A 102,521-nucleotide genomic window follows, 5' to 3' on the forward strand; every position below is an offset into this window, starting at 1 on the left:
AAATAGGGACTTCAACTAAACAAGTACGGACTCGCACAAATATTTACTACTTTGATTAATATGCAGTAGCAGAGCCACATGTTGGCCAGTTGGGGCCTTGGCCCCAGCTGGTTTTTTTATTTTTTTTATTTTTTATATATATTAATATGAATAATTATAATTTTTATAATTTGGCCAGGACTAAAATTAGCCCTTGGCCCGGACTAAAATTCTTTCTTGGCTCCGCCACTATTAATATGAGATACTAATGATGAAAGGTAGTGAGTCTCATGCCACAAAACATGAAATGCTTATAGTAAAGATGTGGGTGGTTGTTAATTGAACAAGACATAAAATGACGTTACATGATAGAAATAATTAATGATTTGTTATTAGTTGCGATTGTGCAACTAAACCTATGACTTGAAATAATATGGTTGCCTATGTATTGATGTGTGAGATTTGCTGGTGATGTCGGCTCATCCAAATGTAAGATGAAAATATTCACTGTGTAGTCTCATTTGACTAGTATATAGAGGTAATTGTGTGCCAAATATAATCCATTACCTCTTAAGTGAGATAAACATTTTAAGCGATCTTTTATTGGTTTATGATAGAATAAGTTATTGGGCAATGCATGATTGATTAAAAAAGAATTCTCAATGTATCATCTCGTCACACCAGTTGAGATCTATAGTATAATATCAAGTTAATGAGTTTTATCAACTCATGACTCTCACTCAAATATAATGTTAATAATGAAAGTATTGAATTACATAATAATTGTCAAAAAAAAAATAGGTTTACTTTGAATTGAGTTCATTATCATTTAGATTATCTTGATATGTTATCAGACATCACTCAAAATCATCAGAGTGTTTCAAGAAAATGAAGAGATTCTCAAAATAGATCGGAGAATTCGATTGACGTCAAAGGAGTTCGATATTTACTAATTGTTATTTAGCGGTGAACTTAGAAACTTGCACACCCAAAAGCAAAATGATTGAAATAAATTATGAGACTTGTGTTATGTTCTTGATATTATTAAAAGTTAATAGAGCGTTTAATTATCGTTAAGAGTTAGCGACCAATTTGTATACAATTGAGCAAGAGGCTTGCAATAGTAAGCACCCAACTGTGAACTCGTTTTATAAATTGTTGACTGTTTTTAAAAGTTGAAAACTGTCGGATTGCTCAATAAATGATGTTGACATTTTTTGTTTGGCAGACAGTGCATAGAATGTTCAAGAGCCAGTGAAAAAGTCCACTTAACTCCCATGCCATTTGACAGTCTCTAGTGCTGCATGGACTAATCCAAAAGTCACTGATCCCTCCTGCTTATGGACATAAACAGTGAGATTAAATAAGGAGAAACAATTGGTGTATTTTGCTTTCTTCTTTTTGGCAGGTCCTTTTTTTTTTGGGTTCTTGTTCTTCCTTCTCTCTCGATTTGCTCATGTGTTAAGCTTTGTTTTCTGAAACCAAGAACAGCTACAAGCCCATACATTCCCTTGTAATCCTTAACTAATTAACACTAAGGGAGCTTCAAGGAATTTTGAAGACTTGCTTGACATGGACCAAGTAGGCCCTTCATACTTGAGGAAGATAAGGTCAACTTGTCTAGTATTTTCCACGTCAAACACTGACCCTTCAAGAAAGTAACATTTATTGAATAGTTCAGTTTTGTTGTATAGTTATTGCATATTGCTAAACACCTAAGTTTTATATAAATTTTATATTTATTTTTGCTACACACATAATATGAAAAGTTTTAAAAACAAACCCACCCAAATGAGATTTCTAACATTTTATTATATAAACAAACACCCTGTTTTGATGTTTGAAGTTTTGTTAATAAAGTAATTTCTTAAAATACTCTTTACATATTTTAATTAAAAAACTAGAAAATAAAACTCATTAAAAATTTAAGAATAGCTTCAACACTAGACTAAGACTCATCTTCAGTTAAATTTTGCTTTTAAACAATCAATATTAAATTATAACCTCCCAATACCACTCAATAAATCTTCATTTAATTTTTTTGTATTTCTGACATACAAATGTCCAAATCTAATATGTGTGTGTGCATATACACCCTAACCCAGCCCCAAATCTAATTAGGGGTGTCAAAAAAATATTTAAAAATCGATGAATCATCGGATCGAACCGTGCCTTTTGGATTAATTCTATGGTTTAAAGATTAGGTTCTGGTTCTAAAAAATTAAAAATCGATATATTTGGTTTGGTTACTGATTTTTTTTTCAAACTGTGGTTCGAACCGAATCAAAACCGATATTATATTTATATATATATTATAATTTTAATTTGCTAGTTTTTGTTTCTTTCTTTTTTGTTGTTAGTTATTGTTATTCATGAACTCTTTATTTCTAGACTTTTTAGTACTATTGCTATACTAAATGGTCGATGTAATCTCATTTGATAAGATAATCTATGAATTGTTTTGTTCTACTTTTACTTCAAGACTTGAAGCATTAATGAAGTTATGGGTTTATTTTAATTAACAAATTTGTTTGTAATTTCATATTTTGTGAAAATGTTTAGAAGCTAAATGTTAATTGGATAGAACCGAAATTGAAATCAGTCCAATGTGACGGATTGGTCATGGTTTGATTTTATATATGTAATGGTTCGGTTACGGTTCTTATTTTCTCGAAGTCATTAAAAATTGTTCGGTTACTGGATTCTTATAGAACCTGTCGACGTTTAGAATTGGTCGACCATGATTCGACAGCCCGCACCGATGAAATGAATCCAAAAGGGACAATGATGTGTGGTATAGTTCAGTTTGTTAATCCATCGGCCGATCAACCCCTGGGAAAATACTCCGACACTCAAGTAAGTAAGTGAGAGAGAAGGTGAACAGTATCAGAAAGTTGGCAGAGAGAGAGAGAGAGCATACCCTGGTTTTGGGGAGAGCTAGCTAAAATATAAAAGGGGGAGATGTCCTTCTATATGCGCTGTACGTCTGCAGGTGATGGGACAGTATATCCGGTGCCAGCAGAGACGGGACCCTCATTAATGTGGATGGGATCCACCATTAATGAGGATAGGATCTGAGGCGAGCGCACGAAAATCCAGAAATGGCTACAATGATGTTGTTGCAGGCAGGTATAGGGCCAAGATAAGACCAACATGGGCCAGGAAGATAGGCTGAAAAGGTAAGCCAGGTTTGGCCTGGGCCGCCCAACTAGAATAATTGTAAGCACCCCCATCCGGATATCCCAACCACTCGGTCTATCCAAATGAAAGCGCTTACGTAAGGGAAGATAAACAAATACAAGACAAAATGCCCTGACATGCATTCATAAAAGAAATGCCACAGCGGAAGCAAAATGATATACATGCATATCCGCAGGTACCCCGCTGATACAGCGGTCATGGAGTATATAAAAATACATACAGACCCTGTGCCCACAATAGGAGGTACAAATGACAACCTGGCACAGTCAAAAATAAAAGACAACGACTCTAGCAAAACATCAGAGATGACGGGGGCAGCTAACTGTACACCTTACCAACGCGGCCGGCTGCTAAATGGAACGATCCTCGCCCTCGGCCTTTGCTTTACCCTTACCTGGAATGATGGAAAGCAAGGTGAGTCGCAAGACTCAGCAAGTTTATAAGAAATGAAAGGCTATAAATAAAAGAAGAAACCATCCCAAACACAGCCCCACAAGTACACACAAGTCATGAGATGCTACAACACAACAGTGCAGTATAGTAAGAGCACATACCGGTCCTTGGGGCCCACACAAAACACCTGGCACCCAAGTCCCATACCAACCTGCCGCTACCCTGAAAGGCAACAATATCCTCAACAAACCTGTGCGCACTGTCCCGGGGCAGTACTCCCGTCACCCGTATCCACGTCGGTACTCCCGACAACCGAGCCATAGGCTCCCTCGGAACGGTACTCCCGTCCGAGAACTAAATACTATCAGTAGCCATGCAATGCACATAAAATGCAATGGCGTAGTGAGCATCAATGTGATACCAGGCGCCCATACATCCAAGCATCAGGCCATGCTCCGCCCATATAGTAAGCCACACACGATGTATATGCCCGTGTTGGATGCATCATAATCAAGCTAAAATGCCCGTGACCAAGCATAACCAAATCATGTTAATCCCAACATGCAGCCCGTACCCATGTGCACATCAAGCCATGCAACGAGAATAAAATATAAGCAGGCATGCTATAATCACATAACGGCTAAGCAAGTTAGCAGTGCCTGGCACCGGTCAACGGTCAGTGGGTAGGAGAGACTCGCCGGCGGCCTAAGGTAGTCCGTATGACAGTCACTCCGTCACCGAACCATCGATCCTAGCCCCCACTGCACAACCGCTCCAGCCAGAAAATAACCAAAAATCCAATTAATACCCGAACCGCTAAGAACCTAGCCCCGGGTGAGTACGGCATCATTCCCAACAGGCAGGGGGTGGCACAAACCCCCGTAGGCAACCAACGAATAAAACCCACGAGATCCATTTAATAAATTAAATCTTAAACTAATCGTTTAAAAACTTCATAATTAATTAATGGCCGAAACAAACGAAGGGAGGCCCAATAAATCGCCAACGACAGAAACGACGAGATAGGTAAGAAGAACTTGCCTTAACAGAGATATCCTTGGGCTTGTTGGGTCCAAAAGCAGTAAAAATTATACAAACTGCAATATCCCAATTATTTGCCAAAATTAATAAAATTGGACGCAAAACGAAATTCTGACCGTACAGAATATTAATTACTAACTGCTCTACATACCTGGATAATTAAATCAGGGATTAAACGGAGTTTAATCCAATTTTTGAAGCCCCAAAATCTCAAATTCTCTCGCGCACGCTGCTGCTCTTTTCTGTAATTTCCTTACTGTTCGCATGCAAAAAGAACGCCCGAAATCGGGCTTAAATCGGCCAAAAACGAGCGGCTGAGGCGCGGCCACGTGGCAGCGCGCGGGCCAGCCACTGGGAGCCACCGCCATTGACGAAACGACGTCGTTTTGACGCCTATGGCTGAATTAAATCAGCCAAAATTTCCCCTCCTCGCGCGCAGCCCCCCGCGATTCGATCCCTCATCCGCTGCCTGGCCGCCTCGCGCGCGAACCGCCCGCGCCCAAGCTCGCATCTAACCTATATGTGTTTTAAGTTATATTTAATGTGACTTTTGGCCTCTTCCGCGATTCACGCAAGCACCCCTAAACTTCCATTAATCACACAATCACCCATTTAATTAATTACAGAAATGCCCAAAACTTCTAAAAATCCCACAACTTGATTTATTTTAATTTTTCTCTAATTCCAAAAATTCCTAACACAAATTAATTAATTATTTTAATTTCTTATTTCCTTAAAATCACATAAGTAAATTTTATTAAATCACAACAAATTATTTTAATATTTCTTTTAATTTAAATTACCCCAAAATTAAATTAAATTGGCATTTACGGGGCGTTACAATAATCCCTAGCCCACAACTGTGCTCTGATTACTTTACGGCCTTCTTGTTATACAAACTGATCAGATAGGGCAGCGAGTTGGAAGCATCGTTGGGAGCTCACTAGGAGTATTTCTGGGAGCGAGCTCGAAGTATATTTGGGAGCGAGCTCGTTTAAAACCCGCTTGGTCCCGCAATTTGAGCTCGGGCTCCAACAATGTGTGAGCTTGCTCCAACGAACTCAGCTTGGAGCTTACTGGGCTTTAGGCGATTGGGTCGGCCTGCTGGGTTGAGCTCGGCCCATAAGAAATGGTGCGGGAAATACCTGTAACAGAACCGGATCAATCCGAACCATTGACACCCCTAAATCTAATACCCTATTACCTTCGTAGGCCCTACTCATTTTCACTAAGGAGGCGTTTGGTACAAGGAATATTTTAAAATTTTTGGAAATATTAAGTTGGGAATTTATATTCTCGTGTTTGGTACAACTTTTTTATAAAAAGAATCTTAGGAAATAGGATTCCCGAAAATGATTTTTAAACAACTTTTCTACAAAAAGATTTTCATTGGGAGGTTGGTAATCCAAGTTTCCCATAAACTTGGGAATGTTTTTAACAAAGAAAAAGACTAAAACACATCTTACCCTTTTATAACCCCATACAAACATATTATATATATTATATATATTTATATTAAATATATTATATATACATATATGTATATATATTAAATATAAACATATATATTATAATATATTTATATTATTTATTATAAAATATTATTTATATATTAAATTAGATATTCATACAAACATATATATTATATATATACACACGCATATATATACATAATGTATAAAAAAATAATATATTTTTTTTTACTTCCTAAAGAAGTTGTGGGTCCTAATATTTTATATAATAGAAGAAATTTATCATTTTTAAACAAAAAATCAAATAAAGATAATTTTGTAAAAATAACATAAATTTTCAAAAAATGTTGCATTTAAACCAAACATAGAAATATAAGAGTCCTAAAAAAGAATATTCAATATTTATGAGAATGTTTAAATCTAACTAAATATAGAATTGTATAAATTCTGTAAATCAAATATTTCCAAGAGCATTAACAGAAATTATGAATTCTAAGAATTTAAAAAAAAATTCCGTACCAAACACCTCCTACAAGCCAAGTAGCTAGTTTGTTGTTCTCCGGACAGAGGTTGGATGATAAAACGGCGAGTAATATGTTGGTGTAATTCGATAGATCGTGAGTTCGATTTTTCTCCTACGTAAGAATCAAAAATTCAACTTGTAATTTACCTCTTTTTACATAATCGAATGTACAAATACAGGAAGCCCAAAAGATCAAAAATTCAACCTGTAATTTACCTCTTTTTACATAATCGAATGTACAAATACAGGAAGCCCAAAAGAGTACTTATGCCTGGTAGCAAACTTGTTACTTGTATATGAAATTATCTCTACGCATAGCATTTCCCTTATTAAAAACAATCCCAACCAAAGTAAAAATGGGGCCATCAAAACAAATAGAAAGATTCCCAATAAAAAAACACAACTAAGAGGGAGATAACAATAATACACTTTGTAATTAATTTATTTTAATTTAAAATATATAAATCAACACATTATGCATTTTTAGTTTTAATTTTAAGGAGGATATTGTACTTACAGTAAAATTCCTTACTTTATATATTTATTCTAAAAAGTTAGTGAATAAATTGGTTCAAATGACATTCTTTAAATTATTTAAGGATAACAGATGACAGACAAAAAAAATACACTTGATATCTGGGAATTTAACTTGGATGATTAAAAAATACACTTGCTATCTTGGGAGAGAAATTAAATAACCAATAGATACAAACGAATATATAGTGATTTCATCATTTTCAATTTACATCTACTATTCCAATACCCAGAGTCTTAAATACACTAACAAGCATTTGTTACAATAAAAATTTTTAAATTTTTGAAATTCATGATTCATAAGAATGTTCTCAAGAATTTTTGATTCTCAAAATTTATATAATTCTATATTTGGTTAGTATTAAACATTTTCATAAATGTTGGGTATTATTTTTTTGGAATTTTACATTCTTATATTTAATTTAAATGCAACATTTCTAAGAATTTATGTTATTTTTTAAAAATTACCTTTATTTGATTTTTTTATTTAAAAATAATAAATTCATTCTAGTATATAAATTTTTGGGACTCACAACCTTTTAAGAAGTCAAAAAATGCCATTTTTTTTTACACATTATGTATATATGTGTGTGTTTGTAAGAAGAAAGTTATGACAAAGATAATCGTGAAAAGGCTACATGGGTCATAAGAGGATAAGGGATGTTTTAATCTTTTTATTTGTTAAAAATTTTCCTAAGTTCATAAGAATCTAAGATTCCCAACCCCCGATGAAATTTTTTTTGTGTAAAAATTAATTAAAAATAAATCATAAAAATGTTAGGCTGCGTTCTCTTTACTGTTTTCAAGTCATTTTTAGTTTTCGATTTTATAAAATAATGAAAATGCATTCTCTTTATTATTTTTAAAAATATATTTTTGAAAACAAAAAAATATATAAAAAAACTCAAAATAACAAAAAATTATTTTGAGTGTTTTCGTTTAAAACAAACTCAAAACACATTTATTTATTCATATTTTATTATTGTAATGGAAAAAAATATTACAAAATTTAGCAACGTTAAAATGTATAAATTTTTTAATAATATATTAACATTAAATATTTCTAATTTACTGAATAATCAAATTTATTGATTAAAATATCATTAAAAATTCATTTTCAAAATTTCAAAGAGAACGTGTTTTCTAATTTTCTGTTTTGAGAAATAATTTTTCAAAATGACAAATAAAACGCGTTTTAAATTTTATAAAAACAGACTACCAAAACAGAAAACTGAAAATGAATTCAAAACTCAAAACTGAAAATTGAAAAGTAAAAAAAACACAACCTTATATTTTTAAGATTCTTTTTTAAAAAAGTTATACCAAATATAGAAATATAAATTTCTAACTTAATATTTTTAAACATCTAAAAACTTCTTCTGTACTAAAGATCCCCTAAAATCAATCTCCAAGTAACAAATTGTTATCCAAAACAATAACGAGCATCCAAACTAGCCAGTTACAAATTTTATTTCTAATATCTTCCTAGGACAAGGTTGTAATAAGATTTATATAAAATAATCTAGCCTTACATAATTTTAAGAGATAGAATAGTGAGAAATTTGTAATATCCCGCATTGAGGGATAAGAAAAATCGAAATAACTTATCCTAATAGGTCTATGCGAACTTCCCAAGAGTTAGCCATCCTTAAACTTTCCCAACTCAAGCACACTTAACCCTTGAGTTCTTTACTTATATTCAGCCCAAAAGATATTTAGCTGGTGTTGTTTCATTTCTTACTAATCCTCGATATATACTACTATTCTCTAGGCTTTTAGGGTATTTCATTATCTCCCTATTGAGCACGTGACGTCCTCGTCATGCGACTTTACAATTAGTTTTAGATCTTCTCCCCTTAGGAGGCTGCCATCTTAGAAGCCTGCCAAAAGCCATTCTCTATTCAGGCCCTCGTGCCCCCGCGTTACTCCCCGCCCTCATCGGACTACATTCTCCAAGGGCCGGCTCTGATATCACTTGTAACATTCTGCATCGAGCGATAAGAAGGACCAAAATAACTTATCTTGGTGGGCATACGCGAACTTTAAAAGGGGTCACCTATCTTTGAGCTATCCTAGCTCAACCACGCTTAACTTGGGAGTTCTTTACCTACATTCAGTTCAAAATGTATCAAGTTGGTATTATTTCATTTCTTACTTATTTTCGATATATACTACCATTTTCTAGGCTTTTAGGGTATTACATTCTCCCCCATTGAGTACATGACGTTCTCGTCATGTGACGTTACAACTGGTTTCAGATTTTTTTCTTTTTGGGGGTTGTCATCCTGAAAGTCTGGCAGGAACTGCTATTTGTTCAGGCCCTTACGCCCCTGCACCACTCTTCGCCTTCATCGGACCACTTTCTCCAAAGGTCAACTCTAATACTACCTGTAACATCTCGCATTAAGCGATAGGAAAAATTGGAACAACTTATCTTGATGGGCTTACGCAAATTTTTTAGGGGTCACCCATCCTTAAGTTTTCCCAGCTCAGACACGCTTAACCCGAGAGTTCTTTGTCTATATTCAGCTCAAAAGGTATTCAATTGATGTTATTTCATTTCTTACTTTTTCTTAATATATACTATCTTTCTCTGACCTCTTGAGATATTACAAATTAATGCAACTAGGAATGCAGAAACTTTGTAAGGTTAATCTATTTCTTCTTTCTTTAGTTAAAATGTCTTGTATTTATAGTCTTGCTGGTTCATTGCAGATTTTTTATCATTGGTGAAAAAAAATGTCAAATATATATTTTAATCGTGGTACTTGTATGTTTTCAAAACAACAAAAATTTCAAGTGTGTAAATGAAAAAAACATATAATTATAGGGGTTAAAATATATATTTTGTCAAAAATAATGAGCAAGAATCAATCTGTAAAAAAATAATTATTAATATTTTTTCAAGCAGAATTGTAGATAGTTTTTATTGACCATAACAGTTTATTTTGAATTTGAATTTAATTTTCTTTCTATGCATCCAATTTTAAAAAGAAAACAATCGATATTTTTTTCAAATTTGAAAGACAATTAATTTATTAATCTTGATACATTAATACATAAAGTATAAACAAAAACCAATCGACTAGATTTGAGGATTAGTCGACAATTTTTCTTAAGTTTGAAAAATCAATCGACAGACCTAAAAAAGAAATCAACAATTTTTCTTGAATTTTAATGTTCAAAAATGTTCATGCGTTTTTCTTTCTTTCTAGAGCTATTTTCTCTGCAAATTAAACCTTTCAAATATTGTTCAAAGTCCACAATTTTTCATTAATTTGACAAATAGATTCAAAACCATTTTCATTCATTTAACTTTAAATCATTTAATTCAAAATCATTTAAATTTTGCGTTAAAACACTCGAATCAAAATATTATCAAAATCAAACCAACAGCACTCTTAAGGTTCTAAAAATATGAAAATCTCTCTTAATTTTAAAAATTTTGTAATACTAAACCCACTTTACTTAATTCTAATTAAAATATTTAAAATAATTAAATTACCCCTCCCTCTCATTCCATCCCTAAACTCTAGCAATTATTAAAGAGAGAAAAAGAAGAAAGAAAAAGAAAGGAGAAAGCTCCTAAATCCTTCTTGCAAGTCTCTACTCAAATCTTCGGGGTTCATCATCCATGTCTCCCTTGAGATCAATATCTATGAAATCAACCTTCATCATTGGGTTTCTCCAACAACCCAACCTAATCACAACAGTTTTTTCTTTTTGTTATTTTTCTTATGATTTAAAAGTTATTATTAATAGTGTATATAATTTTTTTTATTTTTGACTATATTTATTATAGATCAATTTTTTTTTTTGTATTATAAATAATATATTAATATCAAAAATCAAATTTTAAATATTCAAATAATAGTTTGGATCCACAAAATAGGACACCCATAGGCTTTCCTATTTTTAAGTTTAGTCTTAGAATTAGGCATTATTCCGCGCGATGTGTGAGTTTTCTTGTAAATAGATCATAGTGATATTTTGGTTATATTTTTTGTAAATATTATTAGTATTAATTTTTAATTTTTTTAGAATAAATTTTTTCTTGGAATATATTATATATTTTGTTAGTTTTGTAGATTGGTGTGAAATATTTTATATTGTTTTATTCTTGATGTTTGATTTTTTTTTGTATAATATATATTTTTAAATTTCAATATCATAGTTGGATGATCTGTTTGTTTTTTTTTTTTTTTTTGTAAGATTTGAATTGGGTTTTGAAAATAAATAATATACTTTCAATTGGAAAAAAATGGTTTAATATACATAAAATGAACCAAAAGCAGTTATAGTTTTGTGTGTGTATTTTTTTTTTTTTTTGCGACTAGTTTTTAGTTATGCACCATTCAATCTTTTCATAGTAAGTGGATATATATATTAATATGTGACTATTGACATGTTTTTTTTATTGATAAATGTTAAAGTTTAAAGATTTATTATGTTTTGATTGTGAGAAATTGAAAATATCACAAACTATGTTTGAATTTAAGAAATTAAAAATATCATAAATATTAAGAGATACAATATATTTTCGTTACTCGTTGTGAGCACTTTGGCACTTATAAAAGATAGAAATAAAATACGAAATCTAACACAACAAGTAATTTTTTAAGTGAATTGAAATTTTTAATTTTAGATAAAAATTCTAAAAAAGATTCGGATTGTATTAATATGTAATATGTGGTGCAAGTACTTTGACTTCATAATATATGATATTTGACTTGACTGCATTTTAATTAGTAAAAGTCCATCCAGAGGTATAAATGATACCTACAAAGTCATCAACTATTAGATATTAACTTGAAAAAGACTCGAGAATGATTTAGTTTAAATTTAATTTTTAAATTATTAAAAAAAAATTCTTTTGAGCTATTGAGTTTAGCCAAATTGAGCTCTAATTTTTTGAGTATTTAAACAAGTTGAGCTCGAGATCTAGAAATAAAACTTGATCGAGCTCGAGTGGAGTTTTGAACTTTGTAATTGCGTTGAGGTCGAGTCTAGCATTGTGTCGAGTTGACTCAGGTCGATTATAACTCTAATTTTATATTTAAAAAATAATAATTTAAGAAACTGTCACATGTTTATATATTTGGATCCATACAAATAATACAATTGTTATAATGTCTGACTTATTTTTAAACCGTCACCGCTAAGGCATCACTACTGCCATTATATCTAGCATCCCAACCACACATAGATTTTTGATATTTTACTCTTGAAAAATAAAATAATGGTTTTGATAATGACTATATGAAAATCAATCTCTAAATCTTTATGAGTAAGTAAATATATATGGACAAAGTTTTTTTAATCAATCTATATGAATGAGAAAAGCAATCTTTAAATCTCCTTGAACAAAGTTATGAAAATTTATATAGGAGAAATGTTGAAGTGTGGTTGAGTGTATTTAGATTCAAAATAAATATATTTTTAATAATCTCAACTTGCTTTCAAAAGAATCGAAATGAGGATTTGTCAAGTTTTCATTTTTTCAAAATGAATAGTCGACTATGTGGTTCATTCTGTTAACTATGCCTGAAAATAGTCGACTATGCTGTTAAGGATAGTCGACTATGCATAAGAATAGTCGACTATGCTGATTTGATCTGTCGACTGTTTAAGGCTTCTGTCGACTATTTTTTCATCCGTCGACTATCAAGTAAGGATAGTCGACTATGGCTTTTTATCTGTCGACTATTTTTGTTCATAAAATTCAAAATTCTCTTCACATTTTTGCAATAGTCGACTGTGCATATGTATATGTCAACTATGGGATTTTTGTGTTAGAAGATAGTCGACTATGCCTTTTTGTCTGTCGACCATGTCTTGTTTTATTTGTAAAAATAGTCAACTATGCATTTTCTTCTATCAACTATATCTTTTACAGAAAGCTTCCAACGGCTAGTTTTTCAACTCCAACAGTCACAAACGACTACATTTCTCTTCTATCTTTTGGGAAGCCTATAAATACAAGTCATGGATGATCAAGAGAAGACTAATGGATAAAAAGGAAATTATTTGAGCTTACATCGTATACACATTTGTATTTATATTGTCTGTGCTTTAATTTTTTCTCTTCAAGGCTTTGATTTTAATTTGTAATTATTCATTTCAAGCCTTGTATCATTTTTGAGAGACATTGTAACTAAGAGATTCATCTCTTAGATTCTCTCCAATTGTATATTTCTTGTTTTTCCTAGCTTGTGTAGCTAGAGGACCTACTTGGTTTAAGTAGAAGGTTGTATTTCCTATCTTGTGTAACTAGAGGGCCTACTTGTGTAAGTAGGAGGTTTTAGTGAATTGGTTTAAAATTCTTAGTGGGAGCTAAGGTAGTGGATTGTGCTTGGTTTAAGCCGAACCACTATAAATCTTTTGTCTCATTTATTCTTCTTGTTTTAAATTTGTCATTTTATATGTTCTATGTTTTAAATCACTAAAACCTCAATTAGGTCAAAAAGTTTTCAAGTTCTATCAAGATTTTTAAAATATCCAATTCACCCCCTTCTTGGTGTGTGCCATAGCACCTCCTGTTCTAACAGTTTTCATCTACAAATTTAAAGTATTACATTCTATAAATTTTTTACTTATTCTTTAGTAGTCCATTCTATTATCAAAACTTCTAAAATTGTCTTTCTATTGATAAACATTTGCTCCTAAATTTAAATTGTCTTTCTATTTGGCTTATGAGTATTTGAACGAATAATGGAATAGGAAATTACTGAATGATGGAGTGTCTTAAAGCAATTTAGGCTGCGTTATCTTTATTTTTTAATTTTTAGTTTTAAGTTTTGAATCATTTTCAGTTTTCTGTTTTACTAGTTTGTTTTTAGAAAATTGAAAATGCGTTCCCTTTGTTATTTTAAAAAATTATTTCTCAAAATAGAAAATTAGAAAACGAGTTCTCTTTGAAATTTTAAAAATATTTTTTTAATAATATTTATTCAATAAATTTGATTATTCAGTAAATTAAAAATATTTAATGTTAATATATTATTAAAAATATATATACTTTTTAAGGTTAATGAATTTTATAATATTTTTTTCATTATAATAATAAAATATAAATAAATAAATATGTTTTGAGTTTAAAGTTTGTTTTGGATGAAAATACTCAACAATTTTTTGTTATTTTAATTTTTTTTGTTTTCAAAAATACATTTTTTAAAATAGCAAAATGAACGTATTTTCATTATTTTTGAAAATTAAAAACTAAAAATAACTTGAAAATAATAAAGAGAACGCAACCTTATATTTTATTGTTAAAGTTTTTTTATACCACTGCAAATGATAGAATAAATATTACCATAAAGTCTTATATGTTAGACAAAAATTGCACAATACATATGTTTGATGAAAGTTAAATGAAATTTAAAGAGAAAAAAGAAAAAATAAGAGAATTTTAGGACCTTGTGTGTTTTAGTATTTCAAATAATTGGTAACACCCAACTAATCTTTATATATATATATATATATAGGTGTATATGACTTTAGTTACAATAAATATGAATATGAAATATTACTTGAATGTGTAAAGTTTAAGATATAGTATCCCTATTTTGTTTTTAGTTTCATCGCATTAGATTAATAGACAATAAAATATATATTTTATATCAATTTTTCAAATAATTATATAGGTGTAACTTATTTTAATAATAATAAATATTTATGAATACAAAATATTACTTAGATGCATAAAATTTAAATGGAATAAAAAATTATTAAATTTAATAATATTATTAAATTGTATTATATAGATTTAATGTATATTCCTATCTACATTCAAATATATATTTATAATTAATTAATAAAATAATAATAATTAAATTATAAATAATTTAAAAATTAGACATCACCACAAAATTAGAAAAAATCTAATACTAATTCAGAAAAAATCTAAAATATTCACTTATTATTATAAAAAAAGAAATACTCATCAAAGAAAATATATTCACTTATTCCTATAAAATTAAAGAAATAAATCAAAAAGATATTAAATTCATCCTTTATATAGATATAAATAATTTATTTTTTGTAATTTAATAAAATTGTTATGAAATTGTCAACGGATGCGAAAGAGGAATAAACTGGGGTTTGATGATTAAGATACGTAACAAGTGTGTCCTCTTCTCCCTTCTCTCTCCTCTTTGCCAAGGCTACGGTACGGTCTCTGTCTGCCCCGTCTTTGTCTTCTGTCGGCTTTGGGTGCTCGCTTTCTCCACTCAGTAGCGGCGGTGAAGACGGAAGAAGAAAAAGAAAAAGAAGAACTCTGTAGAGAGAGAGATAGAGAGAGAGAGTCATCGCAACCAACGAACTGGCCGTCGTTGCTTCTTCGAAACCCTAGTCGAACGAAGTTCTACAAGTCTGAGATCCGGAAACCCTAGAAATATCCATTTCGGTCCAGTTCTCTTCCCTTTTAATGCGAAGCCCCAGTAGGTGTAGGTTTCTGCGGCGTTTTGCGGTGCTGTGTTGTTGAGCCGGTTGCTGGTGGCGGTGGCCCATGCGATTGAGCGGTGGTTTTTGATGCCGACGGAGCCCTTGCCTTGGAATCGGAAGGACTTCTTCAAGGATAGGAAACATGAGAGGTCGGATTCCGTAGCGTCCTTGTCCAGATGGAGAGACTCGACTCAGACTCAGACTCGGACTCCTCACCACGGTTCCTCATCCTCGCGGGGCTTTGGCCGCTGGGGATTGTGCGACTCTCTCAACAATAGGCCTCCCGGTGAGTCTTTTCAGACGTTCTCCAATGAAATATATTTCTCCAGTATGTAGGGTTTCATTAGAGATGATGATTTTTTTTCAAGCTACCAATTTCTAAATGATTAATGCTATGTGATTTTATGGAAGGATAAGAAACGGCCGGGTTTTGAAGGGATTTGAGTTCTTATCAAGCAATTTATTTTTCACTGGAGACATAATATTTGCTTTTATTTCGGACGGATATGTTGCTTTTTTCTGACTTCGTTTTTGGAGGTTACTTTTCCGGGTTATCCTTTAGATCTGAGGGTTTTCATGCTTCTAATTGTTATCTTTGTATTGGACTATTGCTTTCTTGGGAAATGCTTTTCTTGTGTTGATTTTGTTTTTGGTACTTCTTTTTTGTTTTCTCTATTTGAATGTTCTTGCTGAAGGTCACGGTAAGCAGGGTAGTTGTCATCTCTATTGTGAAGAAGCTGGACACGGGAGTACGCCATCTCAGTCCAATGAGAATATTCTACATGATCAGAGCCACCGGTCCATTGGGTCGTATGGCATGAATAGCCGGGAAGATAGGGTCGCAAGTAACCAAAAGGATTCCAGAAGTAGCACTTGGGAAGACGGTGAAGCGCGAAATGGACCTGGCAGGCTGCCTAGCACTGGTGATCAGAGGTCAGTCACCCATATGCTAGTGGAAAACTCTCTTATTCAACTTGTCTCTAGGGACACATCCGAACAAATTCACTTGAATGACCAGACTGGTAATGTTGATGGCTTGGGCACAGGCCGGATACTTGAGAGAGAAAATTTGCTGGGTTCAATTGGTAGGAAGCCTTCTAAATGGACTCGTTCAGGGAGTCTTTCCTCACGGTGTTCTGTGTTCAGCTATGCAAGCAGCTTTAAAAGTATGGGAATGGATTCCAGTGAAGCAAAGGCTGAGGTTCAGCCCAAGAGAGTTACCCCAATATGGTCACCTTCAGGGGATGCCATGGCATGTAGTGCATTAGCTGTTCCATCTGAAGAAACAAACGCTAGGAAGAAGCTTCGTCTTAATTGGGGTGAGGGTCTGGCTAAGTATGAAAAGAAAAAGGTTGAAGCCTCTGATGATAGGGCAACAAATCCTGGGATGATTGTCTGTGGTAACACCGACCCTATGCATTCTCATCTTTCGAACTTGTCTGAGAAAAGCCCTAGAGTTGCAGGAACCTCTGACTGCCGTTCCCCTACTATCCCCTCTCCAATTGCTTGCAGTTCCTCACCAGGTAGAACACAAACCCAACTTTGTTGTTCACTTGTTACCTTCAAATCTTCCCAATTTGTCTACATGTTTGGAAGGAGAAGATATTTCAGAAACTTGATTCATTGAGTTATCTGCTTAATGATCCATCCTAAATGATCTTGATTGAACTGTGTAATATTTTGTTAATCTATTTAGACTATAGATCTTATTAAAAAGCTTGGGTTTCAAATGTCAGTACTTGCTTCAGATTTAAGATTAAACTTTGGTTGTTGCATTCATTAACTTTAGCTGCACCTAGTTATTATAAAATTCATTAATACAATTCATGGACAAACCTGCTCGCTAATTCTAGTTCTATGGACCCCTCTATAGTTTATGGTGCTGTGGAATCTCCATCTTCCTACCATATTTTAACGTCATCTTACCTATTTTGAATTGCTGGTTCTTGTTGATGAAGGTTGTTTATGTTCACTATGTTGTTTCCTATATGCTTGTTGACGGGACCATAGATATCACTCGAGGATCAAGGTATCATTTTGATGTGCTATTTAGGTTAGTTTTGAAGCGGAAATATTTTGGAATATATTGAAACTACTGAAATATTGGAAACGTGTAAAAAGGTTTGGAAATGACAACAAAAATCTATAAAAAAATGTTCACACATTCAACAATTAAATAATTTTACACTTTTGAGATCTATTCAACAATTTTGCTTTTGTATAAGAACTAGGCAACCAATCAATTAGACTAATTCAATATGGAACATGAAATATCAACGAAATCAATTATTAGGCCCTAAAATCTGTGTAGGTCTCAGTAAAATATGATTGACCAAGTTATCATAAATAGTAATAACTATAATTTCAGAGCAAACAAAACTTGGCTCTTTCAGATTTCATAGAGACACATGTTAGGTATTTTCTTTTGGCTCTTTATAACAAGGTTTAATTGAGCAATAAGTTTTATGTACTTGTGAGAATTAAATATGCTAGATTCAAGTAATAGTAGAATGAAGGAAAAGTATGCAGTTTTATAATATATATGAAAAGAAAGTATTCATATATCGACAAAGCAAGAGGGTGATGGGTGTATTTAATTATGTTAACGTTCTTTGACTCTTTAGCTCTTTGAAATAATCTGTAGTTTTGTTTGCTAATATCATTTTATTTCAATGAAAGTATTTAATAAAAATAAATATTGTCTGATAGTCGTTGCTTTCTAGTTTTGTTTTATATGGACATCTTTTATTTGCATTTGTACTTATTGTACCTCCATTTATTATGTAGTCCCAAATATTTCACTTATTTAAGTTTTATGTTCTTGTACAGGTGGGGAGGAAACACCATTTGTCAGGGAAGTAAATATTCTTGGTGATGCTATTAACTTAAATAGTTCAACAGGTCTCTTGTCTCAGAGCCATGTTGAAGGAATAGCTTTTAATTTAGAGAGTTTGAAGCTCTCCCCAATTCCTAATTTAAGCACTTCTCTCTGTGAATTTTTCCAATCTGAAGAACTTGAGGATTCTAGCTTTGTGAGATCAACTCCTATGAACAAGCTGCTGTTGTGGAAGGGTGATATATTGAAGGAATTGGAGGTTACTGAATCTGAAATTGAGTTACTGGAAAATGAATTTAAATGTTTGATATCTAAGAATGAAAATAGGTGTCAATGTCCTGCAGGATCAAGTAGTTTGCAACAGGAATGTCAGACAAAACCTTGTGAAAAACTGGTTGTTAACTCTAACGCCATTCCTCAGCCTGCTCCATTGCAGCTTGCTTCTTCTGAAGGTGTAGCTGTGGACGACGGTGGTGGCTTAAAAAAAGAGCATGGTCAAGTTGAAGATCATCATATGGATAGTCCAGGCATTGTGATATCTAAATCTGCTGAAAATACTACCACTCTATCTAAATCAATGAAACATGATGAGGTTGCTAGTAAATCTAGAAACCAGGAAGAGAAATGCTCAGTAGGTGATAGCAATGAGGAAAAGACAGAAGGCTTATTGACTTCAGAGGGTGGTGGTCAACTGACATTTAGCAAGACTTCTGTTGCATGTGATCTTATATTGGCTTCCAACAAGGATTGTGCAAGCAGAGCTTCTCAAGAATTTAATAAACTACTTCCATTTGTTGATTATCATATTGATACGTCAAGAACAACCAATGTCTCTTGGCAGAAAGATCCACATGTGAAAGGGAAGTTTGTAATGAGGAAGCATTTGCTAAAATTTAAAGAAAGAATTATGACTCTCAGATATAGGGCATTTCAGCATCTCTGGAAAGAAGATTTGCGGTTGCTTTCTATAAGGAAGCACCATGCAAAATCTCAGAAAAGGCTGGAGCTAAGTTCGCATACGCCACACACTGGATATCCAAAGTATTGGTTGCCTGCTCGTTCTCGTTTGTCTTCTCCTGGTAAGAATAATTCTGCTTTTCTGGCTTTTTTTTCTTTGATCAATTCACTCTGGATAGGCTTATTTCTGCTCGATACTTGGATTATGGAGGCTTTTGTCTACTGATTTAGGTCCTCTTTATGGTCCACTGGTTCATTTATTTTCTTCTTCGTTCTTCCTTGTATGTGTACCTCTATGAAGCATGGACATGGACACAAACATAGACATGTCACGAGGGAACGACATTTTCCAAAAAAAAAGTGGGACACAACATGGTTAGGATACGTTAATTAATAAATTAAAATTTTATATTTCTAATGACAATAAAGTAACTCATAACCATGCATCTATCAAACAAACTCATAAATACATATTTAAAATTCATAATACAAAATTCTAAACAAAGAACAATATAGCATAGAATGTTAGAATATCATTATTATCATATTCTGCAACAAGAAAACTCAACTCTAGAAATCCAACCTGATTAAATGAAGTATATAATGCATATCAAGTTCCAAGAAGAAACACTCCAGCCTTCAACGTAATAAAATACAACTCTACAAAATGTTATATGTGTGGATGATTTAGAGACTCTTAACAACTGACAAGGATTCTAAAGGTCAGGACTTGAGTTGTCCTCGAAAGGTCCAGCTGGCTCGTCGCTACGTTGCAACATCGACGTTACTTGAAAAACCCAATTTTCCAAACCACGCAACTCATCCAAATCCCCAACCGCTTTGTCTCAAGGTTGCTCACAAGACCTAATTGTTGTTGTCAGCCGTCGACGATGTCGTTAGTTGTCACGTTGCTCGCGATCCAGTCCATAGGTTAGTCGAATTGAAAGACAGTTTATTTCATTCATTGTCAGTCATTCACAAATTCTTGTTTTCAACCCATGGCCCCCACAATCTGGTCAACAATCAAAGGAATATAAGCATGAAGTGTCTGATAATTGAAGAATCTTGCATCAAAACCCAAAGATTAATGCAGAAATCAAGCATGAAGTGTTCGTTGAGGGGGGACATGTATCCTGTGCATGCCCCCTCACATATTCATTTCATAAAAAATAAAAAGGTGTCGGACATGCCACGTGGGTGTGTCCAACATGCGTCAGCGGCATGTTGGAGTGTTGGACACGCCAGCGACATGTTATGACACCCTTACTGGTGTGTCCATGCTTCATAGGTGTTCCTCTCTTTCCATATAAAGTGAGAGAAGTTTGGCCTCAATACTTTATTTGAAGGTGGCAAACACACATTTCAAGTTTTCAACGTACATTAAGGATTTTAGGTACTTATACAGAATGCATGACTTGAACTCTATACTTGTATCAGCTGCATGCAGCGAGATGATGTAATCCAAAAACAGAATGCACTCCTTGAATTTTGGACTTGTATGCAACAAATTAGGCCGGAAATCTTTATTTCCTTGGGAGTAAGGAGGAATTGTGCTGCATTGCTTCATTTTCATAAGGGCTGTATGTCTGTTTAACCAAATATGTTAGATCTATAAGGACCTTGTCAATGAATAGTGTGCTTGTTTCTATCAACCGTTTGGAAAATTGTATTATTACATTATGTCCATGGATGGTATAGTTTCAGAAACTAAGACTATTGTCTATTATTTCTCGTGCATAGATTGCTCTTTCTTGTTTTAAAGGAACACTTAGAATCTAAAGGTTTTAAGCTAAGCAGATTGAAAATAGAATACATGGAATGTAATTTAGTAAAAATATGGTGGAAGATTTTGTGGTGAGAGATGAAGATTAAGTCAACTCAAGAAAAAAATTAATTCAGATATATTGGGTAAGTCATCCAAAATGATGGAGAGATTAATGAGGGTATTGCCCATGGATTTAAGATAAGATGGTTTAAATGGAATAGTGCTTCTAACAATTTATGCGATGGTAAAATTTCATTAAAGCTAAAAGAAAAATTTTATATAATGCTATAAGACTTAAGTTTATTGTATGGCATAGAATGTAATTTGTGCAAAATATGAACCTAATAGAGATAATGATATTACAATGGATAAGCAACCATGCAAGAAAATATTGAATTAAAAATGAATCAGAGCAGCTCTTAGTGAAGATGATATGCACGGGACACAATTAAGATGGTTTGTTCATGTGAGACGGAGATTTGGAGACTCCTATAAGGAGAGTGAATGCAATGGAAGACACCGGAAAACTTAGTAGGAACTCTTAGGCACTATATGAGATAGAATGCCTTATAAAAGATATGACCATGGATAGTAATATGATTGGTGAGTTATAATTCATGTAGTGTGGATTCCACCTAGTAGGATTAAGGGTTGATATGTAGTTTTTATTCTTTAAGTAAGTGGTAATATGGTTGTTGTAACAGCATGAAGTGAAAGCACATTGAAAAAGGGGGGGGGGGGGGGGGGGGAGGAACTCACTTGGTATCCCAAGTGGTTACATTTTTTCTTGGCGAAAAGGAATCTCAATATATTAATTTGACTTCCAATTATATGTGTAATTTCTTGGCACTGTTCAGTTCTGGAACATGTTTTATTTGCGACAGGACAAGTGATAGACAGCACACTTTGTCATCATAGATGAGTCATCTTTTTAACCCTTTACACTTTTTGTTGTGCTTTTCTAATGTTTCTATTTTGAAATTTTACATTTGATTTGTAAATTAATATGTTTATTTCCTTTTGCTAATTAATAGCTAATCATGCTGATCCTGTGAGAGTTTTAATATGGGAAGTGGAAGATTCTCAAAGACTTCAGTGTCTGAATTTCATGTGACTTTTTTTGTCATCCTTTTGCTTTATCTAGGGGAAAATTCCTTTTATTGTAGTTACTTGTGAGCTTCATGGAAATTCGTATAGGCACACTTGGTAAATTTTTTTTATGAGAATACTGATATTAGCATTGCTGTAGTGGAAATATAACCTGGAGCAGCTATTCATGTTCTCTTACAATTATGTTTAACAACTGAAATTAAATTCTAAAGAAAATACTCACATTAGAGGTAGAGGCTTGCTCTGGTTAAAGGTGAAAAATAAATGCTTTGTACCAGTTGCCTTTGCGAATTTCACAAATGTTCTGAAATTTATTTTTAGGCATAGAGATTATAGAGGATCTTCTTATTTTGTACCTGGCATAGAGCTTGTTTTGGATGGTGAGAAGTTAAGAATTTTCATCCTCCCTTGAAAATAAGAAAGACAGTCTTTCTTTATGATACAGTACAATAATTAGAATCATATTTAGTTGGGGTGAGGGCTGTATTGCAGAGCGTATATCATGGGGGATTAAATCATTGACTCGATCATATCTACTGATCATTCTGTGTGTAATGCTGCTTAAATGCAGGGATCTTGTTTGGTCATAAGCAGCCCCTTTTTTTTTGTCAACTCTGAATTTATTTTCTATGGCTGAATATGTACGTACGAGCATTGATATCCTTAAAGAAAATGGTTACAACCTACAACATTTCCATGATCCTTTGTTAATAATCAAAGTTCCCATCTCTGCATGTGAAGTGTCGGGTATAGGATTTGCTTTTAATGCATAACTCCAGTCTACAACAAACATATCAAGCCTTAGTTCAGTATGTGGGGTCAGCTATACGCCGTCTAGTTCGTCAATGATCGCTATCTACCGCCACATATTCTGTAAGGCTATTTTATTGTATATTACCTTGAGAGTTTTTCATCAGGTTTTTCTTAGTCTTTCTGCATCTGTTTTGCTAAAATTTCTTCATTCTATCCATTCTTATAGGAGCATCTATCGGTCTTATTTTCACAAGACCAAACCAACTTAATTTTGTCTGATTAATAGTATCTTCTATCAAAGCCATTTCGATCATTGATTCATCATTTCTAATTATATCATTTCTTGTATATCTGCGCATCTACCTAACTAACATCCTTTTCATTGTGATGTTCGTATTTTACACATGTTGGCGCTTTACTAGCCAATAGTCTATGCCTTGTGCTAAAGTTGGTCTTATAGCCACCCAATAGTAACTGTATTTAAGCAACTCAATCTTTTTTCTTTCCTCCCTCCAAAACCTTCCACAGGACTTCTCTATGGATTGCAGAACTCCCGTCTAAATCTTATTTTATTACACTACTAACTTTGGCTAAGCAAATACTTCTTATGCTAGCATTTTTAGAACTCTAGATCTTCGGTTGTATAATGATTTTATGATGCATGCTTATTGGCATGTCCTGTGAGATACTGGCTGTTTAGTTGTGGAAAGAGCTCTAATTATCTGAAAAATTACTCTTTAAGAGAAAATGAAAAATTAGAAAACTTGTTCAAATACACAAATTTTCCAAATAGAAAATGGAGATCTGGAAGTTGTGGTTTTCCAAAATTGAACTGAATTTGGCAAACTCCTAAAATGAGTTTCCTCAGTTTTCCTTATTAATTTGGAGGTTTGGAAAATGCAGTTTTTCACAAAATTTTCCCCAAATCATCTCCATCTCCTTTTATAGCACAAGTTACACAAAAGAAAAATCTCTCTTTTTTATATGGTTTGATTTTCTTGATTGGAAATTAGTTTTTTCTATTTTTAACATTTGAATGCATTTTCCAAATTTTCTATGGTAAATGAAAAAGATTTTATAGAAAACTGGAAATCATTTTCCCCAACTAAACAGCCCCCAAGCGTTTTATGCTTTTCCAAAGAATGAGTTCTGTGCAGAAATTTGCATTTCGCCTATAAATTTCTTTAGATGTGTCCCATTTACCTTTTGATTTGATATTAGGGTATATGGTAATCATATGCTGTTGCGAACATGGGTCTTCACTGGATATTCAGTTGAGATAGTCATTATTTCTTATCACAGAACTCCTACATTCTTTTACAGCAAATTGGTATTCGGGTACTGAGATTGTTTATTGCACAATGTACTTGAATTGCCACCACCTGTGAAGGTTGAGGTAATATTGCCTGTGGGTATAGAGCATTTGTTTGTAATGTATAAATATTATATATGTTATTGTGACTTTTCTGGTGGTATCATCATATTAAAAAAAAAAAATCTGAAGGGTCTTTAATGAGTGAACCTTCAGATATGATTTCAGTTTTTTTTTTTTTTTTATGTTTCCAAGTGATTCAGTTTTAATTCAATGAATTTACTTCTCATGTTCTAGGATATTTGGTTTTGAATCAGTGACGTCCCTTCTTGTGTTCTGATTTCTTTAGGATTTTAGATTTTGCAGCTCAGAATTTGGGATTGTTCTTGTTGACGGATATAATTAATTTTACTAGTAAATTATTTTCAGATACTCAGGCTGAGCCTTACAGGAGTTACCTTAAAATGCCATTATTGATCTTGGACAAAAAGGAGAAGATGAGTTCAAGGTTCATTTCAAGTAATGGTTTAGTTGAAGATCCTTGTTCCCTTGAGAAGGAAAGGGCTATGATTAATCCCTGGACTGCAAAAGAAAAGGAGATTTTCCTGGATAAGCTTGCTAATTTTGGGAAAGACTTCAAAAAGATTGCCTCTTTTCTCCATCACAAGACAACTGCTGATTGTGTTGAGTTCTATTACAAAAACCACAAGTTGGATTGTTTTGTGAAGACAAAGAAGTCACAGCTTGCGAAACAAGGAAAGTCATGTTCTAGGAACAACTATCTGATTGCTTCTGGGAAAAGATGGAATCATGAGACAAACACAGCATCCCTTGCTATGTTAGGTATGGCTTCAGCAATGGCATCTAATGCTGATCATGGTATGAAAAAACAGCAGAAATGTACAGTGAGGCTCAAAGTCAGGGCAACTAGCAATCACAGTGCATTGCGAGGTGGTAATGACATGCTAGAGAGGTCGAGCAGTGTTGATATCTTAAATAGTGAAAGAGAGGCTGTGGCTGCTGACGTCTTGGCAGGTATCTGCAGTTCACTGTCATCAGAGGCAATGAGTTCTTGCATCACAAGTTCTTTTGACCCAGCAGAGAGCTACCATGACCAGAAGAGCCAAGTGGTGGGTTCTTTGAAGCGGCAACGGCCTTTCACTCCAGAGGTAACACAGAATGCTGATGATGTGACTTGTTCGGATGAGAGTTGTGGAGAGATGGAACATACTGACTGGACAGATGAGGAGAAGGCTGTTTTTATACAGGCTGTGTCATCCTATGGTAAAGACTTTGCAACAATATCAAGGTCTGTCAGAACAAGGTCAAGGAACCAATGCAAGATTTTTTTTAGCAAGGCCCGCAAGTGCCTTGAATTGGATATGCTTTGTCCATGGCCCTGTGACCAGAGAATGCTAGGAAATGAGGATGCCAAGGAGGGTGGGAGTGGCAATAACAATATTTGTACGGAGACCAATTCAGCCATCTGCAGTGAGAGAACGGGGTCTAAAGTAGATGAGAATATGATGCCATCTGATCTCAACAGAAAATGTGATCCTGCAGAGACCGTGATTTTACAGACTGATCTAATGAGCAGATCAGAGGACAATGGGACTGAAGCAATTGATGAAGAACATGAGCTACAGTCAGAGGATATGGTTACTGGGTGGCAGGGGGAGGCTAACCAGAAGTTTGATTTTGGTACCAATGGCGAGGAAAATGCTGATTTTCCTCCTAGTGTGGGTGGAGGAGATGAGGCTACTGAAGAGACGAACTCTGTGGGAGAATCTGTGCCCCCCAAATGTGATGAGGATCATGGCGAGGTTTTGCCAGATGCTGAGGCTGATACCTTTAATGTAGGTCTGGAACTGAAGGATCAACATAGGATTTCAGATAGCAATTTGAATGATAGGAAAGCAGAGGAAAATGGGATTCTGAATGCTAGTAGCCTGAGTGACTCGAAATGCTGTGACAAAGTCTTACATACAAACAGAAATGTATCCAATCTTGCTGTGGAGACAAATGCTACTCTGGGATATCAAGTTGACCTGAAGCGTAAGCAGAAGGATGCATTGGAGTTAAAGGCTCCACTAGAGCCTCGTACCAGTCTTCTTGTCAGTGTGAATTCAGTTATTGAATGTCCTGATCTCAGCTCTGATGGACCTCCTGCACTAGATTTTGAAAATTTCAGGGATAAGGAGTGCCAAAAATTAGCCATTGGAAATGACAATAACCAGCATCAGTCCGGCCATTCTTTGTTGGAGCGTGGAGGCTCCTGGCCGATTCTCCAGGGATATCCATTTCGGGTGTTCACCAATAAAGAGATGAATAACGGAGATAAGGATTTTGAGGAACTTGATGTTCAAAGCCGCAATAGGAAATTACCTTCTGACATGTATTTATCCCAGGAATGGTTTCTTCAGAAGTGCAATGGTTTGAAAACTAACAATGCGGTGGCTCAGATTCCTTTCCAGCTCCAAGAACAAAAAAGTTACCGATCTAGATCCCCTTCATTGAATTCATCAGATACAGAAAAGCCATGCAGGAAAGGTGATGTGAAACTTTTTGGTCAGATTTTGACCAAGTCATCAGCTCAGCAGAACGAAGATGAAGGAATTCAAAATTCGAAGTTCAGCAGCAAGGATTGCAATGTTAAATTCAGCACTCACAATGTTGAAGGGAATCCAGTTCCTGCAAAGCTCAACCAGAATAATAGTTGCCTGGGCTATGGTTTTTGGGATGGAAACAGGATACAGTCTGGATTTTCTACTGCATCAGACTCTTCTTTCGTTCTCCACGGGCGTCCTACCTCCTTGGGTAATTACTCCAACTCATCCAACATGGAGTGGCAGCCGTTGCCATTGGGTTCGGTTGTGAAGAGTAATGAACAAAATTTGACATCAATTCTTTCTAATAGGGAGATGAGTAGCAGTAATGGTGAAGCTGATTATCAGCTCCACCGGAGCTGGGAAATTGCCAGACCAAATCCACGAACAGTTGATGTGACGCAGCGCCAAGACACTTTATTCCCAGAAATGCGAAGACTAAGTGGATCCGACGCTCACCCAGGTCAACTGGCCCGGGAAATGGTTGGGGATGCATGCACTGGTATTTCAGACCCAGCGGCAATTAATCTGCATTACGCAAAAACTGAACAATACAGTGTCAAGGCAGTTGGGATCGGCAGTGAGGAATCTTGGAGAGGTGAGGAGGATGGTATGGGTAGAAGTATGGAGCGGGCCTCTTAAATCATGGCGAATTACTGTGGTGTCATACTGTAGCGTATGTGTAATACACTCCCTTTAGGGCATCATTTGTAGGTTCTTTTTGGTTAAAAGAATTTTAGATGTTTGTAATATTTCTCAGCAGCTATGTATTTGTTGTAATTGATGGAAGTACAGAAATAAGCGAGGAGAAAGTTGAAGTGCCAAAGTTGCCAGATCTTCTGGCTTAAGTTGGATTATATTGTATTGTCTTCATCAATGTTTATTTTGTCCGTGTATATATACTAACAGGAGCTTGTGCGCCTAGTTCATGTGGAAACAATCCAGCATCCTTAGCATCTATGTCCCAGCACACTGGGGACTTTAGTAGGGAATAATCAGCTGTGATTTCAAGTTAAAATTGGTGTCTTCCTGTCGTTTGGGTGGGCACTTGCTATGTGAACCATGGGTTTACGGGCAAAGGAGCTGATGACCATAACCGAACAACTGTTAACAGAGTCTCTTGTGAAATTTTGGATGGTGAATGGGTTAGCCGCTAACAGGTCAAGAGGGCAGAGCACGTTATGCATCAGATGACTTGAATTTGAAATTCTCTCCCTTAAAAGGAAATAAAACAGCATGTTGTTCTAAGAGTATCAACTGTAACCCCTATTCTTTTTCTAACTAGGCTAACCTGTGCAGATCTTCTTAATGGGTAAGACCTACTTGGAATGTGACATGTAAGGTGCCTATCAATCTTCAACATGTGGATACAATAATCATAAGGTCCTCTGCTGTAATTACTTGGAGTGTGGCACTTTTGTGAAAAAATATAAATGGAGAAGAAAAATTAAAATTAATATAAAATGAGAAGGGTACTATTAATCATCATGCCTTTGGAAAATTGTTTTAGCAATTCTGAAGATCATAGCTTCAGAACATCAACGGGCATTATCTCCAGCACACAATTTTGCTCCTCTGGTCTCTTCCTGTGTCTTGAGAGCAGATGGGAGAGGTGCAATAATTTCAATTACCTGCAAGAATAGGTAGGATTTTGCAAATATCTTTAGCTTCGCCAAACCATTCATGTACCCGCACCCAAGTAACAAGTCAACACCACTAGAAAGACAAGAGTATCGACATACAAACAGTGTGTTGTCCAGGGGCAAATATTATCTGTGCTAGTTTCTTGGATTCCAACTTGCATTAGAATTTTTGGATAGTCTAATTAGTTCCTTAACTACGGGCAAGATTAGATCAATCCATAACAAAGAGAAAAAACAAAGTAAGAAGGCAAAAAGAAGTAATGGGTTTTCCAATGAATACAGAAATGAAAAAAAAAAAAAAAAAAAAAAGAATCAACAAAGTGCGCAATTTCAATTCAATAGTAGAAACACTAGTGAGAAAATAGTTATACCACGAGCCAGTGTCTTATAACAATGGTCTATCGGCAAAAGGATTCCAGGGTTTTAATCACGGATTACAGTGCAGTCAAAGTTTCTGAAGTTCTCAAAAGGCATCAATTTAACTCAACACTTTTCTGAATAACATTTTGTGTGCTAAGGTGCAAAAAGTGTTTCAACACCTACCAAATTCCAATAGAATCATTCCCTTCTAGCGTTCCCAATTTTATCTCTGGCCCAACGTTTCTTACATATTTTCAAGTATGATGTGTTCTGTCTAATACTTTCAAATTTCCATTTTGTTTCTCCACAGGACATGGTTCAAGGCTTAAAATGTTTATAAAACAGAACACATCATACTCGATAAAAATCAGTAGAGCATGAGTTGTGGGAGAGGTAAGAGCTGGCCACAAATTAACTACAGCTGGCGATTACCCTAGGAGCAACTCTATAGTACAAGGACCTTCATTAATACAATTTTCAAAGAGAAGACATTACATCCATAATCAACCTTCACTTTCCATAAAGCAGGAATTCAGCAAATGAAAGCAAGCATGAGTTGGCCCATAATTGACAATTTGACATCACAGAAGCACCTAGTATTTGATGTTTTTTGCCTCACCTCACTTGTGGTTGGATGAGAGACAAAAAGACGATGTGCATGCAAATGGTATCCACAGTCTCCAGGAACAGCTTTCACTGGCTTCTGGTACCCTCTAAGCATAACAGAGAACAAAATGTAATCACATTCTAATATGAACTTCAATCAAATAATAAAATTGCAAAACGATGATAATGACAAAGCCAAAGAAGATACTAAAGACCTTGAGACTTACGAGGTCTAGATAATTCTAGCAAATAAGCATCAATAACATTTAAAATCTAAAGTTCAAAACAGAAGAATTACAGAAAGTGACAAACAGAAACCAAATAAATGGACATGACTGCAAGAGGAAACAAAAAGATATCCTGGTATTGTCTGGTACTGGTAATGTACCTTAGCCAATAACAAACCAGCATCTTGTTTGATATGATATTAACAGATGGACTGAAGAGCTAAATCAAACTACAGCAAAAAATATCTTAGCAACCTCCTTAATTGATCATCAGAAAATGGAACCTAACTACAATCCATCAAACCTTTGATGCTAACACCATGACTGTGATTACAATTAAACTAGCACTCCTGTATCTGGTCAGCCTATCATTCAATGGATCTCTATCTTGGCATCATTCTCCAAATATGATTGCTATAAATGTGTGCATTTTCCGCCCTTTAAAGACAGAAGCATATCTATATCTTCTTTCATTTAATATCAATTAAAAATTTCTGTCGTTGTGTCCTGATCATTGTAAAGGCTTTTTCCTATGCATGGTGGTGTTTCATGATTTCAAGCAAATTTTGTAAAGGCTTTGCATGAAAATAAGTTCTGATCAAGGGATGAGAAAAAGATAAGAATGGATATAAAAATGACTTGATAATAGTCGTATACCCGTCTTGAGCAAAGTTTTCATCTCCAACTTCAGGATCAAAGCACTTTGGCTGTCCACCAGTAACATAAAGAGGATCACCTGCCATATGGCAGAGAACCAAAAAATCACTATCAAATGCTAAAATTGATACTCATTAAAAGAAGAGCTAGATTAGAAGCTAAAATTGGACCTAGACTAGAAAAAGAAGAAGAAGCAAAAGAAGAGCTTTTAATAAATATTGCGAACAAAAGATAATCATATTGAAATTGTTGGTTTAATCAGGATGCCCATAAAGCTATGCTATTAGATTAAAAATAAATAAATAAATATTGGTGACTAGTACTAAATAATGTTTACAACAACTAAAGCCAATATTCTATCAAAAAAGAGCCAGATACATACATGCATCAGGGCATTCAGAATAAAGATACAACCGCTAAGAAATAAAGTGAATATCTCCACTTATTTTCTGGTCAAAGGTAAAGAGTTGTTCCAATACGCAAGCATCGATGCTGGTGCTCATGTTGAAGAGGAAACAAAAAGCACAACAAAGCATTTATATTGCTGTAAATGGCTTTATTCATTTTAACAATCCATGATCAAGGATTAGTAAAAGAATAAAATATATTTTTGTCAACTGTAGAAGGTCAAACATATATATAAAAAATCCAGAATAAAAGAACTAATCATGACTGGTGTTTATTTTGATGAAGGAAAAGAAATCAGAACAAATACATTTATCTTGCCGTAAATGGCTTTATGCATATTAAGATATAATCCTGAGAGATTGGTCAAAGAATAATACAATTTCTAGTCAACTGCAGAAGCTTGTTAGGTGAATCCCTTGCATCATCTAATGGGGCAAGGATGGATTCAAGAAGCTACCAACTGACTTCTGGAAAGGAATGATCAACCAGGCCCAAACCTGCCCCAACTGCTCCCAGAAACCAATATTATACCTTGATAGATTGCCCCACTGGCTAGTGCCTAAACTCTAAAACAGAAAGCAAAACAAAGACAAGAATGATGCCTGAAATAGTTTCATAGCATATTATGCTTTGACCACAGAATCACTTAAGAAATTTATATTGGAAAGCAACTGTCTCAAGTTTTCCAAAATTTAGTAGCAAATTACAAGTAAGAATGATTATTTTTCGGCTAATACCCATAAGATATGACAGTTTATGCTTTCATATGTTAACCATTGAATTTGCCATTTCACATATGATTTCCAGTTGATCTAAATTTATATGAGATTATATTAATAGCTATTTCCACTTTTTGATCAATATGGGTCTCTTTTGTGATGTTCTAAATATCTGTATCTATATGCCACAGTAGTAACATGTCTGAAAAATGTAGAAAAAACTCTGCCTACAAGTTATATTTTTTTCTCTGATGTGTATGTTAAATGCCCCCACTCTTGATGGGAAATCTAATTAAACTTCATGCTGGTCTATGCAGAGTTCTATTTATTGTTTTAACGAGGATAAAGATAGTCCATGTCACAATGAGGGAGAGGGATTTATCCTGACACCAACAAGGAGACATCAACATAGATAAGATGACCCTTCTCAAGATCATATTGTTTTAACCACACCCACCCACCTGTACAGACAGAGAAGGAATGCCACTTTCTCCAAAAGCTATTCCTTTCATTTTAATGATGTCCAATTTTTCAGCAGATGTTACTGTAGAATGGAAGTGCTGGGATGGTAGCTATAAGCAAGAAAAGAAAATGATTATTCTTTCAAAGAAGCAAATTTTTTCACAGTTTCTCGTTTTTTTATCCAAGATATAGCCAAAATGAGAATCTTCTCTACCGATCTAGCCTCTTCCTCCTTGAACTGGTTCTTTTTCTGAATTCAGCTTATTCCTGAGCAAGTGTATACATTTCATCATCTTTCATTCAATAATGGTACAAGAAATACATTTAGGTAACAAGGATTAACAACTCTTTTAGTCAATACTATAGAGTGATGCCAGAAGAGGGGCCAAAAATTCTACTGTTTTATAAGTTTCTGTGTTTTTTTATACAAATACGAGCAGGCAACTCTTTCTCAATAAGTCACAAATTTTCCGACCTAAGCAGATCAGAACTGAACTTTTAGAAGAACGTTAAGTTCATATTCAAAACAGAGATAACCACAAATTACAGTTTACCTGTCAGAGAATGCCCAATGAAAGCAAGGTGAATACGAATCTGGTGTGGCCGGCCAGATTGAATCTCAACCTGTTCAATGAAACAACAGAATTGAAGACCTACAGTAGGTTTTAGTTAAATCCATAATATGCAATGACTGCAACAGATTTGAAGTAACAGATGGCAAGAGTGGAAGAGGTTTCTTTCATAAAAACAATAAAAAGACCCCACTAAAATCTATGATACATCAATGAAACTAATTTGAATTAAGCATCACTTTTTGGACTCCAACCTAAGCTTCACCAAATATTCATTACAGTTATGGCTACCAAAAGAAACTAATTTGAAGAGGCAAGAAATTGTATCCACATCTTGTAGTTAGTCATTCCCACTTTTATGTCGGTATGCAACAAAATAAAGGGATATCAAATAAGGAAATATCATTTATCCTTTGCTTACACTCAGTAGCATAAGTATATCACTTAAAGAAATTGGATTAAAGAAATTATAAATATAATGACATCTACAAGACATCTAGAGTTGTGGAATTTAATGTTTGGAAACTACAGTACCTCAACCAAAGTGCAATTCCCCCGTACATTTCTCTCAAGGACTTTAACCTTGCTCAAAGCCGGTTTCCCTTGAAGACACAAAAGGACAGGAAACAATTATGGGACCAATAATGCAAATAAAATGGTCATAATACAGATATTTTATGACATATAAGTCACAATCATCAATTTGAAAGTCTTGGGAATTATATAGGAAAAAGATAAAACATTGTATGATCAATAAGAAACCTGAACCAGAAGCAACATAAAGCCCCTTGGCCACCCCAGGATAATGCACCATTCCAATTGGCTGCTCGATGACAACCTATGATAAAAGATCTAGTCATAACTTGTATTGAATTTTTTGTCCAGAAAAAACTAAGAGAGACAATATGGGAGTGGTAGCAATAAGTCTTAACACATTCATACAAGAAAGATGCAATCAAAACTTGATATATACATGAGAAGCTAGAGACAGCATTAATCTACCAGGGAAAAGGACAACTAAGAAAGCAAATTTATGTGCCATATACAAACTCAGTACACCAAGAAGTCATTTGGTTAAAGCTGAACCACTTTAACGGCAAAATGAAAACAAAAGGTAACTTACACTTGTGTCATTAGAGAAGACATTTATGTCTATGTTATAACAAGTGAGATATAGCAAGACATAGGTGAAAGCACAATAGGAACTTTTACTATAAATTCAATGTGGTTGGATGAGCAGTTGAAAATTCCAGTTAAATTGTATAGATGCACATGGTAACGAAAGAAGAATTCTCCATTCTCGTTTGTCCTCCATTTTATTTTTGTCACTCTGTTGCTTCTTAACTCTATGGACATGAAGATGTGATGAATGCTTAGAGCAGCAGTAAGTATTAGAGATGACAAGAACACCCAAAGGAAAAACTAATGCACTACACGTTCTCAGCTAAATCACAATTTACTGTAGATGACAGATAAAAATTAAGCTCGTGTAGATAAATGCAGCATTAAAACTCTGTTCTCCTATAGGTTGTTGATTAAGCTCTCATCAGGAAGCAGAACCTAAAACAGAAGACAAGTAACACCCAAGGAAAAATTAACATACCATGTGCTGTAAGCTGAGCAAACTTAATGTAGAAGACACAGAAATAAGTTTGTGCAGACAAACAATTTCTTGCAACTGTGTTCTATCATTGTAGACACAAGCTCTCCTCTATGGTCCTTAAGATAATGTATATAATTACAGTTTAAAAACTGAGGATAAAAAAAGTAACAACTTATGAAAGTAGGTGACATCTTGTCATTCTAGAGATTCTTACACAACACACACACACATATGATTCTCCCACTACTGGTCATTTTCTTATAAGGGCAATAAGATGCAAAATATGAACAACCATAAAAAGGGCAATAGTATCCCCACTAAAAGAAAGATAAAGGCTGAGATCTTGTAGGTATTCTAGACAAACTCAGCTCTTCTCCTCTGGGGGACTGAACCTAAATAAACCTCCAGAATTTCCCTTTTGCAATTGCTGATATATACTCTGCCAGTTGCAGCCAATATGCACTCCACAGACACCAGATTAGGGTCATTGGTATCATCATTTACATTCTTACTTCCAAAAAAAATTAAAAGGTTAAGACTCTGCATTACTACTCTCTCTCCAGAGACTGCCTTTGTTCTATCCCTTCAAGTACTCTTATTAGCCAACTCAGCAATATCCCCTCACAGTCTTGAACAGATAGGAGATAATGTTTGACTAGCCATTCCCTTTTTGTGATGTTGATGTGAAGGGAATGCTAGAGCTTTTGATGGATAGAACATTCAATATCTTGCTTGAAGGGAATCATTTCCCTTTCCCTTTCCTTTTGGTGTTGAGAAGGTGTTTATACATAAAAAATCTTTTGTATATGTTCTTGATGCCTGTGTATACTTGGAAAACTACTTTTCAGCTCCTTTTTTCCCTATACAAAGTTCATTCCCTTTAAGACAACTTTTTTTATGCAATTATTACTTAACAAAAAACTTCACAGATAGGTGACTTACCAGGTTTCAGCCCTAAAAGTCACATACCAAGAAGATGAACAACTTAAGTATCTGGAATCTGTCTGAAAGCCTTTAAAGAAGTTCCAAACCCATGAACAAAACAAATGTAAAACCCCAATCCACCCCCTCAGGGAAAAGAAAGAACCAACAATTGTTTAAAGAAAAATAAATAAGTAAACCCCCCAGTTTCCAGAAGGGTGGACATTTTTTACAAAGCAGTGCCATATATGTGTAAATGACAAATTTCACATGTGTTGCCCCATTACTTTTCGTTTCTTAAAGCATGTCTAAATTATAAAATGAATATGGACTCAAGTAGAGATGCCAAGTTAAGGGATGTAGTTGAACATTGTTGATTGCTGTAATTTGAGAGATTGATTGATTTGAATTGATTGATTAGTGGCTGATTGATTACTGGATTTAGGGTAACTGATTAGCTAATTGTTAGGAAGATAGAATATTCTAGTTCTACAGCTGTATTGTCTTTCCTCCTCAGAAATAGAGCAATAGGTCAGAAGCAAAAATATGCTTCAACCTACAGTCTTCCTCCAATTCTCTCTCTCTCTCTCTGCTCGTGCGTTTTTCAACTTGGTATCAGAGCAAGGTTTACTTGCATTAGAAGGATCGGCAGGTTTGAGTTGCTGATGTCAGCATGACATCATTGAGCTCTAGTGAGACCACCGGCCACCTTCTCTCTCACCAGTGAGCAAATCCCTTCAATTTTTGAGGAGTTTCCGCAACCTTTCAACATTCAATTTGGCAGATTTTAACTCAGTGGCAGAAAATCTTACCTGGTGTGATTCCTTCAGATCTGATTTTATGGCGATGATTTGACTTTGATATTGCTCCCAAAAGGTTCGACTGGCTCTGGAGTGTTGTTTCTACCCATTGATTTGAATGAAGCCTTGATTGCATTGCAGCTTCATCTCTGTTAAGTGTGTGATAGTCATGATAAGTCACTGGTTTATGGACTATTCACGCTAAATCAGGTTTATTCTTGTTCTTGAGAGTTGTCTCTTGTCAGAGACAGTTTCTTTTGTGCACAACTACTCTCTTTGTCAAGATTCTATATCTGGTCAAGATCCGATATCCTCCTATGATCTGATATCCTCATACTTTAGGCAATGTATAGCTAGGAGATTATACAGCTTTCAAATCCTATTGATTATTCCTTTGATTAGGGTTATTGAAGATTCTTAGAAATTTCCAAATTTAGCAATATAATTAGATCCTCTATGGGTATATACACACAACACATGTACAGTTTTTTGTTTAATACAATCAATTGAGGCATTCGTCACATGGTATCAGAGCAAAGTTCGTAGGGTCTGTTCGATCTTCATCCCACGGCTTGTTTTGTCTCCTCGCCCCTCATCATTAGTTACCCTACCCTCATTTACTGAAGGGTGTCTCTAGGTTCCTCTGTCAGAACTGATTGCCGCAGCCACTGGTAGTTCCCACCAAAATTTCAACGAACAAGAGGTTTCCGCCATCAGGTCCATGTCGGCATGGTATGTCCGACTCGATTCCGACAGCATCTGGCTCGAGTTAGGTAGGTTGGGACGCTTGGGCCAAATTGACAATCATCGGCCTTGACTGATCCTACCAACCTGTGTTGTTTCTGTCATTGTTAGTACCGTTCTCATCCCTTCCATCAGCGACTCTGGTGGCTATTACCATCAGCGACTTCTTCCGAGTTCAACTCCCCCCCCCCCCCCCCCCCCCCTCCCTCCCTCTTCCCCCGGTGCCACTATGTCTGACCTCTCATCCTTTGGCATCAGCAATCCTGGGAATCCCGTTCTAACCAATGACCCAACCAGCCATCCATCCTTAGGAGAGTTACAAAATCTCCATGAGATGGATTGAACGGGAGGAACTACCTGAAGTGGTCACAAGTGGTTCATACATTCCTTAAGGGGAAGGGAAAGCTCAACCACTTGCTTGCTACGCGACCAAAATCCAATGATCCCAAGTTCAAAGTGTGGGATGAATAAGATTCGATGGTTATGGCATGGCTGTGGAATGCAATGGAGCTGGAAATCAACGATACATGCATGTTTCTCTCTACTGCAAAGGAGATTTGGGAAACCGTCCAACAGACATACTCCAAGAAGAATGATTCAGCCTAGATTTATGAAATTAAGGTCAAACTGATGGCTACCAAACAAGGTAATCTTCTGTCATTGAGTATATGAATTTGTTGAGGAACCTATGGCACGAGACGGATCATTATTGTTCCCTTCCAATGAAAGACCAAGAGGATGCTGCCACTTTACGAAAGTTATAGAAAAGGATCATATTTACGATTTCCTGGCTGGTCTCCGACCTGAATTTGATCAAGTTCGAGTGCAGATTTTTGGTAAGGAAGAGCTGACATCGCTGAATGAGATCATAGCCATCATATGGGCAGAGCAGAGTCAGAGGAATGTGATGCTTACAGACCAAGGAGTGCAAGGATCAGCACTAACTATATGAGGCAACAAGGATAACCCGGCAGCCAAGCAAACTGCTCCGCTTCCAGCAGGTAAAAAGTCTGATTCTAAGTCAAATAACTGGTCTCATCTTGAGTGCAATTACTGCAAGAAGAAAGGGCATGTCAAGGATGAATGCTACAAGCTTCATGGTAGACCCCAAGAGGCTGATCGTGGATATGGTGGACAACGGAAGGGGCAGGCCAATCTATCCCAGTCAAAAGAGCTGCCTCAATCAAAGGAGGAGTTGGGATCTCAGGAGTCCTCTAGCACAATGAGGCTTGACACACAGGATATTGAAAGGCTGAAGGCCTTCCTTGAGACTAGGTACATCCTCTACCAGCCCCAGTGTTTGATCATTTGCGCAATCAGGTATATCTCTTGCCTCTCATGGTTATAGTGCCTCAAATTCCAGTCAATCCACTTCATGGATAATTGATTCCGGTGCAACTGATCATATGACCTTCTCTTCAAGTTCTTTCTCCACCTATACTCCCTGTTCCAGCTCCCAGAAAATTATCACAGCTGATGGTTCTCCCATCGCCGTGGCAAGGATCGGTGATATTCATCTTACTCCTTCCCTTACTTCAAAAAATGCCTTACATGTTCCAAAACTCACCATCAATCTTATCTCTGTACACCACCTGCTTCATGACTTAAATTGCAGCCTAACCTTTCTTCCCAACAGCTGTGTTTTACAGGACTGAAATTCTGGGAGGACGATTGGGCATGCTAAGAAAAGCAATGGGCTCTGTTATCTAGAAGAAGCTGATAACATTGGTGGGTTCAATAAGGATTATTCTTTGCTGTCCAGCAGTTCCACTTTGCATCAAATTTGGCTGCAACATCATCATTTTGGTCATCCTTCATTCAAGGTTCTTTGAGTCATGTTTCCATCATTGTTTAAACATGTTGATGTCAGCACATTACATTGTGATACTTGTGAGCTTGCCAAGCACAAGCGTGTGCATTTTCCTCCTAGTACTACAAGGTCTTCCATGCCTTTCTTTCTAATCCATACTAATATTTTGGAACCCTCTCATGTGCATGGTATCTCTGGTGCTACTTGGTTCGTTACTTTCATTGATGATTGCACTGTGTAACTTGGGTTTATCTCTTAAAGAAAAAATCTGATGTGAGTGTTATTTTTCCAATCTTCCACACTATGATTCAAAATCAATTTGGGATAAAAATAAAAAAGATAAGGTTTGATAATGCACCCGATTGTTTCAACCACACCTTATCTTCCTATCTTCACACCAAAGGCATCATCTATGAATCTCTGCATGTCGATACTCCGCAATAAAATAGCGTGACCGAACGGAAAAATGGCCATATGTTGTCCACTACTCTTGCACTGATGTTTCAATACAGAGTTCCAACCTATCTCTATGGGGATGCTGTTCTTACTTCTACTCATCTCGTCAACCACACACTCAGGTCTTTGGGTGTTTTCCTAGTTCTATCCCCATTTCATTGCTTTTACCTTCTTACCCAGAGCCGGCCCTATAGTAAGGCCAGCTAGGCGGCCGCCTGGGGCCCCAAATTAGGAGGGCCCCAAATTTTAAAAATCTGTTATTTATATAAATTTTTATTTTTTAATAATAAATATTTTATTAAAAAATTAAATACAAAATACAATTTGATAAAAATATCAATGATGATAAGACAAAATTTGTTGAAAAATCCTTTAAAGTTATTATTTTATGTACACAATTGATCAAGTCATTTCTTCACTTCGAAATAGGTTTGAGTAATTTGGAATATATGAAAATTTTTTATGCAATTTTAAGAAATTAAAATCAATGGATGAAGATGTCTTAAAAGGATATTGTTTGAATCTTAAAAATGTTCTTAAATTTGATGGACTTTCTGATATAAATGGTTTAGATTTATTTTTAGAATTAAGAATGTTAAGAGAAACTTTTTAAAAGAAAAAAAATGGTACATTGAAAATTCTTCATTACATCAAAATAGTTGATTATTTTCCAAATGCATATATTGTTGCTTATAGAATATTATTCACAATTCCAGTTTCAGTGGCGAAAAAAATTTCAAAATTGAAATTGATAAAGTCATATTTGAGGTCAACTATGTCATAAGAAATATTAAATAGATTAGCTATATTATCCATTAAACATGGTTTATTAGATAAACTTAATTATGGAGATTTAATCAACGATTTTGTATCTCAAAAAGCAAGAAAATTTAATTTTACATAAAACTAATTATAGTTCAACGCATATTTGTGGAATAAAATTTGCTCATTATTGGTGAACTTTACCTTTTTAATGTTATCAGTTTAATACTTTATTTTATTTTCTTCTATAGGAAAATCAAGAATGTATAGTTTTTTACTCGAGGTGCACTAACCTTCTTAGAGTTTCAAGAAAAAATTAGTTTTATTTTTTCTTTGTTTATTGTAGTAGGTTGTTTAGCATTTTTTAATCTCTGAGATATTATATTTTAGTTAAAAATTCACTATCATTAAGAAATTATCAGATTTTGTAGTTGATTGAACTTCAACTTTTTTTTTTAATTTAATGAAATGATAAAATTTTTTAGTAAAAAAATATATTATTTATTTTTTTATAAAAAAAATAATACTCTTAAGAAGGCCTTGATAAATTTTTTCGCCAAGAGCCCCCAGATTGGTTGGGCCGGCTCTGTTCTTACCCACTCAGGTCTTTGGGCGTATTGTCTTTGTCCATCTTCACTCCCACAATTGTAGCAAACTTAACCCTCGAGCTCTCAAACGTGCCTTCATTGAGTATTCCTCTACTCAGAAGGGGAATAAATGCTATCACCCTTCTTCACGAGAAACCTTTATCTCGGCTAATGTGGCCTTTGTTGAACATGAGCAATTCTTTGACAATCCTAGACTTTAGGGGGAGCCTCTGCCTATGGAAGACCGCAATTGGATTCATTTCTTGTCCTTACCCAGTTCGATTCCCCAACAACCTCTTGTCCCATTGGTTTCTCAAGAATCCACTCCCATTAAACCTCGAATTGAGCCTGAGTCCTAGCAACCAACACTCTTGGAACTTGTATAGAGGCCACCTATTGAGTCAGTCTATTCGAGAAGAAAAGGTACCATGGCTTCACTGAAGCACGCTCAACTGCCCAAACTATATCTTGGCCTAGGAGAAAATACAACGGTTAGTACTTCTACTCTTGTTATTGATCCTAACCATGATTTGCCTCTCTCAAAATCCCATGGTAGGGAGCAGGATCTTGATCTCCTGTTGCACTCCAAAAAGGCATTCGGAAATGCACAAGCCACCCTTTGTCCCATTTTGTGACTCTTGATAGGATGTCACCTTCACACAGAAGCTTCCTCACCCATCTTAACTCAATCAAGATTCCACATACTTTGTTTGAGGCTCTAGAGAGTGAGGAGTGGAGATATGCCATGAAAGTGGAAATGGATGCATTGGAGAAAAAAAAAAACATGGGAGGTGGTTGATTTACCAAGAGGAAAAAAACCAGTTAGCTGCAAATGGGTGTTTTTCGTGAAATATAAGGCAGATGAATCCTTAAAGAGATACAAGGCCAGACTAGTTGCAAAGGGTTATACCCAACCATATAGTGTTAACTATCAAGAGACATTTGCACCAGTGGCTAAGATGAATACCGTGAGTCTTGCTATTGTTGGCAACAAATTTTGACTAGAATTTGTACCAGTTTGATGTGAAGAATGCCTTTCTACATGGGGATCTAGAAGAGGAAATTTACATGGTCTACTTGCCAAGATTTGACACTGATACGAAGAAGAAGGTATGTAAACTCAAGAAGGCTCTTTAGGGGTTAAAGTAGTCCCCTTGAGCATGGTTCGATAGATTTACAAAAGTGATGCTATCAATGGGAGATTACAAAGTCAAGGGGACCGCATCTTATTTGTGTGACACACAGAGTCAGGGGGAGTGACTATGCTTCTGGTTTACGTGGATGATATTATTGTTACTGGTATTGATGAGGAGGAAAAGGCCCTAAGGGAATGCCTGTCTAAGGAATTTGAGATTAAGGATCTAGGATGATTAAGGTACTTCTTGAGGATAGGGGTGGCACGATCAAGGGAAGGAATCTTCATGTCACAGCAAAAATATGTTCTTGATTTAATGAGACTGGATAGACAAGATGCAGGCCTGTAGACACGCCAATTGAGGTTGACCACAAGCTTGGTGAAGCTGCAGATGATGAGTTAGTAGATCGAGGAATGTATCAAAGGTTTGTTGGGAGACTAATCTCTTTATCACATGCTCGACCAAACATAGCTTATGCAGTTAGTGTAATTAGTCAATTTATGCATAATCTCAAGATGTTACATCTCCATGTAGTTTATCGCATCCTTTGGTACTCGAAGACCCATATTGGTAAAGGAATTCAGTTAAACAAAGGTACAAGTTTCAATCTTGAAGCCTACATGGATGTCGATTATGCAAGTTCCATAATTGATAGGAGACCAACTTTAGGTTACTGCACCTTTGTTGGAGGCAATTTGGTCACATAGGGGAGCAAGAAACAACCATTAGTAGCCATATCAAGTGCGGAAGCTGAGTTTAGGTCTATGGCATTGGGTATTTGCGAGCCACTCTAGCTCAAGATAATACTAGAAGATCTTAGGATTAATTGGGAAGGTCCTATGAAATTGTATTGTGATAACAAGTTGACCATTAGCATTGTTCACAATCATGTTTAACATGATCGAATCAAGCATGTGGAAGTAGACCCATACTTTATAAAGGAAAAGCTCGACAGTGGATTAATTAGCACATCGTATGTCTAATCTAAGGATAAGATTGCTAATGTTCTCATTAAGGGGTTATCCAGTCAGACATTCCAAAAGATTGCTGGCAAGTTGGCATGGTAAACCTATATTCCCCAGCTTGAGGGGGAGTGTCAAGATTCTACATCTGCTCAAGATCCGATATCCTCCAATGATATGATATCCTCATACTTTAGGCAATGTATAGCTAGGAGATTATACAGCTTTCAAATCCTATTGATTTTTCCTTTGATTAGGGAGATTAAAGATTCTTAGAAATTTCCAAATTTAGCAATGTAATTAGATCCTCTGTGTGTATATGTTGGAATTCTTTGCTATAATGTTTGTTGGGTAATCAATCCCACAATCTATGGGATTGATTATAATTAACCTTATCTTGCAATCTATGGGATTGATTACAATCAATCTTAATTGTTGGGGTTGATTGATTGAAGTAAATTAGTAATTGATGTAATTAGTATTCCATTTTTCCTTAGTTCTAGGGATTTGATTGATATATTTCTCATGTATATATGTATATATTGTATTCCAAGTTTTCTCACAATTGTTCATGGTATCAGAGCAACCCTAGACACCTCTTGTTCTTCTCACAGCCGTCCTAGGTCAGTTTTTTATCTATTTCTTTTTCCAGCAACATTCTACACTACTTATTTCGACAATATTCATTAGCCGTCCTAGCCTTTATTTCATTCCAGGCAACATCATCAGATTGCGAACATGTCAAACACCAACGAATCCTCAATTGAAACTCCAAAATCCTCTTCCTCAAATGTTGAAATTGTTATGTACAACAACAATGGGGGTGACTTGTCAAACTACTCATTCGCACCCATCACCATCTACAAATTGAATGGGAAAAACTACATCCAATAGTCTCAATCCTTCATGTTTCACGTCTGCAGCAAGAAGAAAGAAGATCATCTCACTGGAAATATCATCAAACTAGATGAAAAAGGTGCTAATTATCGGATTTGGAAGAGAGATAATAGCCAGATTATGTCCTGGCTAGTAAATTCCATGGAGCCACACATAGGAGAAAATTTTCTCCTATATGAAACTGCTGTAGAGGTTTGGGAGGCTGCAAAAGACACTTATTCACACAAAGACAACATCCCCAAACTGGTGACAATTGAGGGCGTGTTGAACGATCTCCGACAACACCCTTGAATTGGTGACAATTGAGGGCGTGTTGAACGATCTCTGACAAGGTGATTTATCCGTGACTAAGTATTACAATAAACTCCTTCAAAACTAGCAGCAACTGGATGCTTTTGAAAAATATTCTTGGGAAACCACCACTAATCTCAAACTCTACAAGACGATTATAAAGAATAAGAGGGTCTACAAATTTTGCTCGGGCTTGAATTCAAGTCTTGATGCAGTAAGAGGAAGGATATTTAGTAGAAAACCATTGCTAAGCTTACGAGAAGCTTTCTCTGAGGTTCGAAGGGAAGAGAGTAGACTCTAATTAATGTTGGGGACAGAAAAATTAATTGCTGGTGGTGAATCATCAGCCTTGGTTGTCCAAAACCAGTAGTAGCCATGAAAAGGGGGAAGGCCATGGTGTGAACACTGTTGCCACCCTAGTCATACAAAAGAAATATGTTGGCAACTCTATGGAAAACCTGCTGATTGGAAGCCAAAGACAACACCACAAAAGGAAAGTCGAGGCAATATGGCTGGCAGTTCAGAGCAACTTGCAAACTTTAGCAAAGAGGAACTTGATGGACTAAGAAGGTTGCTACAAGCACAACAAAACCTACCAGTTGTTGGATCGAGTTCCATAGCTCAAAAAGGTAATTTTCTTAAGACTTTAACTATGAAATAACAACACTATAAGCCCTGTATTGTTAACTCCGGTGCTTTTGATATCATGACAGGAGATAGGCGAGTTTTCAAGACATATTCTCCTTGTAATGAAGCTCTCACAGTTAGAATTTCAGATGGTTCTTTGGCAAAAGTTGAAGGGATTGGTTCGGTTGTGGTATCCAAGGACATAACACTCAAATTTGTATTACATGTTCCTAATCTAGATTGCAACCTACTCTCCATAAATAAAATCACCCAAGAACTTAACTGCATAGCTAATTTTTCTCCTTATGTCTGTGAATTTTAGGATTTGACTTCAAAGAGGATGATTGACAGTACTAGGAGTCATGTTGGGCTCTATCATCTTAAGGTTCAACCAGATTCCGTGAGGCAATCTCATCTAGAAGTGAGTGAACCTATTTCTTGTCAAACTAATTCTTGTGTGTCTGTTAGTGAGTTGAAAAATGAGAGTGAGAGGTTAGTCATGATGTGGCACTACAGGCTAGGCCACCCAAGTTTTTTGTACTTATCCAAACTTTTCCCAAGTTTATTCAAAAATAAAAGTGCTATTTCTTTTCAATGTGAAATTTATCAATTTGCAAAATACCCTCGCAGTTCACACCCAATTCAGCCATACAAATCATCAAAACATTTTTCTATAATCCATAGTAATGTTTGGGGCCCATCTCAAGTTCCAAATATCGCAAGAGCTCGGTTGTTCATCTCTTTCATAGATGATCACACAGGACTCACATGAATTTTTCTCATGAAAAATAAATCAGAAATTCTTCAAATATTTAAGAATATCGAAACAGTGATCAAAAGTCAATTTCAAACTTCCATTCAAATACTTAGAACTGAAAATGGAAGAGAGTTCTTTAATTCTAGTCTTGGCTCATACCTATCAACTAAGGGAATCAAACACCAAAGTTCTTGTGTAGATACCCCTCAACAAAATGGGATAACTGAGAGAAAGAATAAATATCTTCTAGACATTGCCAGGTCTCTGTTGTTTTCATCTAATGTTCCAAAACGTTTTTACGGTGAGGCCGTTCTTACAATAGGATACCTAATCAATCGGCTTCCATCCAAAGTCTTAGATTTCTCCACTCCACATCAAGTATTCTTACAACACTTCCCTCAAAGTCGACTGATTTCCTCTCTTCCTCCAAAGATATTTGGGCGTACTGGGTTTGTTCATATCCACCAACAACATCGAACCAAACTTGACACTCAATCCTCCATATGTATCTTTGTAGGGTATTCTCCCAATCAAAAGGGTTACAAATGCTTTTGCCCTGACAACCAAAGGTTTTATCACACCATTGAAGTCACATTTTTTGAAACAAAACCATATTATCTCAAAACTGATATTCAGGGGGAGAGTTCTAGTCAGAGTCAATAAGAATATCAATTTTTCTTGGATAGCATAGATTGCACACCACCTGAAATTGCACCTTCTCCAAGTGTCCAAATTGAACCTGAACCAAAACCAATTGATTATTTAAGTCCCGAGTTAAGTGTTTATCACAGAAAAAGGGGAAAACTGAAGGAATCAGAGACTCTAGCAGATTCACCATTACTGTTGCCATCTGAACTTGAGGTAAAAATCCCTAGATCTGACTTACAGACTGTGGAGGAAAATTCTGCAGGTACTAGTTTAAGTGATCATGATAATTCCGATAAGAACCTACCCATTGCACTCAAGAAAGGAGTGAGAGAATGCAGAAGTAGGCCATTGTACCCTATTGGCAACTATGTGATAACGTTATGAGGGTCTATTTTCATCTTACCAAGCATTCACTAGCAAAATCAATGCTATCTTCATTCCTAATTCAATCCAAGACGCCATGGCTATCCCAGAATGGAAGAAGGCAGTTAATGAGGAAGTTAATGCTCTAGTGAAGAATGGTACTTGGGAAATTACTGATTTGCCTCATGGAAAGAACTTGATTGGGTGCAAGTGGATCTTCACTGTAAAAACAAAGGCAAATGGTAGTATTGAGAGATACAAGGCTCGGTTAATAACTAAGGGGTTTACTCAAACTTATGGCATAGATTATGAGGAGACCTTTGCTCTAGTTGCAAAACTCAACACTATTCGGATACTCCTATCTCTTGCAGCAAATTTGATTGGCCCCTCCATCAACTAGATGTCAAGAATGCGTTCTTGAATGGGAATCTAAAAGAGGAGGTCTATATGGACATTCCCTAGGGACTATAAAACTCATCAAACATTAACAAAGTGTGTTGACTAAAGAAGTCACTTTATGGTCTAAAACAATCACCCTGAGCTTGGTTTGAGAGATTTACCAGTGTTATTGAAAAGTAATGGATATATACAAGGATAGTCTGATCACACAATGTTTGTAAAACATTCTTCAGATGGATTGATTTTCGTGTTGATTGTTTATGTTGATGATATAGTTCTAACAGGGGATTGTGCAGAGGAGTTTCCAAGAGTCAAAGAATTTCTAGTTAGAGAGTTTGAGATCAAGGATCTAGGGAGACTCAAATACTTATTGGGAATCTAAGTGGGTAGGTCTAAGTAGGGCATTACAGTTTCTCAAAGAAAGTATGTACTGGATCTTCTTAAAGAAACAAGTATGCTTGGGTGTAAATCTGCAGAGGCACCTATGGACTACACTACCAAACTTGGTTTAAATAAAGATAGTGCTCCTGTAGAGAAGGGAAAATATCAAAGACTTGTAGGGAAGTTGATCTATCTCTCACATACTAGGTTTGACACAACATTCTCAGTAAGCGTTGTTAGGCAGTTCGTGAACAACCCTACTGAAGAACACATGACAGCGATGTACAAAATATTAAGATACTTGAAAATGACTCCAGGAAAGGGACTGTTATTCAAAAAGAACTCAAGTAGGAAAGTGAAATTGTATTCTGATGCAAATTAGGCAGGTTCAATCTCAGATAGACGATCCACTTCTAGATATTGTACCTATATTTGGGGAAATCTAACAACATGGAGAAGTAAAAAGCAAGCCGTGTTAGCTAGGAGTAGTGTAGAAGAGGAATTCCAAGCTATGGCTCACAGTATTTGTGAAGGAATTCAGGTGAAAAGAGTATTAGTCGAGTTGAAGATACCTTTTGAGGGATCAATCCAACTACTACGTGATAGTCAATTTTCCATTAGCATTGCCAAAAATCCAGTTTATCATAACTGGACAAAGCATGTGGAAATAGATCGGCATTTCATCAGAGAAAAAATAGAAGGGAATGTAATCAAGGCTGTTTACATTCCTTCTAATTGACAGCTATCGATATCCTTACTAAAGCACTTCTAAAGGCACATTTTGAAGATCTGAGTTGCAAGCTGTGTATGATAAATATTTACAATCCAGCTTGAGACGGGGTGTTGGAATTCTTTGTTGTAAAATTTGTTAGATAATTAATTCCACAATCCATGGGATTGATTATCAATCCAAAACAATCCCTCAATCTATGGGATTAATTATCAATTATCTCACAATCTATGAGATTGATTATAATCAATCTTAATTGATGTAAATTAGTAATTGATGCAATTAGTATTCTTTTTTCCTTAGTTCTAGGGATTTGATTGATTTCTTTCTCCTATATATATTGTAATCAAGTGGAAGAGAAATAATATACTAAGTTTTCTCACAATTGTTCAATATATATACGTAACACATGTACAGTTTTTTGTTTAATACAATCAATTGAGGCATTTGTCACTCTTAAATTCAGATTCTTATACTGTTGGTATTCTCGCTCCTCTATGGACACATCAAAGGTTAGTGATGCTTAGCAATCTAGGGAAGGAAGTAGCTAGAGTAGGTTTGGGATGCTAAATGATACTTCTTGTTGCCAAAAATACAACAATTAAAATTTATGATGTGGGGTCCACGCGAGCTTGGTGTCGGGTGAAGTAAGGTTGCCGTGAGAGAAGTTGCCGCAAGGGAGTTTTCCATAAGGATGCTCGCTGCAAGGGTGTTTGCCATAAGGATCTGTCTTCGCCGCAAGGATTTACCTTCGTCACAAGGTCTCACCACAAGGATTTAACTCCGCCATAAGGTCTCATTGCAAGGATATGACTTTGCCGCAAGGATTTTCCTTTGCCAGAAGGTCTTGCCACAAGGATTTGACTTCGCCACAAGGTCTTGCCGCAAAGATTTTCCTTCGCCACAAGGTCTTGTCGCAAGGATTTGACCCTGTTGATGCTTAAAAATGGGTTAGAAAACTCACGGGAATCCTCGCTGGCGATGACCCTCCAATACCTAAGTCAGTGTCGGATCAAGATAACTATTCATGAAAACAGTAAAAACGCCGTCAATATGTCCAAAGTTTACCCAAATCGGAAGTCATTTTCAATGTCTTGTAGCTGGGTATTTATAGGGTGCGATTCTCAAGGATACTTGGTGTTGACACATGGCGCTTGTTGAATGGGGCTCTTGGCCTCGTCTGGAAGAGACTCCCTGCCACAAGGCCTATGGCGTTGCAAGGGCAGCCATGCGCAAGGTGCCGCGAGGCCTTTGGGCTGGCCACAAGGCCCTCGCGGTAAGGGCTTGCGACAGGGCTCCTTTGGTTTGCCACAAGGCGCATGCGGCAAGGCCCCTTGGGCTTGCCGCAAGGGGTACTCGACAAGTCCCCTTGCCCACTGATTGCTTGCAGTAGTGTGCTGTGAGCTCGCGGCACAACACACTGCCGCGATCATAATTGTTAATTTTCTCTAAACATTCTCAATTTCTTCCTCCCCGATTCTCATGGCACAACAATAACCCTTCACTTCAAATCAGTCTTGTAAAATTAGATGGGAGAAACAACTATCTTTCTCGGTCCCAATTGTGTGCGTTGTTCACAAAGCACGTGGACTGTATGACTACCTAACAGGAGAAATGAAGAAGCAGACTAAGGATCTTCTAGCCATCAAGAAGTGGGAGTTGACAATTCCTTGATCATGTCTTGGCTTTGGTAATTCGATGCAGCTGCATATAGCTTGTGGATACTACTTTGGGATACTGCAGATAAGATTTGGAACGCCATTTCACAAACTTACTCTCAAAGAGGTAATGATGCTCAGGTATATGAGCCTTGAAAAAAGGTTCATGAAAACAAGCAAGCTAAGATGACTATTGCTCAATACTTTGCCGAATTGAATAGTGTAAAAATAGCAGCAACTAGGTTTTGAAACTGTAGGTAAAGACACCTTGCCCCTTTGGATTATTTTCTTTTTATAACCTGCTTAGGAATCTTAAACAAAAGGAAAGAATACATAAAGAAAGAATACAAAAGGAAAGGATATACAAGAATCATCCTAATTACAACTCATATATATTTAGGATTTGTTTAGATTTGATTACTTTGCTATCTTCCTTGATTGCTTCCATAGAATCTGCCATTTACAGTCTTGCATCACAAAGGTTAACCTTTCCATAATAACCATTTACAGTTGTAACAGTTGTCTTGCCAACCCTCTTTTACCCGAGATTCCAACAAATAGCTTGTGGCAAAAATTAGACCTCTACCAAGATTTTCAAGCTAAGTGCCCTAAAGATGCTGTCAAATTTCAAAAGCTCTTAGACAAAGAGCATGCGTATGATTTTTTGGTTGGTCCCAATGTTGAGCATTATCAAATTAGGATCCAAATTCTTGGTAAGGACCCATTTCCATCCATAAGGCAAGCTCATTCTTATGTGCAGCAAGAGGAGAGCAGGAGGAATGCTATGTTGTAGTCCACTTTTCCCAAAAAATCAACGATGGTTGTTAATCCTATCCAACAAGATAACAAGAGTGGGCGAAGCCATCTTAGCGAGCAGTTTTGGGGGGCAAGGAGCAATTAAAATGTGACTATTGTGGGAAGCCTAAACACACTATAGAGACTTGTTGGAAGTTTCATGGCTGACCACTTAGGGGATGTGGTGGCAGAAGAAGTCAACTTCCTAGCTCGCAAACACACATGTCAAATGTAGATAATCATGTGATTACAATTTTGTATTTTATACTTAGGTGGTAGTTTTTTCTTTCCTTAATCAAATCAGTTTTTCCTTTCTTAACCGACTCCATATGGGCAATTTCTCCCTTGTAATCTCTATATATATGTACGTCCGATCAAATGAAAAAGGCAAAGAAGTTTTTCTGTCCAAAAACTACATGGTATCAGAGTGGGGTTAGATGGAGAGTTTAGAGGGAGAGAGAGGTGAAGATGATCATGAAGCAAGAGCTTCAAGGTGCACAAAAGGAAAGTGCGAAAAAAAAGAAAGAAAACCTTGCTGGAAATTTACTGAATAAACGACAATCAATATAGGAAATAGGTATAGCTGAGTATTTATGCTCAACTATCCTTGATAACAAATAGTTGTTGCAGGTTGCAACAACTAGCTAATCGCCTAACTAATCTAATAATTGCTTATAACAATACAACAAAAAACATAACAATAACAGCAATACAATGCAATCGTAACATAGCATAAAAGAATACACGACAGCTAGTCAAACATTATTTCCTTCTACATTCCCCCTCAAATCAGACTCCATGACAAAGGAAGAAGATTTGAGTTAAAGGCTGTTTGAAGTGGCAACAGGACTGTGATGCACAGGTGACAACTTGAGACCAAGCTTGTCACCTAACAATAAAAACCTATCCCTTGACAATCCCTTAGTGAAAATATCATCCACCTGATGAAGAGTAGGTACATATCTGATTTCAACCTCATCATTTTCTACTTTCTCTCGAACAAAATGCACATCAATCTCAATGTGCTTAGTGCAGGAATGAAATATCGGATACTCAACTATGCTTTTGGCTGCTAGGTTATCACACCATAGAACTAGAGTATGAACACATGGATAACCTAACTCAAAAAAACAGACTTTCACAAAAACAGTCACCCCTTATGCTATAGCTCTATACTCAACTTCTCCAACAGATCTGACCACCACAAACTATTTTCTTGAGCCCCAAACCAATAAATTCTTGCCAAGGAAGACACATAACCCACTGGTAGACCTCCTCCTAATGACTTTACAGCCAGCATGATCCGCATCAGTATAAACAGTTAAAGACAAATCACTAGGAGAAGGAGTAAACAAGAAGCCCAGACCAACAATTCCCTTAAGATATTGAAGCAACTGTTTGCAAGCTAACCAATGTTGCAATTTTGGAGAGGACAAAAAATGACTCAACTTATTCACCACAAAGGCTATATCTAGTCGGGTATATGTCAAATATTGGAGAGAACCAATGATGGTTCTATAAAGGGATGGATCAAAAAATAAGTCACCCTCATTAGTCAATGAAACTCCCAGATTTATAGGTGAATCACAAGGCTTGCAATCTTGCATTGCTACCTTTTTCAATAGATCTAAGGTATACTTGGATTGGGTGAGATATATACCACTGGTGTCTCTATAAGCTTCAAACCCTAGGAAGTAATTGACAGATCCTAGAGTTTTGAGGGCAAAATGAGTATCCAAATCTTGAATACAAGCTTGAAGAGTTGTAGAATCAAAACCCGTAACAAGAATATCATCAACATACACCAAAATGAATAACACATACTTGGAGGTCCTTTTAATAAATAGAGAAGCATAAGAAACATCCCTTGTAAAACCCCAATCCTGCAAGGCAAACCTCAGTTTTGTGTACTGATCAACATATTTTGCACTCTTATTTAATGGTTCAAGCTTAGCATTTAAGTATTCAATGAACATGATTGCTACTTATTTTGGGCTCAATATTGTCAATATAAGTACACATCACATGCAAAGTGGACATAGAATAAAAAGAAACGATTTTGGTGCATGATAGAAGTGGAAGAGAAACTTGAAGGCATGGTCAGCTATCAACTTGCAATAAGATGGAGAAAGTGAAAGTGGAACAAGAGAGAAAAGTGAAAAGCGAAGAAGAAAGAGGCTAAGGAAGAAATCTAGTGGCCTATAGCGGAATGCATACCGTTGTAAGACCGCTATAAGAATTAGTTTCTAGAGCTCACGATCCTACAGCGGAATGCAAACTGTTGTAAGACCGCTTTAAGAATTGCTATCTAGAGCTCACGGGTCTACAGCAACAAGCATACCGTGGTAGCGTTCTGAACTTCAATTCAAAACCCGATTTTGGCCCATCTCCATCCAAATCAATGGGAAACGAGAGTTTTCACTGTGCACGACTTTAATAACCTAAAAAGCACTATATAAAGACTTATTCTTGAGGGATTTACAGAGTTTTGGATGGAGGAGAAGCGGACGGAAGATTGAAGACTATACTCTTGGGTTGTATTTTTCTTTTCTTTCTCAATTCTTTGCTATGGATTCCAACTCTTTTCTTTTTCTTTTGATTGCAAGAATGCATTGCTAAGTGTTTATAGCTAGGGTGAATGATAAAACCTCGACTTCTAATGGTTTGATTTAAAGTTACTCAGTTTGTTATTTCTTTATTCATTTAGGTTGATTGTTTGTTATGTTCATAATGTTGTTTTGATGCTTGATCACCATTGAAACATATTTGTGATTTGTGTTACTTTCGAGAGATTCAATATGGATTACACATGGTAACAAACAACGTAGGGTCCTATAATAGGTAGAGATATCGTTATGCCCTATGAAATCATTTTGTGATGATCTCCGTGATTGAATGCATGTTTATATGTTTGAAGGTTGACTAGAGATAGTTAGTCTCATATATACACATAGAATTGAATGACCATCGAGAGAGGCTTTTGGTTGTAATTGGATCATCGATTTTCAATCTAAGATAAGGAATAGCAAGACCCAGGTAATGAATAATCAAATCATAGAAGGCCGACGGTGGATTCACAAATCCTAGTGCCTTATCCTTGTGAGTTTTTGAATCAAAGAAATTGTTTTAGTTGCATCTTTTATTAGTAAATTCGTTTTCATTGCAATTGAAGTCATTGTTAATGTGTGTGTTAGGTTAAGGTTAAATCAGTTAGAGTAAACGTCAAAGTTAGTCCTCGTGGGTACGACACTCTATTCATCACTATATTACTTGTCACGATTCGTCCACTTGCAGGATAGAATTAGGCGGACATGTACCAAGCTCGAGGAGCTTGTTTAAGACCATAAAGAGACTTTTTCAGTCTACAAACATGAGAAGGAAACTGAGTATTCACAAAGCCTTCAGGTTGGGACATAAAACCTCTTCAGTTAGGTCACCATTAAGAAAGACATCATTAACATCTACTTGCTGAATATCTCAATCAAAAGAAATAGCCAAAGAGAACAATACCTGAATAGTAGGGGCCTTAATGACAAGACTAAATGTTTTAGCATAGTCAATCCCAGGAGTTTGAAGAAAACCCTTAGCCACTAACCGAGTTTTATTCTTGAGAATTGACCCATCAGAATTATACTTGATTCTAAACACTCATTTGCAGCCAATAAGGTTTATGTTAGGAGAAAAGGGAACAATTTCCCATGCATGATTACACTGTAATGTAGAAAACTCCTCCATAGCTCTAACCCAATGAGAATCTAAGAGAGTCTCATGAACTGAATTGGGTTCTAGGGTACTCACGAAAGCATAAGGAGAGGTGACAACAAGTTGCTTAGATTTAGACCTGGTGACCATAGGATGAAAAGAAGGAGCTGGAGCAGCTTTATGTTTGGGTAAATTGGGTGGAATTGATTGCTGATCAGGATTAGTGGCCAAGTGATATGTAGGAGAAGAAGAAGGACTAGCAGAAACAAAAGGAGATAAGGTAGGAATAGAGGGTTGTGCTACTTGAGGTGAAGAAGAACTAAAGGAGAATGAAGGAAGAGAATGAAGGAATGTAGTGGAAGGACCATTGGAAGTGGACTCGAAGTGAGAAAAAGAACAAGGAAGAGTTAAAACAGAATAGAAAATGGGTACTCATTTGGATTAAATTGCACATGTCCAGAAATATAGACTCTACTTGATGGATGCAAACACTTATACCAAGCTTGAACATGACCATAACCAAGAAACACACTTTGTCAAATGAAAGTCGAACTTGTGCTTGTTAAAGAGACTATGATAAGGAAAACAAACACATCCAAAAGGTTGAAGTTGCAAATGTTAGGTTGTTTGTGGTAAAGTAATTTAAAGGGAGAATGTAACTTGAGAGGTGAGGCTGGTAACAAATTTATGGTGTAGACAACAGTTTGAAATGCTTCTACCCAAAATTTCAAGGGCATATGAGGATGAGCTAATAATGTAAGACCCATTTCAGCTATATGTCGATGTTTTCTTTTAACTAAACCATTTTATTGGTATGAATGAGGACATGTAAAATGAGGCTAAATGCCACAAGTATGAAGGTAAGGTAAAAAGACTTTAAACTCTCCACCATTATCGGTTTGTGGAGCCTTAAGTTGGATTGATATTGTAATTCAACAAATTTATGGAAGGTTTTAAAAATAGTCAGGGCATCAAATTTTAGTTTCAAGGGATATAGCCATGTATACCTAGTGTAAGCATTAACAAAAATGATATAATATCGATACCCTTCAGTAAAAGCAATGGGAGAGGGATCCCACATATCAGAATAAACCAATTCTAAAGGCTTCATTGCTGTAATTTTGCAATTAGCAAAATGAAGCTGATGTAATTTCCCAACTTTACAAGAATCACAAAATGAAATATCAGAATTTGAACAAGGAATGTTGATTTCATTCAAAATGAACTACAATACATGGAAAGAAGGATGCCCCAATCTGACAGGCCATTACTGACATACACTGTTAATGTGGGCTACATTTACACTAGAAGACAGATCATGAGATAATAGACTCTGCCTTTTACATTTATTCAAAGAAGCAGAAACACTAGCAATAAAGGTTTTGGGCTTGACAGATGGAACAGCCTTGGATACAACATGACCAAATGCCGGAAGCCAGCTGATAGAGTCCATCTTTAAGAAGTCCTTGAAATAGCACCAGGCTTGAATCCTTGTCCTTAACCAAACAAGAATTAGAATGAAACTCAGCAACAACTTTATTATCTCTAGTAAGTTGAGAAACACTAATAAGATTCTTCTTCATATGAGGAACATGAAGAACATTAGGTAAAGAAATGATGGAAGTAGGAGTTGTTTGAGTATGTAATTGACTAACGCTGACATTAGAAATGGGGAGTCTCTTACCATTACCAATGACAACTTTATCAACACCGTTGTATGGAGAGTGAAGAGGTAGGTTGTTAAGAATTGATGTAATGTGGTTTGTTGCTCCAAAATCGACAAACCAGGAAAGTTCTCCATGACAGGAAGACAAGGAGGATCGAGACTGTTTCTGAAGACTGAGGCAAATAGCCATAGTGAGCCCTTGGTACAAACCCTACTTTAGTCAAAAAATTGAAATTTTCTATCAAATCTATGGTAACATTTATCCACAAAATGACCAAGTTTACCACAAAATTGACAATATATCCTTCTACCCGTAGACCTCCCATAGCCTCTTCCTCCTCTATGCATGTAACCACCTCCTCGTGAAACAAAACCTCCTCTATTAGGTATAGATCCATTGCCATTTCTAGACCAATAAGAGGCAACATTAACATGCATGGATGGTAATGTAACAATATCAAAATTAAGAGTAGAGGAACTAGACATATTCTTGGCAGTGAGCCTTTGCTCATGCATCAATAAAAGATATTGAGCCTTCTCTGAGTTTATATCATCCATTTGATAGGTAATGAGACTAACCACAGTTTTATAGTCATTGTCTAATCCATTAAGAATAGCCAGCAACAAATCTTTATCATTTAGCAGTTCACTAATAGCTGCTAAAGCATGTCCAATGGTCTTAATTTTCAAGATATAATCATTGATAGAAAGAGCATCCTTCTTTATAGATCTCAATTGTTGCTTTAATTGAAATGACTTAGCAACAGTTTGCTGAGAATTTTCGAGAACATTTCATACCTCTGTAGATGATTCACAGTGAATCACTTATGCAAGAACTTCTTTATCTATCATAGAAAACAACCAACCAAGCAGTAATTGATCAGACCTAATCCAATTAAGATATTTGGGATTGATTACCTGAGATTTTGACTCAAAGGAGGTTGGATCAGACACATACTTCAAAGGGGGCGGAGACTTGTTGATGAAAGGAAGGAGATTGAAAGCCCTAATCGTTGCCAAGATCTGAGCCTTCCAGAATAGGTAGTTGTTGGTATCTAGTTTGATCGGTATGAAATTAAAGGCTTTCGCCACCGCTGAGAAATCGGACTGTAAGGCTGACGACAGAGTAGAAGAGGAACGAGGTAGAGAGGAGGAACTCAATTCTAGATTGGAAGCCATTGACGTGTGTCTATGGCTCTGATACCATGAAGCAAGAGCTTCAAGGTGCACAAAAGGAAAATGCGAAAAAGAAGAAAGAAAACCTTGCTGGAAATTTTACTAAATAAACGACAATCGATATAGGAGATAAGGTATACCTAAGTACAACAACAACAACATATCCAGCCGTTATCCCACTATGTGGGGTTGGCTACATGAACTCTAGACTTCTATGTGGGTTACATCCCAACAGATAGTTTGTCTAGAATTCATATTTGGATCCGACTAGGTTTTACGCTGGCTGTCGGCTACCTAACGCAACCCTCCTCCTTTATCCAGGCTTGGGACCGGCAGTGGATAATATCCTCTGGCAGAGTAATGATGAAATAAAGTTTGAACACCATCTTCACATGGAGAAGTTTCATGAGATGGTGGTGAATGAAGATAATTGATATAGTTGTGTTCCATCACTTAGTTGATATGGTGAAACCAACAAGTACAATATGAAAACACAACATTAAGGTATACCTAAGTATTCCACCGAAAAGTTGTAACAATACTTCTTAATAAGTATCATTGCAAACTCTTGCAGCTTCTCGCGTATCATAAGGCCAAATTCCTTACTCGTATCTTGTATCCCGTTGCTTGTTCCTTTGTCAATGTTGCTGCCAATTGCAAATGCAACCTTCTTTGGCTGCCATTGAGGCTCCATTTCAGCTGAAAATGAAGCACTCTTCTGCTGCAATTGAGGCTCCGATTGTCTCATGTGCGCACTGCTTCCCAAGGCTTCATGAGCAGGCCATCCCACTGAAAACGCAGCATCCTTCGGCTGCAATTGAGACCCCATTTGTTTCATGTGTGCCCTGCTCCCCATGGTTGACATCTCACGGACATGCCACTTGGAAGACCGATACATACCACTCGCCTTAATGAAGTTGGATCAAAATTACCACAAAGGAGCGCCGAAATTCATAGCCAATAATCACCCATCCAAATTCATCTTAAAAAATCCACTCCTAGCTGCTCCGAACTTTGCTGGAATCAGATACTGAAATTGCTGGGCTTCTTAGCCGAGAATTACTACTCCCTTTCGGTTACGATCGGTCTCGATTTCAACAGCCGAGACCAATCGAACTCACTAGAATTAGTTGTTGGAAGTTGAATTCACAACCAGGAAGTGTGGGTCACTGGATTACAGCGGCCTAACTTAGATCAACTCCACTTGTTCCTCCAATACTCGCTTAATCGAACCTCTCAATTGCACCTTCCGAACACGAGCCCAACCGTTAAAATTTGTCGGAATCTCAAACGGATTTGCCTGGCCAAGCCGCCTTTCAATTCAGAATCGCCCAGCCTGCTCGTTTGGAATTCCTGACCAACACTCAGTAAATTCACAACCGAGAGTCACTCTTCCTCATCGTTTCCAAGTTCGCACCGAAGGTTACCTGAATTGCCTTATGGAATCGCACACACTATCTAATTCGCCTTCAATTCCGAGCCGAGTCGCCTTGCTCTTTCTCTCGGTTGAATTGTTCTTCGCCCCGCAATTGATTGCCAGCACTGTTCAATTCGTCGGACTCACCGAACCTTGCTCGGTCGATTTCACAGAGTCTCGTCTTCCTACTTGCCCAATCACCGTCAGACTTCACCTTAAACCTCTACTCGATCAATTTCACAGAGAGTCACATATTCCTACTCGCCCAATCACCGTCATTGGTTCCGAAATTCACTCATCTTCGCCTCAGCCCGAATTCGATAACTCTGCTTTAGCAACTCTGATATGGCTTGAGAAGTTGCATGCATTCATTTTGGAAACCACCTTCTGGAATTGTCCAGATCCAATTCAACAGCTGAGGACCGCTGCTCAGTTGTAGTCGAACTAATCAAAATCTTAGGATGGGCTCTGTTGCGGTCTCTAAGGATTAGATCGACTCTGTTGGAGCTCTCTATGAGTTCGATCAATTCTATTGTAGCTCCTCAAGAGTTCGCTGGAACCACCTGAAGTCTTTGCTCTATTGATTCCGCCGAGAGTCGTCAGAATCAACTGCTACCAATTGCAGGAATTATAGCCAAGGAACATTTGTCTCTGATACCACTTGCCATGAACCTAGGGTTTAGCCTAGGGTTGGAATGACAATCAGAAGGAGCAGATGAATAGAATCAAGAACAAAATATTTGAGAGGAAGAAATGGACAGAAATGGGGGAAAGAATGTAGAGAGAAATGAGGGAGGGAAGTAGAGAAAATGAAAGGGAGATTGTAGAGAACTTGTAGAGAGAGAATCAGATTTCATTCATTTAATTCAAGTATATTCATCTCCTCCTACAATGGGCCTTTTTATAGGCATAGGTAGTTCTTTAACTAATTTCTATCAGCATCCATGTGCTCCTAACAAACAACCAAATATCTCCTAACAAATTAATATGAGCCTATTACAATATTACCCCTTTTATTATATCCCTATCCAATATTATCCTTCTAATCCTCCTAGGGACATGACATTGTGTTCATAACCATTCTCAAAAAATTGGCAAATTGGACACTAGAGCTCTAACGTGTGTATTTATTGGCTATTCTACAACTCAAAAAATGTACAAGTGTTATTATCCCCCTACTAAGAAGACCTTTGTTGCAATGGATATTACATTTCGTGAAATAGAGACATATATCTTGAAGGTAGCTAATAAAGTTTTATCCACCCAGACCTAAAATTCAAGGAGGCCATAGTTACAACAACCCAAAGAAGAGCATCATTACCCAATGGTTACCTCATCATCTTCGAGTAGCCCAGAGGCCAGAGCTCGGTAGATCTTTGAAATTTTCCTCATTGTGCTGAGTGCCATATTGGTATTGCTATACATGAAAAAATGAAATTTCTTTTTTAGCAAAAAGCATATTCTAATTACACAACTACAGAACAAAGCAAAATAATGAAAGCAAAAGGTGAACACATAGAATGAAGGTAACCCAACAAACATTTTAACAAAGTATGATATGGACAAAAGTTTCCAGAAAAGGTCATAGTTTTAACTTGACCATCATTAGAAATGATTCCAACAAAATAGGAAGTGAGCATGCAATAGTGTATAGAAATTACTATGAAGACACCCTGAAGCTTATTACTGTCAACCAGTTAATACCTCAATCTAGGATTTTTTCAGGGAATGTGAACATAATATTTTGTACTGCCCTCAACCGTTTAATAGCAGAATATTGTGTGGAATAAATTCAAGCATAAAGCTTTCAATGCAGTCTCATTATTGCCTAGGCTTATTTTGACACCCAAACCAGTTAATACCTGAATCTGAGATTTTTTCAGGAAACCAATTAATAACTGTTCCCACTCATTAACACTGTTTATATACATCTGCAGGCTGTTTGACATTAACTGCAGAATAATGAATCTCCCCAAGGCCCTGCCAGTTTTGAAATAACTGACTGAATATAATGGTTGTTGAGTGGGATTGTGAGAATCAAGTCCGGCAGGGCAATACAAGTATCAAATGCATATCATGTTGCATGCATACTACATATTTTCCAGACTTGAGATAGAGAGTCTTCCAAAGTGGAAACTCCCCCTCAGTCTCTCTTTGCAGAAAAGTACATGCCAATGCCAATCTAGGTAACTAAGCCTAATAGATAATGAAGCCTGAGGGAGACTCAGGCAATTTCATGTATACAATTGCTACAGGAGTGTCTACTGGCACTCTCATACTCCAGCAATTAATAAACTCTCTCCTTGTATAATCATCGTTTTTCTTAAACAAATACACACATCAAGACTTCAAGGTAGGTCTTCCAGGAACTAGAATTCTTAAACCATGTTAAGTCACCTGTCCTCCTAAAAGCTTAAATTGTTGGAAAATAAGCCCAACAATGTCTATCAAGTTTTCTAATACATGATTGCTAGTATCTATCTGTTATGACCCAGGGGTAGATTAGTAATTGGGGTGAATTCTTGTAACCAGCTGTAACAGCAAGTGGTTAAGTGGTTGTAAGCAGGTGGAGACAGGTGGTAGAATGGTTAGAACAGTTACAACTCCTTCATCTGACAGTTAACTACCTAATTGAAAGGAGTAGCCTTTAAGAAGGCTGTTGTAGAAGAGTTAAGGCAATTTTTTGGAATAATAGAGCACTCTCTCTCTCATTCTCTCTGTTTCTTCCTCAACTTTTATCCTCTTTCTTGAGATTTCCCCCAAGACAGTGGAGCGGTATGGTCAGAAGATCAACAGCATGTTCAACATGCTAGCGGCATTGCCCCAATTCTGTCTACCATCGGATTTTCCCCCAAGAACGAGTCTTGACCAAATCTTTGTCAAAGATGGCTTCCTTCCCAAACCTGATGAAGGGTTGGAAGTGGGAGATCAGCCTACATTGGAGCATGGTAATCAAGTAAGGGGAACTTTTTCCCAAACTACTATTCTTATGCCTATGCCTTGATTGGAAATTCTAGTATTTGAGGGTATGAAACCACGGTAGTGGATCCGTCGTTGTGAAAGATTCTTTGAATTCTACCGAATTAATGAGTAGTAGAAGGTAACCTTGGCAGCAAACTATCTCAACGATATGGTTGACTCATGGTATCAAGGTTGGAGACAAGCCAAGAGTAGTGAGACTAGTTGGGCTGAATTTTCGGGGGAATTATGCAACCGGTTTGGAGAAAAGAGTATAGCAAACGTAGTCGAAGAATTTAACAAGTTAAGGCAAGAGGGTTCAGTGATAGAGTACCAAATGAAGTTCGAAGAATTAAGAGCGTTACTATGGACCTCTCAACCGAGCCTAATGAGGTCCAACCGAGCCTAGTGGAACCATCTTTGTGTCTAGTTTCATAAGTGGATTGAAGGATGAGCTGAGACCTATGGTTAAGATGATGATGCCAACATCGGCGAAACAAGCAGCAGAGAAAGCCAAGTTGCAAGTATTGACTTTGGACTTTGGAGGTGATATTCAAGACAAATAAGGTTTGGATAAGGCCTAACCAAAATCAACAATTAGGAGGTAACTTCAAGGTTGCAGTGTCGGGTTCAGGTCAAGGAGGGGTCAAGATTCCATCTAATCAAGGGGAAAATAAGAATCAGACCATAGGATAGCGGAGACAATTGGGATTATGTTTTAAATGTGGTGAGAAGTACGATCCAAGGCATTAATGTAGGAGGCAATTGTTGAATATGGAAGGGTCTGATGAAAAGAATGAATAAGAAGAAGAAGGAATGGTAGAGGAAGTACCCGAAGACGCCATGGAGAGAATGAAGAGAATAGAGAAGAAGAAGAAGAAGGAATGGTAGAGGAAGTACCCGAAGACACCATGGAGGAGGCACAAGGGGACGAAGGAGAAGATATTTCTTTCCATGCATTGAAGGGGGCCCAACTGGAAAAATCATTAAGGTGAAAGGGCAAATGCGGAAAGGAAGATTAGCAGTGCTGATAGATAGTGGCAGCACCAATAGGTTTTTGAATAAGGCCACTACTACAGGTCTTAAATGTGAGTTGACAGAAACAAACCCCCTTTTAGTGACTGGCAAATGGGAACAAGATGTACAACCATTACAAGTGTGCTAACTTCAAGTGGCAGACACAAGGTGTGGAGTTTATGGCCGATTTGAGGATATTGGAATTAGGGGGATGTGATATTGTTTTGGGAGTAGATTGGATGAGAACTGTAAATCCATTTACTTTTGACTTTAACAAATTGGAGGTGACGGTTGAGATTGAAGGGAAGAAGTTAACTTTGGTGGGCATCCTAGAACAGGGTGAGTGCAAGATGATCTATGGGAAAAAGCTACAAAAGCTAATGCAGAAGAAAGGAGGGCAAATCTCCCAATTGTACTCCATACAAGCAATGGAATGGGAGGAAGGAGTAGAAAGGGAAGGGCAACAGGCAAACTCCGGCCCAGCCATCATCCAACTCCTTATCGAGGTAAAAACTAGTGATGACTTGCACTTATTATTGACTGAATTTAAGGACTTATTCATGGAACCAAATTCCCTACCGCCTCAAAGGCCTTTTGACCACTCTATACACCTTAAACCTAACACCGAACCAATGAATATCCAATCTTACCGCTATACACCTATACAAAAAATAGAAATAGAAAAACAAGTCAAAGAGATGTTAGCTACCTCCATTATCCAACCCAGTCAAAGTCCTTACGCATCACCCGTGCTCCTTGTTAAAAAAAGGATGGCACATGGTGATTTTGTGTGGACTATAGACAGTTCAATTCCAACACCATTAAGAACAAATTTCCCATACATATTATTGAGGACTTACTTGATGAACTATTCGGCACTACAATCTTTTCCAAATTGGACCCAAGAGCTAGATACCACCAAATACGAATGAAGCTATCAGTTATACCAAAAACAACCTTTCAAACACACCAAGGGCAATATGAGTTCACCATTATGCCCTTCGGACTCATTAACGCCCCAGCTACTTTCTAAGCCTTGATGAACCAAATTTTCAGTCTTTATCTACAAAAATTCATACTCGTTTTCTTTGATAATATACTCATATACAGCCCCAACTTTGAGCAACATTTATCCCACCTAAGAACAACCTTTGAAGTCCTTAGATCTAATCAATTGTATGTCAAGTTGTCAAAATGTACTTTTGCCAAAGGGGAGGTGGAATATTCGGGCCATGTCATTTCTGGAAGGGGAGTAAGCACCAATAAAAAAATAAAAAATAAAATAGAAGCTATGGTAAGCTAGCCCAGACTTGCAATAGTCAAAGAGCTACGGGGATTTTTGGGATTGGCTAGGTATTATAGGAAGTTTATTCAGCAATATGGTGATAAGTAGGCCTCTTACCGAGCTACTAAGGAAGGACAATTTTCAGTGGAACCCCAAAGTTGAGGCAGTCTTCGAGGCCCTTAAGAAGGCTATGACTCAATCCCCGGTTTTGGCACTACCTGACTTTTCTAAGCCCTTTATTGTAGAAACAGATGCATGTGATAGCGGAGTAAGGGTTGTACTTATGTAGGAAGGAAGACCTTTGGCCTATATTAGCCAAGCTTTGGCTCCCAAGCACTTAGGGCTGAGTGTTTATGACAAGGAATTGACTGTTGTTGTTAAACTCGGGAGCACTGGAATAACAATTAAACCGATTTGAAACACACTCACGCACACACAAATGACACGGATCAATTAAGAACAACAAAATAGTAATGGAAATACAGAAAATAAATCAAACCACACGGAGACAACAAGTTTATCCTGGTTCAAATCATTCCTTAGAATGACCCTACATCTAGCCTTCGAACCCCTCGAGAGCAGTCTTTCATTGAATACGAATGAATTAGTACATAGCCTATCACACGAGTACAATTCTTGATCTTCTCGAGATTACAAAGAGCTATCGATTTCTAGTCTTTCCTCTCACACATAATTCACTCGTCTAAATCATGCATACCAAATGACTACCCCCTGCCCCTTATTTATAGACTAAGAGGGTAGATAAATCTATACAATATAACCAGTTTAGATATTACTGGTTTAACCCCAACTAAATGAATTGTCGTTGGAATCATACTGCCTAACTAAACCAGTTGCTTGATACATTAACTGCTTCACTGAATCCTAGGCTTACTCGAGGCAAACATTCTAATAAATCTCCACCATTTGCCTTGAGTACAGTCCATCCTTCCAAGCTTGATCTTGCTCTCCTTAGGTCCTGCATGATTAACCTGATCAGTCACACAAACAAACATTAAGAAGCTTCAAACAATGTTGTAATTTAGATAAAGGAACAGTCTTGATAAACATATCTGCTACATTTTCTTCAACTACAACTTTTATTAGGTTTACTTCTTCCTTCTCAAGAATTTCCCTAATGAAATGATACCTTACATCAATGTGTTTGGTTCTTTCATGGTGAGATTGATTCTTGGCCAAGTGAATAGCACTTCGGTTATCACACATAAGATTAGCCTTCACATCTCTTCCTAGGAGATCACTAGCAATTCCTTTTAGCCAAAGAGCTTCCTTAATAGCTTCGGTAACCGCTATATACTCAGGCTCAGTGGTTGAAAGAGCCACCATAGGTTGAAAATTTGTCTTCTAGCTTATAGTTGAATTCCATGGTTGAAAAACATAACCTATATATGATCTTCTCCTATCCAAATTTGATTCATAGTTAGGATCAATGGACCCTAAAATGCAAGGCTCTTCTTCTAATTTTGCTCCACCATAAACCAAAGACATATTGATTGTTCCTTTAAGATATCTAGATATCCACTTTACAGCATTCTAATGAGCCTTACCTAGATTTGCCATAAACCTACTAGATACACTCATTGCATGGGCTAAATTTGGCCCAGTACAGACCATACTGTACATCAGGCTACCAATGCATTTGAGTAAGGGATTTTACTCATTTCCCTAATGCCCACTTCATTAGTGGGTGACTGCTCACGGGACAATTTAAAATGTTGAGCAAAGGGGACTGATACATCCTTTGCATCCAACATATTGAACTTCTTAACCAACTTATCGAGGTAGGATTTTTGGGACAATACTAGCTTTCTTTGTTGCTTATTTCTACTTATTTCTATGCCTAATAACATCTTAGCTTCTCCTAATTCCTTCATTTCAAAGACTAATTTTAATCTCAGCTTTAAATTCTGAATTTCTACAACTAATTGACTAGCAATCAACATATCATCCACATATAGAAGAAGATATATAGATATCTCATTAGGCATATGCTTGAAATATGCACATCAATCAAATGCACTCCTTTTAAAGCCTTGGACTATCATAAATGAATCAAATTTTCTATACCACTGCCTAGGGGATTGATTCAATCCATAGAGGGATTTCTTTAGCAAGCATACTTGCTCTCTTTTTCCTCTAACTTTAAACCCCTTTGGCTACTCCATTAGAATGCTTTCTTCTAATTCTCCACGAAGAAAGGCAGTGGTAACATCCATTTGGTCTAGGCTAAGATTTAGATGTGTTGTTATGGCAAGTAAGATTCTAATTGAAGTATGCTTCACCATAGGAGAGAATACTTCATTAAAATCTATCCTGGGCACTTGAGTAAAGCCCCATGCTACTAACCTGGCTTTATACCTAGGTTTACAATCATTTCCAAAACCTTCATTGATTTTATATAACCACTTGCAGCCTACAACCCTTTTCCCTAAGGGTCTATCTATCAAAGTCCCAGTTTTATTTTTCCTAAGTGTCTCCATTTCAGATTGCATGGCTTCCAGCCATTTATTGGAGTCTTTTGAGTGCATTGCCTCTTCATAAGTAAGAGGCTCCTCACTAGTTTCTTCCATTGCACTTGATAGTGTATAGGAGACTAAGTCCAAATATCCATACCTCACTGGTGGCCTACTAATTCTTCTTTGCCTATTCCTAGCAACATTGTATCTCTCATGGCCTTGCTCATTGTTTACACTAGACGACCCTTCACTCTCTCTTTGATATCTGGATCCTGGTCAATAGGGTTATCTTGGACATTTTCAAAGGGTTCTTCTTGTTGTTCAATTTCCATAGCCTTTAGATTCCCTTCCTCGTCCTTAGAATCATCTATTTTAATGTCTTTAATAGTGGAATTTTCATCAAATGTGACATCTCTAGTTATTATAGTCCCAGGCATACCTGATTCCAAACTCCACAACTTATAACCCTTCACACCAAAGGGATATCCTATAAACAAGCACCTCTTTTCCCTAGGTTCTAGCTTTTCTTGCTTAACATGGGCATAAGCTGAGCATCCAAACACCATTAAGTGATCTAAGCTAGGCTTATGTCCTGTCCATATTTCATAAGGGTTTTTAAATCCTATAGCAGCCGAGAGTGACCAGTTGATCGCATATGCTGCTATTACTACAGCTTTTCCCCAAAAAGATTTTGGTAACTTAGCATGAAAAATCATGCATCTTACCCTTTCTAACAAGGTCCTATTCATCCTTTCAGCAAGCCATTTTGCTTAGGATTACCTAGGGCTGTTAGGATCCCATTTTCTTTACAAAGATGAGAGAATTCCTTATTACAAAATTCCAAACCATTATATGTTCTAATAATTTTAATTTTGCTGCCTTTTTGGTTTTCTATCATGGTTTTCCAGCTCTTGAAAGCTTCAAATGTATGGTCTTTAGATTTTAATACATAGACCCAAACCATTCTAGAAAAGTCATCAATAATAGACAAAAAATACCTAGCTCCACCATGAGATAGGGTTTGGGCAGGGCCCCATAAATCAGAATGTATTATAGTCTAAAGGGGCTTTAGAGTAATGGATGGCCTTTTTGGAGAATTTCACTTTAGTAGCTTTCCCAAATTTACATGATTCACGCTTATCCAATTCTGTAAATTTTCCATCTCCTAATATCCCTTGCTTAGATAACTCCCTAAGACCTTGCTCCCTAATATGAGCCATCCTAAAATGCCACAGCCTAGTTTGATCATAGGCTTTCCCTTCAGTGACTGCAGCTTCTCCACACAATGTGGAGGCTTGCAGCACATAGATACCATTTTTAAGGATTGCTTTCATACTTATTAGTGATCCTCTAGATACTCTTAGGACTCCACCATCTCCTCTATAGGAGTAGCCATTTCTATCTAACTCACCAAGGGAAATTAGGTTTCTCTTTAAATCTGGAACATATCTTACAAAAGTTAAAGTTTTGATAGAACCATCATGTAATTTGATCCTTAATCTCCGATACCCTTAATCCTACATTCTTGGTTGTTGCCTAACAACACCTTACCACCTGCCAAGAACCACTGCCTATGTGGTGACATGTGAAATGAACAACCTGAATCTAAAATCCAGACTTCTCTATCAGTTTTTTCAGACACAACTAGGGCATTAGCACTGTCACAATCAAACTCACAAATGGATGAGGAGATTTCATAATTATTTCTATCAAAAAATTCTTTCTTCCTCTTAGGGCAATTCTTTTTAATCTACCCTTCCTCATGATAGTGATAACATTTTATTATTTTTCTGCCACTCTTAGATTTAGACCTAGATCTCCCCCTTCCTCTAGGGTCTCTCTTATTGGGTCTAGATCTAATTGAAAGAACATCACCAGTTGTATTCTTTCCTTCTACCTTTTGCAGCAATTCTTTTGAATTTAAGGCTCCTATCACATCATATAGTGTTAAGGTATCCCTGCCATGTTTCAAGATGTCTACAAAAGTTTCATATGATTTTGGTAAGGAATGTATCAGTGCTAAGGCCTGATCCTCATCATCATATTTGACTTCAATATTTTCAAGGTCTAAACACAACTTATTGAAATCATATATGTGATCTTGCAGCCTTTATCCTTCATTCATTTTAAAGGTGAAAAACTTTGCTTTTAAATACAATCTACTAGACAATGATTTAGTCATGTAAAGACTCTCTAGTTTAAGCCATAGTTCTGCTGCTATTTTCATTTTTGATTCTTCTCGCATCACTTTTATCACCAAGACTTAATATCAGTGTATTAAAAGCCTTCTTACCAATTTCTTTCTTCTTTTCAATGGAATGAGTGGCAGACATTTTAGTTTCCCCTTCTAATGCTTCTTCCAGTCCTAAATTCCCTAATAAAGCCCTCATTTTCATTTTCCATAACCCAAAATCATTCTAGCCATCAAATTTTTCTATATCATAACAAGTGGAAGACGCATTTGAAGCTATTCTAGTGACTAGGATATGCCTATAATGGTTTCTTGGCTTTTCTTGATTTAGAAATCGTGCTCTGATACCAAGTTGTTAAACTTGAGAGTACTGGAATAGCAATTAGATCAATTTGAAACACACTCGCACACATACAGATAACACAGATCAATCAAGAACAACAAAACAGTAATGGAAATACAGAAAATAAATCAAACCACACGGAGTCAACAAGTTTATCTTGGTTCAGATCATTCCTTAGAAAGACCCAACATCCAGCCTTCAAACCCCTCAAGAGCAGTCTTTCTTTGAATATGAATGAATCAGTACACAACCTATCACACGAGTACAATTCTTGATCTTGCCAAAATTACAAAGAGCTATTGATTTCTAGTCTTTCCTCTCACACATAATTCACTTGTCTAAATCATGCATACCAAACGACTACCCCTTGCCCCTTATTTATAGACTAAGAGGGAGGATAAATCTATACAATATAACCGGTTTAGATATTACCAGTTTTACCCCCAACTAAATGAATTATCGTTGGAATCATACCGCCTAACTAAACCAGCCGCTTGATACATTGACTGCTTCACTAAATCCTAGGCTTACTCGAGGCAAACATTCTAACAACTGTTTTGGTGGTTGTGGATAGATGGAGACACTACTTAGAAGGGAACCCCTTTGTGATTAAGATAGATCATAAAAGTCTCCAATTCCTACTTCAACAAAGACTTCACACCCATTTACAAAGGAAAGGCGTATCAAAACTATTGGGGCTAGATTACACGATCCAATATCGAAAAGGAAAAGAGAATTTGGTGGCAGATGCCCTATCACGAAGAGGGGAAAAGGGGAATTACCAAGCCATCACGGTTGTGGTACATGATTGGGTCAAAGATATTGCTGGGAGTTATGAGAAGATAGATTGGTTGAAGAAATTATTAACTCGGTTGGCTATTCAACCCAATGATCCACAGAGATATACCCTCTCCAATAGGGTGATCAGATTGAAAGGGAGGCTATTAGTGGGGAATGATAAGCTTCTAAAGGAAAAAATTATGCAAGCACTACATTGTTCACCTCTGGGAGGCCACTCAAGTGTGCAAGCTACTTATTATAGAGTAAAACAATTGTTTTTCTAGCCTGGATAGAGCAGAGATGTGGTGAAGTATGTGTTATCATGTGAGATGTGCCAATGTTGTAAGCATGAACAAGTAGCTTCCCTAGGGTTACTACAACCGTTGGCTACACCGAATCAGTCATGAGAAGGAATCTCTATGGATTTTATAGAGGGATTACCAAAGTCAGAAAGGAAAGATGTAATTCTGGTAGTAGTGGATAGGATGACCAAATTTGTCCATTTCCTCAGCCTAACTCACCCTTTTTCAGCTCAAAAGTGGCTTGGTTGTTCCTAGATTCAGTGGTTAAGATTCATGGAGTTCCTAAGTCCATTGTGTTGGATAGGGATAAATTTTTACAAGCACTTTCTGGTAAGAGCTATTCAAGAGTTTGGAAGTAGGGTTGCACATGTCGACAGCCTACCACCCAGAAACCAATGGCCAAACTAAGAGGGTGAATCAATGTCTTGAGGCACATTTGAGGTGCATCTGTTTTACTAAGCCCAAGAGTTGGAACAAGTGGTTGTCTTTTGTGCAGTGATGGTACAATTCTAGCTATCATAGTGCTATAAAAAAGACACCTTTTGAAGCAACATTCGGTTACAACCCTCCCCTGTTACCAGCCATTCCTAATTCTCCAACCACTATGATAGAAGTTGAGCATTACTTACAACAGAGATAGGAGGTACTAATAGGCTTAAAGAGGGAACTTCCTGCAGCCCGGAATCGAATGATATAGACTGCCAACAGGAGGAGGAGAAAAAGATCATTTATAATGGGAGACATAGTGTTTCTTAAAGTCAAACGCTTCCTACAACCTACTTTTTCAACTACCCCAGTATCGAAGCTCAACCCAAAATACTTTGGGCCTTATACCATAATAGCTAAGGTGGGAGAGGTGGCTTACAGGTTGCAGTTGCCTGCGGGAGTGAAAATACATCCAGCGTTCCATGTCTCATTGCTAAAAAATCTGTGGGACCTAATGCTCCTACCAGTCCAATTCTGCCCCCTATGGAAGAAGATCTTGAAGGCGTGATAGAGCCCCAGGCCATTGTGGACAAGAGGGTAATTTACTAGGGCACAACACCCATCACTCAAGTCTTGGTGCGGTGGACACACCTACCCCCTGATCATACCACTTGGGAACACTTGCCAGATTTATTGAAGCAATTCCCACAAGCAACTAACCTGCTTTAAATTCTTGAGGACAAGAATTTTCTCATTGGGAGGGGAAATGTTACAACCCAAGGGTAGATTAGTAATTGGGGCGAATTCTTGTAACCAACTGTAACAGCAAGTGGTTAAGTAGTTGTAGGCAGGTGGAGACAGGTGGTAGAAGGGTTAGACAGTTACAACTCCTATAGCTGACAGTTAGCTACCTAACTGAAAGGAGTAGCCTTTAAGGTGGCAGTTGTAGAAGAGTTAAGGCAGTTTTTCGGAATAACAGAACTCTCTCTCTCTCTCTCTCTCTCTCTCTCTCTCTCTTTCCTCTCTCTAATTTTCTCTCTTGTTCTCTCTCTCATTCTATCTGTTTCTTCCTCAACTTCTATCCTTTTTCTTGATATTTCACCCGAATTCCCAGATTGCCAACCCTCAACCCTCGGGTGTGTCACTATTTAATGAAGGTGCAGACTTGGGAGATACTATTGCCAATAGGAGTGCTATAGTTTGGAATTCCTCTTGCAAAAATACATAATCCTTAGCTGCATGTACACTGATTCTTTTGTTTGGTGTTGCAATTTTTTCTGTCCAATTTTTTTCCCCCATGATCTTTGCATTCTCCATTTTCTATACATTTTCCTCTTTGTCCCTAGCAAACTACATTCTCATTGATAGAAAAAATGAAAGGGAGAAAAATATAATTGCAATTTGAAGTTCTGAAGATTGTGAAAAGATAGTAATATGACACATCCATCTAATACATATTTTTTATTAGAAAGTAAATAGATAGAAAAAGGTTCCTCAATGTCCAAAAGCAAGAGGTAGACAAGATCCTGCAACCTCAAAATTGAGAAGAACTCAGTAGATTTGAGAATATTGCTGGATTATTAGTTTTTAACTCATCAAGAGTATTAGTTTGCACAGGTCTCACTATCATGGCAGGCAGATGCAGAAAAATATGAAGCTGTTAAAATAAGATAGAGCAGAACCTTTTTCTTTACCTTTTATTGCTGACAAGAGATGTCCCATCAGCAAAATACATGGAAAGGCAAGTTTTGGCTAGCTTTGTCTTTGCACAAAGTAATATACCTACATATAAAGCAAAGTAAGACTGTAATTCTTATTATCTCACATTAATTTTGAAAGTATAGCAGAACTGTTTATGAAAGGCCCAATGTGCTAACTAAATTCCATAATTATACAAGGGGAATGGAAAAAGGAATCTAAGATAAAGGATCACATTATTCTTTGCACAGCCAACAAAATAAGACATCCACACTGCCCATTCCATCTATTGCAATATCTGCATGCTTTACCACGTTTCTAGGGTTGTAACTTAAACCATAAGAAATCTGTATAATACCATACTTTCCTTAGGTCCATTATTCTTTCGCATGTATCTAGATATGACATCAAAATGTTGTCTGCTGCCTAAGGGTACATCAAGTATAGCATACAAAACCAGGTTTTTACTCCAATTGCTAGATTGGTGAAGATTCAGAGTACAAACCAAAGTTAAAGTACACAATTTTCAAGGCTTGGTTCCAGAGTATATAAAATTCTGTTATCCTTGCAGCAACTATGTGTGATGCCCCATAAAGGCTAACCTGATGTGCCTCTTCCTAGCCGATGAACAGGAACAGGATGTGGGTCTTGGCATCCTAATGAAGAAGTCTGTTTGCTTGCCTGCCACTGAAGTTGTGTCAAAACAGTTCGTTGCTGGAATAGTCCTCCAGGTAGGACTTGCAGGCCAGAAGGCTTATTTAGAGCAATCTGCACATGTTAAATAGCCAACACGAGAAAAGAAGAAAAAAATAAATCATAACAACTTTGATTGGACAAAAGAATAAATTAGAAGTTACATTTTTTGCTGCATTAGCTTTTATATTTTATCCATATGAACCGGGTCTTATTATCTCTTAACAGCAAGACAGTGAATGTGGAGTGATGACAAGGCTTCCAGAAACATTTGTAGTGCATACATTCTTCTAGGAGTGTGCATAGTTTGGTCCAAACCGTAAAATCAAACTGAACAAGTTAGCTAGGTTCGGTTTGATTTGGTTTTAAGGTTTTTTTTTTTTTTCCTTTAAATGGCTTGGTTTGGAAATTTGGAGAAATGTGGTGTATAGTTTGATTTTAGTCACCCCCCCCCCCCCCCCCCAAAGAAAAGAAAAAGGGAATGAGATTGCAAAACTGTTTTAAATCGATTTGCATATTATATAACATTTAGTATATATATATTACAAATAATATATTATATTTTTACCTTAAAAATATATCCAGCACCAAAAAAATATTTTAATGATACAATTTTTAGCCAAATTCTTTCTTGTTTAAAATTTTTATAGAAATAAATTATAAAATTTATTTAAACTTCTCTTAAAAATTTTGAATTGTTGTTTACTTTTTTTATTGAAAATATAATTCTTATATTGTCCAAACTACAGATTGAACCAAACCAAGCTGTAACTTTAGATTTGATTTGGCTTCACTGCTAAAACTGGTTTGGTTTGGTTTGAATATATGTAAACCGTAATATATAATTGGATTTTTATATTCTTCCAAACTGGACCATGCACACCCTTACATTCCTCAGTATCAGGCATAACCAAAGAATGTTAAAAATTCAACATCGTCACACAAGTTTATGTCAACAATCGAGCTCCAAGAACAAATAATGAAATAAGTCACCAAAAGTATTTTTAACTTGGATTTCTCTTTTTCTACTTGTTAGAAAGCTAGATACTCCCACAAATGGTGGTATCAAGCAGAGCATACAGGACAATGTCTTTCTGAAGTCTACCTGTCTCAATTTTTTAACTTAGAATCACGCTCTTGAGCCAGTATAGCCTTTAAAGAGGTCATTGCCTTGTTCAACTAGGCTAGCCCAAATTTTATTATTATTATTATTATTATTATTATTATTATTATTATTTCAACTCAAAAATATGCCAACCTTGAAAATGAAATATGACCATTTTGAGACATCTAGCATACTAAACTCATATCAACATACGCATCTAATTAGATAACTGACAATGTAAACAAATACGATAACAGAAAACTGTTGAAAACGTGCCTTAGCTGCTGCAACAAGACTCAGTCAATGGCTTTGCTAGAATTTCTCATTTGTTAGGCTTGATTTAGTCTTCAGCTATTTTTTAGAAATTTTTCTGTTGTGCAACGTGTAGCAGATTTGGCTGCATTTTTTATGTTTTAAATAAGTTGTATAAATAAGTGCTTTGATTATCAAAAAAATACAGCTTTAGAAATCCATAATAATACCAACAAATGGTATCAGAGCATATCTCTTGAGGGACCTATGAGTTGAGAGAAACCAAAAAAAAAAAAAAACCCATATTCACGAACACTAAAATTCAAGCCAACAATCTGCAAAGATGGAAGCAGAATCAAGTCATGGAATGCCGGCAACACCGATATTTGGTGGCGACAACTATCAGGTATGGGTTATTAAAATGAAAGTCCATCTCAAGGCACAGGATCTTTGGAAAGCAGTTGAGGAAGATTATGTATTCACTGATTTGCCAGCCAATCCAACTGTGAACCAAATAAAGATTCACAAGGAAGGCTAAAGCCATGGTCTATTTGTATACTGCAGTTTCTCCCAATATTTTACAAAAATCATGAACCTACCTTCAGCAAAAGCCATTTGGGATTATCTCAAAGAAGAATATCAAGGCAATGAACGAGTAAAGAATATGCAAGTGTTAAACTTGATCAGAGAGTTTGAAATGCAAAGAATGAAGGAGTCAGAAATTATGAAGGAGTACACTGACATGTTGCTTAGCCTTACTAACAAAGTGAGGTTGTTAGGTAAGGATTTTCCTGATCAAAGAATTATTGAAAAAATACTTGTTACACTTCCAAAGAGGTATGACGCCACCATCTCTTCTCTAGAAAATACTTGTTACACTTTCACAATCTTCTTTGTTCTTGAGCCTATAAAGCATTAATTAACTCTGCCAAGGAAATGCTTGACAAATCTTTAGCATTTTCTAGAGAAAAGATGGTGGCTTCATACCTCTCTGGAAGTGTAACAAGTATTTTTTCAATAATTCTTTGATCAGAAAAATCCTTACCTAACAACCTCACTTTGTTAGCAAGGCTAACCAACATGTCAGTGTACTCCTTCACAGTTTTTGACTCCTTCATTCTTTGCATTTCAAACTCTCTGATCAAGTTTTAACACTTGCATATTCTTTGCTCGTTCATTGCCTTGATATTCTTCTTTGAGATAATCCCAAATGGCTTTTGCTGAAGGCAGGTTAATGATTTTTGTGAAAATATTGGGAGAAACTGCAGCATACAAGTAGGCCATGGCTTTAGCCTTCCTTGTCTTTCTCTCCTTGTGAATCTTTATTTGGTTCACAGTTGGATTGGCTGGCAAATCAGCGACTACATAATCTTCCTCAACTGCTTCCCAAAGATCATGTGCCTTGAGATGGACTTTCATTTTAATAACCCATACCTAACAGTTGTTGCTACCAAATACCGGTGTTGCCGGCATTCCATGACTTGATTCTGCTTCCATCTTTGCAGATTGTTGGCTTGAATTTGAGTGTTTGTCAACAAATGGTATCAGAAAACAACAATTCCAGCTACCAAAAACAACAAATAAACAAGGTTTGTCAAGAGTCCTACCAAATCATCATCTTCAAAGAGCACTTCCAGCAAATAAGGTGCATCGGGCTCCTTCCAGGGAAGCCGGTGATAGACTAGCTCTGAACCAGCCCTACAGATTCAACTCCATCAAAATCAGATTCTAAAAAAACAACACCACCAACATGAGATTCAACGTCACTGTTTAAAATTTAAATACCTGAGAACCATATTTGGATCCGTAACAACACAGCCATCGACTTTTATCTGCAAATGCACGAGGAATCAACTCTAACAATTGACCAGAACACGCTAACGCAACACAATCTAGTGCAAACCTGCCCATTGCGAATTCTCTGCAGCCAACTGCCAAAACAAATTTAAAACAATAACAACCAAACGTAAAGCGGAAAGTAAGGGTTCAGAAGGAAGAAGAAACTGAGAGATTCAATCTTACCCTTGAAAGGGAGCTGAATTCGCGTGCTTGGTGGAGTAAAACTCGATCAGCGTCAAACCTGTTCAAAAATCAAATTGGAATCTTTGCATCCAACAGTCACACACACACACATATAGATAGATAATAGATAGAAAAATAGAGAGAGAGAGAGAGAGAGAGAGAGAGAGAGGACCAGATTGGGATGGTTTGAGGGTGTCACGGTAGACTAAGCCATGGTTGAAATCGGGCCAGGGCTCTCCTAACGAACGAGTTGTCGTTGTTGCAGTGGTGGTTGGGGGCAGCTCCTCTGCGGTGCTCCACATCGCTCCTGTTCTGCACGCTGCGGTTCCGCCCGGACCGACGGAGAATAATAACGCTTCTTCCGCCACTTCTACTACCAAGTGAATTCCGGTTTGTGTCACCGTTTTTCAAGGGAGTTTTTAAACCCTCTGAATTATTTTTTTTTTAATTTTTAAATTTATAATTTTTTAAGTTAATAAAATGTTTAATAAATTTACTTAAAAATTATTAGCTGTATAGTATCTATGTACTTGGTAAAAGAAAAGTTTATAAGGTGGGAGAAGTAGTAAAATGATAAAAAAAAAATGACAAATTACTTATTTTTACAAATAAATTTATAAAAAAATATTTTTTTAGGTAATCTTGATATTTTATTAATAAATATAATTTAAACCTAAAATATATATATATACATATTGTGATTTTAATTAATAAAACAATATATATATAAATCCAAAAATACATTTATATATAATATAATTTATTATCAACCCAAAATATCTTTATCAAAGTTAGATAAGTCTTAAGAGTTTTTTTTAAAAAAAAATGCTTTTATTTGTTGCTTTGACTTAGTCTTGGCTTGAGAATGGTCTATTACTAAAAATTCGGTCAAATCTATATGATATGATTTATAAATTTCTAGAGAAAATTTATTATTAAATTATATGTTATTATCTGCAATTATAACTTATAAGACTTTGAAATAACAAGAGATGAACCCACTCACGAATGTTCAAACTTTTGCCACTATTTTTTATAAGAGATTTTGCTTCCATCTATTTTCTAAAGTAAAAGTAATAATTAATCTACTTTGCTCGACAAATGTACAGAATGACTTATCGAAGGGTATCAAAAAGATCAAATTGCCCTTACCTAAGTTACAAATTTACAAAATTTGTCACTGCTCGCTACTCGCTACTCTCTCATCTCTCTCTTCTCGTGGCAGTCAATGCAACAGTCATTGCCTTTGCCTTACTGCCTCACTACTATAGTCGATCGTCGTTACATCCTCTCCATTGAGATGCAACAGTAGTTGGTGAGGCGATGGTAGCAAGGTAACGACGGCGAGGCGAATGCAGCGGCAGGTCAATGGTTGCATCGACGGAGAGAGTAGAGGGCAGTGACAGATTTTATAAATTTGCAACTTAGGACAAGGGCATTTTAGTCTTTTTGGCACCTTTCGATAAACCCGTCAGTGTATTTATCAGGCAAAATAGCACTGCTAGTATTCAACAACACTAATCAGAAAAGACTCTTTATTTTCATGATAACAGTTATATATACCTTTAAAGAATTTGCTTCCTCTGATGATGCGGCTTCATTGTCAGAGGATTAAACTGAGGTTGCGACAGTTCATATTCTAATTCTAACTTCTCTGACTGCAGCATGATTGACCTTCCAGAGAGTGGAACAACGTCATTTTGCCCATAGAAGAGCCTAAATACCATTTAAAAATTTGGACCTTTAGCCCTCTTCTTACCCAAGTAGGAGAAAAGAAAAGGCTTCGATGGTTCATTCTAATTAAATCCAGCAGGTAAAGATGGGTATCATGATCATGACAACTGCAACCTGCATTTGCCAGTAAATGGGTGTGATGGAAACATGCCAAGAAGCTTCGGCATGAAGACACATGAAAAGGCGCAACCATGTGAGGATTATAAAATGACATGCATAGCTAAGCCAATCATCATTATACAACTTACAGTAACTGATGGGGGAGGACGAGAAATTGGTAGGCCTCATTAATGTTCCTCATAAATGGGGTGGAAATGGTAAACAGTAACCATTACTCAAATACAAAATTTATTTTAATCAATTTTTATAAAAAAAAAATTAATATTTCAAACAAACTAATTAGATGATATAGCCATTCTATCAAATTTGACCATCATTTTATTTTAAAAATTAAACAAATAATAAAAATAACTAAATATCAAAATATCCTCGTCACATTAAATCCACAACAATAGGAAAATACTAAAATACCCCCACCCAACCTCATTACCTATTTTCACCCACCCACCTGGAGAACTCATGCTACAGCCTCATCGTCGTCGTGACAGCCACCGTGACAGCTGATGTTACCGTTTTCATGACCACAACTGTTACTATCGACGTCGATCTCATCATCACTGAATGAGGTTAGAGTTTTTTGTGTGATTTTAGTGAGGAGTTTTTTTGTTGGAAATGGTCGTCGACGAAGCTTCGTTGTCAGAGACGGTGGAGACCCGACGAAGCCCGACCTTGGGGCTTCGTTCTCAACCAAGCCTTTATTGGCAACAGTGAGACTCGACGAAGCCCCAGTGTCGCTTCGTGGCCTGACGGTCGGGGAGCCCAATCGAGCCTCGTGGAAGGACGAAGCCCGGTTGGATTCTTACTCGAGCTTCGTCCTAACACTAAGCTTGGTCGAGCTTCACGAAGCCCGGTGATGAAGCCTAATCGGGCTTCGCATAGGGACGACACTCGACCTGGATTAGTGTTGGGACGAAGCCCGAGGAAGAATCCAACCGGGCTTTGTCGTTACAAAGATGAAACCCCATCAGGCTTCGTTGCAGATGAAGCCCGCTAGGATTGTAGCCGCGAAGACTGATCAGGCTTCGTACCTCTGCAAAGCCTGGTCGGGCTTTGTGGCCGGGCTTCATTCCTCCACGAAGACTGGTTATGCCAGGCCATATAGAGGGGCTACGGAGCCCGATTTTGCTTCTCCTTACTAATCCAATTGCTGTGAATGTATTATTTTTTGATTTTTCCTACAGATGGATGGCCAACAAAGGCAATTTACTTATGTTCATGCTAACCGAGTACCAAGAACACAGGTCACTACTCACTATGGAATAAAAAATCTCGAGGTAGTTCGTGAGGCTTTCATCCAATATGGGTTGTTCAATAGATTTGTGCAAGGTCCATTTGGACATTTCATGGAGATCCATCTATCCTTCCATTTAAGTGCACCACAATTGATATATCAAGTTTTAGTTAGGGAGGTGACATTTTCGGGTGCTCGCCACGATGAAATATGGTTTGAGATTGACAGCATGCCATACAGGTACAAGAAACAGGAATTCATCCTTATTAGTGGACTCCGATTTAGGCCGATTGATAAGACAATCCTTGAAGCGAGACTCGTTGAGTCGAATAGTTTACGTGCACGACTATTTCCAATATAGCAACAGGTGGTGTCTAGAGACAACATCATATTACTACTTAGTAGCAGACATGAGCTAGTTTCAGATGATGTCCTGAAATTGGTTTACATTGTTGTGGTCAATATGATATTGTTCGAGCACGATGAGCGCGCACTTGCGGACAATTTCATGTGGAATTTGGCTAAGGATTTACAAGCATTTAAGGCTTTCCCTTGGGGGACATACGTCTATAGCCAGAAGATACATTACCTTCGTCTAGCCACGAGCGAGGAGAAGCTGACTGGTGAGATTGGGAAGAAAGTCAACCTTTATGGTTTTGTGTTGGTGTTTCAGGTACAATTAATATATGTTACTCTCCCTATTATATTACATATATGTATGATGATTTGTCTATACTAACTAAATGTTTGTTTTTGTTTTGTTTATTTTTGTTTTTTATTATAAATTTATTTTTCTTTTTACAGTGGTGGTTGATTGAAATATTCTCATGGGTTGAGCATAAATGGGCCATCAGACTATCCAACCCAATAATCATTCTCAGGTGCAAAAAATGGTTATCTAAGAAAATGCCACAAATAAAGAATTACGATGAATGCCTTATGAATGTAAGTGTGTAACCAAATTCTAAAATTTTGTATATTTTTTTTATATAATATGTATGTAACTAATATAATTTTGTAGGCACGAGGATCGAGTATGACGCTCGAGCCCACTGATGCTGAGCGAGACACAGATTTTTGGAGGTTCTTTAACTCTCAACATTCGGTTGGTGTCGACGTCCACAAATTAGGGGGTGGAGGTGGTGAGGAGGAGGAGGGTAGAGGTAGGGAGGGTGGGGATGAGAAGAAGGAACATAGGATACACGGGGATGAAAAGGTAGGGGAGGAGGAGGAGGAGGAGGGAGAAGAGGCTGGGCAGGAGGCAGGACTCCCTCACAGTATGCACCGCGGACACGATGCTGGGGATGATTATTATAATAATGTTTTTATATCAATTTTTTTGTAATTATTTTTTATTTTTAATTTTTGCCTTTTATATATCATCAAGATGCTGACTCAAACGTTGGAGTTGTTACAGAGGATGGACGGGGAAATCAGGTTTTGAGAACAATAGCCTTTACACTTCTCTATTAGTATTTCATGTGTATATTCACCACTCGCCACTCTTTTTGAGAACAAACTTCCAATGACAATAGCCTTCACACTTCGAAAATGTGAATCATAGATATTTGGAGTACATGTGTGACTCAACATAAACTTCACCACATGCCAAAAAGAACAACCGGGTCTGCATCTTGCACGAAGCAAAAACTTGCAGTTCACATCGTTACAACCGGCCTCAAATCGAACCGTGCATGAATGTCTGATTCGATAGTCCATCTTCACATCAACACAATAGCATCCAAAGACCAAAATCAGTTTCTGTTTACTTTTAAATAGAGCACCATGATAAAAAATATCACCCTGGTAGGAAGTCAGCCCTTTGGGTCAGGTTACCTCAATTGCATAATTTTCTATACTAGGAACGATCCAGTTCCCTTGTAAAGGGTTGTCCTCAAATTGTGAACCTGAAAATCTTACTTTCGTGTACTCTACACTGGCTCCTTCTTCATCATCACCACCACTATCATTGTAATATCTCGAAATTTGAAAATAAATAATAATTATTCAAACCGGTGTTTGAGAGCATTATTGAATATTTAAGAATTTAAAAGAAAGTATTTATTTATGTGGTTTTGAGGAAAATAGGGAATTAAAGGTAATTAATTAAATTATTTGGGAATGCTTAATCATTATTAATTATCGTATTTGTGGTGATTATTGAATATTTGTGGGTTAAAAAGGAAATATTAATTTATTTGGGTATTTGGAGATTTAAGAAAATGTGTATTTATGTTATTTTGAGAAAATAATTATTTATTGGACAGTATTTAGAAAAATAATAAAATAAAATAAATTGGGTGATTTTTGAAATTTTCGGGGTGAAAGTGAAATAAATGAAAGTTAAGATTAGAGGTGTGTGTGTGATTTTCGAAAGTTTCTGGGTGCTAGTGCAAAATTCGGAAGTGGTTAAGAGTTTCTTTAAAATTAATGTAGTGCATATAAATGCTGAAGGTGGCGTGTGGCGCGAGTGGTCGTGCGCGAGGGCGACCAGAGGCTGGACGCGGGATCGATCACGCTGGCATGCGCGCGAGGCTATGAGAGATTTGTTGATTTTTCAGCAAATTCCTCCCTGAAACAACGTCGTTTCGGGGAGGCAGTGATGCCTTCCAACGACTATCTCTGCTGCTGCCACGTGACCTTTCCCTAGCCACTCATTTTTTAGCTTTTTAAAGCCCAAATCGGGCGTCTCCAAGCAGTAAGAACAGTAAGGAAAAATGAGAAAAGAATGAGGGGCACGCAGTGAAGAAAATAGAGGAAATTTTTAGGGAAAAAGTCAAGATTTAATGTGGTTTAATCGAGATTTAATTAGACAGGTGAGTAGAGAACTATGTATTAAACATTCTGTACGATTGGAATTTAATTTTGGGTCCAATTTTATTAATTTTGTGAGTTTATTCCATTTTGTAGCATGTATTATTTTGGTGGCGTTCATGCATAAAAATGCTGTAAACAGCTAAATAGAGACAAGCTCCCTCTACCGTTGCGATCTCTTTCCATTTTGTGAATCCCTCGTCTTCCCTCAATTCATTTCGATTTCATGTATTAATTATACGAAACGAGGATTTTATTAGCGTGATTTAATTTAAATTAAATATGAGACTCATTGGGATTTTATTTGCGATGTGCCTATATGGGTAAAAAGTATTAGAAGCGTTATATGTTTAAGAATTTTATATGGCTAAATTATTTATATTACACGGTAGATTTATTTAATTAAAGCTATGATTTTTTTAATTCTTAGGAAACGTTTTATTTCGCAACGGGAGTGCAAGAAAAGCAAGAAATGATCGTATAAAGACAAACTCCTAACCCTCTCCTCGTGTTCTTTAATTCCCGTGAGAGACTCTGTGATTTTTCGTATTTTATCCTCTCCCTTACTCTAAATCGGCTCCTAGCGTTACTTATTGAGTTATTATTCATTTGATATAATTTAAAATAAATCTGGGACTTCTAGAATTTTATTTGTTGTAAACCTACAGGGGTTTGTACTGCCCCCACTCCTTTCGGAATGATGTCGAACCCAACTTGGGGAGTAAGTTCTTAGAGGTACGGGTTTATTTATAGATTTCTCGAGTTTATTTATGGTTCGACTAGGGCTATCGAGCTGTGGGGCAGTGGTCGGTTGTCTGGTGATGTTAGAGTAGACTATCGTATGGCTCTGATGTGGATCGTCGAGTGGACACTCATAGTCACTGACCGTTGACCGGTGCTAGACACTGTTAATTAGTCCTGCTATTATGTGATTTATGTGATTTACTGCATGATTTGGTACATTGTATTATCGTTCATGGTTTGATATGCACATGGGTATGGGTTGCATGATGGGGTATTCATTTACTGAGTATGCTTGGTCACGGATATACTAGCTTGGTTAGTTTGTATCTGGCACGGGCATATGCATCGCGTGTGGTTTACTATGTGGGCGGAGCATGGCCTAATGCCTGGATGTATGGGCGCCAGTGTATCACATTGATGCTCACTACGCCATTGCATTTCTATGTGCATTGCATGGTTACTGGCAGTTCTCTGGTCTTAGACGGGAGAACCTTTCCGAGGGAGCCTACAACTCGGTTATTTTACAGCTCGGGTGTCGGGAGGACCGACGCAAGCACACGGGTGACGGGAGCACCAACCCGGGACAACGCGCATAGGTTTATTGGCGGAATTTGTTGTCTTTCAGGGCAGCAATAGGTTGGTATGGGACTTGGGTGTTGTGTGTGAGCCTCGATGACCGATACGTGCTTTTATTTACGCTTTTATATTGTGTTGAGCTTCTCATGACTTGTGTGTACTTGAGGGTTAGTGTTATGGGGTGAGTTTACTGGATATGTTCAGCCTACTGCCTTTCTTTCTTTATGTTTGCTGAGTCTCTTGACTCACTTTATTTTTCATCATTCCAGGTAGTGGCAGCATGGGCCACGGGCAAGGGAGTTAGCTTTTAGCAGCATAGTTGGTATGGTGTACAGGCAGTCCCATCAGTCCCTATCAACTCTGATGGTTGAGTAAGATTTACTTTATTATTTTTACTGTGCCAGGTCATACCTCGAGTCTCGTGTATGTCGGTACAGGAGTCTATATTTATTTATTTATCTTGTGACCGTCGTGCTAGCGGTGTTCCCATAGTGCATGCATGTATATAGTTTCGCTTCTGTTGTTTTAATTTTTGTGTATGCATGCTAGGGTAGTCCCTGTCTTGTGTTTCATTCTTTCTCCTTCTGTAGGTGCTCCCGTTCGGGTAGTCCGCGCCGGGATGGGGGGATATCCGGGCGGGGGTGCTTTCAATCATCACTATTATCATCTGTTTCATTATCACCATCATCTGTTTCGTTATCACCATCATCGTTATCTGTGTGTGTAGCGTTATTTGACAAACCAGTCATATCATATATACTAAAATCATCATTTCACAATGGACTATGTGTGGATGTCAGTGGAATGGCAACACTTTCATCCTAATTACCACCATTGTATGAAAGCAATTGGTTTCGTGGTTGACTATGTAAGTTAGAAACTCCAGCATTTTTGCAAATCATATCGACATAGATCACTTTATATCTGCTTTCATCAAACATAATAAACTTGATACCATGGTCGTCCTTGATAAGGAACTTACTAGCTGGAAGACTGCTTGAGGGTTCTGTTACAAAATGAATGTTGATGTCGTACATTATTTTATCAATTCCCATCACTGTGTAAACAATCTCAACCAATTCAGTAAAAGTCACATTCTTGTAGGCCCTCATACACATCTTATTACCCCCTACGTACTTATTATCATTTCATTCTCCATTCCACACGATAACCAACAATGCTACATCCATTGCTACAAGATTCAAAGGAAGAAATTAGTCTTACTATGGGTGCAATAGGACACACACACGTGCGCAAGTCAGGCCTAACTATTGGTAAGGCTTATTTGTCTTTTGAAATTTGTATTTTATTTTCTTTTTCTTGAGAGACGAGTTGTAAAATTCAAATTCATGATTTTTGACTTATAAAACAACAATCTTATTATTAATATAATCTTCTAATTTTAATTAAATATGTAGTTTATGAAAAAAAAATTAAAAATCACACTCAGAATTTTTAAAAATTTTATGAAAAACTTTGAATGACGTATCTGCCTTTTTAAGTGTTCGCTTTTTAATTTAATTTTTTAAAAAATCAAAATTATTTTTGTTAAGTAATATGATAACATCAAATTTAATATGAAACCCGATCGAGCTTGGTGGGGCGGGTTTCGGGGGCCCACGAAACTCAATCGAGTTTGATTGGGTAACAAAACTCGATCGAGTTTGGTGGGGCTAGGGTTGACAGTGGTTCAGTTTGGTTTCGATTTTTGTCAAAATCATAATCAAATCAAATTTAAACTATTAAAACCAAAATCAAACCATTACCCATTGATTTTAAAAATTAAAAATCATAATCAAACCATTCGGTTTCGGTTCGTTTTTAGTTTTAACCGTGATTTTTTTAGTTTGATCCATACCAACAAACAAAGACAAATTTTTGCAAATACCATTTATAAAATTTTTTGATAACTCCACAACAAATAAATACACACTCTAAGAGCTACTCTAAGGAATACACCATTTCTAGCACCGATTTCAATTTGGTGATGAAGAGCTTTCCAACGAATATACCATTTTGGTGTTAGGCACAATTTTCAATCACCAACACCAATTTTTTTTTTTTTATTTTTCAATTTTACCCCTCTTTGTATAACTTCAAAATAATTTATTCCCTTTATATCTTTTATCACTTTTATTATATTTGTATATTTTGATTAATAATTAGAAATATAAATTAAATTCTTATAAAAAATATATACCAATGTAAATATTTTATTAAGATATATAAAATGAGTATAATATTGAATATATTTTAAAATATTTAATATATTTTATAAATATCATGTTAATATAAAATGAACTATTTTTGTTTATGTACATGAAAGTTTTTTATTTTAATAATTACTTAATAGAAAGAAATATTCTTAATGCAAAAACTCAATAATATAATAAAAAGTAATAATATTTTTATTAACTTAAATTAAAAATACATGATAAAAATAGAAAAAAAGTTTAAAATAGAAACAACAACATGGCTTAAAAATAAAATGCTTTCGATTCTTATTTTATGATAAGTTAAATAAATTAATTAATATTTATTTATAAAATATTTATTAAAGATTCTCTTTTACACCAATTTGGTATTACATATTGGAGACAATACCAATTTGGTATTAAAAATTTTGGTGTAAAACATTGTTGGACACTAAATTAGCGTTGGATTTGGTGTCCAACGTTGGAGTTGCTTTAATAAAATTACATTTTTCTTGCATAAAGTTATAAATTAACTTTAAACTTCTTGGATATAATTATTTGATTGATAAAAATAAAATAATTTAAGATTAGGTTTTATTTTTATTTGTTAATTACTTTATAAATGTTAAATATTTTATATATTTGTAATGCATTAGTTAAAATACTTGTAAAAAAATGCATTAGTCAATATATATATTGTGTATATATAATATATTAAATAAATAAATATCTATTATATATATGTATATTCGCTTCGATTTGGTTCGGTTACTCGCACATTCGGTTCGGTTTTGATTCGGATTTTGGTTTGAATTTAGTGAAAACTATAACTAAACCATACCTATTGAAACAGTGTTTAGTTTTTCTCCAAACCAACCCATTACCCAGTTAAACGATTTTTAACTACATTGACCAGTTCGATTTCAGTTTGGTTCCCCATGGTTTCGATTGCAATTGCCATCCCTAAGTGGGGCCATGAAACCCGATCGAGTTTCATGGCCCCACCAAACCCGATTACGATGTGCAATTTTAAAAAAAAATTATTTCACACAAATCAATCAGATCTAGAATGATATCTAAACAAAATAACCAAAATACATGTTCTACTCACAACCACAATCATTCTACACAACTTAATAAGCAATGTGTTATAAAAACAAAAATAATGAAAAACAAAACAAATCAAAATCAATACCTTCAAATTGATTGGGAATGTTTGTTGGAGAGAAAGAAACTTAGTGAATGCAGCTTCAATGAGGTCCTAGTTGCAATCGATGAACAAGTTTGAATCACCTAACAAGAAAATAGAAAAAATGATTAAGTTTGGGGGGTTTTAGCAATGGAGAAAGTCAAGAGCGTGAATGTTGGAAGAAATGAAATGAAGAAAGATAATGTGAAAGAGATAAGGGTATTTTCGTAAATGAAGTTAAGGGCAATACATGCTTTTCATTTTTAAATCTCATTAAGGGTATTTTAGGTATCTTACATAAAAGTGATTATAGAGTGTAATTAGTTTGTTTACTTAAGACAAAAATATTTTTTTCCTATAAAAGGGTTAAAAATAATTTTATACATTTAGTTTGGGTTAATTATGAATTCCTCTCCATAAATGGGCACCTAATAATAATATGTTTATAGGACCCCAAAACACGAGTTCCAAAATTATATATGTATATATAGGGTCAAAACAACATCAACCTCATGTTACATAAATATATTGTATCTAAGACAGTAATGTAATGACTCGTTAATGGGTTTAAAGTATTTATTAACAAATTTTATTTCATATGTCATATTTTGGGGGCATTGGACTTTTTGCCTTTATAAAATTAAATGTTAGAAATGTTTTAAGTGTTAAGTAAGAGGTCAAATTTAAGAAAAATATTATCATATATGGGTAAAAAATATTTTATGTTAATAAAAAGGGGTTGCCAATAGAGCCCAAGCCCATATGTAATTGTTATGTATTTAATTTAATGGATTGGATTTTGGAATTTGGGTTGAGGCCAAGTGTAAATTTTGTTGTGTTTTATTTAAAGTGAAGTTGTAAAGTCCATTGAGTCTAAGGATATCTTGGGGCCATTGAGTTGGGTTGGGGAAATGGGCATTGGACCCATGTGTATAAATTTGTGTATTTTATTTAATAAAAAAATAAATTATGAAAAGTCTAATGAGGACTTGTGGTTTGTTTATTGTGTGTGAAAAAGGTAAAGATAAAGTAGAAATTTCATAAATGAATTGAATAAAGAAAAGATAAAAGAAATGAAAAATAAAGTAAATTACCAATAGGGGCATGGATATTTGATTGTGTATGTGTGCATTAATGAGGGGCAAAATTGGAATTTCGGGAATGGGTAGTTGGAGACTGGACATGCAGCCCGTTCTCCCTCATGCCTTTCTTTTTCTTTCAACTTCTTCTCTTTCTCTCAATCTCCTTGGTCTTTATCATTAGCTTTCTTCCATTTTCTTCATCATTTTCTTCTTCCCTTCTTCCATTTAGTGTGGTGGAATCAACCTCTCAAAGTAGGTAGTTTTCAAGCTCTTAGAGTGCTTCTTCCTCTTCTTGAATTTTCTTCATCAAGGCAAATTCTTCTTGCACCATCTTTTATTTGGTTATGCAAACTTTTCTTGAGTCTCTCTCTCTCTTTATTTGATGCAAGATTTTATCTTCTTTATTGTGTTGAAACCTCTTTCGATGAAATGAGTTTCTCTCTCTATTGGTTGTAAATATTTTATATTTATCTTGTAAATTGGATAGTCTTGTTGAGAGTCTCGTTGGGGTTTGTTCACCCCATTTTTACTTCAATGAATAGCAATTGTGGGTTAGGAAGCAAGTGGTGGTCATTTTGGGGTGTTTGTCGTTCATGGGTCTTTAATTCGTGTGAGTTTGATAAACTATTCTAGGTGAATATTTTGAGACCTAACTCCTATATTTCGAAACTTGATCGAGCAGAAACTTTGATTTCGAAACATAATCTCTGTATTTCAAAACTTGCCCAAATAGAAACTTATATTTTGAAACCTTCCTTCTATATTCCGAAATTTGATCAAAGAGAAACTTATATTTCGAAACCTACCCTCTATACTTCAAAACTTAATCAAAGAGAAACCTATATTTCGAAACTTGCCATTTATATTTCGAAACTTGATCAAACAGAAACTTATATTTCGAAACCTGCCCTTTATATTTTGAAACTTACTCAAATAGAAACTTGTACTATGCACCTTGTACTCTTTATATCATAATTTTTTGTCTCGATATTCGAATTAAGATTCATTTTTTTTGTTGTGACCCTAACTCAATGAGTTTCGCTTTGGTATTAGATTTGAACCATTTGATCAACTATTGAACCTGTGGGTTTCCTTTGAAATGTATACTTGATTCATAGTTTTCTCCTTCCTTAAAATTTGTTTAATCTTAAATTTTGAAAACAAATATTTTCACCTTGACCCGGTTATCAATATTATCAAATAATTAAACTAAATTGATATGGTGAAACCTATTTAAAAGTTAAATTGTGTGAAATAGCCAAGAACTTTAATGGACAAAAATTGAGGGTGTGTGAATGTTACTTGTTATAACATTGCTTTCAGTTGCGTTGTATTACATTGCATTACTATATTGCTTCACATTATGATGTTGCATCATGGGTTGCATTTATTGGCAGGTCATGCTTTGTATGTGTTGGGAGTATGAGCATTGACATGACACGGTTGGCCTGTGAGTGTTGACTTGTGTATGTTAGGCGAGCATATGCATTAGAACATTTGTGTGTGTAGATTCCTACGTGGGCGTAGCATGGCCTGATGCTTGGATTATGCGGGCCTTGCCATCACGTTAATGATGTAAGAGCCATTGCATTCCTTTTGTGCTGCATTGCATGGTGGTAATGGTGCTAGAAATTTGCTTGTGATTGTGATGTGTAAGACTGTGGGTGGAGGTCCATAATAGCTAGATCCTATGATGCGTATGACTGAAGGGTTTGAGACCCACAACAACTTGTGACATTGATGAGATTGTGAGTGTTATGGCACATAACGACGACGACGACGGATATGCTATCTATGGATGCAGTATGAGAGTCTTGGGCTCATGTGATTGACTTGGTAACTTGCTCTTGGCTGCTAGGAGGTTTGTATACTCGTTCTTGGGTTTCAGTGTCTGTATTTTATGTGGGCCCCAAGGATCCTATATGTGCATCTATGTATTTATGTTATGATTGAGTATTGTGTTATATAACCACGTGGCATGGATTATGTGTCGTTTATGTATATGAGATTGGCGTGTGTTTTCATATACGGCATGATATGCATGTTGTTCAGGAAAAGTCCTGTCGTATCCATCTTCCGTTGTTTCTATACACTTGTCGAGCCTTGTGGCTCACCTCGAAAATGTATTTTTGGTAAAATGTATGAAATTTTATTTTTTTTTGAGGATGTTGTTGTCAAGTGTAGAAGGCATGAACCTAATTGATGTCTAGATGTTGGGTAGTAATTTTTCCTCGACTCTGAGTTATTCATGCCTTCATATATCGATCTATTGATGCTTCCCTTTGCTATATATTTGCTAAGCCTTATGGATTACCCTTGTTTTTTTTGTCATTCTAGAAAAAAAAAAGATTGTTATTTGAGGCAAGTTCCGGTTAGACGTGTACAGAGATGTCCCGACCTCAAGATCCATGGGTATAGTTTTGAGAACCTGAGTAGAGTGTTTCTTTTTGTATTTAAAGTCTTAGTGCCCTTTTATTTTGAAAATATATGGGTGGTAAGCTTGAGATGATGATGTAAAGAATGTTGTAATATTTATTTTGGCTCCTATTAATAGTGAGAAAATAGAGAAATAAAAAGAAATTTTAGAAATTTTTGAGTGATTTTTGTATCTCTATCAACTTTGGATGGACCTTCTTTTAGACTTCCTATGCTAGTAAGAAAATTCGGGATTGGGCCCTGGCAACAATAGTTAACATCCCTAGACTTTGGTACCAAGAAAATAAATTATTAGAATTCAAAAATAAATCACGATTAAACTAATAAACACATAAACGAACATAAAAGATTTAATGTGGAAAACTTAAATAAAAAAAATCACGGGCAGAAAAAATAAAATATTACTATAATGATATTACTGCAATAATAATGATATAGCTATTATTAATTACAGGGTATTAAACACTTATTTACAAATAAAATACCACTCATTTATAGATGTACACAAAATGATTTAAACAAATGCATATTCTAATAAAAATATGAGCCACGAAGATAAATCATGATAAGTTACGAAGAAGATAAATTTTTAATTATAGACATAACTTATTCGCAATCAAATTTGAATTTCAAGTCACAATTATCACAATTTTCACCTTGACACAAAATTTAAATACGAAATTATTCATAACTATTTCTTCTAACAAAATTGCAAAAAACTAATTTCCGTAATGAATACTAACCAAATCCACATAACGCTCATTGCAGTATTTATTTTCAATCACACTCAAAGCATAGGCAACATGATCAATCTCAACATACCTTTGAGGGGGTTAATATTCTTCTGGGTTTATCTTTTGCAATACAATATTCTGTTGAATGTGCATTTTTGGGGGGAGGGCTTGACTTAATTTGAGACGAGAATTCAGACATATGGGTCTTATCAATTTCAACCTTTATTTGAATGTCAAAACTCTCCTTAGGGTTGAATTCTTTTGCAAACAAACCACGACGCATGACAATTTCATCAAATATAACATTTATGCTAATTATAATTTGAAATGCTTCTGGGTCCCGTAACTTATAGCCTTAGCACCAGATTTATAACCAAATAAGACATACCATTTAGACATTGATTGTAATATCCCAAGATTTGAAAATAAATAATAATTATTCAAATTGGCGTTTGAGGACATTATTGAATATTGGTGGGTTAAAAAGGAAATATTAATTTATTTGGGGTACTTAGAGATTTAAGAAAAGGTGTAATTAAGTTATTTGGAGAAGATAATTATTTATCAAAGAGTATTTAGGAAAAATAATAAAATAAATTAAATGGGTGGAATTTTGGAAATGTTAGGGCGTAAGTGGAACAAGAAAGAAATGGAATTTGGGCGTGTGTGCAATTAATGGAAGTTCTGGGCGTTGGAATGCAATTTTCGGAAAGTGGCTGAGGGTTCCTTTAAATTTAGTTTGGTGTGTTTATATGTTGAAGGGAGCAGCTGGCCGAGTGGCACGCGGGCGCGAGGGAGGCAGGTGAGGCGCGGGATCGAGCCAAGGAGCGGGACGCGCACGCTGGAAGAAAGAAATTAATTTTTGGGCAGCAGAGGTAGCCTAAAACGGCGTCGTTTCATGTAAGGCGGTGGGCAGCCTTGGCTGCCACGTGGGGCACGCTGGCGCGCCCAACGGCTGCCTCTTCCACGCCTCTGCCTTGCACGAAATTTAAGGCCAATTTGGCCAAGTATTTGGCCGATTTTTCTTGGGTATTGGCTGGTAATTTTGCTGCTATAAATGCTTCTAATTGAAACTAAAATGGGGTTAAAACAGTGAGCAAAGCAGAGGGCTTCCGGAAGAAGAAGAAGAAGAAGGCACTTTGAGGCTGAAAATTAGGAGAAATTTTTGTGGTTTAATCAGCTGGGTAAGTAAGTTATTATGCATTAATAATTTCGTACGGTTAGATTTTAAATATAAGTGTGATTTTGTTAATTTGGGTGATTATGCTGTGTTGGGTGTATTAATTTGTTGTGTAAGTATATATATATATATATATCTCTACACGAGTGCATTGTGTGCAAGGGTGAGCTTTCTGTGTGTATAATATTTTGATTGTGAGGGTTGTGTTGCAGTGAGTGTGCCGAGAGCTAATTTATATATCTATATATATATATATATATATGGAAACACAGTGTGAGAGTGTGAATGGCACTGTGTGTGAGTGTAGGGAATTGAAATCAAGGAAAATGAAAGAATTGGCCTAGCCATGTATGCATATTGGTGAGTTGTTACTATTATATATTAATTCATTAATTAATTACGAAGTTATTGGTATAATATAATTTAAATTAAATATAGGACTCGTCGGGGTTTTATTTACGGTGTGCCTACGTGGGATTTTAGATGGTTAAATTATTTATATTACACGATTAGATTTAATTAATGTGAGACACGAGTTTTATTAATCGCTATTAAACGTTTTACTTCGCAGCGGAAGCGCAAGAAGGGTCAAAAACGGCCGTGTAAAGGCAAGCTCCTAACCCTCTCCTCGTGTTCTTCAATTCTCTTGAAAGACCCTTTGATTTCCTGTATTTTATCTTCTCCCTTACTTTAATTCCGCACCTAGCCTTATTTGTTGAGTTACTATTCAGTGTTTTAAGTTAAATTAAATTCGAGACATCTAGAGTTTTATTTGTTGTGAGCTTACGGGGGTTTGTACCGCCCCCACTCCTTTTGGGAATAATGCCGGACCCAGTTTGAGAACTAGGTTCCTAGACGTGCGGATTTATTTACGATTTTATTGGGTTGATTTACAGTTTTTCCTGGATTTATTTATGGTTCGATTAGAGCTATTGAGCAGTAGGGCAAGGGTCGGTTGTTGGTGACGTTGGAGTAGACTATTGTACGGCCATGATGTGGACCGTCGGGTAGACATTTCTTGTCACTGACCGTTGATCGGTGCCAGGCACTGCTGATTAGTTCTGCCAGTATGTGATTTACTGCACGTTTAGATTTATTATATTGCTGTTCATGACTTGATATGCACATGGGTACGGGTTGCTTATTGGGATATTCATTTACTGAGTATGCTTGGACACGGGCATGCTAGCTTGGTTAGGTTGCATCCAGCACGGGCATATGCATCGCGTGTGGTTTACTATGTGGGCGGAGCATGGCCTGATGCCTGGATGTATGGGCGCCTTGTATCACGTTGATGCTCACTACGCCATTGCATTTTATGTGCATTGCATGGCTACTGGTAGTATTTAGTTCTCGGACGGGAGTACCGTTCCGATGGAGCCTATGGCTCGGCTGTCGGGAGTACCGACAGGGATACAGGTGGCGGGAGTACCGACCCGGGATGGCGCGCACAGGATGCTGGTGGTATTTGTTACCATCCAGGGCAGCGACATGTTGGTATGGGACTTGGGTGCCAAGTGTCTTATGTGGGCCCCAAGGACCGGTATGTGCTTTTATTTGTTATGTTATTAAGCTGTTGTGTTGTAGCGTCTCATGGCTTGTGTGTACCTGGGGGTTTAATCTGGGGAGAGATTTCTGGTTTTGTGTAGCCTTCAACCTTTCTTTCCTTATGCTTGCTGAGTCTCTCGACTCACCTTGTTTTCCATCATTCCAGGTAGTGGCAGCGTGGGCCATGGCAAGGGGGTCAGCTCTAGTGGCAGAGTCGGTGCGGTGTACAGGCAGTCCCGTCAATCCCTATCCACTCTGATGTCTAAGTAGAATTTACTCTATTATTTCGTATTGTGCCAGGTCTTTTCTCGAGTCTTGTGTATGTCGGCACAGGAGTTTGTGTTTATTTATTTATCTTGTGATCGCTGTGTTAGCGGGGTACCCATAGTGCATGCATGTCTTGAGCTTTGCTTCCGCTGTTCTTATTTTTTTGTGTATGCATGCCGGGGTGGTCTTTGTGTTTATTACTTTTCTCCTCCTGTAGGCGCTCCCGTTCGAGTAGTCCGGGTGGTTGGGGATATCTAGGCGGGGGTGCTTACAATGATTCCAATTTTTCCATCATTAACGTGTAAAAAATCAAGAGATCTATAATTTTTTAAATTAGAATAATTTGCAAGAGTACCAAACCATACATTTTCTAGAGTTTTCTTATTAATGGCTGTGGAATGAGACTAATTAACCAAAAAACATGGCATATTTGCAATCTCAACCCAAAATGACTTAGGTAAATTAGAATTAGACAACATACAATATATCTTTTCCATCATGGTTTTGTTCATCCACTCAGCTACACCATTTTGTTATGACGTACTGATAAATGCCTTAGAATTCCTTTTCTCTTGCAAAAAATATTAAATTTATTTGAATAAAATTCGAAACAATTATCTATGCAGAGGTGTTTTATTTGTCTTTTAGTTTGTTTCTTAATCATTGTCTTCCATTTTTGAAAGTCACAAAAATATGATTCTTTTGTTTCAAAAAGAATACCCAAACTTTTTTAGAAAAATCATTAATAAAAGTCAAAGATTAGAATGAACATGATCCAATGTCCCTTTTATATTGTGAATAACTTTATTAAATTTGACTCATTTTCGCTTGCCAAAGACACAATGTTTACAAAACTTCAATTTTTCAAGTACTCTTCTGCTTAATTTAGCCAAACTCATTTCACTCATATGTTTCAAACGCATCAGCCACAATTTAGTGATATTAGTATCTGATAAAGAAGAAGTAGAAATAGTAGCATCACCTTTAATAGTAAAGCCCCCTACAAAACATATAATTTTTCATATTATTTTTTATCTTTCATCACAACAAGAGCATCTTTACTGACCTTAATGACTCCACATTCACTAATAAACTTGTACCCATTTAAATCAAGAGTACTCAATGAGATAAGATTTCTCTTAGGGTTGAAAACATTTCCAATATCAGTTAAAGTTATAACAATGCCATCAAATATCTTAATTTTAGTTATTTAAAAGCTAGCAATTTTACAAGAACGATTGTTTTCCATTAAAAAATCACATGTAGTTAAAGTTTTATATGTCAAAAACCAATCCCTATTAAGAGACATATGAAATGTGCATGCTATGTCAAGGATCTAATCTTCATAAGGTTTGGTAATTTCATTAGTTACCACCATAAGTTTTCCATCACTAGTGTTATTTTTAACAACACTAGTTTCACCTAAAGTATCTAGTTGTTTTCCTTTCTAATTAGATTATTGTTTCTTAAGTTTGTTTTAAAGCTTAAAACAATTCTTTTTAATGTATCATTTCTTCTTACAATAGTTACATGTTTTGTCTTTATTTCTAGACTTGGATCTACCTTTTCTTTTACCACAAGAATTTCTATCATGTATTCTCCCTCTAATCAAAAGACCTTCTCCCTGATTTTCTAAATTTCTTAATAATTGTTTATCAATTTTCCTTTTCAAGAATAAAACATCATAAATTCATCTAAGGTGAAAGTGTCACAACTATAGAGCATAATGTCTCTAAAAGTTGAATACGAGGCCAATAAAGAATATAACAAAATTAAACCCAAGTTTTTACTATCATATTTATCCTTCATACTTTCCAAATCAGAAACAATTTCACTAAAAACTGTTAAATGGCTTTCAATAGACAAACCTTATGCTATTTGATGAGAATATAATATTTGCTTTAGATGCAACTTACTGGTCAAGTTTTTAGTAATATGCAACTATTATAGTTTCAACCATAGTAGCAGCAACAATTTTTTCTTTCAAAATATCCTGCAAAATTTGATTCGATAAATGCAGATGTATCTAAGATAAGGCTTTACAATCCTTACGTTATTTTAATTCAGTACTCCATGATTGTGGCATTTCATTAAACCTCAAAAGTGCATCATGTAAATCTATTTGTGCCAAAATTGCATGCATCTTAACCTGCCATAGTGATAATCTAATATTTTGATCTAATAATGGAATATTATACTTCAAGGTTGCCATTGCCAATATCAAATAACCCCAAACAATGTCAACATTCAATAAACGAAAGGTTCAAAAGAAAATAGACTAGGATAGCATATTTAGGTAACAAATATGGGAAAGATAATTTGGATCTGTCAAATTTGGGCTAGGTAAATCTGGCATGTCAAATCTAGTCTTAAAAGGATTAGATATGGGTGGATCTAATTTGGATTTGGATCTTGGTGGATCTAGGTTGGATGAAAAATCTAGGCATGGAGACATTGGCTATCGGCAATGGTGTAGGCAATATAGAGTCATCATCAATGGTGGCAATTGGGACGATTAGAGAAGACAAACGGGTGCAACAATAATGGTGGAAGATGAGGCATATAATGGTGGAATAGAAAGGCCAAAGAGGGAGGAATTGATGGTCGGCAAGACAACTATTTATAGTGGTATGGCTAACAAACATATTCCATTACCTTAGCTACTCACTAAGCATTTAAAACATCCATTAAAGGATTAGTTTTTAAGGGATCAACTAGAACCCATGCATAGTTTTTATAGATTTAACTTAAACCTCTACTTTTAATGGGTTAAGAAATAACCCCACATTTTACAAGAACAACTGTAACCTCTACTCTTCACGAGCTAAGTAGGAACCCCAATTCTTTAAAGGCTAAACTGAAATATCAACTTTTCAATGATAAGTTGAAACCTCTACTTTTACAAGTGTAGTAGTAACCTTTGTTTTTAAGGACAAAGTAGCAACCATACATATATTTTACGAGTTAAGATAAAATCCTTATAAACACTTATTGGAAGGAGGAATACCAAGCAATCTCATAACAGGGTTTTCCCTTAGAATGATAAGAAACAATGCTTATGAGGGTTAATACAAGAATGAGTTAAAGAAATATGAATTAAGCACTCAACTTTTGTTAATCTTTGTTGGTGAGGATAAGCTTCATAAAATGCAACCAGACTTCACTTGAGTTGAAAGGAATATATGATCATGAAGGCATCACTCAAGTAACGATATGACCTGAAAATAGATTCAACATGACTAGACTTTAGCACTATTTAGCTCAACATTTTCAAATATATAGCTAGAAAGTCAGCAACATAATCTCTTGCATTTCATGGCCTTGTATAGAAGATTGGAATCTTGAATTAACTGCTTGTAATCTGCACATACTCACAACTTCTTTGATTTGACTAATAATAATCAAATTAGTTAAGACAAATATGCATATTATTAAGATAAAACATTTTTCATTTTGTACATAAGCATATTTATCATTCTATTATTAAAATAAAGCATTTTGCATTTCGTACGCAAGCATATTTATCATTCGAATGTCAACTGGTCTCTTACTCAAGTACTTATGAATTCAAGATTCACTTGAATCATGCATAAGGGCTCGAACACTTATCCATCAAAGTACTCGCATATGATTACTCAAGTGTTGTTTGTGAAAGATGATTAAAATTGTCTTTCCAATCACATTCACTTGAATACTTTAGAAAGATTTACTAGAGTAGAAATATAAGAGGTTCATAGAATTTTTCTTGATGATAATAAGTTGAGTACAACATTTGTTACTTAACTAGAAGATTTTATTTTCTTTAAAAAAAAAACATTCTACTTAGCTCATTCATCAATTAAGAACATATAACAAAAAATGTAACATTTCGAGCATCATAATATTTCATTCGTATTTATCAAAACAAGAACACACATAAGTCGAATGCCTTACCTATCATTCGACTGAAATAGAATATATTTGATCACTCAAATGCCTCATACACATATATAAACATTGCATATTTATACTTTAAGAAATCATAATAGCTTGATCAATTGTTGCTGAATTTAATAAGCTCTAAATTCTTTCAAATAAATGATTTTGTTTGACAAGTAACAAACATTCAACTTTATAAGTTCTTCAAGAGTTCATTTTTGAATTTCAGGACTTTAAAAACTTTAGATATTTGATATTAAATATCAAATAAACAATCTAATATTTATGGATCAATCCACAAACATTAAGAATGTAATTATGTGAGATAGATTGATTCTCAAGAAACGCTTTCACATATTTAGGACACTTAAAATAATGTGAGCTCCACATGATACTCATGCATTATAGATATTTAGAATATCCTTTGAAATCCTGTGAAAGAACACCCAAGATGGGAGTGAATTGGGTGTATTGTATATTTTTGCAATATTAAAAAAAATTATACATCAAGGTTGATTTGTAAAGATATCTTTCATAACATAAAACGAGATGCAACAGTTAAATATAAATTTATATGCATTAATACATTTTTCGAAAAAACCTATCCCAGACATATTTCAAACATAGAATATATATAGAAAAATGATTGCATTTTGAAAAAAGGAATAAAAAAACTGTTATGCTTAAAATTCATTAGCTGAAATCAAATATGTAAACATTGCATGGCAAATGAAAAATTACACCATCAAAACATAAGAAGTAATCTACAAGACACAACAGTTTATAGTAGTTTGGCTAATATGCCTAGTTCACTATCTTAGCTCCTCACTAAGGATTTAAAACATTCACTAAGGAATTAGCTTTTAAGGAATCAACTACAACTCATACACAATTTTTTATAGGTTCAACTAAAACCTCCATTTTTCATGGGCTAAGTAGGAACCCCAAGTTTTATAGGAGCAATTATAACCTCCGTTTATACAGGCAAAGCAATAACCTTTGCTTTTAAGGACAAAGTAGCACCAATATATATCTTTTACGGGCTGAGATAGAACACTTACAAACACTTGTTGGAAGATGAAATAAAGGTTAAACTCACAACAAGAATTACTCTCAAAGAATAAGAAATATAACACATAAGGGAATAGACAAGAGAGGTGAAAAGAATATGAATAGTAAATCACTCCAGTCTCGTGTTCTTAATTTTTGGTTCAAGAAGATTTTCATGAGACTCAATTAGATAATGGCTAGAGGTGAATGAATATGAGCATAAAAGACTATCACTCAAGCAACGTAGTTTGGTCTAAAAATGGATTTAGCTTGGCTGTGTCTGTATTTAGGTTAGTTCGACATTATCTTATATTCACTAGAATATGGCCTCTTGAACTCGTGTAGCACTTGGCTTTTTATAGAAGATTTGAGACTTGAATTTAGCACATGTTATTTGCACATAGTCACACTTTTTTTATTTGACAAATAATAAGCAAATTAGCTAAGAAAATATATGCATGTTATTAAGATAAAGCATTTGCACATAATACATAAGCATATTTATCATTCTATTATAAGAGAACATAATTAAACCTCATAAAATAATGAAATAAAGTTCAAACAACCAAAACTATCATTTTTGACATCTCTAAGTAACAGCTATAAAATTCAAAATTTGCCAAACATTACTCAAGTACAAAAAGCTATTTAATCGACTAAATTGTATCCTTACTTGAGTATAGATATTTTGTAATCGACTATTTTTTTGCCTTACTCGATTACAAATTGCTTTCACTCAATTAAATTTTTAAGACAAAAAATTACAATACATACTCGATTGAAAAGCTATATTTACTTGAGTATACATAAAACTTTATTCAATTAACATTTCAAGAACTCGAGTACACAAAGGGTCCAGAAACTCAACACATTTTTGGAAGTTATATACTTGATTACAAAATAAGTTTACTCAACTACACTTAAATAATTTCTTGATTACCAAAACTAAATATTCGATTGATTTTTGTCTAGCCAGAAACTTATATTATCTACTTCAATACAAAGCTTATTTAGTTGAGTACACTTTGATCTTTATTTGAATACGCTGAGACTTGTAATTGATTATCTATTACACAATTTATGCTTACTCGATTACAAACAAGATATACTCGATTAAAATAACATAACTTAATTAATTTGGATTCAAGGCTTATATGATAAGAACATTACGCGAATATATAAGATTTTTATTCAAATACAAGAATTAGATTACATGAAACTTTTTACTTGATTACAAAAACCAATTTTTTGACCTAATATGAGATATCACTATATATTACTTCAGTAACATAGATTTGTACTCGATTAAAAGACTTGCTTTACTCGATTGATCTATATATCTTACTCGATTATTTTTACACTTATATATTAACTTTAAAATACTATTTTGATCATCATCACTTAACTTAACTTTTCTTATTTCTTGATCAAATCAAAACTTTAACAAACTAACAAAGTACTCAACATCATGGAACAACCTCTAAATAGGTAAAGCAATCACATTAATAGGAAAAATCTATTTAACAAAATAAAGTTCTCAACCTCAACACATCAAAACAATAAAGCCTAACACATCAGATATAAGAACATAGATAGAACACATAGATGAATAATGAATATCCTATATAAAGGTTCCTTAACCTTATAAATATCAAAGCAACCTCTTAAAAAAATATGATAACATTAAAATTTTGCATAGAACATTTATCATCAAAACACATTCAATAACAAACTTAACAACTTCAAACTACAATTATATTCTTCTTGGATGTTTGTGCATTAATATTTCCATTTTATTTTTTTAAAATTTTCAATTTATTTCCTTTTTCATTTTCTTCCAATTATGTTCTTCTCTTCATGTTTTAGTATTTTAATTTTTTATTTTTTTCAAGTAAACTTTATACATATAAACATATAGTTTTTGAACTTTAATAAAAAGGACAAAAAAAGGACACTATTATGCTTAATTTTTAAAAACTCATATATCATAATATAGAAAATCTTCATCATGTTCTTCTTCAAGAGCAACTTCTTGTTCACATTTTATTTTCTTAAGTTTAACAAAAATGTAAAAAAAAAATCTATTATTTTCTATCTATAAAAGATAATGTTAAGTTTGAATAGCAATGGCACCAACACCAATAAGGGGGGGGGGGGTGAATTGGGTTGTTTTTAAAAATTGATTGAACTTGAAAATCCTTTTGATGAAAAATGAGATTTTAAAGTGTAAGTGAGGATTAATGAAATGCTTTGAACAATAAATAAAATAAAAGGCATAAGCAAATAAGAGACACAAATATATATAATGGTTCAGTTTAAGCCAAGTCTAATTCACTACCTTAACTCTTCATTAAGGATTTTTCATTCAATCCACTAAAAACCTTCCATCTCTCCAGATAGGCCCTTTAGCAACAAGATAGGAAATTACAACATCTTGCTTAGACGAGCAAACCCTCTGGCAACAAGTTGGGTATTTCAACCCCTTACTTCAATAAGCAACTCCTCTAACACAACAAGTTAGGAATTAAAATCCTCCTACAAGCAATGTAGGCCATCTAGCAAAACAAGTTAGGAAAAATACAAAGAGATACAAGATAAGAGAGGATCTGAGAAACAATATTCTCAGTTATAAAGTCTCTCAAAAATAAAGACAAGGCTTGATAATGAATTTACAAAATAAATACAATGCCTTGAAAAGGGAACGAATTTACCAATGAAGCACAACGATGATCTTAGCACTTGGGAGCTTGTAATATAATCTTTTGATTGTCTTGATTCATCCATTTGATCTCTATTTATAGAGCATCTCGAGCCTATTAAAAAATATAGTCGTTGGAGACTTGAATAGTGGAGAATCTAGCCGTTGGAAGTTGTCTGCGACATAAATTGTCGACATTTGACGAAGAACTGTCGACATTTAGATATAGAGAGCAAGGTTTGAAATTGTCAACATTTTAATAGAAACTGTCGATATCTTGAAACAAACTGTCGACAGTTTGCCAAGATAAAAATCACTGAAATTAGGATGGTATAAAAATAACTTTGGTTGATAATACAATCCACAACATATTTACATTTCTTTTATTTATATTTTACCTTTCATTTACTTTAATACATAAATATAAATAAGAAAGTACTTCCCATTTAGATTCAATAAAAATATCTAAAAAATCAAAATCCATAACAATAAGAAAGTAGAATTTTAGTATTAGTACAAATTTAGGATTTAGCAATTTCACCACTCCTAAAATACTTGCCTTCTATTTCTTAAAAAAAATCATTTTAACAATAATGAATATTAGATATCAAAATATCGAGAGATAATTTTTTAAAATGAAAACATTTTCATATATGTCTCTTTATAATGTACTAATATTTCAGATTTAGAAAAAATTATAAAACATTCGATTTTCATTTTCATATAGGTACCTGAAATTGATTTTTGTTGATAATCATAAACTTAACTCATGACTTGGGGATCAAAACCAAATGATATTTTCATCATTAAAACTAATCACAAGTGTAAAACATCAAATAATTTCAAACCATGCATAACGCAAAGAAGTTATCGAGAGTATATATATAAAGTTGAATTGAAGTTTTTGTACTTGTGAAGGAAGCCAAGTTTGAAGTGTTTTGTGGTGAATAAATAATTTATTATGGTTTTTAATTGGGGAATTTGTTATGTTTTGTTGTTCCTGATTATCTTAAGAATTTTGAGTAGATTTTGCAATTATTTGCTTAATTATATTATAATTTTTATTTGTAATAATTGTTTGTCTTAAGAATGCTATATTTTTTTTGTTTATTATTATTAAAATTTTTAGTAAGAAAATAGTCTTTAAATTATTTTTCGAAGCAATGTGAGTCCCTACCCTATTATGCCCCAGTTAGAGGTGAGATTGGGAGTTAACTTTTCTATTCTACTAGGGTAAGAGGCAAGGATAAGGAGTGAGTGATTTGGGTATATTTGGGTTAGGGATGGGGAAAGTCATTCTACCCCGAACTTGACCTATTGCAATTCCTAGTTCCTATATAAAAGAGAGGAGGAGAAAGAGAAGAAAGAAAATAAATAAAAAATTACTATATATAATTACAATCCTTCATTTATCGAGAGTTTAATGAATTTTTTTTTTGTTTCTAATACATAAGAAATTAGAAGCAAACCTAATGCTTTTTATTTCATCATTACTTTGATATATAATAAAAAAAAAATTGTTGATTTATTCACATAATCTCATTTATCATACAAAATACGTTACCGAAATGTGATTTGTGATCAAGTGGA

General features: G+C 35.7%; 2 protein-coding genes across 9 annotated transcripts; one reads left to right on the forward strand and one right to left on the reverse strand.

Annotated features, from left to right (window-relative positions):
- Window positions 1-15,284: 15,284 nt before the first annotated feature.
- On the forward strand, window positions 15,285-27,713 carry LOC127806630 (uncharacterized). Of its 3 annotated transcripts, none has more exons than XM_052344031.1 (4): window positions 15,285-15,871; window positions 16,281-17,108; window positions 18,415-19,500; window positions 24,748-27,713. In XM_052344031.1, exons 1-4 carry the CDS (start codon window positions 15,673-15,675, stop codon window positions 27,564-27,566), a joined length of 4,932 nt encoding a protein of 1,643 aa, XP_052199991.1. In that variant the 5' UTR covers window positions 15,285-15,672; the 3' UTR covers window positions 27,567-27,713. The 3 variants fall into 3 exon arrangements, with proteins under 3 accessions (XP_052199991.1, XP_052199992.1, XP_052199994.1); XM_052344032.1 differs by having other exon boundaries at window positions 15,723-15,871; window positions 16,295-17,108; XM_052344034.1 differs by lacking the exon at window positions 15,285-15,871 and having other exon boundaries at window positions 16,341-16,518; window positions 16,632-17,108.
- On the reverse strand, window positions 20,070-75,792 carry LOC127806631 (RNA pseudouridine synthase 5). Of its 6 annotated transcripts, XM_052344036.1 has the most exons (15): window positions 75,588-75,792; window positions 75,416-75,473; window positions 75,297-75,324; window positions 75,179-75,225; window positions 75,001-75,091; window positions 71,946-72,111; window positions 71,340-71,427; window positions 59,199-59,283; window positions 33,341-33,416; window positions 33,113-33,180; window positions 32,561-32,630; window positions 30,418-30,496; window positions 29,547-29,640; window positions 28,416-28,555; window positions 20,070-20,390 (listed from the first exon to the last, which is right to left on the reverse strand). In XM_052344036.1, exons 1-14 carry the CDS (start codon window positions 75,715-75,717, stop codon window positions 28,463-28,465), a joined length of 1,173 nt encoding a protein of 390 aa, XP_052199996.1. In that variant the 5' UTR covers window positions 75,718-75,792; the 3' UTR covers window positions 20,070-20,390; window positions 28,416-28,462. The 6 variants fall into 6 exon arrangements, 5 of the variants coding, with proteins under 5 accessions (XP_052199996.1, XP_052199995.1, XP_052199997.1 ...); XM_052344035.1 differs by lacking the exon at window positions 20,070-20,390 and having other exon boundaries at window positions 28,378-28,555; XR_008024451.1 differs by lacking the exons at window positions 20,070-20,390; window positions 30,418-30,496 and having other exon boundaries at window positions 28,378-28,555.
- Window positions 75,793-102,521: the final 26,729 nt, after the last annotated feature.

Source organism: Diospyros lotus, chromosome 7 (assembly GCF_014633365.1).
Source record: "Diospyros lotus cultivar Yz01 chromosome 7, ASM1463336v1, whole genome shotgun sequence".
NCBI lineage: Eukaryota > Viridiplantae > Streptophyta > Magnoliopsida > Ericales > Ebenaceae > Diospyros > Diospyros lotus.

Coding starts and splice junctions, on each gene's coding strand:
- LOC127806631 (XM_052344036.1), bottom strand. CDS start 75,717: ATGTGGAGCACCGCAGAGGAGCTGCCCCCAACCACCACTGCAACAACG. Junction 75,092..75,178: donor GATCCAAATATGGTTCTCAG/GTATTTAAATTT, acceptor TTGAATCTGTAG/GGCTGGTTCAGAGCTAGTCT. Junction 32,631..33,112: donor GGAATTGCACTTTGGTTGAG/GTACTGTAGTTT, acceptor TTCATTGAACAG/GTTGAGATTCAATCTGGCCG.
- LOC127806630 (XM_052344031.1), top strand. CDS start 15,673: ATGCCGACGGAGCCCTTGCCTTGGAATCGGAAGGACTTCTTCAAGGAT. Junction 15,872..16,280: donor TCTCAACAATAGGCCTCCCG/GTGAGTCTTTTC, acceptor TTCTTGCTGAAG/GTCACGGTAAGCAGGGTAGT. Junction 19,501..24,747: donor TTCTCGTTTGTCTTCTCCTG/GTAAGAATAATT, acceptor AATTATTTTCAG/ATACTCAGGCTGAGCCTTAC.